Genomic DNA, 123,115 nt, shown 5'->3' on the forward strand with positions numbered 1-123,115 from the left:
ATAGCATGAGTGTGTGAGAGAGAGAAAGAAACAATATGTTGATAGGCGTAGGTGAAGGATTTGAGAGCAGATGTGGGGTTGTTGGGTTTGTGTGTGGGTGGTTGGGAGATTGTGTAAATGTGTGCCTTTGGTGGTGCAGAAAGAAGCCATCCGTGTGAAGGAAATCACCAAAAGCACCCCGGTGCCACGTCTTTTTCTATTGATCTCACACTATCTCAGTGTTTCAGGCCGTCTGATTAGCACCACGGACAGCAGCTCTGATCTCATCAAATGGGCGGTACAGGAGGAGCCGCAGCGCCGCCTTTCTCCTACCATCGTTCCAACCTGAGTCACTCACTGCTCCCCCGTCTTCCAATCCCTGACTCTGACCAGCTGTGACTGGGGAATATACGGGTGGGTGTGGGGGAAGTGAGCTGGCCCTTTGAAGACAAAAATTGTGCAGTTTAGGGTAAAAGGCTGTAAACATCTGGCCGTATCTGGCCCCTAATTAAGTGCATTAAGGGAGGAGTGACAGCAGCTAAACAACCCAAGCCCATAAAGACGTCTAATTGCTCTTAACCTGTGGACGCACTGGGCTCCCCGCATATATAAAGGGCCCAAAGATGTCCAAGACATAAACACCTCCTCTACTGTGCCCTCCATTAGGACATCTCCCTCCTCAGAGCCTCCAGTGACCCGAGAAGCACCATGACTTGTGGATCTTACTGTGCTGGCGGGGCCTTCAGCTGTGCCTCAGCCTGTGGGCCCAGGCCAGGCCGCTGCTGCATCACGGCCGCCCCCTACAGCGGCGTCTCCTGCTACCGTGGCATCACCGGGGCCTTCGGCAGCCGCAGCGTCTGCGGGGCCTTCCGCTCCGGCTCCTGCGGCCGCAGCTTTGGATACCGCGCCGGCGGCGTGTCTGGACCCACCCCGCCCTGCATCACCTCCGTGTCCGTCAACGAGAGCCTGCTCGCGCCCCTCAACCTGGAGATCGACCCCAATGCGCAGTGCGTGAAGCAGGAGGAGAAGGAGCAGATCAAGTGCCTCAACAGCAGGTTCGCTGCCTTCATCGACAAGGTGGGTGTCCTTGATCACACCCTGTCTGAACTCCACCCATGATTAGTATTCAGACTGGGCACTGAAGCGGGAGTCAGGCTGACAGAACTTTGCCTGTGGGAACCCCTAGTTTGACAGGAGAGGCAGGCACAGACACAAACAGTCACTCACACAAGATCCAGAAAGATTCAGCTGAGAGTTCAGATAGGCAGAACTTGTGGAAGGAAAGTGTCGCTTGGCTGCTCTGGGGTACAAGCTAGACATCAGGCAGTTGAGGACAAAAATGACTGCTGCTTCTGAAATCAGAAGTTTTTGCATCCTAAGGCTGAAGGGGGTGGATTGGCTATCAGATGAAGTAGGGGAGGAGCCAGGGTAGCTGAGCTCTCCTCAGATGGCCTGTGACATTATCTCCCTGGTTACCCAGCCCCAGAACCCCCCTGCTGTGATCTGATCTTGGCGCTTTGCCTATGAGGGCTCCTCCTCTGACTTCAGGGTGAGGAGCTGAGCCCTCCACCTGGCTCCTGACCTCCGCATACCACCAGGACTCATCAGGTCAGGATTACTGTTAACCTGAGAGCAGGGACTGACCTCTTCTAGCCCCTTGCCCTCAATCCGAAATTGGAAAAAGACACAGATCACAGTCAGGAAATTCAGAAGTTGCCTTGCACTGCCCACCTCTACTTAATCTCTGCTGAGCTCCAGATTTGGGAGTTCACCTTAAAGTAACCACTCCCATCCCTCAAAATGGCTTTGGGGCATCAGGAGCCGTAAGACCCCCACTCCCTTGAATGGCAGGTGCGCTTCCTGGAGCAGCAGAACAAGCTGCTGGAGACCAAGTGGCAGTTCTACCAGAACCGCCAGTGCTGCGAGAGCAACCTGGAGCCGCTGTTCAATGGCTACATCGAGACGCTGAGGCGGGAGGCCGAGTGTGCGGAGGCTGACAGCGGGAGGCTGGCCTCTGAGCTCAACCACGTGCAGGAGGTGCTGGAGGGCTACAAGAAGAAGTGAGTGTGACTGGGAGTGACTTGGGCACTGGAAATGGACTTGGGTCTAAAACTCACTGCATTAGACTCGAGAAGAATTTCCAAGAAGGGCGAGTGGCTATGCAGGCCAGGGTGGACTGAGCAGTAGGATTTTCTTATCTGTGCATTTGTTGCCCAGGTGCCCACCTAAGAGTGGGGCTATGAATCTGCCAGGAGATAGCTCTCCCCCACTTCAGCCTTCTCTTCTCAGGACTGCTCCCCAGAAGCTCTGTCCCCTGAGAAAGCTTCTGCAGCCTCTCAGGCTTTCTCTTCCTGATCTCTCAGGCTCCTGCCTGTAACACATAGATCTGATGTGTGCATCTGGGTGACTCAAGGATGACAGGTCTGGGGGCTCTGGATGTCCCACTGCCTTGGGAGCTGAGTGCTGATGGCTGATGGGTTTCACAGGCCCTCCTACACCTGAGCTAGATTGGACACCCAGGTGAGGGTAGGCTGGGGCTGCCAGAGGTGATACAGTCCTCCCAGCATGAGGCAGGGCACGGAGTCCTCATCTGTATCTTGAGATGACCTCACAGCAGCTGTGGGATCAGGGCTGTGAGGTCCTAGATTAGCTCCCTGGATCCCTCAATTCACAGTGTGGAGAGAATCATAGACAAATCCCAAATCCAAGCAGAAAGCACCCAGCAGGGCTGCCAGGGGTCCAACTGTGTTGGGAGGTTACAAATACTGCCCTTTCCATTGGTATAACAAGAGGGGGTTTTGGGGGAAACCCACCCTTCCATGACCTCCCTTTCTGCCCTCTTCTGCCTCAGGTATGAGGAGGAGGTTTCTCTGAGAGCAACAGCTGAGAATGAGTTTGTGGCTCTGAAGAAGGTGAGTAACATGGGGCTGGGAAGCACAGATATGAGGGTCTCAGATGGGCAGTCTTCCTGGGGAGATCTCAGCAGAAGGTCTCAGCCTCACTGTGGGGTGCATGGCCTTACCAGGTCAGGGTGGGGAATTCCTAGAGATTGAGTCATGAAAGGCACATCCAGGGCCTTGACAAAGGGCAATAACTTTGGAATATCCCCTAACATCCTGCTCTGGGAAAAGGGATGGCTGGGTTGACCTAAGGATGTCCATCTTTGCCTCAGAAGTTGTGCTCTGTGGTTAGGGTCTCATGGAGGCATGGCAACTTTCTATATTTCTATGTTGAGGGACAGGGTCCTATCTAGCACCGTGGGAAGTCTGACCAAGAGGAGGTGCATAGTCCCAGAGCATGGGGGAGGTTGGAGCAGAAACAGGAATGGCCAGGTGGAGTCTTAGAGGAGTGCTGGGGGACAGGGAGTGGTCCAGGTGGCCACATGGGGAGTCAGTTTGGGCAGACTTCTTGCAGCATGAGAAATCCTTTCCCCCTGGCCTCCATAAATGGTGAGGGGGAGAGGGAGGGAAGAGAGAAGAGTTTGGGGCAATGGTCACTAGGGGTTTTCTGAACTCAAAGACTCTCTGTTTGTCCAGGATGTGGATTGTGCTTACATCCGCAAGTCAGACCTGGAGGCCAATGTGGAGGCCTTGACCCAGGAGATCGACTTCCTGCGGCGGTTGTATGAGGAGGTGAGAGGCTGTGGTCCAGGCAGAACACTGTTAGCTAGCCTGGAAGAGAGGGCTTTGGCCTGGGACTGGAGTTGGGCAGTGGTTTGGGTAGGGAGCTGCAGACCATGAGACTGTCCAGAGGGCAGAGGTTGGAGACCAGTGAAGGGCTGAGAAGACTGGGTATACACTGTGGGTGAGGGTGTGGTGTGAACGAGATCCTTCCATCTTCCCACCCCTACAGGAGATCCGCGTCCTCCAGTCCCACATCTCAGACACCTCAGTCATCGTCAAGATGGACAACAGCCGGGACCTGAACATGGACAGCATTGTGGCTGAGATCAAGGCTCAGTATGATGACATCGCCAGTCGCAGCCGGGCTGAGGCTGAGTCCTGGTACCGCACCAAGGTGAGTGGCCCAGGACACCTGCCTCCTAGACATGGCAGTGGGAAGGATACAAGGTATGTATCAGAAATGGTCTCTTGTCTGTGGGTGCTGATCTCTAGAGATGGTAACAGAAGGGCAGACAACTCTCAGGTTGTAGTGGCAGGGCAGGGCTGCCCTATACGGTTGCATAGTCTGAGCACTGTACAATCATCCATGGTGACCTGAACGGGCAGGGTTCCCATCCTGAGCCTCAGGAGCATCTCTGCTTCCCCCCAGTGCGAGGAGATCAAGGCCACAGTGATCCGGCACGGGGAGACCCTGCGCCGCACCAAGGAGGAGATCAATGAGCTGAACCGCATGATCCAGAGGCTGACCGCCGAGGTCGAGAATGCCAAGTGCCAGGTATGGGTTGTTTGGGACCTACCTAGAGTCCCACAGGCAGTGTGTGCCCAGGATGGATCTCACCATTCTTCCCCAGCCCGTTTGCATGACTAGAGTCCCTGGTTGTGGCCACTTCAGGGGACCCAGGTGATGAAGGCAAGGGCCCTGTCCTGGGTGTTCCCCACTGGCTGGGAGAGACCAGACACAACCAGGAGATGGCCAGGGAGATCCAGGGACCATAACCCACCTTGTTCTCTCCTGGGCCCCCAGAACTCCAAGCTGGAGGCTGCAGTGACCCAGGCCGAGCAGCAGGGTGAGGCCGCCCTCAGCGACGCCCGCTGCAAGCTGGCGGGGCTGGAGGCCGCCCTGCAGAAGGCCAAGCAGGACATGGCCTGCCTGCTCAAGGAGTACCAGGAGGTGATGAACTCCAAGCTGGGCCTGGACATCGAGATTGCCACCTACAGGCGCCTGCTGGAGGGCGAGGAGCAGAGGTGGGTACCATAGCCAGTTTTCTCTCCCAGCTCTGCCTGGGTTCTCAGGGTGCCCTGTCCCTCACATTCCTGGCAGTACTCGACTCCTGTTTCCAAACCTCTCTATCCTGCAACTGGACAGGTAATTTGAGTAAGTCGTTTGGCTGTTTGTAGCCCCACTTGAGTCTCTTATGCCCACTTAGGTGCTGAGCTGGGGTTAGTGCCTTTTGCAAGTCTGTTCCTCAGAACCAGGGGTTAGGCTATAGTAATTGCTGCTCCTGAGAAGCTCATCCTGGGTCTGGGGCCATCTCCCCTGGATCGTGCTTCTTCCCTCCTGGGCCCTCATTGCGTATATCCCTCAGGATTCCAGCTCTCTCTCAAGTCTGGCCCTGGCCCCAGCCCCGGGAGTTCAGAGTTATCCCATAATGATAGCTTCAGTAGGGCACACCAGACCCTTACACATTCTAACTACAGTGTGTACCCCTGAGTTGCTCTTCCATTGCAGCAGGTTGGATGGACAGTAGACAGATAGCAGGGACTTGTCCCTTGAGGCAGCTATGCCCTGCTCTGGGCCCTTCTGTGTGTTGCTTGCTTTAGGGCCTGGGGAGATGCATTGGTCATTGAGCCTTCCTATGGCTGCAGAGCAGCTGAATAGCTTCTCTGAGGACAACACACCCAGAATGTTGCCTTTGGGTTCTTCCCCCACGTTTGTCAGGTGCTCCCGAGCTTCCGCTTGCGTACAGCCAGTTCCCTGGCCTGAGCAGAGAGAGTGGAGGCTGAGGGTGCAGAGGGAGCACCTGTATGCTGGGGAATTGGTGTGCGGGTTTGGTAGCTGGACTCAAAGTGATCACATGGCAGGACTCACAACACACTCTAGTAAATGAACTGGAAAGCTCAGAGGCGCTGGGGCCCACTGGGTCTGGGGAGTTCCTTAGTGAAGAATCCTGAGAGGAAGAGTTTTTCAATATTGAATCTGGAAGTTGGAAAGATGCATATGTGGAGAAAGCACTGGAAACTGAGCGCCCACCCTTCCCCTACCCAGGACTCTAGGAGTGGACTCAGCCTTGCTGTGGGTTTCCTAGAAAATCTGGGCATGGGATGAATAGATTGTGGGCTGTGGAGTCTCCTCATATCTGAAGCTGAGTTCGATAGGCTTTTGTCACAGTGCATCAGAGGAATTCAGGTCTATTTCCCTTAAGGACACACTTCCCTTAAATGTGGGAAGGAGATGAGGTCTGGGAGTTAGGTGGCCCGTACTATCGCCCTGCCTCTACCACTCATTATTTACACTCTCTGGGCCTCAGTTTCTCCATCTGTCAAATGAGGGAATTGGTGTAGATAGTCTCTGAGCCTTTTCTAAATGGGTTGCAAAATCCCATTCATTCAGTGCAACAGTTATCTACTGAGCCAGGGATTGTTGTAGGCACTGTTGCTTCTGCAAATGGGAAAAGACAAAATGCTTGCCTCCTGAAGCTCACCACCTAGTGACACCAGTGAGACAGATTTAGGAGGTTAAATCTGCTGCCCCTCAGAACCAACAGAAAATGTAGCAGCTGACATCTGAACTGCCCACTATGTGGCAGGCATTAAGTACTTACATATATGCCTTGATTTCATCCTCACAACAGGTCTAGGAGAAGACTTTCCCATGGGGAAGTAGGTTGAGGGAGGGTCTGTCCGAGGTGCTCAGCTAGTAAGGAGCAGAGAGCCAGGTGCACCAGGTGCCTGCCTCCAGAAACTGCATGGTTTCCAGGCTACCCTGGCTTCTGCATTGGCCTTCTCGTGGCCTGTCCCCCTGAGCACATGCACAGGAGGGCCATGGGTTTGCCTTTCCACCTTGGCTGCTGGGCGGGGTGGCTTTTGAATGGCACTAACCTCTCTCTTTTCCTCCTCCAACAGGCTGTGTGAGGGCGTTGGCAGTGTGAATGTCTGTAAGTAGCTTAAGCCCTCCCCCTTCTGCAGCTGGGGTGGTCCCGGGGCCTGTGGGGTGGGGGTGGTTTTGGTTACCCCAAAGCTGCCAAGCTATGGCTGGGTCTGATGCACCTCTCTGCCTGTTCTCCTCCCAATTCAGGCGTCAGCAGCTCCCGCGGTGGCGTCGTCTGTGGCGATCTCTGCGCCTCCGGTGCTGCCCCTGCTGTCAGCACCAGAGTCTGCAGTGCCCCCTGCAGTGGCAACATGGTGGTGGGCACCGCCGCCCCCTGTGCCCCCTGCACTGGCGTCAGTGCCTGCAGTGTGGGCTGTAAGAAGTGCTAGGAGGCTGCCACCCACGGCCCCCTCCACCCTGTCAGGACCTCGCCCAAACGGAATGCCCTGCCCGCTGCCCCACGACCTACCTGCCACGGCTCCCGGGAACCAGTTGCCAGAGGTGTACAGACTGCATGTCCTCCCTACCTGCTCCCTCTGTGTCATTCCCTGGTGCCCTGATCCCTGGCCAGGCTGGGGTGGCACCTTGGCCTTTTGCTGTCACCTTTCCTAGTAGTCCACTTGTTCTGAGGATTCATCCTTTCTTCTACCTTCTGTTTTTTGCTGGATTCATTGTTCCTGCCTGACCCTGACACCCAAGCCTGGAGAAACAGGGCAGGCCCCATGATCTCCCTGTCTGCACTTCCTGGGAGCCTGCCAGGGTGCTGTGCCTGTAGAACGGAGGCCGGGAACATTGATGGTGGTTTTTCTGGAGCTCTGTGAGGGAAATGACCCATGGTAGGGGAGAGCATCTCCTCCCAGGGCTGCCTGCAGAAGCTTCTAAAAAGCCAGTAACTCAACCGCTTGCACATTTGTTTGCCTTTGTTTTTCTGTTTCCAATAAACTAATTGTAGCTAATCAAATCTGGAGCCTCAGAGTCTTGAAAATGCCAGGGCCCTCCTGTGATAGGTGTTCCCTGCTGGAGATTTCCTTAATACCTCTCCATCCACTTTGTTATTTTTCAGTAGGTGAAAATGACTGCTGTAGATGCTGTTCATCTGGCCTTAAGCAACCTAAGCCTTGAGAAAACAAGGAAAGACTCACGCAGGCAGCGAACCTTGTGTGGGCATGAGTTTCTCTAGACCAGGGTTTCTCAACTTCAACACTATTGACATTTTGGGCTGGAGAATTCTTTGTTGTGGGGCCAACCTGTTGTAGGGAGGTTAGCAGCATTCCTGGCCTCCACCCACTACAGCCAGTGCTACTCTCCTGCTCCCCATCATAACAGCCAAAGGTGAGTCTAGACATGGCCAGGTGTTCCCTAAAGGTTCTCAGCTAGGTGACTTGGCCCCAGAGTATGTGAGGAAATGTGTGAGGAAGGCTTGTCAGACCAGCCATGGAGGGCAGAGAAAGAGCAGTGGGTGGCGTCAGGAGAACTGGGCTTCTAATTTACAGTCCCGCCTCTGCTACTCCCCAAATGCGTGACTTTTTACCAATTGCTCCCACCCTCTGAGCTTCAGTTTCCTTGACTATAGAATGAGGGAGGTTGGACAGTAGTCCTAAAGTCCTTTCTGGCTCTCTAAGTCAGATTATGTATTTTAAATTGTTTTGTTAATACAAACTTATGTTTGCTGCATCAGCCACTTGCTTGTTCCATAATTGTGGGCAAGTCACTCAGCTCTAGCTTCATCTGTGAAGTGGAATAATCATAGCTACGGAGTTGTAGGGAGGTGTTTTAGGTGCCTATGGCACATAACAAATCACTCCAAAATTTAGAGGCTTAAAACAGTACACATGTGCCCCACTTTTTGAAAGTGCATGTTATGCCCCTTTGCTTTTACAAAAGATCTATATTAGTACCTGTTTTCACTAACTGAAAGAAATCCAGAGGATTTTCACTTTTACATCAAAAGGTGAAAAGTGAAAATAGTGCCCAGCATTTTGCAGTGAACCCTTATAGAGGCAGCAGGCACCTGAGCAGAGAAACCCCACCACGCTCCTTTCCTGGGAACCACACTCAGCGTCTCAGCATCACGTCGCCATAGCTCTGAACTGTGTCTGTGACCATCGGTCTTTATTGCGATTTATTTTGTGCATCAGTTAACAGGATGTGTCCTAAAGGATCAGAAAAACCTAAGAGAGGTTATTTTTGGGCTGAGGAAGGCTCAAAAATTTCCATATACATTTATAGTAACTAAATAAATAGTTCTAAACTTCATATGGAACCACAAAAGACCTCAAATAGCCAAAGCAATCCTGAAAAGGAAGAATAAAGCTGGGCGAATTATGCTCCCTGACTTCAAGCTCTACTACAAAGCACAGTAATCAAGACAATTTGGTACTGGTACAAGAACAGACCCATAGACCAATGGAACAGAGTAGAGAGCCCAGATATAAACCCAAGCATATATGGTCAATTAATATACTATAAAGAAGCCATGGACATACAATGGGGAAATGACAGCCTCTTCAACAACTGATGTTAGCAAAACTGGACAGCTACATGCAAGACAATGAAACTGGATTATTGTCTAACTCCATACACAAAAGTAAACTCAAAATGGATCAAACACCTGAATGTAAGTCATGAAACCATAAAACCGTTAGAAGAAAGCATAGGCAAAAATCTCTTGAATATAAACATGAACAATGTTTTCCTGAACACATCTCCTTGTGCAAGGGAAACAAAAGCAAAAATGAACAAATGGGACTACATTAAACTGAAAAGTTTCTGTACAGCAAAGGACAATATCAGTAGAACAACAAGGCATCCTCAAGTATGGGAGAATATATTCATAAGTTACATATCCGATAAGGTGTTAACATCCAAAATATATAAAGAACTCATGCTCTTCAACATCCAAAAAGCAAATAACCCAATTAAAAAGTGGATGGAGGATCTGAACAGACACTTCTCCAAAGAAGAAATTCAGATGGCCATCAGGCACATGAAAAGATGCTCCATGTCTCTAATTATCAGGGAAATGCAAATTAAACCACAATGAGGTATCACCTCACACCAGTTAGGATGGCCAACATCTAAAACACTAGGAGCAACAAATGCTGGTGAGGATGCGGAGAAAGGGGAACCTTCCTACACTGTTGGTGGGAATGTAGATTAGTTCAACCATTGTGGAAAGCAATATGGAGGTTCCTCAAAAAACTAAAAATTGAAATACCATTTGACCCAGAAATTCCACTCCTAGGAATTTACCCAAAGAATACAAGTTCTCAGATTCAAAAAGACATATGCACCCCTATGTTTATCACAGCACTATTTACAATAGCCAAGATATGGAAGCAACCTAAGTGTCCATCAGTAGATGAATGTATAAAGAAGATGTGGTACATAAACACAATGGAATATTATTCAGCCATAAGAAGAAAACAAATCCTACCATTTGCAACAACATGGATGGAGCTAGAGGGTATTATGGTCAGTGAAATAAGCCAGGTGGAGAAAGACAAGTACCAAATGATTTCCCTCATTTGTGGAGCATAACAACAAAGCAAAACTGAAGAAATAAAACAACAGCAGACTCACAGATTCCAAGAAGGGACTAGCAGTTACCAAAGGAAAGGGGGTGGGGAGGGTGGGTGAAGAGTGAGGGAGAAGGGGATTAAGGGGCATTATGATTAGCACACATAATAGGCGGGGTCCCGGGAATGGCAATATACACAGTGAAGACAAAGGACTCTGTAGCATCTTACTATGCTGTTGGACAGTGACTGTGGTGGGGTGTGTTTGGGGGACTTGATAATATGGGTGAATGTAATAACCACAATGGTGCTTATGTGAAGCCTTTGTAAGATTGTATCAATAATACCTTAATAAAAAATGCTTAAGTTAAAAAAAAACTGTTGAAAGCATAATTTAAAAGTGTTCCTAAGAAAAAACTTTACAGTCTGATACTGCTTGGATTAAAACTTAGAACAGTATCATACATTGTTTACAAGCACATGCATATATTGTAAAAGTATAAAAATAAGCCTGTGAGACGTGCACACCAATCTCACTATGGCGGTTTCTCTAGGACCAGGAGTAAGATAGACTGGGCAGGAGGGGGGACTTTAGATGTCTGAAGCAAATATGACAGGTGTAACCTGTAATCTGTGTAGAAGAATCACATCTTATGGGTATTCTATATTTATCTGTATATGAAAGTTCATGATCTAGATTTTTACATTAATAAAAACAAAGTTCAGTACCTAAAAAAAACAAAAAACAAATGAAAAATTTTACAGTAATTGTTCCTTTGCTTGATGCCATTTTAGCTTCAAAAGGTTTCATAGGAATGCTCTACTTTTGGATAGTGGAGGAAGTTTATATTATTTTATTATTTGTAATCACTGACCCCTTTATCATTATGTAATGTCTTTGTTTGTCTCTTGTTACTTTCTTTGTTTTCAAGTCTATTTTGTGTGATACAAGTACTGCAACTCCTGCTATTTTCTCTGTATTAGTTGCATGAAATATCTTTTTCCAACCCTTCACTTTCAGTCTGTGTATGTCTTTGGGTTTGAAGTGAGTCTCCTGTGGGCAGCATATAGATGGGTCTTTTTTTAATCCATTCAGTGACTCTATGTCTTTTGATTGGTGCATTCAGTCCATTTACATTTAGGATGATTATTGATAGGTATGTACTTATTGCCATTGCAGGCTTTAGATTCATGGTTACCAAAGGTACAAGGGTAACTTCCTTACTATCTAAGAGTTTAACTTAGCTCACTTAGTAGGCTATTACAAACACAATCTAAAGGTTTTTTTTGCTCCTCCTTTTTCTTCCTCCTCCATTCTTTGTATGTTATGAATCATATTCTGTACTCTTTGTCTATCCCTCGATTGACTTTGGGGGTAGTTGATTTGATTTTGCATCTGCTTAGTAATTAACTGTTCTATTTTCTTTACAGTGGTTTTAATTCCTCTGGTGGCAGCTATTCAGCCTTAGGAACACTTCCATCTATAGCAGTCCCTCCACAATGCACTGTGAGGTGGTTTGTGGGAGGTAAATTCTCTCAGCTTTTGCTTATCTGGAAATTGTTTAATTCCTCCTTCAAATTTAAATGATAATCTTGCCAGATAGAGTATTCTTGGTTTGAGGCCCTTCTGTTTCATTGCATTTAATATATCATGCCACTCCCTTCTGGCCTGAAAGGGTTCTGTTGAGAAGTCTGATGATAGCCTGATGGGTTTTCCTTTGTGTGTAATCTTTTTTTTCTCTCTAGGTGCTTTTAAATGTCTGCCCTTACCCTTGATCTTTGCCATTTTAATTATTATGTCTTGGTGTTGCCTTCCTTGGGTCCCTTGTGTTGGGAGATCTGTGCACCTCCATGGCCTGAGAGACTATCTCCTTCCCCAGACTGGGGAAGTTTTCAGCAATTACCTCCTCAAAGACACCTTCTGTCCCTTTTTCTCTCTCTTCTTCTTCTTCTGGTACCCCTATAATGTGAATATTGTTCTGTTTGGATTGGCCACACAGTTCTCTCAATATTCTTTCATTCCCAGAGATCCTTTTTCCTCTCTGTGCCTCAGTTTCTTTGTATTCCTCTTCTCTAATTTCTATTCCATTTACCATCTCTTGTACTACATCTAATCTGCTTTTAAATCCCTCCATTGTATGTTTCATTTCAGATATGGAATTTCTCAATGATTGAATCTCTGTCCTAAATTCATCCCTGAGTTCTTGAATATTTTTCTTTACCTCCATGAGCATATTTATGATTTTTACTTTGAACTCTCTTTCAGGAAGATTGATGAGTTCAGTTTCACTTTTTCCTTTGAACCAGGTCCTTTGATGTTTCATATTTGTATGTGGCACTCTTTAGTGCCCAGTAGCTCTACTCTCTGGAGCTGCTCAGTCCCTGGACTGATGTTGGGGGTTGCAGGGGAGTGGCGCTGGTGCCTGGGGGAGGAAAGAGCTGTTTCCTGCTTTCCAGCTGCTGTGCCTGTCTCCACTGTCAGAATCAGTGGGCCAAGCACACAATGTAAGCCTCTGTGCTTTGTGTTTGTAGCTGCCATAGGTGGGGCCTCCCTCTGGTTGGCCTGACGCCAGGGCAGGGGCTGCCAGTTTGCAAGTCAGTGCCAGCAGGCCAGGAGAAAGGTGCAGCAAGCTGCGTATCATGGTGGGGGGCCCCGGAGCTGAGTAGCCAAACAGGGGGATGGAGTGCCTGAAGCTCCTGAAAGTTCCCAACCTGCTGAGCAGAGGGCGCCCAGACAATTTTGTCCACCTATCCTTTCTCCTGAGCAGCAAGCTCTGTGCAATCCTTGCCCCTTTAACAGCCCTCTCACTGTTAGGAAGTCTGTCAGAGTGCCCTCCTGTCTTTTGTCCCAGAGCAGCCGGATGTGGATCTCTGTTTTCCACAAATGGCTGGAGTCTCAGTCTCTCCATGTATTCTGCCTGTCTTAGCTTTCCAACCCCACTATTCTCCAGACATCATGCAATGTAGGTTTGTGCTTCCAAAGCAGATCTCCAGGGCTGGGTGTTCAGCATTCCTAGGCTTCCACCTCCTCCCCACACCATTTCTCTTCCTCCTGCTTGTGAACTGGGGTGGGGAATGGCTTGTGTCCCACTGGATCAAGGCTTTGGTATGTTACCCTATTTCATGAGGTCTGCTCTTTTCTCCAGATGTATGCAGTCTGGCGCAGCCTTCTTTCCTGTTGCTCTTTTAGGATTAGTTGTATTAACTATATTTTTGTATTATATGTGGTTTTGGAAGGAGTTCTCTGTCTCATGTCCCACACTGCCACCTTCAATCCCATCACTTCCATCATATTCTATTGGCCAAAGAAGATTCGATGGTCAGCTCAGATTTGAGGGAGGGGAAATAGGCTCCACTCTTGATGGCCCCCATGTGTAGAGAGGGAAGGAATTGGTGGGGCCACTTGTGGAGACTATGTCCCAACAATGTACTCTGGTCACAGCAATTCATGTTCCTTCCACAAACAACATGTGTTCATCCCTCCCAAGATTCCCCAAAGTTTATCCCATTGTGACATCCGCTTGAAGTTTGGAATCTCACTGTTTGATTCATATCTGGTACACACAGGGCTCTTGGGATATGGTTCCTCTGGGGAATATGCAGCTCCCCCATTATGGTTTACCTCAGTCTGAAGACTTGTGAATTTAAAGACAATTGTTGTGTCCACCACACACTTATTATGCAGTGGTGAGATGGAGATAGCATAGCCACCATAAACACTCCCATTTAGAAAGAGGAAAAATTCACCGATTCATAAAAATTCTAAGTACAGTCAGGCACCCCTTGCTATTCCTCCTGTTGTAGAGGCAAGGAGCATATCTGATTAATACCTAGTTTGGCTCCCATGTGGGTTACCCCATGGTCTTGGCTCTGGTCTCTGGGATTTTGGCTCTACCTTCTGAAGAATCATTTCCTTCCTATGATAAATGGCCCATGTTTTCTTAGCCTGCTTCTTGTCTGTGGGAGATTAGAGGCCCAAAGGCCTGTTTTCATTTTGAACAGTTTCTATTCCTTTCAGTTAGAACTGCTATAATGCTTTTGAAAAGTTGATTAGTTTTTGGTGTATCTAATAATAGACTTTATTAGACAAAAGCCATACCTGCAGATCTCTTTGAGACAAGCCCCTTTCAACCTTGGGCTGAGAATCATGATGATTTGGGACACCAAATATTGTTAGAAGCCCTGCTGCTTAGCTGGTAGTGTTTATGAAGCTGCGTTTAATATTCTTAGATGCTTTAGGTCTGCTGAGTCTGAACATGAGGCTCTGATTTTAGTCTGTCTGAGTCAGCGAAGGGGCTAACAGCCAGTCTTGTCTGCATCTTACCTGAGGGCTTGGTTTACTGCAGCACTTTGAATTTCCTCTTTGCTCTGAGGCCATCTCTTCCTCTGAGAACCTTTTGCTGACTGGAAAGACAGGCCTTCTCCAGTACTGAATTGTGCTAAAAAGCCAAACATTTCCTTCCATGGCCCATTTCTCTTTTGTATTTTATCATGGGCTGCTAGAAGAAGCCAGTTGCATTTTCAGCATTTTGGAAACCTCCTTAGCCAGATTCACAAGTGCATTAGCTGCCCTTTTCATCTTCCATGTTACCACAGGCAATAGTATTGCCAAACTTTCCAGCATTTCATAATATGGGTCACCTTTTCTAGCATCCAGTAATAATTTCCTCACCATCCATTCAGCATTCAGTAATGGTCTCCTGGAGGACAGTCAGACTCTGCCTGATGCCTGGTCCCCAAACCAACGTCACAGGTTTTAGCCTTTGTTACAGTAGCACACTACTCCCAGGTGCCGAGGTCTCCTTCACTGTCTCTTACTACCTAACAAAATAGCCTGAAACCAGTGGCTTAAAACAACATTTCTCATGACTATGTGGATTGACTGGGGATTCTTCTGCTTCATGTTAGTGAATGGGGCTCTAGGAGGTCCAGAATGGCTTCACTCATACGGTTGCCACTTGGTGCTGGCCACTGGTTGAGCACTTAGCTGGGGCTGATGCCAGGGGCCTCTGTTCTCCTGCATGCTGTCCAGCGTCTTAAGGCCTGGGTGCAGAAGCCCCTGAATGTCACAACTACCACATTCTATTGGTCACTGCAGTCACAGGACCAGTCCAGATGCAAGGGGAGGGGAAATAGGTTCCATCTTTGGGATGAGGAGTGGCATGCACAGACAGGGGATGGACAGCTGGGGCCATTTCTGAAGAGAGCTACCACAGGAGGATTAAATGAGACAATACAAACAAAAGTTTAGAGTACAGTGTGGTACAAACTTGATACTAAGAAAGTGCTGTTATTATTATTGCTGTCAGTGCTGTTACTATGATGTCATAAGAGCACAGCCTTCTGTCCTTGACTAGCAGGGGTGCAGTGGGGTAGTAGAAAGGCTGGGGGCTGGAAGCTTGGCATCTGAGGTTCTTATCCTGGTTTGGACACCAAAGTGTGTGGTCAAGCCTTGTCAACTTTTGGAACCTCAGTTTGTCTCTGTTTTGGGGGTGATAACTGGCCTACTGAATGAGCAAGAGCTTCGTCTGCTGTGCAGGGCAGGGCACATACTGAGGGACCATTATGCTGGGTGTTGTCACTTCCAAAGTTGGCCTTGTCACAGACTTGTCAGCACAGAAAGATCTGGCATTAGGATAGCTCAGGCTCCTCAGCAGTCAGCAGGAACCTCCCCGACAGGAGGCAGTTGGCTCTCTATGAAGCATGGGACACCTCATTAATTGGCCTGCAAAATGATGGAACAATACCCAGGAAGGATGTAGGGATGAGAAAAGACCTTGGATGAAGAAAGCTTTTATGGGGTTGACTTGGGTTGGGGTAGGAGAGGGCACTGGAGAACAGTGCCCCATACTCCCCAGTGGCCTTGGGACTTACTAGAGTTCCTGGATGTTTCCATGATCTTTCTCCAATCCACCTCTTCATATACTCTTCCCAATGTATGGAACACATCTCTTCCTCCTGATTAACTCCTTACTTATGTTTACCTTTTGCTGTAAAATGTAAGCTTCATGGAAGACAAGCATCTTTGACTATTTTCTTCACTTACATGAACCCAAGCTTGTAGAACAGTACTTGGTACATATAAAGGGCTCAACAATTATTTTTTGAATGAATAAATGAATACCTGCTCTTCCTTTAGATCTCAGCTTCAGCATTACTTCCTTCAGGAAGTAACCAGCTTTCCCTGGTTAATAATCCTCTGACCGGGCTTCTCCTTTCTTCCTAGTACCAGGGGCCAAACCTCTTTGTGACCCCATTTCTCCTTGATGGTGAGGTGGCCATGGTGGCAGGGGAGGTGGGACTCAGGGCCTCAGGACAGGTGGCTCTGACAGATGGAGAGAGTAGCATGTCAGTCTTGCCCGGTCCCTTGAGCTGGTAAGGTGGAAGGTACATCACCTTCAGAGGCATGGAGCTCTCTGGACTCCCCCAAGTGGCACACAGATGACCTCCCAAGACTGGCAGTCCTTAGAGTACCCTCTTTAAACCCTGGAGAGGGATTGTTCTAATCCCAGAGCAGAGCTCAGAGTCACTTCCCAAGGTCAGAACCAAAAAGGCCCTTGCAGAGTCTCTGGGTCAGCCCTCATCTGACAGGTGCTCAGGTACCTGAGCCAGGGCTACGGGGGCAGTGGTTGGGAGTGGGGAGGGGTGCTGAGATCGGCGAGAGCCAGATAAGGTACTCATGCTCAAGAGTCTGGACTTCATCCTGAGGGCAGGGGAGAACCAGTGAAAGGCCAGACTTGTGTTTTGTCAAGATTTCCTTGGCTGTGGTGGAGTGCGGGTTGGAAGGGGAGAAGAGCAGGACTCCAACCAGGAAGGTGGCCGGAAAGTGGTTGGTAGCATCAGAGAGAGGGAAAGAGAGGGTTAAAGAAGCACTTAGGAGATAGAAAAGGAAAGCACTCAGGGGCTTATCCATTTTAAGGCTGGGGTGCTGGCATGGCTAGATCATAGGTTCAGGTTTGGGCAACTGTGCCGATGATCTTGACAGGGAAGACAAGAGGAAACTTCAGTGCAGAAAGTTCAGCTTCAAGGTCTGCGGGTGTGGAAGGGTCGGCAGGACTGCCATGTGGAGGCATCTTGTATGAACTGGGGCAAGTGGGTCTGAGGCTGAGGAGTGAAGTCAGTGGGAAGGGGGGAGAGGTTGGAGGACACTAAGTGTGGTGGCAGTTGAAGGAAAGAGGCTGTTGGGATTGTCCAGGGAGCACTGAAGAACTTTAATGTTCAAGAGCAAGGTTGTCTGGGTGAGGGACATAAGCCAGGAGGTAGGACAGCTGGGGAGGAGCTGAGGGCCTGGAACAAGACAGAACATGGAAGCAGAAGGCCCAGTACTCAGGGCTCAGGAAGCAGCAGGCAGAGGAGGAGGCAGAGGAGCCTTGGGTGAGGGATTGCGGGCGCCCTACGGATTCCAGGGGGCAGTGAGGGCGGTTGTTGGGTCCTCCTAGGGTGGCACGGGGCGAAGGTGGGAAGGGACAGGCCTGGAGGAAGGGTGTCAGCACCAGGCAGAGGGAAGAGAGAGGCAGCCAGTAAGAAGGAAATGGACTGCACAGGAATTGGATTGGGGCCAGAGGACGGCTTTCCAGGCCTGGCACTTCCAGAATGGGATTAAGGGCTTCTCAAGATTTTCCTCCAGAGAGCTCACAGACTCTTCCTGAAGGGAGGATGCAAGAGGTCAGGCCATGCAGGGGGCTGAGGAGCCGTGTGTGCCTTGGGGTGGAAGCTCTGAGGTGTGTCGGGATGAGGCAGTGAGGAGGGGAGTTGGGAAAGTGAGTCCCAGCTTCAGGGCTTCTGAGGAGGCTGTCCAGGTGCTGATAGGTGTGTGTGGGGGGAAAGATGGGCAAGGGGTGGGTGTCAGGGTCTCATCTCTCCTGGTTCGGTGAACAGCCATGGGGATGGAGTGGGGTGGGATGGCGTCCAGAATGACCCAGGCACCCCCTGAGATACTGCATGTATGGCTGTGGGGGTGGGGGGCAGAGGGAAGGTGTGCCAAGAAATGGGTGTGTGTGTTGGGGGATATGGGACCAAAATCACACTCAGTCACACACACTGCCATTCCAGCTGACCTCATGGACTCCTGGCTCCCTCCTGAGTCAGAGGGATAAGTCCCGAACTGCCCCAGACTGACAGGTGTGCCTTGGGTGGAAGGTGCTGTGTGCATGGCCAGCACTGCTTGGCCAGCAGGTGGGGGTGGGGCACTGTTTAGGGACAGGCTCTGCAGACGTCTGGGTTGAGGACAGGCCAGAATGACCCGTCTTCAGGCCATCTTGCTGGGCTGGGGTGCTCATCAGTCGGTGGACATTTCTTTCACTCCAATAAAGCAAGAAATCACAGCAAAATATGGGTCCCCCAGTTTATTGGGAAAATGGGAGCCAAGAGGCCAGAGAGGCAGGGGAGGCAGCCCAGCAGTGTGCCTCCCAGGGAAGGCGAGTCCATCTCCCTGGGGGTGGCCAGAGGCCAGGAGAGCAGAAGGGAAGGGTCCAGTCCCAGGCTGCAGCTCAGCCAGGAGAACAAGCTGAGCAGGGGAGTGGCCGACCAAACAGGTTCTCAGCTGGGGGCTGATCAGGGGCAGTGGTATGTCTGGCAGGCCAAAGGGTCTTCTCTGGCTCACTCTTGGGGGCCACACCTAACACCTCCCCAGGCCGCAGGAACCCCCTCCGCAGGTGGTGTTGAGCGGGCCGCAGGGTGCGCAGATTCCAGTGCTCACCACCAGGTTCCCACTGCAGGGGGCATTGCAGACACTGCCTGTCACAGGCTGGGAGCCTGACACGCACAGGTCTCCGCAGACGACCCCGCCCCGTGAGCTGCTGACACCTGTGGAAACAAGGGCAGGGTCAGGAGGCCTGTCTGGTGGCCACCCCACCTAGCCACTTTCCTTTGGCCTCTCTGATCTGGCCTGCCCTCCAGGGAAGGACACAAATGGCCTTCAGTTCTAGTTCTGAAGGCATGGCAGGAAGCTTAGCCTGGGAGCCAGGAGCCCTGGCTTCTGACCTTGGTTCTGCTGTGACCCTGGGCAGGTGCCTTCCTGTCTCTGGGCCTTAACTTCCTCCCCTATACAGGATGGGGGTTGTGCTGAGTGACAGCTGAGGTTCCTTCCAGCAGTGACATGTTATCCTTTCCCCTCCCTAACCCTATGCATGCTGTGAAGGTCTTCCTGTGAGCTAACTTCAGTCTCTCCTGTTGCATGACTGACTAATCCCCCTTATGAGGGGATTTATCAGAAACACTCTTTTTAGTGTCTCTATATACTTATAGCCAGGAAATTCTCATTGCTCAGTCTAAAATTTTCCTTTCCAGGGCTCAAGATACTTACAGACATTCACAGCTCCAACACCTTCACACAGCCTGGGTGGGGAAAAGGTGAGAAAGGGGAAGAGAAAAGAGGTCAGAATGACATCCTTAGTTTCCTCAAGGTGCTGATATGGGTCATCTCAGGGCTATTTCTGGCCTATTTTTATGCCCTTGTATAACTTAAAAATGTGTCTTTCTGGCTGTTGCAGCAATGGCAGGGCACACTATTTGGCAAGCAGAGTATGGGCTGGGATTTAGCTCTCTCTTACACCTCAGCAGGCTGCCTATGTGCAGTGCACAGCCTGAACAACTATACGTGTCATATCTGAATGGGCTTAGCTTTAGGGAGTGAGGGTTCTCTTGAGCAGTCACATAAGGCCAGGGTCAGTGTTGGCAAACAACTCTACCCTAGGGCAGGGTGGTGCCCTACAAACCAGGAGGAAGTGAACTGAAAAAGCTGAGGATGGAATAACTAAGGATGTTCTAAACTGAGAAGCAGCATTCCTAGGTCCTAATTCTATCAAGGCCCTGGGCTTTCTGGGACTCTAGATCACAGTGGCACTGGCTTTCATTTTTTTCTCTACATGCTATGTCCAAGTTCCAGTACTTTGAGGTCTGGGATCCAAAGATTTCAGAGTCTAGCTTGGGGCCAGGTCTTGGGACTGAGACCGGGATATGGAAGAATCAAAGGTGAACAGATATATGCAGGTAGAATTCTTGTGGCAGCTGGCTATGGTACTGACCTGTGCTCCTCGCCCTCCAGCAGGCGCCTGTAGGTGGCAATCTCGATGTCCAGGCCCAGCTTGGAGTTCATCACCTCCTGGTACTCCTTGAGCAGGCAGGCCATGTCCTGCTTGGCCTTCTGCAGGGCGGCCTCCAGCCCTGCCAGCTTGCAGCGGGCGTCGCTGAGGGCGGCCTCACCCTGCTGCTCGGCCTGGGTGACTGCAGCCTCCAGCTTGGAGTTCTGGGGGCCCAGGAGAGAACAAGGTGGGTTATGGTCCCTGGGTCTCCCTGGCCATCTCCTGGTTGTGTCTGGTCTCTCCCAGCCAGTGGGGAACACCCAGGACAGGGCCCTTGCCTTCATCACCTGGGTTCCCTAAGTGGCCACAATCAGGGACTCTAGTCATGCAAACGGGCTGGAGAAGAATGGTGAGATCCATCCTGGGCACACACTGCCTGTGGGACTCTAGGTAGGTCCCAAACAACCCATACCTGGCACTTGGCATTCTCGACCTCGGCGGTCAGCCTCTGGATCACGCGGTTCAGCTCATTGATCTCCTCCTTGGTGCGGCGCAGGGTCTCCCCGTGCCGGATCACTGTGGCCTTGATCTCCTCACACTGGGGGGAAGCAGAGATGCTCCTGAGGCTCAGGATGGGAACCCTGCCCGTTCAGGTCACCATGGATGATTGTGCAGTGCTCAGACTGTGCAACCATATAGGGCAGCCCTGCCCTGCCACCCCCACAAACACCTTGAGAACTGTTTGCCCCTCTCCTATCATCTCTAGGGAAGGACAGCCCACAATTCATTAGGGATCAGAATTACAAAGAAATAGTTTCTGATATATGCATCACATCCCTCCCACTGCCATGTCTAGGAGGCAGGTGTCCTGGGCCTCTCACCTTGGTGCGGTACCAGGACTCGGCCTCGGCCCGGCTGCGGCTGGCAATGTCGTCGTACTGAGCCTTGATCTCGGCCACAATGCAGTCCATGTTCAGGTCCCGGCTGTTGTCCATCTTGACAATGACTGAGGTGTCTGAGATGTGGGACTGGAGAACGCGGATCTCCTGTAGGGGTGGGAGTGGGGAAAGAGGAACAACAACCAAGTTATCTGGGCTTTTCCTTACCTGGTCACACCCATGCCTATAATTCGAGTCAAACTCTCATGTTTGAAACAGAAAATCCTCTGATGAAACTGCATAACTTCCTGTACAGAAGAAATCTCTTTTAGAGGGAAACACAACCACTTCTTAAAGCTTGTTGCTGGGATTATTTAGGCCCATGTGAGCCTCGGCTGCTTCCTTCGAGCCAGCATGTTGCAGATGCTTCCTAGGGGCCCAGACTCTGTGTTGGGGCCTGTCCCACATTCATGAGACCAACGCCGTAAAGAAAGGCTCTTGGCTGCCAGAGGAAATCTGGGCCAGAGAATGTGGGGCTGAGGCTGTGTGATGCTTTGTGTGGCTTGTGCTTTGGTTTCACAAGGCACAGCCATCCTAGATATTGCACCCTCTGGCCCCTTGCTGATTCTGTCCCTTTTTGGTTCTCCCATCCTCTGCTTCCCTTCTTCTCTCTCCTTGTTCCCCTCCAGGCTGGAGCCCCCATGGGGTCCGGGCAGGGGTTGGGATGCCCACCATGGCTGACAGCCCCCTCACCTCCTCATACAGCCGCCGCAGGAAGTCGATCTCCTGGGTCAGGGCCTCTGCGTTGGCCTCCAGGTCCGACTTGCGCAGGTAGGCGCAGTCCACATCCTGCGTGGGAATCAAGGGGTTATGAGGCCAGCTCTCATCAAGGTGTTCTGAGGGCTTGGCTGCAATATGGCAGAACAGAGAGGAGGGGCTCAGGGTGGGATCTGGCTTTGGGCACTCACCTTCTTTAGAGCCACAAACTCGTTCTCCGCCGTGGCCCGAAGTGCAACTTCTTCTTCATACCTGAGGCGGGCAGGAGAAACAGTACTGCGTCTGAGCAGCTTTCACTTTGGCCATGAAACATACATGCAAAGAAGCCTGACTCCTAGATGTCCCCTGCTGGTCCCCCTGCCTCCAAAGAAATGGGGCAGGACCAGAGAGAAATCAGGCTGCCGGTGCAGGCCCACTGGGATACCCTGGAGAGCCGGTGCACTCACTCTCACAGTCCCACTGAGCCTTTCGGTGGTGGTCGGGGGCAGGTCTGGAAGCTCTGTGTGTGGGGAAGTGGGAGGGTGGAAGGTGCCTGTTTTTCTCACTGTTTCCTTTCCTCTGACCCCTCCCCCTTGCTCCTGGCTTTGCTACAGGCAGTGGTGTGCCCTCTGTCACTCCCTTCTGGGCTCAGCCAAGAGGAGTCAAGCCTGCCGCACGTCCTCCTGCTATGTGGGCAGGCCAGCTCAGAGCTAGAGGCGGGAGTGTGGTGGCCTGGGAGGTCCATGGCTGAGAGTGCTGCTGAAGGAAGCTGGCCTCACCTAGAAGCCAGATTCCTTTAGAGTGTCCAGTGTGCACCCTTCATATCGTGTGTCACTCTGTACCGGAGGGTCTATGTCTGTGACCACACCCCGCCTGCTTCCCAGCAAAGTGTAAGTCCCACAAGGACAGGGACTATGCCTACCACTTGCCTCTGGATTGCTAGCACCCTGCCCAGTGTCTGGCTGGCACCTAGCACCTGGCAGCTGGCAGGCACTCAGAAAGTGTTAGTTGAGTGGAAGAGTAAACTTAGGAGGAGGGCTAGACTCAAAGGCCCAGGAAAACGAACTTTTCTGGGCTCCTAAGGAAGGGTCTTGTGGATGGAGAAAGGATGAGAACATCATTCCCCTGACCTGCTGGTGGGAAGGCAAGGTGCATTCCATCCCCCGGGGAGCCATGACCCTCCCCTGTGCCTGCGAAAGGGCAGGGAGTACAGGTTCTTCCCAGTCCTCAGGCAGAGACCCAGCTGCAGACCTGGACCCTCCCCTGAGCTAGCCCCTTCCTGCACTCACTTCTTCTTGTAGCCCTCCAGCACCTCCTGCACGTGGTTGAGCTCAGAGGCCAGCCTCCCGCTGTCGGCCTCCGCACACTCGGCCTCCCGCCTCAGCGTCTCGATGTAGCCCTGGAACAGCGGCTCCAGGTTGCTCTCGCAGCACTGGCGGTTCTGGTAGAACTGCCACTTGGTCTCCAGCAGCTTGTTCTGCTGCTCCAGGAAGCGCACCTGAGGCCCAGAGGTAGAATCTGAGAATCTCTTTTTACAGAATCAGAGGGCAGAGGGGGTCCCAGCACCAGGACCTGCAGGCCCTCAGCTCTGACCAGAATCTTCCCTGGGTCAGGGCTTCATCAGCTCACCACCTGGAAGTTCTTTCTGAGTCCTAACTTCTGTCTGTTCTACAGCTATACTGAACCCAGACTCTGCTGCTGCTTGTCAATAATGTGTCCCTGGCCACAGCACTTAGCCCCTCTGCAGAGTGAGGAGGTTATCGCTTGCCTCACTATGAGGGTTTCATGAAATCACTGTACCAAATCAGGTGTGACTGTCAGCGTGCAGAGGAACAGGTTGACATTTTTAGAACAGCAGACTGTAAAAGTTGAAAAATAAAGTATGTGCCAATTATTGAAACTCTACAACAACAATGCAATTTGAAAATAGTCACCTGGGATATTAGCGCAGGAATGCTCTGTGCACCAACCCCTTCATTTCACAGATGCGGAACGGGAGGTCTAGGGATAGTATTGGACTATCTGAGAGCTCGCAATAGCAAGGGAAGTCTCAGATTCTGATCTTCTGCCATGCACGGGGCTCTTCTCTCACTATAATTGTTTTAGACTATTGGGTCCAAGGAAACTTTCACATGCATCTCCCAGCCACGAGGCTGGCCCACTTCCCCATTCAGATCCTTTTGTCTAATAATTTTGCCACACCTCTGGTAAGTCCTTTCTTAGGCTAACCTTCATCTTACATGCTGACCAGAGTTCCAGCCTTTTATGGTCCTTCCTGGTGGATATCTCTCTAGTGTGGCTCTTAAGATTGGCTCTGCCCCACCCCAGAACTGCTTCCTAGTTGAAGCCTTCTCTCCCAGTCCCAAGCACCACTTCTGCACGGTGGTGGCCTGGACTCAGTGGTTTAAACTGTGTCAAACCATGTACTACCTTCCTCTCCATAGGCCTAAGAGATTGGGGACTGTGTCTATTGCTCACACCTGGGTCTTGAACCCCAGGTGCAGTGGATTGGACAAACCACTCTGGCCCCTGCTCAGTGGCCAAGTAACCACCTGGTACAGAAACTGCTCTGTGCCATCCATGTGATTCCCTCCAGGCAGTCTTCCAGTATCATCTTCACTAACCCTGCCATTGACATAGGGCATACATCCTTGCTATATGAGTAGCTGTTTGGCTTCAAATGCATTGAACACACATGGCAGTCCTTTGCTCAAGAGGTGATATTACCTCTCAGCTCTAACATTCTGCCCCTAGTTCTGCTTATGTCTTTTCAGTTTGTCTCTGCCATCAGACTCCTCCAGCAGCTCCTGACTCTACTCTTGTCTTTCTAGTCTTTCTGTGTCCTAGAGGTATGACTGCTTCTCCCTCCGGACCAGACCGAGAGCTTCTATGGACAAGGGCCCACGTTTGACTCTCTTCTTAGTGTCCAGTCTGAGTCCTAAGCATGGGTGGAGTTCAGGAAGGTGTGATCAAGGACACCCACCTTGTCGATGAAGGCAGCGAACCTGCTGTTGAGGGACTTGATCTGCTCCTTCTCCTCCTGCTTCACGCACTGTGCACTGGGGTCGATCTCCAGGTTGAGGGGCGCGAGCAGGCTCTCGTTGACCGACACGGAGGTGATGCAGGGAGGGCTGGGCCCGCACACGCCGCCGGCGCGGTATCCGAAGCTGCGGCCGCAGGAGCCGGAGCGGAAGGCCCCGCAGACGCTGCGGCTGCCGAAGGCCCCGGTGATGCCGCGGTAGCAGGAGACGCCGCGGTAGGGGGCGGCCGTGATGCAGCAGCGGGCGGGCCTGGGCCCGCAGGCCGAGGCGCAGCTGACGTTCCTGGTGCTGAACCCACAGTCCACGGAGCTGAAGCCACAGGTCATGCTGGAGATAAGGAGGTGTCTGAACAGTGGAGAAGATGGCAGACGAGAGCCAAAGGCTTGTGCTCCCTGGGCTGTGGCAGGCCCTTTTATGCACCAGGGGCAGCTGGCATTAAAAGAGACAATAGCTGCATTTTATTGGCTTGGCATCATTCTGGACTCTTAAGAGCCAGCCCGCTTGCCTCTTCAGTGTAGTTGTGTCAACAATCCCTGGCCACAGGCCTGTTTCATCTTCAAAGCTCTTTACAAGCTTCCTTATTGCCTCTCCCCTTCCCATCGCTGCTGGAAGTGGAGATGGGAGAAGGGTCCTGGACGTTTCAGTTGGACTCCATGTTTGCTCTGTGTCCTGAGAATGGGGGCAGAACACCTGGGTGGAGCCTGCTCTCCAGAAACTTTCCTGGAAGGGGCATCACTGGATCTTAGACCTATGACCTGGCCTCAGGGTAGAGTGCCTGCCCTGTCCCAAGGAGGAGGCTGTGTCCCTAACAACCTCTTGTTCTATGCTTTATTGCCTTTCTCCATCTCTCTTTCTTCACTGTCAATATCAGCCTCTCCTAACCTGCTGCCACCAGGAGCCTAGTCAGGGATGGGGGTGGGGGCAGGCTTTGGGAGAGAGCATGGGCCCTGCACTTTGGGTGTTCCTAGGAAGGGAGAAGCCATGGGACACCAGCTGGGGCATGGGAGAAACTGAGTCAGAGAGTTCTGGAAAGAACTACACTTGTTCATCACAATTCTGACCATCACTGCTAGTGGAATAGGGGGCAGGAGCCAGGGTGTGGAATACCCAGAGCGCAGGGATTAATCAGGAAGACTACTGGGGGGTGGGTTTAAGGAGGACTAGGGTGGGATGGGGGTAGGGCTGGGGGGAGGTGAGAAAGGAGTCTGCTCTTATTTGGAGACTAGACTGTGTAATCATGCCTTCCCTCATTCATTCACCTGGTTCTTACTGGTGCCCACCAGGTACTAGACACTTACTAGGTTCTTGGAATTCAGCAGAGACCTGAAGTGTTTGGAGGTAGGAGAGGGTGGCATGCATATGGGGGTGCCAACATTTGGCTGGTGGCAAGGGGGAGGAGCCACCGGCAGAGGGAAGGCCCCATGATGCTGCATTGGGGTCTGATGGGGGGGGCTTGGGAGTCCTCTGAGTTCCCAGCAGGGAGGCTGAACAATGAAAATTGGCGTATACACACGCACCCAGAAGGAAAAGTGGCACTGGAGATGGGGGGAGGTCACCAGGGTGCTGAAATGGCACCAGGTCCTCCCCTCAGAGGACCCACAGTGTGAGAGTAGGTGGGGGCTCATGTGGCTGTACTGAAGGCCAGGCTCCCTTAATCTGCCCCTTTAGCACCATGGGCTAGGTAGGACTGATGGTGGTTTTGATGCGTGGACAGTGGGACCGTGCCAGGAGGTTCCCCAATCTGAGGATCTGAACCCACAAATCCTTCCAAGTGCCTGTTTCTTGACCACCTTTGTACTTGAGGATGATTCCTCTGATGGGCCCATTTCCTGACCAGCCACAAACAAATGCTGACCCAGCCTGGGCTAAAAGTAACCTTCCACGCATCTGCCTAGAGCCTCACCTTTTGCCCTCCCTGCTCTCTGGCAGGGTGAGAGGTCCAGTTATATCCCAGAGTGCGGGGCGGGGGGCGCCCTCACTGGGAGGGTGTGTGATGGTGCTGTGGAAACTGTCAGGGTGTTGTGCAACATTTGCATGGGTCCTGCAAAAAGGACACCCCAGCCCCTCCTCTTGGGCCCTCTGGATAGATTTCCAGAGACTCTTGTGTCTGGGGTGGGAACTCTGTGGGGTGGGCTGTGGATTTAGGGGCTTCTCCTGTAAGACACACATAGGAGGCAGGGCCTGGGGGTGCTAATTCTAGCTGAATGGCTGGTGGATTTTGGGACAACTTTTGAGGGAGGCATGGCTGGTCAGTTCGTTCATGCTAGGCTGTTGGTTGGTCAAACATCTGCCAGGCATCCAAGAAAGAACCAGATCTTTCTCTCCTCTTGTCTCAGCTGGACCTGGTGAGCACCTGGTAGGTTCTCAATGCATATTCATTATGTGATTATGTGAAATTTCTTGGGAAGATGCTGGTGGTGGTAACATCTTCCATGAAGCATTTCCCTATTACCATGCTGGTAATTGTTCTTCTGACCCTGCTCATCTGTCTCAACCCAGTGGGCTCCTCGAGATGGATCCTTCACTGAGGGTCTCTGTGTAGACACACCCACCCCTAGGGTGTGTGCCTAGGTTCCTGCCTTGATTGGAGGAGACAGTAGTGTGATCCAGAGATCAAAAGGCGTGGTTTGATAAATAAATCTCAAAATGTTACACTTAGTGAAAGATACCAGACACAAAAAGTATATGCTGCATAATTTTATTTATGTGAAGTCCTAGAAAAGTCAAACTCAAAATCTATGGTGATAGAAATTAGACCAGTGGTTTTCTGAGGGTGGGGCAGGGTGAGTAGTGACGGGGAAAGAGGGGCAAAAGGAAAGTTTGAGAGTGATGGAAATGTACTGGGTACTGATATGGATGGGTTTACATAAGGGTGTTGCATTTGTGAAAAGCTGGTAAAACTGTTCACTTAATATCTTTTTACTTCACTCTTTGTAAATTACACCTCAATAAAATAATTTTTAAAGTAAAAAAAAAAAAAAGGCATGGTTTGAAGCCCATCTCTGCCACTTAGTAGCTTTAGGACCTGGGACTAGTTATGTTTCCCCAGTTTTCTTGCTTGTAAAATATGAATGGCAATCCATGCCCTGCTGTGCTGTTGGGAGGATTGAGTGAGTGTCTGGAGGTGGGAGGTACCCCCTCTGCCCCCATCACCAACAAGGTGACAGGCCTCCAGACAGCCAGCAGGGCCTTGCAAGGTATAGTGTGCACTGGCTATAAAGTGTCATCCTTGTGTGAGCAGAAAACAGCCCAACAGCTTTACAAGGTGGTCAAGGCCACCTCAGAAAGCCTTAATTAGAGCACCATTTGTAAGTGGCCCAGAACAAAGAGAATTTGTAAACTGGGTGAGTCCCATGAAAACAGACTTAGGAAGCTGACAAAGGGGCAACAGCGGCCCTCTGTGGCTTCCTGCTGCCGTGGCTCCTGCCCCAGCCACGGGCCGTAAAGGCTCTGGCTAAGCCCCAGGCTGGTTAAGCTGTCAAGGCCTGTGCCTTGGGTCTGTCTTCCCACAGCTGGCCTGGGTCAGTCTGGGGCTGCGCATCCCTGCTGTCCGCCGTGGTTTTGGCCCTCTGGTTCCCTCCCACCTCCCTGGGATCATAAGCACCTGGCCTTATCCATGACTGTGGTTTTCTGGTGTCACCTGCCTGTCAGCCTGGTTTCTGACCCACGGATGCTCTGACTTTCATTTCTTCTTGCCGTAATATCCATCTGTTAGTTCACCTCTGTGCGCCTGGTTTCTTCGTCTGTAAAATAGGGGTGGGAATATTGGCTTCCAGGGCCCCTTTGGAAATGCAAGGAGTGGGTCTATATGAAAGCACACAGACACTGAGTATGCATCTGCCTCTGACCCAGGACAGGGCATTTCCAAGCCTTTGCTTGCCTTTGTTCTCCAACCTTTCCACCTCTGGTTTTGCCTTCTGGCCTTGAACTTGCAACACACCGAGGCACCGCCACATACTCCACAACTGTTCATTAAACAAGTACTATGTATTGCAGGGGATGAGAGGCATTTAACATGCATCCCTGGCCTCTAGGAACTAACTGCTGAGTTGGGTAGGTTAGTAAATAGGCCCAAGTTAAATGTGCAGGAGATACAGTAGTTTTTCAAGACAATTCATGATTGATTGTCAGTTGACCAACAGCATGTCTTGTCTGGGGGTCGCTCAGAGGAGCTCGCTGTGAGCTGCTGCAATCAAGGAGGCTTTGTGGGAAAGGTCAGACTTGAGCTGGGCTTTGAAGGATGGGAAGGGCATGGGAAAGTCAGAATGGTGCAGGAGAAGAGCACAGGAATATTCAAAGAGCAGTGGGTGTGCACTGGTGGAGCTCAGGGGGTGTCATACCTCAAGGATGAACTTAGGGCACATTCCAGTGAAGACTGGGAGCAAGACAAGGATACCCCCCTCTCAACTCCAAGCTTAGTATACTGGAATTCCTGGCCAAGAAAAGAAATATGTGTATTAGAAGAGATAGAACAGTCATTATTTGCAGACCAGTACATACAAAACCCATAAGATCAACCAATAAACTGAAGAAATAATAGGACAAATTGAGCAGTGCTGCTGGCTACAAGGTCAACTTACAAAAATCAAAAGTATTTTTCTACATCAGTGACAACCAGTTAGAAAATAAATAGAAAAATAAAAATACCATTCCCAAGAGTGGTGAAGACAATGAAGTATTTATGATAAAACAACCAAGTATTCTCAAGATCCTTATGGGAAACAATGTAAGTCTCTATTATGAAAATCTGATTAAGTGGAATTATATTCAGGAACAATTTGACCTAATATTCCAAAGATATAAATTCCCTCTAAATTAAGTTATAAATATAATACAAACCTAATAAACATTCCAGCTGGATTTTTTTTTTGAAGGGAGTTGATAGAATCAACCTAAAACTTACATGAAAGAATTAAGTCCACTTATAGTAAAGTCAGTTTCAGAAAAGGAAAGCAGAGAAGGTCTGAGGATAGAGAATCATAGTACCTAGAAAGTATAGTACCTGTGAGGAACAGGTAGCTGGACCCTTGGGCCAGAATAGAGAGCTCACAGCACGCCCTTTAATGTCAGGTAAACTTGGTATTTGATGAAGATAGCAAGAAGCAGAGGACAATTTATTCAGTTGGCAAGATATATAAAAATAGACTCACCACATGGAAAGTGTAGAGCTGGAGTCCCCTCTGTACCACGTTGCATGAGAAGCCTCAGGTGAATGGAAGGCCTGGACGTGAAAGATAAAACTCTACAGCAGACAGAAGAATATACCCTTGCAACTCAGGGGCAGGAAAAGACTTCTTAAGCAAACCTTAAAAATAGAGCCACAAGGTAAAACAGTGGTTGACAGGACCACATCAAAATTAAGAATTTCAGTTCAATGAAAGACTCTAGAGAAATATTTAATAGACAGTTGACAGCCTGGGAAAGGCTTAGTATCTACAATATGGAATGAATTCCCACAGAACAAGTGAAAGGCAGGAAACCCCTTGGAGAGCTGGCCAGAGTCTGCACAGACAGTTCCCCAGAGAGAGGGAACGGATGGCTGGTAAGCACGTGAAAAGAGGGACTCTTGCCCACCCTTAGAAGAGGCAGACTAGAACCATGAGACATAACAGAATGGAAAGGCATAGGAAGTGGGGGCTACCAGCTGTGGGTGGAGAGCTGGAAAGATGGGGACTCTCGTGCACTGGGGGTGGGAATGTGGCTGGTGCAGAGCAACATGGCATTATGCTGTGAATTTAGATATGTGAAAGCCCTGTGACCCAGCAATTCCACTCCTGAGAGAAGCCCACCTCCACATCTGAGAGCCGTGGTGCAAGGACAAGACAATCCTTTTGATATTATTTGTAGCAGAAGGAAGTCAGAGGCAAACTAGATGACTGTAGATTGGACACATGCAAGTAAAAGACAATAAGTGCATATTTTAGAAGTTAGAAGTAACATAGCTGATAACAGCATTGAGCTAAAAATGTCAAAACCATAGTATTTATGTGAATAAACCACATGCACTTTGAGAGCACTGCTACCTTACAGTAACCAGCGCTCACTTGGGGACCACATCCCATGCATAATGGTAGGTGTCCTTAATGAGGAGACTGAGACAAGTGGAGGGAACAGATGAATCAGACAGAAAGGGGCTGCTGTGGGCTGAGGAAAACACTGTGCCAAGAACTGGGGAGTGGGATGGGCTCAGTTCTCTGCCAGGAGGTACAAAAGAGGACCTGCAAATAAATACAGTGGGAAGGCCCCAGGAGATGAGCTACAGGGCTTTGTTGGGGCTAAGGGGCTGAGAAGCCTTCAGATGGCCTTCCACTGAGCCTGTGGTACCTGGGTAGATGTCTCTCGGAAGCAGATTTTTAAGGAGCTAAAATTGTCAAGGCATAGGATACTGGAGGAAGGAGGCGTGGCACACAAGACCTGTTAGGAAATTAACATGGGGATGGTGGCTGAGGCTGCCCACAGAGGGTAAACTATGGGCTGCTGAGCACTTGGAGGCAAGATGCTTGGAAGAGGAAAAAATCAAGTCAGGGAAGAGGCAGGGAAGTCATATTTCATCTACCAGCCTGGGAAGGCTTCCTGGAGGAAAAAGGCTTTCCCCATGATGGCACTGGGTGCCTTCAGCAGCCAGGCTGGAGTGCCCTCTAGTGGAACGGCGTGGCAGTGCTGACAGTCCAGGAGCATCTTTTTTAAGGCACTCAGCAGCAGAGTGGTGACTCTCACAGCCCCGTGGGCTTCTCTGAGCCCCAGACTCAGGGTTTTGGTCTGTGAAATGGGTTGCATGTCATGTGGGTGTGACACAAGTGGATGAGCTCCTGGAAGAAGACAGGGTTGGCCATGTTTTCTTCCTGTTTTGTCTTCTGAAATTCCTTCTCTGGCAAGCCTTCTGAGCTGTTGGAGTTGGATAGCTCTGGTAGGGCATCGTGTTCCACTGCACCCTCCAGGCAGCTAGCTGCCTCCCTGTCTCATGGACCAGGTTGGGCAGCCCTGGAAGTGGCCCTTAAGTCGAGCCTAAAGCTGAGTCCCTGTCACTTCAGCTGGCTGGTTGTCCTCCACCTCTTTGGGCAGCCCCTCCATTTACAGACTGGGAAGCAGATCAGAGAGAAGGTAAGTGGCTGTCCTCATGCCCACAGCCTGCTTGAGGCCGAGTTGGACCCAGAGCTCAAGCTCCAGGCTATGAGGCCACTGCTCTGTCCTTGACGTTTCACTGCCTCATCTGCACATCAGCCAGCAGAATAGCGATCAGGTTCTTCGGTGCAGTGCCTCACTGAATGTGACATTGTCTCACATCTGTATTTCACGTGAACCTGCACAATGAGTCCAAGTTTGTGCTGCACACCAGAGATAGTGTGGTGTGTAGAATAATTTGTCCCCTTACTGGAGGACCCCATCGTCTGTGCTACTGTCTAGGACACATTGGCTTGAGATGCCCGTGGGGCCCCAAGTGCTAAGTGCATCACGTGACTAGTCATTTAACTTTCTCAACCAGCTCAGGCAGGGCTGTGATCAGCATGTCCTGACATAGAGCTCAACAGTGGCTGTACTGCTCAGGGAAGGGCTTGCTCTTTGACATCCTGCCATCTGTTTTGCTTGTTTATGATGCAAAACTGGGCCTTGCATGGCCAGATGGTTTTAAGTTTGACCTCCAAGGGTTCACTTTACACCAGGTACTGAGTTGGAAAGCCTTTTGCAGAGGTGTTAAGTGCCAACCGCCGCCCTATGGCATATGGGGCACATGTTGAGTGCTTGTCATTCAGTGGGGAGTAGTGGCAGCTGAGGACTCCTAGTCTCTGCCTGGGTCCCTCCCTCTCACATTCAGCTTCCTCTGGACAGTCAGCCTGAGTGGTGTGGGGCTTAGGAGCTGGAACTGTTCCAGGTAATGGTAACTCCATCAGTGTCCTGAAGTGAGTTTATTAAGAAGCAGATTCCTCAGGCAACCGTGGTGGACGTTTAGAGTGAGTCAGAAGTGGAATACTGTTGTGTTAAGCCACTGAGATTTGGGGGTTATTTCTTGTCACCAAAAAGCCCTGCCCATCCTGGCTGACGTCTTCTGTGTGGGGATTTGGGGAAGATGAAAGGAGCTTATATACCGAAAGCCCTGAGCTCATTCTGCCCATCGTGAGCACCCAGTACAGGGAAGTGCTGTCCCCTTTCCTCCGTCTTGAGGTCCCATGGGTGTTTCAGCCTCTGCACATCCACGACTGACGTCAGGCCCCCATCCGGGCAAGGCCAAGCCGGCGCTTTGCCCCCTCCCCCACAGCTAGACTGGCACCACCTTCCCTCACGGCTTGTCAACCAGAAATTGTCTTGACTCCTTCCCTCTCCTCCCATATCCAATAAATTACCAAGCCCTTCTTTCACCTCATGGTCCTTTCTGCTGCTGCTCCATTTCCTCCAACACTGTCTTAGCTGAGGTCCATGTTATCTCTCACTTCATTTCACATGATGGCTTATTAACTGGGTTTCCTGCCTTTGATTGCATTCCCATGGTCTGTTCTTCACCCCACTACTTAGCTGATCTGGCTGTAATCCAGTCACCTTCCTCTTAACCACCTATCCATTCATTCATCACCAACCGTCCCTGCCCACCTGCCCCTCTATGTCACTATCAGATGAATTCTCCTTTGCTGACAGGATGGAGCCTAACCCCCTGGGCGTGGCACCAGGTCTTGGAAACGGGACCTCGTGTGTTCCAGCCTCACTCCTCCCCCTCTGCAGGGCACACCTTGCATTCCAGTCGTGCTCCACCAGCCGCAGTGCCCCGATGGATCTATTCTCACTCGTCTTCATTCCTTCATTTTATGCATGCTCTCCCCTGGGTTTGGGAACCAAGACTTGGTGTAGGGTCCATTTCCTTTTCACAGAGCCATGTATCTTTGCACATGTCGGTTACCACACTGTATTGGAGATGTTTGATTTTCTGCTGGGACCAGTAGGCTGTTGTGGACCACTTGAGGGCAGGACTGCCTCTTGTCCACATTAGTGTCACCAGCATCTAGCACACTGCATGACACCCAGGCACTTGATCCATAATTGTTGAATGGATAAGTGAGACCAGGCCAAGGACTCCTGGACAAGGGAGAAGATGTGTATTCAGTGGTCTCCATGCTGCCTCCGAGCCACAGAACATTAGCTTGTGTGGCCATGATACTCTTGCCAGACCCATTCAGGTGCTGAGGAAAGGCTTGCTGCCAACACAGATGCCTGGCAGGGCAGCCTGGGTGGGCTGTGAACAGGGCTCACTCCACGGCTGTGTTGACAGCTGCCTCCCACACTGCAGCCCTGGTGGTTTCCAGCTGAAGAAACTGGCCAGGAGTTGCAATTTCCTTCAGGAGCTGAGCATAGCAGAAAATTCAAGCTGAGATTCTCCCCTTCTGGATTTTTTTTGGGGACACTCTCGTAATGTTGGTGACATCAGTAAGAAGTCCACGTACCCTCGCACTGAAGCCAAGACAGAAAAGCCATGTAGTATATTCCCCTGCTCTTCCAGGCTCAGACATGTGACTTCCTTATATCTAGAGCAAGCATGATGGAGACAGGGAACTAACAAAGTAAACCTGGAGTATTAACCGAAGAGATTGTTGTAAATTCCCAATCGCTGGGGTTAAAGGACAGATGACTTTGCAGAGAAGAACGAGCTTTAATGTAAGGGAAAAGAAGTTACACTGTGAACAAGCATTTGAAAACCCCATGGAGTCGAGGAAGGAAGTATTTAAGTGAAGAGAAAAGGAAAGAGGAGAGGAAGTAAAACTGGATGGAAACAACCATCTTGTTAGAGGACGGAGACGATGCTTTCAAACACAGACTGCAAAACTTGAATATTGTTGAGTGAAGAATTTCCTGTATTGGACACCTGCCAGACACCTTACCACAGATGCTAAGAGCAGAGAACTTGAGACCCTTGGGGTCTCTTCTCAACAGATGTGTCTCCCAGGAGGCAGAGGAACCCAGGAGGTGTAGCACCCTCCTGGTCCAGGAAGCCCTGGTTGGTGGTGTAAACATAAACAAACCTAGGAGAAAGAGACTTTGTCCCTTGTCATTCCACATAGTAATGGGAGAATGTTTTAGAACACACTATTTACCAAGATTCTAGAGAAGTATGTTTTAAAATCGAATTTCAAGAAATGATTGGTGTGATTGCATACTCAGAGACGCAAGAAGGAATATAAAACGGAATTCTGATAATACTGTCCTGAATCATTTTAATGAAAAGAGACAGAGCTAGGCATTCAAAGGAATCAATGTTGCTAAAGAGAGAGGTATCTGAACACAGCTTTAAAAAGGCTACCTTCCCAAAAGTTTGAAGGTGGGTCATACAATTTCAGTTCTGAAGACCGCAAAAAAGTTTGCTTTTGTTTTTCACAAGCAATGCCGGGAACCAGAGGCAGCTCAGGTGCTTACAGGTGAGGACTGGGACATGGTGAGGAGCAGCCTGTTGGCTGGGGAAGAGAGTGTGACAGTAACAAATCAGAAAAGCAAAGGCAAGCACTCCAGCCAGGTCTGCTTCTGTCTTTCCTATCAGAATACAACTCTTCACCAGGAGAAAGTGTAAGGCGGAGCTGAAGGTCAGGGCCACGATAGCTCCGCTGCCTCAGTGCTTTAAAGGCCTTGGGCTCAGATAATGTCACATTCTAGGGGGTGGAAAGACTGTACAGCAGTGATGGGGAATCACTGTCAGAAATTTTGTTTCTTGGGGAAAAAAAGAGGCCCTGAGGTTGGAGAGATGGTGATCTCCTGATTGTCACACCTGGGGAGAGGACACTTTGGGAAATGATAAAATAGCTAACTTGATGTACAAAGGAGCAAATAGATGGTTTCAGCCAGGGTGGTCAGTGCACAAGAGGGAAGGTGCAGTCAGAGCTTGGCCATTTCACTTCTGCATTGGGACTTGGAGTCTGTGTAGACAGAAACATATAAGAGGGGGGAACTAAGCAGATCTGACAACTATGGCAAGAAATTGACATCTAGATAATTTACATGCAGATCAAAGTTGATCCAAATATTTTCTCATCACTCCCCAGCTCTCCCGATCCCCTTCTAGGCTTTTTCCTTATCCAGTTATTTCCCTTTCACCAGAGAGCCTTCCAAGAACAACTCCATACAGCGTTCTTCTGCATGGAGATCTTCACAGGGGCTGCAACAAGGCAAAACAAACACCACAAAACAAAACTGAACTGTTTTTACTCAGTCATTCCTGCCGGGTGGACTTTGTCATGTCTGAGTTGGCTGGTGGAGGACTGACTGCCCCAAGACTCCCAGAAAAGAGGTAAAAAGAGGTCTTATAGACCCATATGTGGTGCAGAGAACTGGTGAAGTGATATATGACTATGTCTATCTGTCTCCGTATGTATGTATGTATGTATGTATCTGTTTATCTACCTATCATGTCTATTTACCATATATGAGCCCACTGGAATGATGGACTCTAAAGGATTTCCAGCAGAAAGGAGACTGCATGGTTTCCCTGGGAGATGTTGGAAGTCATTGAATGTGATCCTGTGATCTGTGTCTTCCTGTGGTGAGGGGTGTGTGTGTGTTTGTGTGCTGTGTGAGAAAGAGAAAGAGAGCAGAGAGACCCGCATTCTCTCTTGTTCCATTTGGCTCTTTTCTGATGCCCTCTCCCCAAGCCTGTTACCTCAAGAAGGAGCTCTAGAAGATGCTTTCTTGTTCCTGTCCTTGTGCACAGGATTCTCTGTACTGCGACCTTGCTCAAGGGCATGGGGAACTGGCATCATTACAGTGGGGGCTGTACCCAACTACACGGGCAGGTGCTCTTCCCATTGGGTACTGCTTCCAGAGTGCTCTTCCAGGGTGCGACCCAGAAGGCATCCTGTTGGGTGTGGGGGAGGCCAGGCGTGAGCAGCCCTGGCCAAGGGCCCTGGTTTCTCGAGGGCTCTGAAGAACTGGGTGACCTCTGTGGTTGTCAGGCTTGCACAGTGGCTGTGCCCGGCATCTCTGCCAAAACCCACCATCCTCTAGGACCTGCATGAGGACTCACTCCTTGGTGACCCCAACCTGCTGTGAGTGGATCCCTCAGAAAGCCAGGAGCACCCCTTTACCTGGTAGGTCATCTTTCCCTCTCCTGCCCTGGGCCTTCCCTGCCTCCGTCTGGTCTCCCCCTGAGATCCAGGTTGCTCACGGGCGAACTCTGGCCATGCAGCTGGATTTCCCTCGGCACGTAGATTAGGGCCTTGCTCTGGTGGGACCTCAGTACTTGCCAGAGAATGGAGGTACTTTCTGCAGGCTCCTGGGCATGCACTGGAGGGTCCATGAACATTTGTGGACTGGGTGAGGAAGCTCTCTAGGTATTAGCCATTCCCTCCTGTGTCCAGTCTATTCAATTCATGCAATGCTTCTTGAAGGCCTTATAATATAATATGCTGGTTGCCATGAGGGATATAAAAGTAGATAAGACATGATTTCTGAATCAAGGGCAGTACCAATTCCAATATCTCTACTATTAGACAGAATGTAGTTAAGAGCAATAAGAGGGCAGGCTTGAAGAGGTACACCGCAGGTGTGATCAACCTGGGAGCATGAGCCAGGTGCCCTCGAAGCCTTAGCAGAGAAACACGTGCTCCTCCTGGAAGGATGGGCTGGGGGACCTCAGTGGACATGGAACCTTTTGAGTCTCAGGAATGTGCTGGCCCGCACCGCCACTGGCCTATGTGGGATAATGATCCCAGGTCTACTCACAGGGCAGGAGGAGAATTAGGGGCTGAACAGATATGTCTAGGCCTGTGGAGTGAAAAGGCAGGGGACAGGCTTATTGTGATGCAGGGTCTCCTTGATATGCCTATTAAAGGAGGCAGGTTTCAGCTTTCTTTCTCAGCATGCCGGGGGAGATTCCCACGCTCATAAATGGCATTAATAACGTTCTCCTGCCTTTTCTGTTGTTTGGAGGCCTATCGCTGCCTGATAAAAGGAGCACTACCAGGTCACTGGTGTGAGACCTGTGCCCTTCCCTCCTCTCCATTTCCCCTGGCACTGCTCTGCAGAGCAGTGGCATGGTGAACCGGTCCTACCACATCAGACCTGGCTATGGGGTCAGGGACTTCGGCTCCTGCTCGGCCATTGTGCCCAAGCCTGGGGCTCTCAGTGGCTCCAGTGCCGTGGCCTACTGTGGGGGTGGTCCTGGGGGACCTGGCTAAAGGCGCCTCAGGGGCTTCGGCAGCTGGAGCCTGTGTGCAGCAGGGCCCCCGCGGCTTGTGGTGAGTTGTGGACGGTCCCTACATAGCAGGGGAAGCTTTGGCTACCGGGCAGGGGGCCTTTGTGGACCCAGCCTACCCTGCATCACTACCGTGATGGTCAATGAGGCCCTCCTTGCGCCCCTCAACCTGGAGATCAACCCCAGCACCCAGTGCATGAAGCACAAGGAGAAGGAGCAGATCAAGGGTCTTAACAACAAGTTCGCTGCCTTCATTGACAAGGTGGGTCTGTGGTTTGTTCCCTGGGGCTGTGGCTTAGCAAGGGGCAAGGGAATGCTTCCCAGCGATGGGCTGGAATCAAATCCCTGGAGTCCCAGTCCTGCTTCCGATTAGCATGTGGCCTGGACGATGTGGCTGAGTCAGGGTCTGGGTTCTCAAATCGCCCTGAGTGTCAAATGAATGTGAAACCTGACAGAACAGGGAGGTTTGTCACTGCTGCTCACACCATCCAGCAAGAGCTGAGTGTGCCTGCAGCCCCATCTTCTGGATCTTTCCATCACAGTGAGAGGGCCAGCGGGGGCAGAGGGGCGTCTCTGCTTCGGCTGGCATCTGAACTCCTCCTGGGGAGATGCTGCAACCCCCAGTGTGGAGAGCAGAGCCTGAGCAGAGAGGGGCCAGAGGCTCCTTGTCTGCTCCTTCCCTGTGGGGACATGGTAGGAGGGCTGGGAACTCCCAGGACTTCTGCCACCGGCATGCTCCCTCACATCCACCACTTACACAGATTAAAGACAGTGAATAGAGAACCTTAGGGGAGGGCATGGAGGGGCTGTTGAATTGCACGTTTCTGATGGGGCAGTCTCTGAGCCTGCCATCTGGATGAATCTATACCTGGTGTCCTTTGAGTGCCCCCTCTGAGACTCTGATCTCTGGGGGCGGATAGCCACTGAAGTCCAAGGGAGGAAAGTTTCCTCTTCTAGGGGTGATTGGTGTGCACATCACCACCCAGGGACTTTGTAAAAGAAGCACACTGGTGATGGTAGGTAGAGCTTTGCCCTCAGATGGACTCCGCCGGCCATAATGGACCTGTCTGACAGGGGCGCATCTGCAGGAGAAGCCACTGAACACCTGCTCCTAATATGCTTTCGGCATCCAAACCATTCTTCCTCTCCACTGGCACAAAGAAGCTAACTACAGAATCATGCAGGGTATTTGTTGCACAAGGACACCCGCAAGGGTGGAGTGGGGCGGGGGTCGAAATCCCTCCCAGGCTCTTGCCAGGCCATGTGCCCTGGCAGGGGGCTGCGTCTGCCTGCAGAGGGCAACTTTTCCTAATTTGCTCAAAAGCACGGTGAGGGTCCTGAGCATGCGGACTTGAAGGGATCTTTGCGCGTGGCTTTCTGGGCATCACCCAGGTATGCTGCCTTCTCTGTGAGGAGGGGTCGGTTCTGGTCTTAGGGGAGAGACCCACACTGTTGCCCCAGCTGTTCTCCCTCTCCTGGGGTTGCTGAAACCTCCTTCCAGCATCCTTCCCTCCTTCCAGCATCCTTCCCTCCTTCCAGCATCCTTCCCTCCTTCCAGCATCCTTCCCTTGGTGTGCAAACTGTGTCTCTGTGATGGGTTTAGGCCTGCAGAGCAGGCAAGCCAGAGAACTAACCCCAAGACCTGGGCCTGCATGTGAGAACCCCAGGCAGATGCCTTTTGGATAATCAGCTTTGGTTCCTTTTCCCACAAGTGTGGGCAATGGAGAGATGCTTTATACCAGGCTTGTACTCCTGAAGGTCAGGGCTCAAGAGATCACCTAGTTTAGGCTGGCACCTGAGTGGAGCCTGGCTGAGAGGCAGCCCCCACCACTGGACTCACTCCAGACACAGGCCCCGTGCTGAGCTTCTCGTTTGTCAAGGTCAGGGAAATTCAGATTCTTGCCTGAAATCACTCTATTAAATGTTGGTGATGAATCCAATTTTTATACACAGTGTGCAGGCCAAATAAAACATGCCTGTGGGCCAGATAGTGCCTGGGGCTGCCTGTGCTTGATTGCCGACATATTCCTGCTGTCCCAGTTTACAATGAGGCTCAGAGAGAAGGAGGCACAGTGGCCTGTTAGTGGCAGAATTAGGCAGTGAGAAATCTAACTCCTGGTCCAGGATCCCCGTCCTGGGCTCACGTGCCCCAGGGTCAGAGAGGGGGAGAGTCCTCGTGGGTCCATTTAAAAATCACTGCCATAAAAATGCACACAAACTTAGAGGCTTAAAACAACACAAATGACCTCATGAGGCTGAAATCAAGGTGTCAGCGGGGCTGCGTTTCTTTCTGGAGGCCCTAGGGAAGACCTATTTTCAGGCACACACCAGCTTTTGGCAGAATTGAGTCCCATGTAATTGAAGGACCGGGGTCCCTGTTCCCTTGCTGGCTGGCTGCCCAAGGTTGCTCCCATTTTCTGGAGGCCACCAGCCTTCCTGACTCATGGCCCTGTCTGCCTCCAGCTTCAGCGCTGGTGGGAGGGCAGAGTGTTTCTCATGATTCAAATCTCTCCTCTGCCCCTGTCTTCAGAACACGTCTCTTACTCTTCCACCTTCCTTTTCCACTTTAAAAGGTCCATGTGACTACCTTGGGGTCACCTGGATAATTTAGGAGGTATCCTGATCTTCAGGTCTATAACCTTAAATCCACCTGCAAGGTCCCTTTTGCCATGTCATATAACATATTCACAGGTTCCAGGCATTAGGATATTATGACAAATTTGAGAGGTCACTTTGGCCTACCACACATGGTCTGGGGCATTTTTGCAGGATCAGATGTTATTTCATTCTGTGCAGGAAAAATAATCATAAATAAATTGTGTGCTCTTTCTGGGAGGGAGATGGAGTGAGGGAATGTCACTTGGGGAACACTTGTGACCTGCACTTTCACACTTTGCCAAATGATTTGACTTTGCCAAAAGATAGGCTGCTACAGGTCAGGGGCCATCGCCAAGGGCAGAGAGAGCTCTGGGGAAACAGGCACCGCCCCGGCTTCCCCTGAGTCTCTTTCCCTATCTTGGGCGGCAGGTGCGCTTCCTGGAGCAGCAGAACAAGCTGCTGGAGACCAAGTGGCAGTTCTACCAGAACCGCCAGTGCTGCGAGAGCAACCTGGAGCCGCTGTTCAATGGCTACATCGAGACGCTGAGGCGGGAGGCCGAGTGTGCGGAGGCCGACAGCGGGAGGCTGGCCTCTGAGCTCAACCGCGTGCAGGAGGTGCTGGAGGGCTACAAGAAGAAGTGAGTGTGACTGGCTGTGGTGGTGACAGGTATAGGGTAGGTCTTGGCTGGGTCCATATAGCTGTCCTGGGGGCAAAGACAGCTGAAGATTGGTCATTCCGGGCTGTCAGATGGCCCTGCTTTATCAGTCTGCTGGGTCTTGTCTTGGCTTCTAGCTCTGGTAGCCCCATCCCGGGAACTAGGAAAAGATTTGGAGAGAGAAGCTCCTAGCCTGGGAGGGGTGGGGCACATATCTAGAGCACAGACTGACCCAGGGGTGGAGAGAGAGAAACAAATGGATCAGGAGCAAGGACATCAAGAGGGCTGGAGAGTAACTTGGGAATAGTCACTGCCAGGATGGGTGGAAAGGAAAAGTCCCTGGGGAGATATCTCGATGACAATCTTCTGATGTCATTCAAGGCTTCTGGATAATTCTTTCATTTGTTCTGCAGACAGATCATCAGGTCTTGGTCTGCAAGGCTCAGCAATACAAAGGCCCATGTAAAACCAACTTGTTTAGTTTGGCCATTACCTAGTTTAAACTCACTGGGTTACCTGTTAACTTGCCCCTTTTTACCCAGTAGAAATGGACAGAATAAAGGGTGATTTTGACATAACCAGTCCTGGTAATTCTAACTGGAAGTGGAATTTGTCTTGGAAGAGCAGGTTTTACCATTAGATGGACCCAGCAAAAGGTTTTCGCATCCCTGGGGCATTGCAAATGGACACACAGCTCCGTTTGTAAGTGTCAGGGTCTGTCTTCCCCTCTGGGGGCTGAGGGCTGGTAATTATAGAGCTCAGAGTTCATAGCAGTCCAAATTACCCTGTCATTAAAAAAGTTGTGAAAACAGTGCTCTGGGAACTCTGGTCTCTCTTGTCCGCTGGGGTAGGGCTGCTCCAGGTATAAGACTTCAAGGGCCAGAGCTAGAGAAGGGGCCAGGCTGTCAGAGGCCGGCTTTGGAAATGCCCCCAGCAGTCTGGGCACAATGGGTAGTTTCCAGGATGGTAAGTCCTTGGATGTTGAGGCGGGGGAGGAGAACCTTCATGGGACTTTGTGTTCTGTGTACAATTTTAGGGTTCAAAGCCCCCCTAAGGCATTGCTCTTTTATTTATCCCACAGATATTACAGAATGTCTTACTGCTCACCAGCCTACTGCTCACCAGGCCTTACTGCTCACCAGGCCTACTGCTCACCAGGTCTTACTGCTCACCAGGCCTACTGCTCACCAGGCCTTACTGCTCACCAGGCCTACTGCTCACCAGGTCTTACTGCTCACTAGGCCTACTGCTCACCAGGCCTTACTTCTCACCAGGCCCACTGCTCACCAGGCCTACTGCACACAGCCTAGTGCTCACCAGGCCTTACTGCTCACCAGGCCTATTGCTCACCAGGCCTACTGCTCACCAGGTCTTACTGCTCACCAGGCCTACTGCTCACCAGGCCTACTGCTCACCAGGCCTTACTGCTCACCAGGCCTACTGCTCACCAGGCCTACTGCTCACCAGGTCTTACTGCTCACCAGGCCTACTGCACACAAGGTGATTTAACCCTAGATGCAGAGAAATTAAATGGCTTGCCTGAGGTTTTACAGCTACTTCAGCTGAAGCTTGGACCAGAAACCAGGGACTGGGGCTCCAAGTCTGGTGTCCTTTGGCGAGTTCTTTGTGGCTGAGAAATAGAAGTCCAGAGAGGCCAAGCCACTTCTCCCACACACAAAGTCAAGCAGAAACAGGGAGTCTTGAAAACGTAGGCTTAGCTGGCCAGCCCCAAACCTTCATCCCCAGGGGCCTTCAATCTGTACTTCCTCTCTTCAGGTATAAAGAAGACATGGCACTCAGGACTATGGCTGAGAATGAGCTTGTGGTGCTGAAGAAGGTGAGCGACTCTTCCCACATGGGAAGGAATTAGATCTTGGATGCTGGAGGTCTGAGACTGGCCATCTTGCCAAGTTGGCATCAGGCCAGTTACGGTGGCTGGGCACCTGAGGCTCTGGCAAAGGGAGGCCGGCCGGTCAGCCAGGCTGTGGAAGCCCTCTCGGGCCCTGTGCAGGAGCCCAGCCTGTGCTGACAGAGGCTTTGCATAAAGAAAACCTCACATGAGGCTGTTTGGCTTTGTGTAAACTCTTCGACTAGCTGAAACAATCACTTTTAAATCAGTTCCACTCTCTTGTGGACATTGTCTCCCAGATCAGGAGGTGTTGGTTCTCAGCTTGCTCGTGATGTTATGAGCTGTGACCCAATTGCAGATGATGAAAAAACCAGAAGGAAAAACTGCTAATGATTTAGCTTTGGTTTCAAATTTGTGAGTTGAAGCATATATTAAGGCTCTTTAACTAGACATCTTATTTGTGAGTAATCATGGAATGGAGAGAGGGCTGGTAGAAAATCTGCCAAGAGAAGGATGACCTTGGTCTCAGGCTGGACAGTCAGCTCCTTGGATGTTCATTGGGTGTTGCTTGACCTGGGTGCCAGAGACGACCTGCTGGAGGGCTACACTCATGGCTCTGTGGCTGCCCATGGTCATGCTCTGTGGGCCAGTTTGATTCAGTAGCAGCAACCTGACATTTTGGGCCGTGATGTTAGGCTACCTGCTTCAGCAAGAGCCTCAGTTCTGGAGGAAGCAGAAAAAAGTCTGTAGGAGCCAGACTTCTTTATACTTCCTATACCAGATGTTCTCCCTGATGTTCATGTGATGGAGAGGGCTGGGCCAGAGATGGTATCAGGCCCCCTGTAGAGTGCAGAGTTCCGGGGCACTGAATGACCCTGTGACTCCCTCTCCTGTGTGTCTCCACCAGGACATAGACTGCACCTATCTGCACAAGGCCGACCTGGAGGCCAACGTGGAGGTGCTGAGGGAGGAGATGGGCTTCCTGCAGACCCTGTACGATGAGGTGAGTCTCTCCCCATCTCCACAGGTGGGTTATACCTGTTCTGGTTTTTTGGTTGTAGAGAAAGTTGTCCATTCCTTATCTTCCAGGGCCTAAGCATCCTTTCCTCTGTGACCAGTGGAGACTTTTCTCTTGTTTGGATCCCTTTTCAAAATGGAAATGGGTGATGCCCTTCCTTTAAGATGATTTTAAAGAGTGGGGTTCATTGCTTGTCTATACAGCACAACATGAAGTTAGAGATTTAACAATATAGGTATAGGTATAGAGATAAAATAACAATAACAAACAAATAACAATTATTAATTCAGATAGTGTGAAAACACTTAGAAAGTCCAGGACCCTAAATCTGTCCATTGTCTGGCTGGTTGGATTATATAGATAGCTACAGCTGATCTGGATAGCTCAGGCCCAGGTGGAATGGTCCAATTTATCCCTGTCTATAGAAATATGCCTTTGTCGATCCAGGCATTAATGGGATTCCATCTTACTCACTACCTTGAGGCCATGGTCCAAATACCAGCCTTTTCCTCTTAAAGCTACACTTTAAAAATTTTCCTGACTTGCCAGTAGTTTTCTAACTTATTTCCTCAAGTTTCAGATTGGGACTGTTTTTTGGATTATGTGCAGAGACAGTAATTGGAAGGGGATTTGGAGCTGAGGGCACTGGTTGTTGTCCCTACAGGAAATCTACTTCCTTCAGTCGCACATCTCTTGACACCTCAGTGGTGGGCAAGATGGACAACAGCCGGGAGCTCAATATGGACTCGGTCGTGGCCGAGATCAAGGCTCAGTATGATGAAGTCGCCAGCTGCAGCCGGGCTGAGGCCGAATCCTGGTACCAAACCAAGGTGAACTAGAGGGCTGGGCTCCCCGTTGGCCAGAAGGATAGTTGGAACCTGGAGCTTCCCTGGGAAATGCACCCAGAGGGGCTACTGTGGAGGTCTCAGCAGGGCAGGGGAAGGAGGAGGGCTGGCTCTGCATAGTGATGTCCCAGCACCCGCTCTAGCCACGTACAATCATCGGCTGTTCCTGGGTGTCACCACCAGAGGTGGTGAAGGAGGTGAAGGCCACCGTGACCCAGCAGGGTGAGAACCTCCGCAGAACCACGGAGGAGCTCAGCGAGCTGAACTGCATGATCCAGAGGCTGACGGCGGAGGTGGAGCGTGCCAAGCAGCAGGTCCGGGAGCCCCAGCTTGGTGCACCTGCTGTTTCTGGCCTTTTTTCTGCTTTTCTTCTACTTTGAGGGGCTGCTGCTATCTTGAGAGATGCTTATATTTCAGCCACCTGCATCTGAAGGATCAGTAGTGCACAAAACATTGTAGGGAGAGGCTTGGCTGATTTACCTTTTCTGAATTCTGTTCTTATTCCCTGCATATCTTTCACTGTCTCTCTCCTCTAACATACCTTAGACAACATGTCTAGTGCAGGTTGTCTCCTGCTGTCTCCTCCTTTCCCCACTCTCAGTGTGGACTCAAGGTGTGCAGGTCTGAGCTGATCACGCACTGCTCTGTTTGAAGTGCACATTACCGCTCTCTGTGCATTTCTGTAATTTAAAATTGTTAAGGACGCTTCATTCCATTCCCCTCCACCTCCAGCACTCATTCTCATGTATTTAGCATATGTCCTTATAGTCCCTCTTTCATACCTATATTCATATGTACATATACATTAAAATAGATTTTTTTAGATTTTAAAATAAACTTTTTAGTGTTTTAAGTGTACATAGTGACATTATGCTATAAATCTCACTTTGATTCTTTCCTTTTGCCAATTAGATGGTTTTGAAATCCATGCATGTTGATATAAATAATTTGTTTCATTATTTCTGTTGTTATTGAATTTTATGATATTCATAAACCATTTACCTATCCATTCCCCTGCTGATGGATACTTGGCTTGCTTCCAAGTCTTTATTACTACAACTGTTTGTATCACGAACATTTTCATAGGTTTTTATACTTGTCCATGTGCACCTACATGAGAGATGTTTTGAAGGTATAAAGCAAGAAATGGAATTGTTGAGTTGTAAATAGCCCCTTACTTGCCATGAGTACCTCGGAGTGCTGTGCCAGCATACGTGCCCATTATCGGCAAGTGAGGACTTCTACTCCAGTGCTTGCTATTATTAGACCTCCGAATTCTTATGGCTCTAATAGGTATAAACCAGCATCTAACTGTTATTTTAATTTTCATTTCTCTGGTTAACTAGTGTCCTCACACACTTGCTACTATTTGCGTTTGCCTATCTAAGAATTGCCTGTTCATAGCATCTGTCCATTTTCTTCTTGTGTTCCTGTCTTTTTTTTTTCTTGGTGATTTGCAGTATTCCCTTGTCTATTTTATCTAGATTGTAACCTTTTGTCAGTTATATGTGCTGCAATTCATCTTCTCTTAACCTGTCACTTGTCTGTTTGCTTTGCTCTGGTGTCCTTTGTTGACCAGAAATCTTTAATCTGAATGTGGCCAAATCCATCAGTTCTTACCTGAATGGTTTATACTGATGGAGGTATGAATTATAGAGGTATCATCTTACATTTTTGCCCAATATTAGTTTTATAGTTTTATTTCTCACAGTTAGGCCTTTGGTCCATCTGAACTTTATTTTTTGTATATATAGGGAGTAGGGTTTCAATTGCATTCTTCTACATATAGTAAGGAAATGTGTTATATACTTTGTTCTTTGCTCACTGGTCTGTGATTGTACATCTGTCATAATACTGAGGTCCCCCATATACCTGGCTCAGTTTCTGTCCTTTCCCTCTGTGTAGCTGTTCTCAATTGTGGAAGATGTATCACAACTGATTTGTTATTATTAATAGCTCAGGTTATGAAATATGGGAATGGTTTATTTTCTAGAAGTGAAATTAGAGAAGATTAGAAATTACCCTCACTGGCATTCTGACATGCTTTTTTAAAAATGCCTCTTCTATTGTGGTAAAAACACTTGAGATCTACCTTCTTAACAAGTTTTTAACCATACATCATTGTTGAGCCATTGATCCATACAATGGATCTCTAGAATTCATTCATCCTGCTTAAATGAGACTTTATGCTATTGATTAGTAATCCCCCATTTCTCACTCCTTCCAGCCACTGGTAGCCACCATTCCACTCTTTGATTCTATGAATTTTATTATTTTAGATATATCATATAAGGGGAATCATGCAGTGTCTGGCTTATTACAGTTAGCATAATGTCCTCAAGGTCCATCCACATTGTTTCATATTGTAGAATTTCCTTCTTTTTAAAGGCTGAATAGTATGTCACTGTATGTATATACCACATGTTCTTTATCAATGGACCTTTAAGTTGTTTCTACATCTTGGCTATTGTGAATAGTGCTGTGATGAATGTGGGAGTGCTAATATCTCACTGAGATCCTGCTTTCCATTCCTTTGGATAAATACTCAGAAGTGGGATTGCTGGGTCATATGGTAGTTCTAGTTTTAATTTTTGGAGGAACCTCCATACTGTTTTCCATGGGCTGTGCTATTTTGCATTCCCACCAACAGTGTGCAGGGGGTTCAATTTCTCCACATCCTTGTCAACACTTGTCTTTTTTTTTTTTTTTTATCATAGCCAACCCGACAGGTGTGAGGTGATTCTCATTGTGTTTTTGATTTGCATCTCCTTGGCAATTAGTGATTTTTTCATATACCTGTTGGCCATTTATACATCTTTTTTGAGAAATGCCTGTTCTTAGAGTTTTTTTGGCTATTGAGCTGTAGGAATTCCCTATGCTTCTTAAGTGGGGCGGAAGGTACAAGCTGTAGTTAGTGTGTCGGACATTGTAAATGGGAACTTCTTTCAGCATGCTGATCTCAAGGGGACCCGTACAGTGGCTTCTGAACACCTTGGTTTGGCACTAATTAATTGGGTAGCTTAGGGCAACTCACAGCCTCTCTGAATTTCAATTTCTTCATCTATGCAATGGGAACAGCAATGCCTGGTCTGACAAGCTCAAAGAGTAACTTGAAGGTCCAATAAGATAACATCTGTGAAAGTGTCTTGTGAACTTAACAACAGCAGACAAATATGAGATGATACCACTATCAGCAGTCCTGTTCCAGTGCTAACACTTCCTCCCTCTCATGGCTCACCATGGACCTGGGTTTTACAGTAGAGTGGTACGAAAATGAATGAGGAACATTCCAAATGGCTGTTATTTCCCTGCCTACCTAATGTCAAAGTTGACCATCTTGGATTGAGGTGAAATGGGATGCCCAAGGCCGCGGGAGACCCACCGGGGTTTCCACAGCCTGTACCTTTCTCAGGTGCCTTCCTGCCTCACCTTCCCCACAGCGCTGCAAGCTGGAGGCTGCTGTGGCCCAGGCTGAGCAGCAGGGGAAGGCCGCCCTCAGTGATGCACTGCAAGCTGGCAGGGCTGGAGGAGGCCCTGCAGAAGGCCAAGCAGGACATGGCCTGCCTGCTCAAGGAGTACCAGGAGGTGATGAACTCCAAGCTGGGCCTGGACTTGGAAATTGCCACTTATCGCAAACTGCTGGAGGGCGAGGAGAGCCGGTAAGCATGGGGCTCAGGGCCACTTCACATCCCTGCTCAGGGCTAGGAGTGTGCCTCACCGAACTCTAATCTTCCAGGCAGAGAACATTCACACTGGGAAAGACAGAGATCACCGAGTCCAACCATTTCCCCTTTTCATATAGGAAAACTGAGGCCCAGAGAGGGAAAGGGACTTGTCCAAGATCACAGCTAGTTAGAGGCTAAGCTAAAATTATCCCAGTTTCCTGTTATCTTTTCCCTCCTACTCCCTCCCTCCAGCTGCACCTGAAGCCCATTCCAAGGCCACTACTTTACCCTGCTGGCTGAAAGGACGTCTCTGCAATTACATCTCAGTGGGTTGTGAAAGGTAGAATCATTCAGAAGACTAGTTAAAGCCTTTTAATTTGGGGTGTGCAGATGAGGAGTCCTATCAACCTAGGCAGTCTGGTGTTCAGGACCAGCAAATAGAAATGAGCAGCTCCGGGTCCTTGCTTAGCAAGGGAAGCCGGGGGCAGACATCAGTTCCTCCTTGGCATGTCTGGGGTTGGTGCTCCAGGGAGGCTGCTGGAGGCTTCCCAGAGGAGGTGGTGGAGGAGCTGAGGGGTGGGATAGGGTGGGACATGTCAGGCTGTGCAGATAGTTTGAGCCAAGAATTAGGGGCAGGTGAAGTCAGCACAGCAAAGAGCAAGTGGATTTACACTTGGGATGGTGGCTGGGCCTCTCACCTTGAGGTAGCCACATTGTCATTGCCACGTAACTGGGTCCCATCACAGGGGCACAGCCTAGACTGGGGGTAGAATATAAGAGTTAAGATCACGGGCTGTGAGTCAGCCCCCCTGGGTTCAGATCCCAGCTCTGCCACTTACTAGCTATGCACCTCTATGCCTCAGTGTCCTAATCTATAAAGCAAAATGATCAGAAAACCCGGCACTTTAGGCTGTTGCAGGATTACATAAGTTAATAGAACATAGTTAACACAAGTTATTACCAGAATAAGAATATCTCTATCCAGGCTAACCAGGTAAGGCTGTACCTACAGAAAGGCTCCTTATTATCCTGGTTAGTGTTGGAAAGCTGACGTGTATGACACCGAAGGCAGTGGGCCATGCTGCTGGATTTGCACCATGCTTGACTGAAGCAGGCAAACTTTTCTGTCCACTTCCTCAGGACTTCGGATACAGGCACCAGAGCTATCTCCTCCTCTGCATTTTTAAGCCCCCAACTCACTCACCAGCATTCAGTGAGGCACTCGGCGTTTGCACCATGAAACTTACTTTCATTATGGTAGTAATAATCATTAGTGTACTAATAATTCAATTATATAATGAATGCACTGTTGCCAACTCGTGAGATTTTGAAAAGTGGTGTAGTGTGTTGTACTTTGCATGTTGTGGCCACTGACCTTTTAATAGACCTTCTCCTCTGGGCATTTAACGTGTTGAATTGGATTATACAAGTAATGCTCATTGCAGAATATACAGAAAAGAGGATAATAAAAGCTTCCTTAATCACTCAACCTGGAGATTTGCTGCCAGTATTGTGACTCAACAGGTGCCATGATGGGCATTGGCTAGAATCTTCTGGAATAACATGGTTCTAAGGCTGTGGCAAAGTCAGATTCATGTGGCAGGAAAGTAAGCCCAAAGCATATACCCTGATTGAAAAGCTGTGGTGCACAGAAGTGCTCTGAGTTGGGTAGAATAAGTCAGGCTGGAGCTTTAGTGGAAGAAAAGGGTTGAAGCTAGGGGTTAAAAATGGGGATACAGAACAGAAGGTGCAGGTAGGTGTAGGAAGTGGGAGAGGTTATGAAGAGCCTGCTATGGTGGTGTGAATGTCTCACCATTAATGACGTGTTTATAGTGTAAATTGCAAACACTTAGAATGGGTTTACTGTGTGCCATGCTCTATTTGTAGGCACATGACCTGTAGAGCTTACAACAATCCTAGAAGATGGGTATTATCATCCTCACTTCATGACTGAGGAAACTGAGGCACAGAAAGGTCAGGTGACTTGCCCCAGGTCACCCAACCAGTAAGAGGCTCAGCCAGATTTGAGCCCAGGCATCCTGGCTCCACAGTCCAGGCTCTTACCCACTCCATTCTCCAGCCTCCTGCATTTATCAGTCAGGTGGATATCTGGGATAACTTTTACAATTGTGGGATAAAAATAGATCAGCTTGGGTGAACGGCAAACTTTTTTCCACCCAGGGGTGTCCAGCTAGGCAGTAGTTGCTCCCTTTACCTATTTGTTGACTTTGCTGGAATTTCTAGCCACGGGACAGGGAGGACGACCCCCATCTCTGCCTCTCATACACCACGCTTCCCTGGCCAAGAAGCAAACAAGACATGACTGGCCTTTTGGATCCTGCAACCTAACTTTCCCCTATCTTTTGGGGGTCCCACGGAGCAGTGCAGACACTGATGCTGCCTGTGGAGGGTGGGCAGCATGCCCTGGACCCTCATCTCCCCTCCCTCCTTCAGGATAGAGGAGAATAGGCCTGTTGCATGAGGCAGAATTCGGTTCTAACCCTCACTCTCTCCTCGCCCCTGCAGGTTGTGTGAAGGTGTGGGCTCGGTCAACATCTGTAAGTTGCGTGTGTGTGGCTGTGGTTCCTTTGGGAGTCAGTAGTGTTAATGTTGCATTGCATCTAATGGGTGACAGAACCTCTGACTGTGGGGCACTGGGCAGGGAGGATAGGAGCTGAGGTCTCTGGGATCTGGGTCAATGGATGGTTTGAAATATTTGGCTCCTTCTTGGATTCATTTGGACCATCCATGAAGCCTAAGCTAATGAAAGTGCTAATTTCTGCCCCCCTAACTGGTTCTGCAAAAAGAGCATAAGTCTTTCAGTTACACACAGAATATGCCTCAAGTGGTACAACGTTTTAATAAGAAGAAACACCAGATGTCTATTCTGATCATCTGGGGCCACTGCAAGGAAGCTCTTAAATCTTTATCTTCAATAATCCAATGTGTACACAGCCCCTAGGCTAGGTGTCTCTCTGCTCCCCTCGTCTTTCCAGAAACCATATTTCTAGATGATTTCGGCACGGTGATCCTTCAGTTGCTTGAAGAGGTATAAACATATCTCAGTCATCTGGTTCAAGTAGAGTTAGGTGTCTGGTTTACTAAACACACCACTTCAAGAAGCTTATGGCAATGAGTTTACACCTGTCTATAGCCTAAAAGATTCATGTTGCTGGTCCTTCCGAGTGTGAAGAGAGTTAATCATTGGTTTCAATACATTCTGGATCATTCCATGTTGGGATAGAAGAGAATTCTGACCCGGTGTCTCCATCCACAGGTGTGAGTCATTCCCAGGGCAGCGTGGTCTGTGGGGACCTCAGTGCCACTGTCCCTCTTGGCCTGGGGGGCATGGCCATCAGCAGCAGGGCCCTCTGTGTGCCTTCCGTAGTGGGGGCCTGCTCCAGTGCGGGATGGGTGCGGTTTGCATAGAGGTGGCGGGGCTCTTGGCGAGGGTGGGGAGCAGGTGCGGGAAAGGTTTTCTTTCTCAGGTTCAACTGACAGTTGAGTAATTTCCCCTTACTGGGGACCCAGGATAACTATCCAATTCCTCTCTTGTTGCAGTTAATGATTTACTCTTTGAGTGTAAACCCTGGTTTGGCATATGGCCACTTCCATGGTTCTTCTCTCTGTGTGGTCCAGGAAAGAGGTGTAAAGGCTTTTTGATACAAACTGCTTAGTTACTTTCTTCCCCAACTAACTTCAGGTTAGCAGACACTGAGTACTGATGTGTGCCACACCCTCTGGGACAGGAGCCAGATGGAGGGATGGCAGTGTGTGGGTGAGCCTCTGCCCTGGGGTGAGGGACTGTGCGCGCTGCCTCAGTGTCGAGGGGCTGCGGGGAAAGTGGAGCTGGGGCTCCAGGAGGTCCCTCACTCATCTGAGGGATTGTAGTTCCCAGAGTGCCCCTCAGCAATTCGTATGTCAGGATGGGAAGACTGAAGCTAATGGTTGAGGTTTTTACTGTTGGTGGTCTGGAATTTTACTGTATTTGGGCGAGTCCTGTGTGCTGCTTCTCTCTTTCAGTTTGCATGATTAATGTCAATGGCGACAAGTGTTCCAGTAGCCAAGTCGATGCCTGCCTCCTTCCTTGTTTACCTAGCCCACCAGGAGCCCTGCTGTTTCAGGGCTTCTCCAAGTGTGGGCCGTGGACCACCACCACAGCGGGACTCCCCGGGGGGATACTTTTTAAATATGCAAATCTCGGGTTCCGTCCAAATTACTGAATCACGAAGAAGTACCATGTTTGGGTTGAGCCCAGGACTCCGAATTTAAACAAGCTCCCAGGTGATTCCTATAGGAACTAAAGCTGAGAACCACTGGTTTATGTGGGTGGAGGGATTAGGAGGGTCAGATCATTCTGGCCGTGGAGTTGACCTTCGCTCTGATTCTCACAGGGTGAGATTAATCTCTCTGCATTTCTCCTTGGACTTTGCTGAAACGTCAGAGTCAGTCTGGGCCACCCACATTGGGGTGGGGTGGGAGAAAAGGTAGGAAAGGGGAGCAGAAGGGAGCCTGTATTCATAAGCACCTGCTAAGTGTCTCACACATCATATATGTATTTCATTCATTGCTCACAGCAACAGTATTATTATCTCCATCTTATGGATGAGGAAATTAAGGCCAGAGAAGTTAAGTAGCTTTACTAAGGTTAGACAGTCCAGGATCCAAATGAAGGCCTAAGGAATGCCAAAGTCGTATCCTTCCCACTGCCTCAGCCCCACTGTTCCTTCAGACTAAACATCCTGGCCACCAGAATGCTCCCGAGTGAGGGGTTCTAACAGATCTGGCCTTACCAGTGTGACACTTCAGAGGTAAGAGATGGAAGGTGACATAAAGGATCCTCCTGGAAATGTTTGTAGAAACATCTCGCCATAGCCTCTGTTCTCCAGGAATCTTGGACAGATGTTATTAAAGGATAGTTAACACAGGCCTTTTATGTGGGACCCAGAATGAAAACTCAGCCCTTAGGTGGGAGGGCATTTTTCCTGATGGCCTGGAGGGGGCAGTCCATTGGCAAACTCTCTCTCTCTGGCCTATTCATGAAGTGACAGTCCCAAAGAAGCCCCATCTGGGGCGTCTGTTCAGTTCCCTCTGATGTAAGGGTGAATGCCTGGATGTGATGAGGTGCAGGGGGGTTTCTGATGGACGACTTTCTTTTATCTGTTTTACAAGAACTCATTTCCCCAGCCATGTTTTCTTCAGGATTAAAAAAGATTTAAGAAAAGACCTGACTAGGAAGAAGATATTTTGCCACAAGAAAATATTTATTCTCAAGACATAGAAAAACCTTTGAGCTTTTTTCCCTGGCAATAGTCCTTCTGCGGCCTGCAGAGTGTCCCCAGCAGCACACTGGTCCTCTGGGATCTTGGGAGGACCAAGATCTTTCTTAGTGTTACATTTCCCTAGTCTCTGCCTCCTGATTGAGAGGGTCCCTGGGGACTGCATCCTGGGCATAATGGTCTGGATCCCACCAAGTTTGAGGTAATAAAATCAGCTTCGAAGGGCCACCGGATCTGCTCTGAGGAGGCACGGGAGTCCCACTGGGCACCTGCTGCCCCAAGGTAGGGGCAGGTGGTGGGGGCGGGCCTGCCCTTCCTTTCTGGTGGTAGTGGTGAAGGATGTGTATATATTTGTTTGTGCTGCATTTCTAATGCAAAAACTCATCCTCTTCGTGGTGTCTCCATCCTGCTCATTCCCTGGCTACCCATCTCTCACCATAGTGGCTGCCCCTGTAGCACCAAGGGGAGTAACATCGGGTATGTTGGGGGATGTGTGTTTGTGAACAAAGCAGAAATGGGTAGGGATTTCCCAGGGCACAAGGGGTCTGGTGAGGGTCGGGGCCCAGGAAACTGGTGTGAGGCAGCTTTGGACAAAGCCTCTCCCCACTGCAGGTCCCACCACCCAGAGAGGGCGGAACTCAGTGCCTGTGTCCTTGTGGCTCTGATTTTCAACAAACAAAACACTCCATACGGTCTCCTCTTAACGTCCATGCTCCTGGGGAGGGGTGTGGTGTGAATATGCAGCCCAGGGGTAGTTCCCAGATAGACATTTCCAGTGTCCATGTCCATGCCAAAGAGGGATATACTTTATGATTTCCTTGATTGTGTGGTTAATTTGCAATTCTCACCATGCTTGGCTCAGATGCGTAACAACATGATGTGTATTTCCTGAGATCCCAAACACTAAAGCAGGGAACAATGGGAGATGCTGGGGCCAGGTGAAGGAGCCCACAGAAGGAGCTGGCCTTGGAGTGGGTTTTTGAAGATGGTGCAAAGCAGAGGGGATGTGAGACTTGGCAGAGGAGTGCTTGTGGCCTCAGAGAGGAAAAGGAGATGCTAAGGCCAAGTGTCCCTAACTTTGTGAAAAGACTATAATCTATACGTCCCTGTTCTTTGGAGACCCTGTGTATTTTTAGGGAGACATTAAATATTTACATAAGAGTGGAATATAGACAGCAGGTCTGATTTTCCCTGATCAATGTTTTAGCTTAATCTGTGGAATTTCAAAGGAAAAGGGAGCCCAGGAAAGAGCTTGGGAATCGCCCAGACAGGCCTACTTTATTGATTGGTCCACTTGCTTTTCTGGCTTCTCCCTGATTTCTTGATTTCAGACCACTTCACTCTTAAAAAATTTTTTTTAAATAAAACTTTAATCCTTACCCTTGGATTGTACCCTTTGCACCTCTTTCAGGGGATAACTTTTAAATTTATTTTTTATCAGTAGGGGCTGTAGGAACCCCTAGAATTCTTTGAACCAGAAGAGCTGGCTTTGCATTTTGTTGCTGGCCACAGAGAGGGCTGGGGGAGAGCTTTCTTCCTCATACACCAATGAATGGCACCTCTGGCCTGCTGAGTTGGTTGACTGGTCTTTGCATACTAAGCATGGAAACTTAATAAAAAGTTTTTTAGTAGCTTCCAGCTCCTGGCTGTTTGACTTTCAATGCATAGTGTCCTATTTTGTGGGTGGGTGGGTTGGGGGCAGTCTCAGATTTGGCATTTTAGTTATGCTTGGCCCAGACTCATGGTGACATCAAGGTGTTGTCCCCAAGCACAGACTCTCTCCAGCAATCCAGAGCCACAGGAGGTGCAAGGCTGAAAAGGGCCCATCTCATGGATCCACGGGCAGACACCCAAAGCATGGGGGTTACTTCTTGCCCTGTGTCTGACTGAGACATGGCAGAGTTGGTGCTTTGACATTTCAGCCCCTGAGATTTAACCTTTCCCATGGATGAATGATGTGCCCTAAACTGAACATGACCATGCCCTCAAGGTCCAGAGGGGTTGAAGACGGAGGGGGTGCAGTCAAGAAACTTGGAAGAGGTCTGCCTGGTATCAGCTGTCAAGCCTCACACAACAGAAGCCAGGGACTCAGAGGGGCTGGCAGCCTCCAGTGGAGCTGCACCCCTTTGGGAGCTAAGATTCATCCGAATGCATGGGGATTCTCCTCCCAGGAGAAGGCCTGGGGTAAGCAGCAGAGGGGGCATTTTGCCACTATTCCCGGGAACAGTGACATCTGATCTGTTCTCTTAATGATGACATGGAGGTGGGTCCCAGAGGGCTGATGTCTACTCCTCTTGCTCTACCTGAGCTCAAATAGCCATCCTAAGCCTGATTGTCCTGGAGCCCCAGCTTGGGACTTAGTTGGGGGTCAGAGCCAGGAGGAGACCCTTCCTGCCCTCAGGAACTTCTAGCTTAATCCAGGCTCCAGACACACCCCAGGCTCACCCTGGCCCTGAGCCACAGACAGGACCAGAGGTCCTCAGGGTTTGAGGCACTGTGGGGTGGAGGGGGACTATTTGTATGTGTAGGATGGAGGGTAGGAAGGGAGAGCAGAGAAAGTGCTGAGCAAAGGCAGATGGGAGAAGGGGAGTGGGAAGGCCTGGGTGCCCATAAGGATGGTCCTGGGTAGCCTCAGAGGGTGGACTTGTCTCCATGGAGTTGAGCCCAAATCTGGGAAGATCAGCACTGGGGTGGAGGGGTCACACAGGGCTGAGGAACAGGTGTGGGAAAAGAGGAGATGGAGGCAGCCTGCTCCTGGTGTAAGAAGCACACGCATGTGCTGGGAACTGGTTTGAACCAGGTGGTAGGGAGTGGGAGCAATGAATTTGGGGTGGGATTCTGGCTGTGGGGGTTATGTGAGGTGGGGTCAGGGATAATGGGGAAGCTGGAGTTATGTTCCAGGCCTGAGTGGACAGAGAAGGACTGAGCTGGAATTAGGCTACCAAAGTGGACAGGAAGAGGCCCATGCGGGGAGACACTGCCTGGAGCTGGAATGGGTTGCCAGCAGGGATGGGGCCAGAGGCAACTGAATGAACTACTGGAGTGGACAGAGACACTGTCATTCACAAGATCATATATCCTTGCATTGAAGCAGCATTTATTGAAACACAGACTGAGACAACCCAGAAGGCAAGTCACCCACAGACAGTCATAACAAGAGGGAGACCCAGGAAGCGGCCTAACCTCGATCCTGCCTCTCTCCACGGGACAGATCCCTCCTGCACCAGCAGGGGGCGATCCAGAGCAACCGCGGAGTTCCTTTGAAATGTACAAAGGGGCATTGAATCCCAAGACCTGTCCAAAGTCAAAAGGATTCCCCCTCATAATGGGACTCTCAACTGGGAGGTCATATGAGGAGTTTGGCTGCAACAGGTTAACCCAGAAGAATGCAGTCAGAGAGACAAGCGAAACAACAAAAATGACCACTGGGCAAGTTCTTCCTGCAGAGACCGCACCAGCCAGGAGATGGGGGCTGCTGGGAGTTGGGGGTTGGGCGTGTGGAACTTTTCTCTGAAACTCAGGTTGCCCAGGACCTGGCTAGGCAGTTAGGTTCATTTACGTTCCAGGGAAGGCCAAGCTTCATGATGTCAGCCTCCCTGGGTGACCGGTAGTGTCCCGGAGAGCTTGGTGAATAATTCAAATCGGCCACGGGTATTTTGGGATAAAATTGGAATTAAGTGACGGGAATGACTAACTGAAGCCGAGAGGAGAACCAGGAAACAACTCCCTAAAATAATAAGGTGACGGAGAGCGGCCCAAGGGTCTTTCCCTCTGTAGGAACATGTGGAAAATCCCGGAAGCAAGCACACATTTTTCCATTCACACATCATTCTGTGCTCAGGCAGACGCAGGCGCCTGGCCTCTATGCAAAGCGGACCGAGCGGCTGCTCCCGCAGCTGAAGCTGGAGATGCGGGGCTGACAGGGGGCACAAGAGTCGGGTGCCATCAGCGTGATGTTGCCTCCGGTGGCCACGGGGCCAGAGACAATCTGACGCCCCGAGGTGGCGCTAAATGCGAGGCCCCCAGAGCTGACTCCACCGCGGGAGCTGCTGACGCCTGTGGGAAGACAGGGGACACGGAGGGGTGAGTGGCCTGCTCTGACCTGACCAACCCTGTGACAAACCCTAAGGGTCTCCTGCATAGCAGGGGTGTCCTCCTCCTGAAAGGGGTTTAGTGGTTACTAGCTCAGGGCCCCGCTCCTCTCAGCATCTCAGCCTTTAGGGGAGTGGGGCAAGAAGGAAGTGAGGACCCCCGACCCAGAGGGGCGAAGCTGCCTTGGCCTGCAGTTCACACCGCCACCAGTGGAGGGCGCTTATCTAACCCAATAAATGCTCCCCAGAGAGGAGCCAGGGGAGAAGGGAAGCCCTCTCCCCGTTGAGAAACATTACAGATTCAATAGGTTAGGTGAAGTTCAGCTTTGCCCATCAACAAAGCCATTTTTTCTAGGGGGTTTCAAGCTGATACTTACAGACATTCACAGAGCCCACGCCTTCACACAGCCTATAGGGAAAGAAATCTCTGTTAGCTCTGGACCCTGAGCTGCATTTCTTGAGGCAATGGTTGCTCTGGGACAGAGAGGACCCTCCTGAGATGCAGGAAGGGCTCTCCAAAATCTGCACTGAATGTTCACTTTCTTTCTTTAATTGTTCTCTGACTATGCAGATAGGCCTCCTGATTGTCAGCAGAGGTGCATGAGATTACAAACTCCCATCTGAGTGACCCGCCTACCCTGGGTAGTGCTGAGCAGACTCTCAGAGGGGAAAGTCCAAGCAAATTCACGAGCGTGTGTGAAGGGGTTTTGTGCCAGTGAAGAGCTATGTGCACTAAGAGTGCCTTGCCCTCCTAAGTGCCCAAGCCTGTATGATCTGCCAGACTGCAGCCATATAGGAAACTGCTGGGAGAGATGGGTTTTAGAGGCCCATGACTTGGGTACAGGTCCCAGCTCTGCAATTATTAACTGTATGGCCATGAGAAGGTCACCAAACACTGAGTCTTATTTCCTTATCTTTGGAGGGAAAAAAATGATACCTATCTCATTGGATTGTGGATGAAAATGAGCATTTAACACAGGCCTGACATGATAAGCACTCAATAAATTGTTCCTATTATTGAAGCTTCACCTGTACTAGCAGTAGGCAGAGATGTAGCTCACACTTGGGGTCAGGGAGTTTCACTCCCAGAGGAACAGGGCCTCCTCCTATATAGCCCATGAGGCCCTCCTTAGTCTCACCTGTGCTCCTCGCCCTCCAGCAGGCGCCTGTAGGTGGCGATCTCGATGTCCAGGCCCAGCTTGGAGTTCATCACCTCCTGGTACTCCTTGAGCAGGCAGGCCATGTCCTGCTTGGCCTTCTGCAGGGCGGCCTCCAGCTCAGCCAGCTTGCAGCGTGCGTCATTGAGGGCGGCCTCGCCCTGCTGCTCAGCCTCTGCCACAGCGGCCTCCAGCTTGGCACGCTATGGGGAAGGAGATGTGAGGACAAGAATGAGAGAAAGGAAAGCTTGGCTCACCTGAACTGATGGAGTTGGGGCAGGAAGAGGAGGGTCCCAGAGAGAAGGTAGGTTAATTACCTATGATCATAAGTAGTTAATGAGAGTGTGAACACACAAGAGGACATGGGAGCTTTCCACCATCTCTCCTTGGTGGTGGCTGCAGGGTGGCCAAGGAGGGGGATGTCAGTGATAAGTTTCATTCCAGCTCGAATACTGGGTGTGGTAGAGCCCCTGCCCCTCTCTGGGTCCCTGCTTCCTCACAGGCACTCTGTGAGGCTTGATGGGGCCAGAACTTCGCCCTCCTGGGAGCAAAGGGCCTGGTGCTACAGTCTGCCTGTGCTGGGTATTTGAGCCCCCCTGTACCTTACCTGGCACTTGGCATTCTCAATCTCAGCGGTCAGCCTCTGGATCACGCGGTTCAGCTCATTGATCTCCTCCTTGGTGCGGCGCAGGGTCTCCCCGTGCCGGATCACTGTGGCCTTCATCTCCTCACACTGGGGGGAAGCAGAGATGCTCCTGAGCCTCAGGATGGGAATCCTGCCCGTTCAGGTCACCATGGATGATTGTGAAGGTTGTGCAGTGCTCAGCCTGTGCAACCATACAGGGCAACCCTGACCTGCCACCTAAACTGAGAGCTGTCTGTCCCTCTCTTCCCATCCCTAAAGATCAAAATCCCAAACAAAAAGAGCCATTTCTAATATATACCTTGAATCCCTCCCACTGCCACGTCTAGGAGGCAGGTGTCCTGGGCCTCTCACCTTGGTGCGGTACCAGGACTCAGCCTCGGCCCGGCTGCGGCTGGCAATGTCATCGTACTGAGCCTTGATCTCAGCCACGATGCAGTCCATGTTCAGGTCCCGGCTGTTGTCCATCTTGACGATGACTGAGGTGTCTGAGATGTGGGAGTGGAGAATGCGGATCTCCTGGGGAACCAACAGCCAGTGCGTTTGGTTTTGGGGTCTGGTGTGGACCATGTGCTCCACCCTTGGGGGCAGTGATCTCTCCCTGGAGGGGACACTGCTCATGCATGTTACATGACTCCTGCTCCACATGCTTCCCTCACCTTCATTCACACACAGGTACATCATAAAACAATAAAGCTGGATGGGGTCCTAGAGGTCAGCTGGAGGCAGCCTCTGACTTAACAAATGGGAAAACTGATCCCCATCATGTAAAAAAGACCTGCTTCAAAGTCACCCAGCAGAGAAGCTGGGTTTTGGATTTCTGGACTAGTGACCTGTCCATTAAGATCCTTCTCTAACTGGAGACCCACCCTGACACACACCCTACCGCATGCAGTTTATATCCTTGCAGAGACAGACATGCCCACAGAGCAGCACATGGGCTCACCCACTGCACCGCAGACAAAGGCCCATCCACACACATGCTTGACAGCCCTCCAGCACTCTCACCAGGCACAAACATAAATGTGTCTGGGACAGCCACACAACATCCCCCTTTTGCATGTGTGTGCATGTTCTTTTCATGCTTACATCATATGCACACAACACACCCTCTCTCCTCTCCCCCAGGTCTTCATATCTCCCCTCCACCTGCTGGTCTGGTTGACAGAGGCCCCCTCACCTCATCATAGAGGCGCCTCAGGAAATTAATCTCCTCCAACAGGGCCTCCACATTGGCCTCCAGGTCTGATTTCCGCAGGTAGGCACAGTCTACATCCTGGTGGTGGAGCAAAGGGAGGGGGAGTGCGTGTGGGAGAGGCCCAAGGAAGGTGCCTCTGTGGCCAGTGTGGTGACTGTGTCCCCCGATTAGAGGTTACACAGATTGGTCCCCCTCCCTCCCTGCCCCATGACAAGTCTCCTCACCTTCTTTAGAACTACGAACTCGTTCTCTGCTGTGGCTCTGAGAGCCACCTCCTCTTCATACCTGGGTTTGGGGGAGAGAGGGGCAAGAGTTGTGGGGGCTTGGATACCATCTCAGCTCCCAGGCAAGCTCTTCGCAGGGTCAAAGGGATTAGTCCCTGTAAGGGTTATCTTGTCCTCTCCATGGTCTATTTTATGCATTATTCATGGACTAGCCCTTGTCCTGGCATGGTTTTACTGCCCCAGTCCTGCTGCCTCTGGCGTGAGATCAGGGAGTGCACACTGCACCCACCCAATCTAAAATCCTCTGTGATCCTAAGCAAAGAGAGCCAGTGCCATGGCAGGGAGAATGGAGAGCCCGTGGCACACGGTGAGCCGGGGTGGGTAGGGACATGGTAAGCTGTGGAACTCCACTGGTTTCCTTTCCTCATTCCCCCTGAAACGAGCTCTAAGACCCACAGGACCTCCAAGGGGTAGAGGTGGAGCCAGAATTTGAGGAACCCCCAGTCCCCTACTGGATATCCCCCAGGGTTCCAGACAGCCACTGTTGACAGGAACCTTAAAGGGGCTGTTTGCAGAGGGTTGTGGGTGGATCCTCCCCACTCCCCACTGGGTTCCCCTGGTGGTGCCACACTCACTTCTTCTTGAAGCCCTCCAGCACCTCCTGCACGTGGTTGAGCTCGGAGGCCAGCCTTCCGCTGTCGGCCTCTGCACACTCAGCCTCCCGCCTCAGCGTCTCGATGTAGCCATTGAACAGCGGCTCCAGGTTGCTCTCGCAGCACTGGCGGTTCTGGTAGAACTGCCACTTGGTCTCCAGCAGCTTGTTCTGCTGCTCCAGGAAGCGCACCTGCCGCCCAACGTGGGGAAAGAGACTCAGGGGGAGCCGAGGAGGTGCCTGGTCCCCCAGAGCTCTCTGCCCCTGATGCTCACTGAACAGCCAGGGCCAGCCTGGGGCTCAGCCTTGGGGTTGAGCGTCCTCAACTCAGGGGGCATTGCTCCCAGCCTCCCAGGGAGGCAGTGTGAGCAAAAGTGCCCTGGGCTTGAAGCCAGAGGTCTGCTCCAAGTCCCAGTTCTGGAAGACAAATTGTCTAACATCTTGGTGCTTGGTTTCTCATTTCTAAAACAGATGATAATAGTGCCTTCCTTAGAGTTGTGAAGATTGAATGAGTTAATACATGTAAATGCTTGGAAGAGTCCCAGACACATAGTAAATGCTCAACTATTTCTATGGTTATTGTTATTCATTTATTAATTCATTCAACACTTATTGAACATCTACTATATGATGCCAGGACCTGTGCTAAGATACACTCTCTCTCTCTCTCTCTCTTTCTCTCTCACACACACACACACACACACACACACACACACACACACACACATCTGTATCTGTATCTGTCAGTTTCATTCAATTCTTGTAACCCTTTTTGGGGGGAGCTATTATTTCCCTTATTGTACAGGTGGGGGAAATGGGACCCCAAGCTGTAAAATGACTAGCTCATTGTCATACAATTAGTAAGTGTAGAGTCAGGATCTCATGACCCTTTGAGTCCCCTTGGCCTGCCCATCACAGTATGCCTAAGCAGCTCATGGAAACTCTCTCAGCTTCAATTTGTTACAGAAATAGAGATAAAAATACCTACCCTATTAGGCCATTTTGAAGATTAACGAAAGGCACTAAAGAGAAATTGGTAACAGAAAGGTCACTGCATTGCCTCCCAGATCTCAGAGCCTGGTCCTGTCTATTCTGCTGTGCAGCGTTTTTTACACTCTGCCCTGGTGGGCCTCCTCCTGCACACCTGGCCACTTCTCCTTCTGCATTCCCAGCCCTCCATCAGTGAAGGAGGGTGCCAAGCCTGGTGGTTAACTGTCACACCCATTTCCTTGCCCGCTATGGTCCATGGAAAATAATACTAACAGTTAATATCTACTGAGCACTTCCTACATGCCAGCACTTCTCATGTATGATCCCATGAATCCTTACAACACGCATGAGGCTGGTGCTGCTTCAGACACAGAACATGCCAGGTCCCACACTGCTGAGGGGCACAGCAAGGATGGGGGAGGCAGCATGGCCCTGAGCCACGTGCCAACCAGTTCTGGAGCTGCCTGGGCCGTGAGCCCCATGCTGCTCACTCTTCCTGTTATCTCCCACTCTTGCAGCACCTTGTGCCCAGTCCAGTTTTTCAGGGGCAGCTCTGATACTCCTATACCGTCTTGTCTGGAAGCCCGTGTACATTTTAGATCATAGGCTCCATTTCTGGACCACACTGGGCCATCTACACACTGCAGGAATTAAACGATGAAAACTGATCCTTCCGCCTATACTGATTTGCATTTCTATCCCTCTGTTGTCTCAAACCTGGCTGCTGTGCTGTCTCCCCAAAAGACTCGGGACCTTCCCGAGGGGAGGGCAGGGCTGGGACCTTCTCTGGACCATTCCAGGCTTCACTGACCTTGTCAATGAAGGCGGCAAATCTGTTGTTGAGGCACTTGATCTGCTCCTTCTCCTCCTGCTTCACGCACTGCGCATTGGGGTCGATCTCCAGGTTGAGGGGCGCAAGCAGGCTCTCGTTGACCGACACGGAGGTGATGCAGGGCGGGTTGGGCCCGCACACGCCACCGGCACGATATCCGAAGCTGCGGCCGCAGGGGCCGATGCGGAAGCTGCCCACAGCCAAGCGGGGCCCACATGAGCCCAGGTTAGAGAGGCTGCGGCTGCCGAAGCCCGTAATACCCCGGTAGCAGGACACCCCTCGGTAGGGGGCGGCAGTGATGCAGCAGCGGCTGCCAGTTTTGGGGGCCACAGCGGAGCAGGAGCTGAAGGTCCTGGCGACACCACATCCTGAGCTGATCCTGTAGGAGCGGCACGACATGGTGGGGATCTGAGCAGATGCTGAGTGCTGTGGAAGTTGGTGAGGACTGCGGGGTGCGCTGCTTAGGATCCTTCTGGCCTCTCTGATCCTCCCTGGTCCTTTTATTGGTGGGGAGAGCTGGGGTTGGCTGCATAAAACGAGTGAAAAGCCATTTTATGTTGTTTATTGGCTTGGGGTGTTTGCCAGCAACTCCCCAAGGACTCATCTTAAAGGTGAGCTCAGCGGCGACTCTGAGAGTCCGTAAAAGTATTGAAGATGTTATTAGGGACACTGCGTTTGCACTTTTCATCTTCAAAGCTCGTTTACATATATTAAGTAATTAGTTTTCTTTCAGTCTCCCTGTGATATGGCCTCAACCCACACCTGGAGACGGATCTGAACAGCCTGAGGTGGCTGGGTTTGGGGAAGAGGCTGGGGCCACCGTCTCAAGAGAGAAGCTCTAGGGTCCCAGGCTGTGTGAGACCATGAGATGTCATTACCTCTGTCTTCCTGGCTCCATGTAGGACATATTCTCAAGTACATCATTATGTTTCAAAGGCTGATAGATCAGGCAAGTCCAAACCCACCCGGGCGGCATTGCCTGGAAGGCGGTTGATATTCAGAGGGTCCATTTTGACCACGCTCCCTATAGGACAGGGGGCTGGAACACATGGTTCCTTAGAACCTTCTGGATTCCAGACCTCGGCTTCAGAGCCTTCATTTCTCACCCAGAAAAACTGCAAACTGCTCAACTCTTAGTGGCCACAATAATGACCACTTGTGGCTAATGGAGAGCCTCCCTTGTCGCCACTTTCTCCTACTTGGCAGAAAGGATGAGAGATTCCAGTCCCGGGATAACCCTGCTCTGAATTTGCCCTGGGCACCTTCCCTGGGGTCTTTAAGAAGGAACAGGTGTCCTGTGAGTCTCTTTCTTCCAAGACCACCAGCCACTGGAGTTGCTCGTCCTGTTCAGCAGCCCTGGAATTGTCCTGCCTAGAGGAATGTTTAGACTGCTCTCCACAGACACGGGGGCTCTTGTCCGTGGACACTATGATTTCTGGCTCCTGGGGGCTCTGGAAGCCTGGCTTCTCCTAAGGACCCTGCTTCCCTGTGTATCCTGGAGCCACTTATTAGGATAATGATTGCTATTCTTTCAGTGCCCATTGAACAGAGACCCGGGGAATGTGGTCTTTGCCCCCAGGGAGGCCAGCCACGCACCGGAGGTGTTAGGATCATCAGGAGGAAGAGCAGATTAGGTCTCTCTGAGAGTGACACACACTCTGGGGAGCCTCCCAGAGCCAAAGGCTGCCACTGGGCCACCATCACCCAGTCCTTCCTCGGTCTGTGTTCACCTGAGTGGCCGGGCCCATCGCAGGCCTTCCCCCAGACCAGGCTGATTGGTTTCTGTCTCCACACTCCACACCCGTTCTTCTAAGTAGGGCAGAGAGACTGTGGGCAGCTGGTCGGGAGGAGCAGTAGCCTCCCCAGGTGTCCCCAGATGGTCTTTAGATCATAGTCCCTAGTGGGGAAGCAGATGGCATCTGGCAATCAAAGTGGGAAGACTCGGTTCAGGTGCTGCCTTTGCCCTTCCTAGCTGTGTGACTTTGGGGAAGTTCTTAACCTCTCTGAGCTTTCGTTCCCTCAACTGTAATGTGGGATTCATCTTTAATTCCAGGGTTGTTGCAAAGATTAAGTGGAGAATACACAAGAATGTGCTTTGGGAGCAGAAAACTCTGTAAAAAAGAAAGGGACTCTTTCTTCCTATTAGAAACAGCCCCACCCCTCCTGCACCCCTCACCCAGCAGAGATTGGGTGTGTTTTTTGACTACCAATGGCCTTTACCTCCTCTGCACATTTGTGACTTCTTTACCCTTTCATGGCTACCTTTAATGCTTTCTTTAACTTGATTTCACTAGTAAAAAAATTTGGAGTGGAGTCTGGAGGTGGAGAGAGGAAGCTAAATTGGGAAGCATGGAGGATGGTTTCCTGGCACCACCCCTCAGTGGGGACCCTGCTGGCCTGGGTCCAGGGATGTATTCCCATGTCTTGGACAGTGAGCTTATTGCCTGACTGTTGTGTAGACCTGCAGCCAGTGGGGTGTAGCCTAAGAGGGGTTCCAGCCCTCTGAAAGTAGGGAGGAGGTGGGAGGTGAGTGTAGGAGGTAGAAGATGGGTGGGTCCTCTGCTCAACCAGCCAGGAAAGCCCATAAAACCTCACCCTCTTCACAACTCCTATAAGCCTCCCTTCTCCTTCAGCTTTTTGAAGAGGATGGAGCCAGATCCCTTTCTGCCTGTCCTTGGGGGCAGGAGGGAGTGGAGGCTTTGTCCCAGAGAAGGCTCCTATGAGAGCTGCTCCCGTCTCCCTAACACCCCCCCACACACACCCACATCGAGGGCGAGCAAGGCTATCCAGAGCCGGGCTCTGAGCACTTGGGCAGGTATGTAGACACTGGGTGGAGTTTGCATCGTTGCAGAAAGTAGCTGAGCCCTGGGCAGGTGGCCATTGCTCAGGAAGACTGTTCTGATAGTGCTTAGGGTTGGAGCGGCCAGGCTGAGTCCTTATGGGACAGTTCCAGGGCAAGTGAGAAACTCAGAGAACTCACAGACAGGCCGGTCTGTCACAGGTGTCCTGGAGGGTCCGTGTGGGCACGTGGGACCTGAGCCTTCACTGTGGTTCAGTCCCAGAGAGGTTCAGAGAGCCCATAGCCCCATGCCTGTCTCTATCCAACACCCACCACCTCCACTCAGGGGGACCCAGATCCCAGGGTGGGAGCCTGAGCTAGACCTCCCTTCACTGGCTTCTTCTTCATTTACTGTCCACCCGGGCCCTTCTCCCTACATCCAAGCCTCCTCCCAGGTCACACCTTTGCCCCGAATATCTCCCGATGGCTGACCACCTCTTCCAGGAAGCCTTTGTGAACTAGTCAGAGAGAGGCTGTGATTTCTCCTCCTCTGCCTCAGCTCATAAAATGCCCCTCCCGGGGCTCTCAGGGTTACTCCAATTATCCCTTTCCACACCCTCTTGTCCTGGGTGTTGTCATTCATCACCCTCTGGTCCTGTCCCCTCCTGCTCGCATACCTTTTGAAGGCCAGACATAGTGTCAGAAGTGTCCACTTAAGAACCAACATCCCTCCCATTACTTAGAATGTTTCTAATGGATCACCTCTTTCAGGAAGCCTTCAAGAGCTAATTGGGTGACAGAGGTTCTTTACCCAACCGTGGAGCCCCAGGCAACTTGCGCCACTCCCTCTGAATCTGCTCCATTCCTGGAGTCCACCTCCTGGGGTTTCCCCAGAGGCCTCCTCGTCCCTCACACTCACTCGCACCCATCTGCAGATGCCCTCCCTCCTCCTGCATGTTATCTAAGCTGCGATGCTTGCTGGTGGCATGTTTGCTCTTCCCCATGCCAGGGACTCACTGCCTCCCCTCCCTTCCTCCCTTCTGCTCTCTCTATTGTGCTGAAAATCCACCTGCTTCTAGGAAGTCTTTCTGGATTTGTCCAAAGGCAAGGGAGCACCAATACCTTCCCGCCCTGCCCTGTTCCTCCTCAGAACTGTCCTTGTATCTGCCTGGGCTCAGGGACTGCCTTCCTGGCTGGCTGGTTCTCCGGAATCAGCCCTGACGGGCTCCCCATGGACAAGGCCTGTCTTGACGGCTGCCCACACACAGCTCATTTAAGTTGGGCATTGCCCACCATCTCTGCTAGTCTTCTCCACATCTTTTTATGTATCTAAATGTACATCATCTCCTGGTGTTGGCACACAGCTCTTGAAGGGTCTTCTAGCCCTGTGACACTTTATTTGGCCTTTATCAAACTTGGGTATGACTCAGAGACCTGATGTGAGAGGAATGAGGTCTGAGCAACAGGGAAGGGCCGGCTGAACCATGGACAGGGCCCTCATCCAGCCGGCACAGTGGCTCCCTGGCTGCCCCCTTTCCCCCCCTGGGCTTCCCCACCAGGAACTCAAGGAACTCTGTAGTCCCCTCCCACACCCGGGCCACACACCTGCCAGCAGGCAGCGTTCCCTGGAGGCTTTGCTGTTTCCTATGGCTACTCTGGGTCAGAGCAGGTGCTCAGTCATGACAGAACCTCTGATTTCAGAATTGGACCTTTGTAATGGTTTTGAAACATTTCTTCCCTTCTTTTTAGCCCTAGAAACATTGTCCTAAGTCTTGGGAGGAGGGCAGCTATCTAAAGCCATATATATGTTTATGGAAACAGATCAGACGGACACGCTGGTTTCTCTGCTTGCTCTGGCCCTCCCCTCTGTTCCCAACGCAGTAGAGTGAGCCCCTTAGCACGCTGAATTGGATCTGGTTGCTTCTCTGTGACAATGCCCTGATGGTTCTCTGCTGCCTTCCATGGACGGGTGGAGGGTGGCCAAGAAGCCACTGCCTGTATCGTAGTCACTCTCTCATCTCATCTCATCTCATCTCCTTGCTCTCAGCAACTGCACTGGCCTCCCGCCTCTTCCCAGAGACACCTGGCGCCCCTCCTGACTCCAGGGCTTCGCGTGGCTGTCCCTTCTGTCCAAAATGTTCTTCCCTCAGCCACATGGCATGGCTCTCTGCCACCTGTGGGTCTTTATTCAAATATGGCCCCTCAAAGAGGCTCCCTGACCCTTTTTAAAAAATTAAAGTATCATTGATATACAGTCTTATGATGGTTGCACATAAACAACACAGTGGTTTCAACATTCACCCATATTATCAAGTCCTTAACCCCCTCTATTGCATCCTTGACCCTTCTTTTAAAAGGCCAACCTGCCCTCCCATCCCCTGGGCATTTTCCATCAGGCTTACCTTGCACCACTGATGTTTTATTTTTCCCATAACACTTAACACCTTTGAACACACTCTATAATTGGCTTTGTTTTTCTATTTATTAATTATTGTCAGTCTCTCACCCCTAGATAAACTCCAGGGGAGCAGGGATTTGCTCTGTTTTGATCACTGATAGTTCCCAAGCACTTGGAGCAGCACAGGGAATGTAGTACATGCTCAGTGAATATTTGTTGACTGCTTGAGTGTATAAATGAATGGATATCTTGGACATTTTAGGTATTTGACTTTTGGCAGAAAATGTCACCTTGTGGGAAGCCCTGGCCCTTGAACCCTGAGGAGTCCCTGTTGGAAAACCACAGGACCCAGAGCCCTCTGTGACTTTTTTCTGCCTCAAGGCTGTGGTTTTCTGAGCACTTTTGGGAACAGAGACTGACAGAAACACAAAATGGTGAAAACAGTGCTGTGTTGGGCTGTCGGGATTGAGGGTGGATTTATTTCTTAAATTTGCTATTGATTGTTGAAAGGTTTGTGTTCTAATCACAATTTTTTGGGAAAGAGTAATTTTAAAAGACACCAAGCTCCCCTTTCCTCCCTGTCAAGGCCAAAATACTTGGAAAATCTGTCGCGTAGTGCGTCCTTGGAAGTTGGCGGCCAGCAGAGGGCAGCAAACCCCCACAGTTGGCTGGGCAGAGGCTCAGTCAGGTCCCCGGAGCAACAAAGACTGGGGAGCTGCCTGCCTGTGGCTCAGGGCTCTGGCCCCCTTGGATGCGGACCCTGGAAATAGTCTGCTGACACGTCAGCATCCAGCCATATTTGACACTGGAATGCATGAGCTGCCAAACACAGCTCCTCTCCATTAGCAGTAAAATTAGAATCACCACCACCATCATCACCAAAACAGTAGAAACCACTTATTATGCACCCACTGTGTGCCAGGCTATGTGCTAAGCATTTTAGTCATGCCATTATGTGTAATCGCCACAATTCTTTGAAGTAGTAAATAGTTCCCCAATTTACAGATGAGGCAAGAGGCTTACTAAGATCAAGTGACAGGCAGAGCAGCATAGTGGTGACAAGTGTGGGTTCTGGGGTCAGAATGCCTCTGCTTCCACTTAACCTCTCTGGGCTTAGGTTTTGTCATCTGTCAAATAATAAAAAAATAATTTTAGAAGGAAATAATGTAAGTACTTATGGCATAAGGTTATTATTGAAAAAAATCAAGGGAGTTAAAGCATGACAAATATAGGACACTTCTCAGTTTAATCTATGTTAGGTATTATTTTTGCCTGTTATTGTTACCTGAGGTTACACAGCTAGTAAGCAGAGGACCTGGCATTTGAACCCGGCTCTGCCCACACTGGAGTCCATGGGTTTGATCCTATGTCATTTTTGGGGGACGATCTTTAGGGAAGAATTGACCTTAACAACAGTGAATCTTCCAATTCATGAATAGTATATCTCTCTCCAGTTCTTTGTCTTGATTTATTTCAGTATTGTTTTGCAGTTTTTGGCATATAGATCCTTCACATACTTCTTAAAGGCTTATACCTAAATATTTCATTTTGTTGGATGCTATTGTAAATGATACTTAAAATATGCTTAATTTCCGGTTGTTCTTTGCTAGTATATAGAAATGTAATTGGTTTTTGTATATTGCCTTGCATCCTGTAACCTTGTGAAACTCACTTATTAACTCTAATAGGTGTTTGCAGAAAGATCCCTTGGAATTTTTTTATGTAGAAAAATATGCCTCCTGAAAATAAACACAGTTGTATTTTTTTCTTTCCAACCCATACACCTTTTATTTCTTCTTCTTTCCTTAGTTCGCTAGGTAGGCCTGTTTGTATAACACCGACTAATAGTAGTGTGAGCAGAACCCCTAATGTTTTCCCAATAATTCAGTCTTTCAACATTAAGGATGCTTTTAGCTGTAGGGTTTTTGTTTCTGTCATTGTTGCTGGTTTTTGTTTTTGTAGATGCCATTTACCAGGTTAAGGAAGCTCCCATCTATTCCTAGTTTGCTGAGAGTTTTTTATCAGGAATGGATGTTGAATTTTGTCACATGCTTCTTGTGCATCTATCAAGATAATTGTATGATTTTTTTTCTCTTTAGTCTGTTGATATCATGAGTTGTATTAATTGATTTTTGAAAGTTGAACCACTCTTGCATTCCTAAGCTAAATAAACCCTATGTGTTATGATATGATCCTTTTATTGGTTGCTGTATTCAATCCAGTAATATTTTGTCAATAATGATTTTTACATTTATGTTCATGAGAGATACTGATTTGTGGTTTTCTTTTTTTGTTACATCTTTGTCTGCTTTTGGTATCAGGGTAGTGCTGCTCTTGTAAAAGGCGTTGGGAAGTTTTTTCTTTTCTATGTTTTCTGGAAGAATCTGGGTTGAATTCTTCCTTAAATGTCTGGTCTAATGCACCAGTGAAGGTATTTGGACCTGAAATTGTCTTTGTTGTAAGATTTTAAAATACATGTTCAATTTCTTTAGTAGATATGCAGCTATTCAGGTAGGACTGGCTACACAATTTATGGGGCTCAATATAAAATAAAAATCTAGGGCTCCTTGTTAAAAATGAAGAATTTCAAGATGGTGACAAAAATCATTAAACCATGTGGGGAGACTTTCTATGGCTGAGGACACTATGATCACACAAGACAGACAGTAACTGTTCTGGTCACAATCTGTATGTGTGTGTGTGTGTGTGTGTGTGTGTGTGTGGTTTCCCATATCAGTAAGCAATTCTCAGATGCTAGCTGGGTATCCTATAATTCAACTCAATTCTGATCTTATCACCCGGAGACAGCATCATATTCCACAGGTTAAGGGTTTAGTCCTACAAGACTGTGACTGCCCACCCCGCTCTTAGACACCAGTTGCAAGCCCAGGCTAACGCCTGGACTTCTGACTAACCTGCTATGGATTGGAGGTTTCAGCAGCCCCCTCCTTGGGTTCAATCAATTTGCTAGAATGGCTCAGAGAACTCAAAGAAACATTTTATTTACTAGATTACTGGTTTATTATAAAAGGATATCACTCACAAACAGTTAGATGGAAGAGATGCATACAGCAAGGTACAGGGAAAGGGCACAGAGTTTCCACTCCCTCTCCAGGCACACCGCTCCTCCCACATGTGCTCACTAACTTGGAAACACTCCCAAACCAGTTCTTTTGGGTTTTTATGGACATTCAGTTCATAGTCATGATTGATCCACTCAGGAAATTGATCACTTGGGAAATTATAGGGGTTTCAGGAGATTTGTGCCAGGAGGGGATGAAAACCGAATATGTGTTTTCTTGTTACAAATCACAATACTACACACACCCATGAAACTGGCTCTCTTTTTGGTTATTTATTTCTTCTTGAATGAGCTTTGGTAATTTGTCTTTCAAAAAACTGATCCATTTCATTTAGGTTCACATATTTATGGGGGTAATGCTGTTTAAAATATTCCCTTATTATCCTTTTAATATCTGTAGTGCCTGTAGAGATGTCCCCTGTTTCACTCCTAATATTCCTAATTATTGTTCGGTTTCTTTTATTTTCCTTGGTCAGTTTCACTAGATGTTTACCAATTCCATTGATCTTCTGAAAGAACTAGTTTTTGGTTTCATTGCTTTATTGTTTTGCTTTTCAATGTCATTGTTTTCTGCTCTTGTCTTTATTATCTCCTTTATTCTGCTTGCTTTGTGTTTACTCTTCTTTTCCTAGTTTCTTAAGGGAGAAGCTTAAATAATCGGTCTGACACCTTTCTTCTATTCTGACTTAAGTATCTAAAGCATTGCTTTATTTGCATCCTACAAAGTTTGGTATGCTGTGATTCCATTTATATTAGATTAAAATATTGTCTAATATTCCTTGTGACTTTGTCTTTGACCCATTTGTTATTTAAAAGTGTGGTGTTTGATTTTCAGGTATTTGGGGTTTTTTCTAGATAGCTTTCTGACTTTAATTTATACTTTAATTCCATTATGGTTGGAGAACATACTTTGTATGGGGTAGAGTTTTTTAAACTTGTCAAGATTTGTTTTGTGGACAAGAAATGGCTTATCTTGGTGAATGTTCTCTGTTGTCACTTGAGAAGAATGTGTATTTTACTATTGTTGGGTGGTGTGTTCAGTTAAGTCAGGTTAATTGATGGTGTTGCTCAGGTCTTCTATACTTTTACTGATTTCTGTCTACCTTTTCTGTTAATTACTGAGAAAGGAATGTTTAAATATCCAAGTATAATATGGATTTGTCTATTTTGGCTTTCAGTTATATCAGCTGTGCTTCATGTATTTTGAAGCTCTGTTGTTAGGTGCATACACATATAAGATTGTTATGTCTTCTTGGTAAATTGATCTTTATAACAATATAATATATCTCTTTACTGCTGGCAATATTCTTTGTTTTGAAATCTAATTTATCAAATATTAACACAATCATTCCAGCTTTCTTTTGATTATTGTTTTTATAGTATACCTGTTTCTGTCCTTTTAGTTTTGACCTATCTATGCCTTTATATTTAAAATAGATATCTTGTAGACAGCATATATTTGAGTCTGTTTTTTTCTAATTCAGTCTTACAGTCTTTGCCATTTAACTGATGTGTTTGGACTATTTACATTATATGTGATTATTAATAGAGTTTTATGTAGATTTACCATTGTTATTTGTTTCCTTTTTGTCCCTTCTGATTTTTGTTTCTCTGTTACCCCTTTCTTGCCTTCTTTGGATTATTTGAATGTTAAAAAATATTTGTTTTAATTTACCTATGGACTCTATGTTTATTTTATTTTATTTTCTTTAGTGGCTACTCTAGAGATTACAATGTACATAATCTAATATTTTGCAGTCGCCCTAGAGTTAATGTTTTGTCACTTCATGTAAAATGTAGAAGCCTTACATTTGCCTTCCTCCCTTTGTTTTATAGTTGTTATAGATATTGCATCTACATACATTGAAATCCCATCAGATAATGTTATAATTTTTATTTTCAATAGTCATATATACATATTTTAAAGAATATAAGAGAAGGAAAATAGTCTTTTATACTTAGCCCAATAATTTCCTTTTCTGTTGCTCTTCCTTTATTCTTGAAGTTCCATGTTTCCCTCTGGAATGATCTCTCCTAATTCTGAAGCACCTTTGCCTCCCTTTTAGAGTAGGTCTGCATGTGGCAAATTCTCTTAGTTTCCCTTCATCTGAGGATGTCTATTTTTAAAAGTACTTCTGAAGGATATTTTTGCTGGGTATAGAATTCTCAGTTAACAGTTCTTTCTCTCCATCCCCCATGCCCCACAAGCACTTTAAAGATATTGTTCCATTGTCTTAAATCTTTCATGGTTTCTACTGAGAAATATGTGGTAATTTGAGTTGTTCCCCCATATGTAATGTGTCACTTTTCTTTAGTTTAAAATATTTTTTCCCATTTTCTTTTATCTTTATTATTCAGATTGGGTAATTTCTATTAGTCTATATTCAACTTATTCATCATCATCCTTCACATGTTTGCTGAGATATCACATCCTCCAGGAAGCTTTTACTGATGCCCTAAATCTGTGTAAGGCCTCTCCTCTGTGCACTGTAGGATTGATTCTACTCTTTAATGCAGCACTTAGCATATCAAGTCAAAATTGCCTGTTTACCTGTCCATCTATCAGGCTGGGTGGTAAACTCTGAGGGCAAGGACCAAGTCTTGTTCACTGCTATCTTCCTAGCATCATGCCTGGAACATAGTAAGAACTCATCAAATGTTTGTTGGATGAACAAATAAAAGTTGAGGGGCCAGAAGTGGAGTGCATGAAAGGAATGGCAGGGAGTAGAAGTACATGAGCAGATCACTCAGGCTTGTATGCCATGTTAAGAAGTTTGGGCTCTTTCTGGAAAGCAATGGGGAGTCACTGAGGGCTATGAGCAGGGGAGATCCATGATTCATTTTCTATGTGAGAAAAACCTCTCTAGCGGCATCATGGTGAGGGAGCTGGAGAGGGACAAGAATGGGGACAGAAAGATGAGACAGTCCCTGCAATTATCCCAGAGGAAGTGGGGCTGGAGTGGGACCTTAGGAACAGGTAGAGAGGCTTTGCCTTGGTCAAGGAAGTGCCTTTGAGGTGCAGAACAATGCCTGGAGAGAAGTGGGCTGCTTGGCACTTGTTTCAGAGCCTTTTTTACATGGCTCCTCTCCCTTGATGAACTGTGAGTTCCTCCAATGAAGGGCCTGAGCCCTTTTTCCTCAGTACATCCTCTGTGATCAGAACAGCAGACTCTGCCCTTAATAAGTGCCCTGGAGCTGGGTTGGTGAGCTGACGAAGTCGAGGAGACAATCTTTTCCATACTCAGTGTGATCCAGAAGGAGAAGCCAGAGTCTTAGTGATGTTAGCTTGGCAAGTTTATTGAAAACCCAGGAACACAAAGGACAGTACAAACAGGCACCCCACCCCACCCCAGGCCTCCCTGGAGCTTGCAGACATAGGCCCTCCAGCAGTGGACATGACTTGGCCTCCCTTACACCACCAACAGGGGCACGGTACATGGAGTGTCGCAGAGCCCACCTCTTCTCCTGTACCCCACCCACTTCGTGGACTCACATGCGGGAGTTAAAACAACAACCCAGGAAGAGAAGCAGCTAGGACATATGCCATTCAGAGAAGAACCATCTCAGGAGACTAAGGGAATCCTTGGACCAACAAGGACTGGATCCTTCTGGGTCAGGAAGAGAAGGGAGGAACCTTCTCCTGTCAGGAAAAGGACGATGGGCTAAAGACACCTGCAGTGTGGACAGTCAATTTTCCATTCTCCAAATTAATACAAAGCCATTAATGGTGATGGTGCCCAAACACATTTGTTTTGGCTTTACACTATTCTTTTCCTCCCCAGTGTACTAATTTTTGTAATTGCATTTCTTGAAGCTGTTCAGCTGGATAGTGAGGAGTGGTCCAAAGGAAGGAAAATGGGAGTCAAAGAAAAGCCAGTCTAGCTGGTGCTGCAGATGGAGCCTCTAGGTGGTGAAAAAAATTCCCCGCAGAGGACACCGATTGGCAAGGCAGCTGCTGAGGAGAGCAGAGTGTCAGCTTCCTGGCAGGAGAGGTAGCTGGAGCCCCCTTTGGCCTAGAGTCCAGACCCCTCAGGGAAAGAAGCAGGAGAAGTTGAGACGGCTCTTCCCTGGGCAGTGGCTGGCCGGCACTTGCCTCTCAATACTTGGTCCGCCGGGAGGTGGTGGTGGACACGAAGCGGACGCTGGAGCCGAGGCTGCTACGGCCCCCACTGCAGCTGCTGAAGCCCCCATCAGTGGGCAGTGGACAGGGGATGCTGGGGGCACAGGCATCACCCACAAGCACTGAGCCCCCCCGGGAGCCTGCACTCAGCACATCCCCGCCAGCCGCAACAACCCGGCTCCCACCCAGGCTCAAGCCACAGGCACCACTGGACCGTATGCTGCTGCCACCGGAGAAGGTGACCCCGCCACGGGAGAGGGTAGAACTGGTGAGCAGGGGCTCAGGCCCACACACGACGCCACCCCGGGAGCTGCTCACGGCTGCAGGAGAGAAGAAGAAACTGTCAGCGAGGCTGCCCACTCCAGGTACCCAGCCCTCTGTGCTCCCCACTGGGGGGTTGAGGGGAAAGGACCTCATCAGGGAAACTGGCCTGCATCCAAGTGGTCCCTATTGTCTACACAGTCAATATCCACTTTTCCCTTCTTTTATCTGGGTGACTCAAAGGCTTTGTGTGACTGCTGAAGTCAGACATTCAGACTGCAGTAGAAGAACTCAGCCAGTTCCCCAGACGTTTGCATGTAGCCGTCAATTGACTGTCATTTATATATGGCCAAAGTGGGACTGAGTCATGTGAGAGGCTGGTGAGCTGGATTTCCAGACAGTGGAGCTAGCCTCCATAAAGCCTCTCTCTTCCAATTATATCATGTTCCTTTTTGGTCCCCACATTGCCCTTCTAGCAAGAGCCCTTGCTAGTTCTCTTCTGAATCATTGATGGCTATTCTGGCTGTGCCTGACTAGCTTTCTGACTTCTGGCAAATCACGTGCTTTCTCTGAGTGAGCAAAAGGGGGTGCCAATGCCTCTTCCTCTCCCCAGTGCTTTGAGGATTAGGGTGACAGTAGGTAGGATTCATCTTCTCAAGATTATCATTCTAGAGAGCAGGGGCGGATCTCACCTTCTTTGTCTGCCCCCTCAGGTGCCCAGTACAATGCCCTGAGAGCTTTGTGCACAACCAATGCTTTGTCTGTCAGCAGCAGCAGGGGGACTTCTGCTCAGTTGTGCCCCATCCTCTGCCACCTTGGGGGGGACTCCGTGGCATAGGCCTCCCCATTCCTCCCCTGGTCTTTACCCTTGAAGGATAAGGCCACTCAAAGCAAAAGGGTTGACTCTCTTCTGGAACCCTCTTCCACCTAGTAGGCACTGCAAAACTTTGTGATTGCTTAGCTCTGGGCAAGGCGACCTCTAGGGAGATCTCATATCTCAGCTAAGGGGGTGCTCCCAGTCCAGGGATCAGATGATCTGTGTACCCCTGACTGTCATGACCAGCCCAGCCATGGGTTCTAGATCCCAATGTGGGCTCAAGTATAAAGGAAATTTGAAGGGTCCCAAGAGAGAAATGTGAAGAGGAAGAGACTTAAGTGGCTTACATATGTTTACTGGTCCAACACCTTCGCAGATCCTGGAGAGAGAAAGAAACAAGTCAGTTCAAAAGCAGTGCTGTTCCTTGCAAACCCACTTGCTATTAAAAGGGCTTTCTTGGCTGAACAGACCAGTGGGCAAGTGGTTCTTGCCCCTAGTTGTACAAGCATCGTGGGAACTTGGAAAAAATACATGTTTCTAGGCCCTACCCCAAAACTATTGAGTCAAAATGTTGAAGGAAATGTGTTATTATTATAATTTTTAATAAGCAAAACTCCCTATGATTCTGGTGTAGCCTGTCTACAAACTTATCTTTAGGAGGCACAGGTCTAGAGTCATCTTCTAATCCTTGCCAAGGGCAACCTGACTAAGATTTTGGTCCCCTCCCGCCCATGCAGAAGTCGGACCTCACTCCCGCTGCACTGAGAGCACTCACCGGATTTCCTCGCCCTCCAGCAGGCGCCTGTAGGTGGCGATCTCGATGTCCAGGGCCAGCTTGATGTTCATGAGCTCCTGATACTCCCGCAGCTGCCGCGCCATGTCCTGCTTGGCCTGCTGCAGGGCAGCCTCCAGATCCGCCAGCTTGCATTTGGCGTCGTTGAGGGCGGCCTCGCCCTGCTGCTCGGCCTCAGCTATCGCAGCCTCCAGCTTGGCCCGCTACAGGGAGGGCAGTTTGTAAGTGGGCTTTTCAGGGACTAGGGGATCCCTAGGTGGGGCTGGATCCCCTGGTGTGTTGGTGGGGACCCCGCCTGGTGTCAACCAGGGTTGGAGCCCCTGGTGGCTACCTTCCCAGGAACTGTGATCCTATAGTTCCATGTCACCAAAGGGAGGAATGTTGCTTTTCTTCTGTTTCCATCCCTACTGATTTTGTATTTTCTGATTTCTGCTGTTCCAAAGCCCATGGGGTGTAGAGAGTAAACCTATCCTTCCTGCCTCATCTGCCCCTCTGAGTCTATCTGAGGCTTTTTCCTTTTATATGAGAGAGAGATTCTTCTTCCCTTCCACATTTTCCTGGACAAAGTCTTCCTGGACTGATCCCTCCATTCCTCTGTGTCTGGGCCCTGGTGGTCTCCCCCATAGCATCAGACTTGCAGCTCCAGAAGTGTGGAGCCCTCTGCCTTCCCTTCCCCTGGGGCTTTCCCGCCTTCCCTTTGCCCACCTGAGCCTTGGTGTGCTCGATCTCTGCCTTCAGCCTCTGGATCACGCGGGTCAGCTCATTGATCTCATCCCGCGTGTTGCGCAGGTTGTCACTGTGTTGGCCAGCTGTCACTCGCATCTCCTCATACTGGGGAGAAGGGGGATGTTCCAAGGGTTCAAAGGTTGCATCAAGACCACAGTCTTGACTTAGCTGGAGGCTTCAGTCACCCACTGGGCCCCCATTATTGTTGTACATGAGTCGTACTCCAGGGCTGGCTGCCTACACCTGTTCCCTAGCAAACCGCTACCCACCTTGGTCTGGTACCAGGCCTCAGCATCAGCCCGACTGCGCCTGGCGACCTCTTCATACTGGGCCTTGACTTCGGCGATGATCCCATCAAAGTTCAGGTCCCGGCTGTTGTCCATTTTCACGATGACCGATGTATCTGAGATGTGTGACTGCAGCAACTGGATTTCCTGTGTTGGAGGATCAACAAGACAGAGGGCTCAGTGTCCCATCAGTGGCTGGGACTCTGCCACAGGGTCTTCAGGATGTTGTTTCAGGAGCAGAGGGCATTGCCCCTTTGTTCAGAGCAAAGCAATGGAGCAGACCATCCAAACCAAGGGCAAAGAAAAAGATATGACCAAGAACCATTTCAGTTTGACTTTAAACCCTTGTTATATACTCAGCGACATCCCTTTAACACTCTAACTTGCTTAGGTGAATATGAAAAGCATAGGGACCTGGGAACTTGGTGGAGGGGAGTAAGAGCCATGATAGGACTTAAACTTTTCTTTGGATCACCCACACAGCGGTTGCGCTGATGATGCATCATTGGGCACTGACAATATTTTAGAACATGGTGATCTAGGAATTCCTGTGTCCCAAGTCCTTAATAGAACTGGGGGAACTGCAAAGCAAGGGAGCCTTCTTCAGACTTTCTGCTCAGAGCCAGATACTTGGCTCTGGCTAGATCTTTAGCAGACCAAGCAGACCACTTATGAAGCAAAAGACAGCTGGTATGGTTAATCTAGGTCAAACACAATTTTTCTAACACCTAGAAATCCATTTTCTGGAGTCTTCTGATCAGCAGATAGGAAATGACATTCCTAGACTCCAGTCTTTGGACTCGCCAATAAGAAGTTGTATCATAGATCTAAGGAGATTATTCATAGGCCTGAGTCAGGCTGCTGGAAGCCTGCTTAACTTAGCTTCTCTACTTGTAGATACATTGATGTAGAGGATACAGGTTTGAGGGGAGGAAGGCGGTGTGATACCAAATGTCAGGAAGTGTGACAGTCCCAATGCAGCCCCCAGAGAGTCCAGGCCAAGTGCTGATGTCCTTGGATGGCTCAGAGAGAGTGAGCCCTTACCGCCATGTATAGGTTTTTCAGGAAGTCAATCTCCTGAATTAGGGCGTCCACATTGGCCTCCAGGTCCGACTTATTCAAGAAAGCTGCATCCACATCCTGCATGAAAGAAAGAAGGATAAAAGGTGTGCTGCTTGTGTGCTGTTTAAGCTTCTCACCCTAGCAGGGTCTGGAGATGGGTGGGAAGATCAGGTCAGTCCCTGACCAGGCCAGGCTTTGGGATGGGTGGTAGAGTCAGTGGGTGGAAATGCATCTTCGTGATCGTTGTGCTTTTCCCTACTGCAACATGAAAGCTCCCCAGGGGTGGCTAGACATTTTCTAAAGCTTATTTAGAGGCAAGGAGAATATAGATAATCCAAGACTCTTACAAGGGCATCTCTTCAGACCCCTGCTCTCTTGAAAACCCAATTCTAAATAAATGAGACCAAATCAGAACTTCGAAGGGAAACTGTTATGGCCCTAGGGGGTCTACTCTGTTTGAGTGGCCCCAGACTCCACAGGGCTGTCTGGGAAGTTTACTGGGGGTGGGGTGGGAGGGGGGAGGTGTCTTGAAAACATTGCCTTTCTGAGGAGAGTTTGCCTGGACCTGTTGTTTTTCCTTACCTTCTTCAGAGCCACAAACTCATTCTCGGCGTTGGCCCGGAACACCACCTCTTCTTCATACCTGGATGATAAGGATTGAGAGGGTGAGTACCCATTCTTAACCGAGAACCTATTATTCCCAACCCCCCAGCGAGCCTGTTAAGGCCTTTCTGCTCCATCCAGGAGCATGGCAACCTGTTGCCACCCACATGTTCTTATCCATGCTCTTCCATCTTTAGGACCTTTTATGAGCCAGGGGCCTTCAGTTTCTCCAAATCCCTTTCACTTTCTCAAATTGGATTTGGGGTCTGAAAATCTGACACTACTCTATGCTCCTCTGCTAGAAAGACTTAGGATCATTGCACTTGACCACAGAGAAAGTAGGACTCAAGTCATTGTTGAATCTGAACACTGTTCTCAAAATCAGAGGACTCCTTTCTCTGGGGTCAATGTACCCATTTCCGCAGGCAGGATTAGGGAAAAACCAAGCCAATTCCAAGTTTCCTTTTCCCTGAGGCCCAGGGAGGGCCTCCTCCTCCTCCCATGTATATCACTGACCCCATCCCCTGTCTCCAGGCTAGATATGAAACCAGGACTCCACCCTCATCCTTCCAGCTGCTCTCATCCGAGCTTGGCAGCTGCTTTGTGGACTAGCCCATGTCTGCCTTTGGTCTGTGTAGTTCAGATGCCACTCACTTCTTCTTGAAACCCTCAAGGACGTCCTGCATGTTGTTCCTCTCAGTCTCTAACCGGGCCTGGTCACTGCTCACTATGTCCAGCTGCCTCCGCAGGTTGGCAACGTAGTTCTCAAACAGGGGCTCCAGGTTACTCTGGACACCTTTTTGATCTTGGAGGAAGTTCCACTTGGTCTCTAGGAGCTTATTCTGCTGTTCCAGGAACCGCACCTAAATCCACAGGGGCAAAGAAATGGCAATTGAAGTGCTTAACAGAGTCACCTATGTGTCAACCACTTCTTCAGATGGCCAGAGGTGACTCTCAACCCTGTGTTGACATCATTTTCTCCTCTGTTGACTTTCATTCCTCCACTAACTCAGCGGAAGCTGGAGAGCAGGCCTGTGGACCCCTCCTCATGTTCTGCCAGGCTTTGCTACAAGCAGAGGTTTTTGAAGCAAAACTTTAAATACCATTTCCCCTTCTACCTTTGAGAAATGTATGAGCCAGCTCCCTGGGAAGCTGTCTGAGCTGGGGTTTGCCTGTATCTGAAGACTATGGCATCAATCCTGGGCCTCCTGGGGAGGGAATGGGAAGCAGAGTACATCGGGGTGGGATATGGCATTTGTAGGTCACAAGTCACACCCACCATCCCAGATATTCCGTTAGCTGGGACTTGTAGAGCTGGAGAAGATGGGGATCATTTGCTCCAACCCTTCATTTCAGAGATGCGGAAGCCAGTTTCCATTCTCAGATACAATCAGCTTATTCCCACTCCACAGAGACATGTCAGCTCCATGACACTGTTCCTCTCCTCAGATCAGTGTCTACCCCGTGGTGGTTTCCTGTTATTTACCTCAATTTAGGCAACTCAGCAGAATCTGGCTACTCCACATGGGGGATACGAATTCTTTGTTTTGTATGAAAATTATTCAATGCCATTCTTCACTTCCCTAAGCCTGCACAGATGTGGCCGGCCAGCCTCGGAAACCATGAACATCTCAAAAAGAGCACGAAGATCTCAAAGGATAACAACACCTTTAAAACATGTATCGGCCAATGGCCAAAGTCCTAACACTTCTAGCCTGTTTGGAGATACTACTAAGGGACTCAGTGGGAGGCCCTAGTTTGTCCAGATGCCCTCAGATTTGGCTGGATATTCCTCTTTCCACCAAAAGACACAACCCCTGTCTTAGTCTATCCCACCAGGCAACATTTCCTCAGGTGTGTCCTTGCTCTGCAGCAGAGAGACCCAGACATCCTCCCGCAATGCCATTGATTGACACCTGAAGGATCTGGGATCCGGATCGATGCCCTAGGCCTGGGCCACTTCTTCTTAAGGGGTAGAACACCCCAAAGCATTTTAGTTCTCATCATCCCAGACCCAAGGAGCTGCCATAGGTACCTTGTCAATGAAGGAGGCAAATTTGTTGTTGAGGGTCTTGATTTGCTCCTTCTCGTCCCTCTTCACCCTCTGGGCGTTGGGATCGATCTCCAGGTTGAGGGGGGTCAGCAGGCTCTGGTTAACAGTCACTGCTGTGATAGATGGAGCTGCTGGGACTCCAACTCCTCCAATTCTGTAGCCAAAGCCAGGACCACCGAAGCCATAGCCAAGGCCACTGCCAGTCCCGAACCCCAGACCAGCACCACAGCTGTCACCCAAGCCGAAGGCCAGCCCACTGCCAGCACCGAAGCCAACTCCACAGCGGATGGGACGAGGGCCTACAGCTGCCATCCGGGGTGGGCAAGATCCGAAGGCGATGACGCTCCGACTACCGAAGCCGCCAAGGCCCCGGAAGCCGGGCCCACTCCTGCAGGAGACAGAGCTGGCCCGGAAGCGGCTCAGGCTCTGGGGCATCACTGCTGAGCAAGAGCTGAAGTTGCCTATCTGGCGACCAGAGCTGACTCGGTAGGAACGGCAAGACATGATGGTTTCCTGGATGAGAGCGAAGCAGCGATTGCGGAGTGGGGCAAGCTGGAGCTGGGAGTCCCTCTGAGGCTAGTGGATCTCTTGTCACCCCTTTTATGTGTGTGGGGATCTGAGGATTGGCCCCATAAAAATGAAAAAGTCCTTTTGGAGGCATTTATGAGCTTGGGTAGTTAGCAGAAACTCTTCATGCCTATAACCTTAACAATGAGCTAATCTCAGACACACCTACTTTCAGGAACAGGGCTATACCATCAAACCTATAAACATTAAAAACACATAAACACATAAACATTATGGTCCCATTTTTTTCACACAAGTCTACCACAGTTGCCATTATGGGGACATTAATTTGCTTTGGTCATAAATCCAAGAGACTTTTACACTGCAAGTGTGGTTAACCACCAGAAAGTTAAGATGGTAACAGCTCCAGCAAGAGGTTTGCAAGGGATGCATCTATACAGATAGAACTCCCTAAAGAGATGGGGTATGCAGAAGACAGAGTGCATAGCTCTGAGTAAAAGATATGTCAATGATGTCCTCTGTATCGCTGTAGGTGATTAAAGAGTCCCAAACCCTTTTGCGGTGTTTTATCTATCCTTCATGATCTGGTTTGGCTGTTTATGTAAGAGTTGAACTTATGTAAAGCTTATTTGGATTAGTGTAGATGCATGTCTGATTTGAAACACTCAAAGGAGAGATTCATTCATTCATTCATTCACTTACCAGGATCAGGTACCTACTCTGTCTTCAATAGTGTGCGTGGTGCCAGGGGACACTCTCTATCCTGATGGTGATTGGAGATTCATCTTGAGGACTTCCACTAGTCAACACTTCTGTGGCATAATGTGATGCCAAAGCATGCCAATAATTTGGCCATGTATCAGTATGGAAAGTTAACCACATGATGTTGAGCCCCCCAGTACATAACAGGGCTGATCTATAATCCTGTCTGTGCAGCTGCCTGGCGTTATTGATGAATCTTTGGATAGGATATAGAGACACAAAGCAATAAGCATCTGGATAGAAATGGAAAAGTTCTAAGCAAAGGGTAATATTATCAGTGTTATCCATTCTGCAGATACTTCAGGACCCAGAGACAGTTGTTTACTTTTTATGTTCTGGTGTGAGGCATGGGTCGTCCTACCTGTCCTGTGCCTGGGGAGGGAACTTGTGCTTGTCTGGATGCTTAGGTTTTGACGTGGAAGGGAAGGTATGCTCTTAAAGAGAAGGTATGCTCTTAAAGGTGAGGTTTGCTCTTGACTGGAGCTCTCCAGCACAGCTCCTCACTATTTTCTTCCTTCCTAATCTCTATATACTTTTAATTCTTTTTCTTACTGCATTAGCTAGAAGCTCCAGGACAGTGTTGAAAAGCAGTGGTGAGAGGGGCCATCTCTGCCTCATTCCTGATTTGAGTGGAAAAATTTCAAGTTTCTTACCACTAATATGATGTTAGTTGTAGGTTTTTTGGTAGATATTCTTTATCAAGTAGAGGAAGTTTCCCTCTCTTCCTAGTTTACTACTGCTTTCCGTTGACCCAGCTATCAGGTGTATGTCTGAAGGGAAAAGAAGCAGAAAAGTAATAATAAAAGAATACTTCTTGTCAAGATTGCCAGTGGCCTCCATGTTGCTAAATTCAGTGGTCTGTTCTCAGTTCTTATTTAACTCAGCAGCAGGATTTGACATGGTTTTAATCATTCCCTTTTCCTTGAAACAATTTCTTCTTTTGGTTTCTTGATGCCACTCTCTTCTGGTTTTCTTCCCATATTACTGGCTGCTCCTTTTGAATCTTCTTATCCAGTTTCTCCTCATATCCCCAACCTGTACACACCACAGCATCCCTGGGCTCTTGTTCACATATTTATCTATACTCATTCCTTGGTGACATCACATAGCCTCATGACTTTAAATACTATCATGACTTCAAATGCTAAGGACTGCCAAGGCATATCTCTATCCTGAACATCTCTGCATGTCGCATGTACATGTTGATCAACATCTCTATTCGGATATCAAATAGGTATCTCAACCTTAATATATTCAAGTGTTCTCCCAATTGTTCCTACTAAATAAACTCTACTCGTCAGGCTTACTATCCTGCAGTAGCTCAGGCCAAAAATCTGGGAGTCGTCCTTTATCCCTCTGCTTTTTTCATTTGGTTTTGCAGATATTTCAGAAAGAGGAGATGCAGGGCTCCAAATGGTCCAGAATGCCCTGAGGATGACAGTGGTACAAACACGCCAGAGCTCTCAGGGGAACCGACCCAGTCAGCCCTCCAGCTCTGGCCTCTTGGGGTGTGAATTGGGCTGCTTGGTGGAGAAAACATTCCCCTCCTCTGAGGTCAGGCAAGGGGATCCATGAGATTGGGAAGAGGACCAGCAGACCCCTGTGGAGGGACAGAGGGGAAGAGAGCAGGGGGATGGCATAGAGAGCCCCCAGGAAGTGTGCCAGGCTGAGGACAGAAGACTTGATGCAGCCCTTGGAGTTAGATGGACCTGGGTTCAGTCCCAGTTTTGCTATCTGCCAGCAGTGTGACCTTGGACAGCAGTGCACCAGGGTCAGGGGGGTCTCAGGGTTCAGCCCTGGGTGCAGGTGATAAGGGGTGCTTGTCTATAGAGAACTTGAAAACAATTAACACAACCAACCAACTAAAAGACAGTCTACTTTTTATCATTACTGTGCACTGGCCATTCTAAACAATGTAGTCAGCAAACACTCCCCCTTGATGGTGTATCAGTGACCTGGGGAAAATAGTTTAACTTCTCTAGGCCTTAGTTTCCTCATCTGTAAAATGAACTGGTAGCAACTTCACAGTATTGTGAGGAAGAAATGTGGAAAATCTGGGGTGTACACAGTGCAGAGCCTGCGTGCTCACCGGCGTCCGTGTCTTTCCCTCCATCCCTCTCCCTCCCTGCCCCTCCTGCTCCTTTGCACAAGTCTCCCTTCACATCTAAGTAGTCACCCCTGTTCCCTCAGGCACCCCACCTTCTTCCTGCTCCCGCGCTGTGGCTTTCATCACCATCAGCCATTCCCAGGACTGTCCCTTGTCTCAGCTTCCTCAGCCCTGACAAGGCAGGGCGGGGTGGGGGTAGGTGGAGGAGCCCTACTCTTGGATGAGCTGTCCCCATCAGCAGTTTATAGTTCTGAGGCATTATTCCACCAGACGATGCATGATACAACCCTCAGCCATTGTTTAAGGGTGGTGTGTAGGGAGGTGGCAGGCGTTGCCCTGGAAATGCCAGGCTGGAGGCTTGCTGCCCTGACTGTTTCATCTTACTGTTCTTACTGTTGCACCCAGCCACAGCTCCTCACCGTGCTGCCTCAGGGTGATTGCCGGCTCTTGGCAAGGCTGTCTGATGGAGCGGGGAGGACAAGCTGCCAGGGGAGTGGGGGAAGAGGCCTTGTCCTCCTTGGCTAAGCAGGGTCTGGGAGCCCTGGGTGCAGCCTGGCTGTGTGTGTGTGTGTGTGTGTGTGTGTGTGTGGGAGGGAGGGAGGGTGACAGGGAAATCCCAGAGGCTGAGGAAGCTCTGCTACATGCCACCTTCTTCAGAGTGTTTCCATTTTGCCCGGGTACAAGTATGTGCAGGAGAGAGGCACTCACTGGGAGGTGTTCGTGCCGAGACCTGCCCTTGTGGGAAGGGAATTCAGGAGTCCCCCAGCAGAAGGAGGGCACCGAGGGGAGAGGCTGAGTCCACCCCTGCCTAGGTCCTCCACCCTTCTGCCCTTAGACGGAATCGAAACACCTCCCCAGGAGAGATAAAACACCCCCTCTTGTTTGGACCATTCACATCCTTCCAGGCAGGATGATTTTCTCAGGTTTAATCCAAATTCCTCACAGCTGTCACCTATCCTGGGTGAGAATGATGCGCCTCGAAGGGGCACAGGTTGGTTTGCTTCAGGAAACCTAACTGGGTGCCCTTGTGTGCCCAGCATTGCATTGGGTGCTGCAATGGTTGGGGACTGCCCTCTTCCATCTGGCACACTCAGTGACCCTGAGTTCCCCTCTGCTGTTCACAGTGCCATTTCTGAATCCACGTCCCCCAGTCAGAGCCTGAGTGTGGGGAGTTGGGAGATGGACAGTGGCCACTGAGGGGACCGGAATGAGGAGGGGGCCCTGGGGGCAGAGGTGGGGGCACCTGAGGGATGGGGCATGGGGGGCAAGGAAGGGCCACGTGGGGAGGGACAACCGGCTGAGAAGAGGGACGAGGAAATGGGAGGCCCTCTAGGGAGGCAGGCCGAAACAAGGAGCTCTGCTCCGTGTCCTCCTGCCCACCCCAGGCCTGTTTGGGCTGCTCCTGCCTGTCCTCATTCAGGCCCCTGAGGAGGCTGGGATTTGGGTTCCAGAGGCCAAGTGGAAGGCATTGAGGCTGTGGCTCCACACGATGTTCGCCCTTCCTCCGGGAGGGCAGGGGGCTGAGGCCTGACCCTCCCTGTACCCTGGCACCCATCATGGGACTGGCCCTGGAAAGAAGCTCAGGAGATGTTTGCCCAAGTGAATGGGGTATGAACCGCAGGGCCACCACCAGGAGGCACTTCTGTCCCGCCCGCACCAAGTCCTCTCCTCCGGCAGAGGGAAGAGAGGGAGAATGGGGGCACTGCATGGCCCTGGGGGAGCTCCTCCATGGAGGTTCAGGGGGCTGTGCTAAGGCCTTTGAGCTCACATCCAGGACTGAGGTGGGCACCCACCTGCTGGCATGAGGTGTGCCTGGTGGGCGATTCAAGGCAACCTCTCCTCTCCAGGGCCTGGGCATTCTGCAGTGGGACGTCCCAAAGGGACAGTGGCCAGGCCTGCGCCATCTCCCAGCGGCGTGAGGAGTGTCGCTCTACCCTCCTTTATTCCAGAGGGGTATTTCTCTGACTTCAGGTAGTCATCTATGGGACAGAGGTGGGCAGCCGGCTGCAATCTCTGTTTTTGCTGACTCCAGGCCAGAGCGTCTGTATTTCCAGAGCTTTGTGTTACTAATCAGCAAGTAGCTTAGCTGGTTCTTGGGCCACGTCCAGAGTGACAGGGCTGCAAGCGGGAACTGCAGCTGGGAGGCCCCATTGTTCTTTCCCTCCCTCCCCCAGTGTGGATGTGGGGCCCTGGAACCACAGACTCCCAGGGCTGGTGCCGTACTGTGTCCCTCACAGCTGCTGATCCCTCAGCCTGGAACCCCTGCAGTGCCTCCTGCCCCCGAGCCCTGCTGTCCTTCAGCATCCAGCTATCCTGCCCCTCCTCCTGGGGACTTCCTGAGGCCCAGGACCAAAGCGGGACCCTCAGTTGTATCCCCCTTCCCAACAGTCCTCCTGTCGATAATTTCCTCTTCCAGGTCTGTACCTCCTGCTGAGCCCCATAGGCAAGGATTGGGGCCAGGGCCCCATTTTTTTAAAAAACAGTTTTATTGAGATGTAATCATTTACCATACAATCCACTCACTTAAAATGTACAACTTGATGGCTTTAGTGTATCCCAAGGTATGTGCAACCATCGACACAATCTATTTGAGAATATTTTCATCACCTTAGAAAAAGCCATTTAGCTCACACTGCCATACCTCCCGCTGGCCCTGTCTCTCCTCCCTCCGGCCCTAGGCAAACATCAGTCTGCTTTCTGCCTCTATAGATTTCCATATTCTGGACTTTCATATGGATGGAACTGTAGAATATGAGGTCTTTGTGTCTGGTTTCTTTCACTTACCATAATGTTTTCCAAGTTCATCCGTGCTGTAGCGTGTGTCAGGACTTCAGTCCTTTCTATGGCCAAATAATATATTCCATTGTATGGATGTGCCAATTTTGATTATCCATTTGTCTGTTGATGGACATGGGGTTGTTTCTACCTTTTGGCTAGATAATGCTGCTATGAATATTCATGTACAAGTTTTTGTGGGGGCAGATGTTTTCATTTCTCTTGAGTGTATACCTCAGAGTGGCATTGCTGGGTCACTTGATAACTCTATGTTTAACGTTTTAAGGAGCTGTCAGACCATTTCCCAAAGTGGCCACACCTTTTTATAGTTCCTACATGGGCTCTAGGTCCTGTGTCCACAGTGCCTGCTGGGTAAGTCTACCCTGACCAGGACTGTCTTGTTCATCACTATGTTGCCAGGCACTAGGTGCCCTGACCCATAGCAGGTGCTTGATTAATATGTATTGAATGAATAAAAAAGTGAATAGATGGGCTCTTTTGAATATGCTGCTTGTAAATCTATAACCCTAAGATTCTGTTCAGACTCTGTCCTTAAAATCTCCTCTGTGAACCTCTTTCTGCCCCTTTCCAGGCATAACCATTATTCACTTCATCTTGTTGCTCCTGGAGTCTCTTGTCCTTGTCGCCCATGACTCCTCTGTCCGAGAGGAGGCTGAGAGTCCCTCCAGGGTTGAGGGTATCTTAGTCACCTCTGTGTCACCTTCTTCTAACACAGGGCTTGGCACAGAACAGATGCTCTGTGAGGGGCTGTAGGGAGGGGCAGCTGCACCCCAAACTCAGGAAAGGGGAGCCACAGGGGGAATTTGTGAGGAGGGGATTGTTCCAGGGGATCAGTGAGGCAGCAGGGAGGACATGGGGACCCTGCAGAAGCTGAGACTGCTGCTACCCGGACTCAGTTCCAGGTCTTGGACTCTGGAGGGTAGTGGAGACTAGGAGGTCCCCTCTCCCCAGCTGGGACGCTGCCCATTTTGCTACTTTCCCCAGGCCTGCCCCTGCCCTGCCCCCGGACTGCTCCAGGACAGGAGCTGGAACCCAGGCCTGGAGGCGGCTAAGTGAGACATGATGGGGACCCCACTTCTAGGACCTGTGCAGGGGACCAAATGGTAAGGAGGCCTCCGCACAATAGGCCTGTGGTTTTTACGTGGAAAGTCACTTGCAGACTCTTGGGGTGTGAAGGGCAGGTTTCAAGTGCGATTTACAAGGATCCGCGTTTATTCCACAGGCCAGTTGCCAATCATTCATATGTAGTTTTCCCATTTGTAAAGAACTTTCATTTCTGCTCCCAAGCCCTCCTAGTCCCAGCCCCCAAAGGCTGCTCATCAGTCTTTCCCCTCCGTCTTCTTGCACCCCACAGACCAGGGTGAATAATCCTGACTCCTATAGCCTGTGAACAGTCAGTTTATTGGGAACAGACAAGCCCAGAGGCTCAGGGCAGAGGTGGTTGGTCCCTGGGTGGGCGGGGCGTTGGCAGCACGAAGGGCGGGGCCTCTGGGGGTGGAGTCAGCCCAGCTCCTCCTCCTCCGTCTTGTCCCTGAGCCAGAGCCTCCAAGTGGGCTGGGCAGCCCCCCCATCACTGCAGCCAGGAAAACACGTTCATATCAGACCCCAAGCAAGAGGAGCTAAGGGGAGAGGGAGCAGGAATGGAGTGGCAATGTACTGAAGGTGGGTGTGAGGCTTGATTCCACGGAGCAAATAATGTCAGCTCAGAGGTTGTCCCTCTGTCCAGCAAATACTCCATGCCCCCTTGCCTGTGTTCTAGGTATTTTCCCACCATCAGCTGCCAATGTGAGCTCAGAAAAAAGATGTCTTTTCACAGTGTGAGTTCAACACATCTGAGCAGGTAAATCTACTGCCCAAAGACCACCTCTTTATTTGTGCGCCGAGAGGACACTGACAGGTCTTGTGTGACCCTGAAATCCTGAAACTTTGCTATGGAATTCAGAATGAGATTTTGGGGTGTCTCCTGTTGATATTTGTGATAGTGCATGTTTTAGGTGGGTGTTAAAAGAAGTTCACTTTTAGGTGCATGACAGTCAGAGGTAAGGGAGGTAAGGGACCCCTGGGTGTAGCAGGAGGCTGACTTTGTGGGGAAACATCCATGAGGTAAGCCAGCAAGCAGAGCTGTGATGTGCCCATTTGGCCTTCTCATCTGGAAAAGCAGTGGTTGGGGCTACTGCCATTCTCTTGGCCACACCAGGGCCTGACTCTCAGCAGGCCAGGGGTATGGGTGATGCTTTTCTTTCTTTGCATCCCACCCCCACCCCTAGGGTCTGCACACAGCTAAGTGAAAGATGTCTCTTGAAGATACCCGAGAGGTAGCTCCCAGTGAAAACCCAAGGGAAACCTGGGGCCTATACAGGAAGATGGGGTTTTGGAATATCTTTGTCTCCAGCCCCGGTCAGGGGGCGACATCCAGGAGGGGGATTGGCGTCCTGTTCCCTGGGCTTCTAGCCTCTGGGGCCCTGCTAACACTTGTGGTGGGAGGAGCCTCCCCCAGCCCCCAGCCTCATGCTGGAGCTCCGCCCACTCCCACAGCCCAGTAGCCCCTGGGGCTCGCAGGGAATGTAGAGTTCACTGGTGCCCACGAAGCTGCGGCCAGCACTGCTCTGGAGGACACTGGTGCTCCCTGGGCGGTACTCGGTCCTCAGCACAGGTGTGCTGACCACACATGGCTCGTACAGGACAGTGCCTTTCGAGCTGCTCACAGCTGTGGGCACAGGAAGGGACACTCAGCATCCTGCACTGTATGGCTCTAAGGGCATTTTCCTGAAATGTCTCAGCAAGGCCAGCCTACCCCCTTTGCTGCCACTTGCTTCTAAGGACACTCCCATGCCAGCTACCAACTTCCATGTCTCCCACGTCAGCCATAATAAAGTGCCTAGAAGTTGCCCTGTGCCTCTCTTCTTGCCGCAGAGCCTTGGCTTCTACTTCACCCTCTCTCACTTTCAGCTTGCCTGAGCCTGCTGTAACCCAGAAAAGCATTCCCTTGTCAGTATAGTGCCTTGTAGTTGGGGCTGTGAGGCACTGGGAGCTGCTTATCTGCTCCGAATTCTGACCCCAGAGTCTTGGCTAGACCTGAGGGAGAGCTTCTCCATCCTGCCAGGGACTCCTGGCAGACAGAACTCTCCCATTGGTGTGTGTGGGGCGTGCTGAGGTCTGGGAAGGAGGTGGTGTTGTCTGTCTATGTTGGGCTGATCAGTCCCCAAGACCCCAGGGCCTTTGGAGAGGGCTCATCTACTCACAGATATTCACGGGCCCAATGCCTTCACACAGCCTGGGGAGGAGAGGAAAGAAGACACGAGATGACTGCATCACAGATTAACAAGGCCATAAACTGGCAGCACCCCCTTCTCCTGCCCTCATCGTGGACCATGTTAACGAGACAGGCCTGCTGACTCTGTGCCACTCTGGCTTATCCGTGACTGCCCGTTGAGTAAGAGCAGCCAGAGGGCAGGAGCATATACACACCTGGTGCCCAGCCTTGACTAACCTCTGCTCCTCGCCCTCCAGCAGGCGCCTGTAGGTGGCGATCTCGATGTCCAGGCCCAGCTTGGAGTTCATCACCTCCTGGTACTCTTTGAGCAGGCAGGCCATGTCCTTCTTGGCCTTCTGCAGGGCCTCTTCCAGCCCCGCCAGCTTGCACTTGGCATCATTGAGGGCGGCCTCACCCTGCTGCTCAGCCTCAGCTATGGCACCCTCGAGTTTACAGCGCTGGGGGAGAGGGCACAGAAAGGCATCACTGAGGGCCCAGGGAGCCATAGGCTGACTCTCAGGAGAATAGAGAGAACATGGTCATTGTGAGACAACAGAAAAAATATGTATTGGTCTCTGCCCCCTGTTCCTGGCACAGAGCTCCTAATACTTTGTAATTTCGGAAGTGACAAGAACATTAGGAGCATCTCTTGTTCTAATATTTGGTCTTTGACCCTGACTTCAGATGGAGTTCCCTGGAGCCCTTGGGATTGCCCGAGTGATAGCGATCAGGTGGCTCTGGGTGGGCTCCTGGATGGTTCCTGGATGGGGGCTGCTCACCAAAGCCATGATTAGAAGCTTGGAATTTTCATCCCCATCACCCACTTCTCCAGAGAGGGGAGAGGGGCTGGAAATAGAGCTAAGCACTGATCATGCCTATGGGAATAAGCCTCCACAAAACCCCAAAAGTACAGGGTTCAGATAGCTTCCAGGTTGGTGAACACATAGAGGCGCTGGGAGAGCGGTGGGCTTGGAGAGAGTGTCAAAGCTCTGTGCCCTTTCCCATATACATACCTTGCCCTACACATCTCTTTCATCTGGATGTTCACCTCTATCCCTTATCAGGGTCTTTTATAAGAGACTGATTAACAGGAAGTTAACTCTTTTCCTAAGTTCTGTGAGCCACTGCAGTGAATTATTAGAACCAGAGGAGGGGTCAGGGGAACCTTGGACTTACAGTTGATTGGTTAGAAGCACAGGGGACAACCTGGACTTGGGATTGGCATCTCAAGTGGCTCAGTCTTGTGGGACTGAGTCCTTAACCCTGCAGGATCTGATGCTAAATCCAGGTAGATGGTGTCTGGATTGAGTTAAATTGTAGGACACCCAGCTGGTGTCAGAGAATTGCCTGTGTGGGAGGAACCCCTATCTGCAGTCAGAAGTGTTGTGAATATGGAAGTGGTGTGAGAGTCAGGGAGACACACAGGAGGAACAGTGAGTTTTTTCTACACTGTCATGGCTACAAACAGATTCAAATCTACTGACGGTTTCATCCTAGGATTGTGACATCTGGTTCCTCCAGAGAATTGGGACCAGTTCTCCTGTCTATAACACCTCAAGGAGTTCTGAGAGCTTCCTCTTAGATATGCTGAGCAATTTCTTTGGATCTAATAGAGTTTAGAGCTAACAGAGGTTAAGTGTCTGGCTGGCCTTCACCAGGCTACGAGAACAGAGGGGGTCTGATTTTAGGGACTCCTCAGAGTCACCTTGGGCTTCAGCATCCTGGAATGACAGTCCTTCGGGCTGGAAGGGATCATGGAGACCATCTTTCTGTGTTCCCACCTAGTGAGGCATCCTTGCTGTCTTTGGCAGTAGGTTGCCTGGCCTCTGTTGGGGTCCTGGCCGTTGTTGAGGTCACTCCTGCCATTGATCAGCTCTTTCTGTAGAAAGGTCTTGCTCCCTCTCAACTGAGACTGCACAAGTTTATTCCCTCTTTAACAGTGTTCCCCGGGAGGACGGACCAGCCCTGCATGACCTGGGAGCCCATCATGAGCCCTCAGAAAAGGGCTTCCAGCCTTACCTGGGCTTTTACAGCCTCAGTTTCTTGTTGCAGCCGCTGGACCCGCTTGTTCATTTCCAGGATCTCGTTCTTGCGGTTACGGAGGTTGTCACAGTGGCTCTCGGCTGCCAGCCGCAGCTCCTCGTACTGCCAGGACCAGAGGTCAGAGCCCAGGTGCCCCCACCGTGACCCCTCCTCGCCCCCTTGCTCCTTACCCCTCGGTTCTCCTCTGGTGGCTTCCCAGCTCAGATGCCCTCTGGATTTTTATACTTGTTCTGCTCTCCATCCCCTTTCCATTTCTGGTCAATTTGAGGGTCTTTTCCTGGGCTGCTCCTTATTCCCTTTTCAACTCCCCACCCTGAACCTTCAGCCTTATTACATTCTCCTTTAAGCTCCGCGCCCCCCTCCCCTCTGGTTATGTGTTCTGTGTCTCAGCCTTTCCTTTCTGCCCCAGAGCCTGAGGGTCTCCTGCGGGCCCTTGGGCCTGGGAAGGCCTTCTGTGCCCAGCCTGGGGACACTGAGCAGACCAGGGACTGAGGACGGACCACATCTGCCCACCAGGGTGAGTACCTTTGTTCAGTCCCCTTCGGAACAATTGAAAACAACTTTGGCTTAACACTTTTTTTTAATGTTTGCAACTCTGAATTCAATTTCTGAATAGCATGTTATAGATTACATTTATAGATTTTTAAAAATTTGCCAACTTGAGATGTTCTGCAGCTAATGGATGGGAGTGATTTGCATAGGAAATGCAAAATAAGAGATAAGCATAAATCACTCTCTTTGGCTCTTTTGTTATTTGTTTATTGTGGGAAATCCTTTCCTTGTCTAACCAGTCTCCACTCTCCCCTTCAAACAGAACTCTGCTTTTGTTTGAGGTGGCAATAAGCCCAGATAAGAAAATACTTCTCAGGCTTGTCATTACTAAGAATTTGACTATTGCTGGGAAGAGATTTCAAGAAAGTTCTTTAAAGTGGGGGATGACTCAGTTGGCATGTTTTCTTTGCCCTCTGTTCTTTTTCCTGCCCTGAGTGAACGTGTGAGATCACTGGTATGGCAGCCATTTTGGGAAGTGAGGCAGGCATGAAGATTAAAACAATGTTAAGGATGGCAGAACAGAAAGCTAGAAGGGAGGAGCCTGTGTCCCTGATGATGACATAGAAACTTCATGTCATCCGTGGGCAGTCTGTTTCTATAATTTAAGCTATTTGAGAAAAAAAGTAAAAAGTGAATTTCATTTTTTTTTCTGTTTGGATTTGTGATCCTCACAGCTAAATACAATCCTTAAATGATAGCTGTCTTTCTGGTTCTCACTTAGGAGGATGAGATAATTTTTCCTGAGCCCACCTGAATGATGGGTATCCCAGGAGAGCAACTGGAGGAGGGGCCAGCCGGAGCCGGCCACGCACGGGCCACAGCCTGAGTCACTGGGAGCTGACTCCAGGGTCTGATAGCTTTGATCACCGGAGATCTCCAGAAAACAGGCAGAGCACCGCTTGGGGCTCTGTCTGGGCAGTGGCACCCACTGCCTTCAGAAAAAAGTCCTAAGTACTCCTTGAAGCTCTGCAGACCTGCTGTGACCTGGCCTCAGGCTAACTCGCCAGCCCCACCTCCTTCATGGTGCTTCACACTGGGCACCTCACTTTCATGCTTTTGCTGCCTGTCTCCTGCTTCCCTTCAGCCAGACATACCCTGCCCCATGCTCTGCTTGCTGAAATTGTACTTGGCCTTCAAGATCCAGATCAAGTACCAATGTCTCTACCTTTCCAGAAACATCTGTTCCTGTCATCTTCATATTCCTTTAGCTGCTGCTGCTTGACCTTAGCAACCACTTCCTGCTACCTTGTTTTTGTTTGGTTGGTTATGTGTTTGTGTTTCTATCCCCTTGGACCATAACCTCTTTGTAGACAGGGAAGGATGGTCTGATTCTTACTGTCCTCGTGGTGCCACACACCTCAGTAAAGCCATCCTTTCTGCACACTCCATTTAAAACATTCCCACAATACTCCTTACACTTCACCCTGATTTCTTTTCTCCATGCCATGCATTGCCACCTGACATACATCCAACTCTATTTATTTATCTTGTTCACTGTCTGTCCCTCCACTGTCCCTGCCTCTAGAATGAGTGACATGGAGGCAGAGATTGCTGTCTGTTCTGGTCCCTGCTGGAACTGAGCATTGAAAATGGTGCTTGGCACATGAGGAATGCTCAAAAACCAGTTGTTGAATGAATAAATATGTGGATGAAAGAGTGAATTAATGAATGCATGGTGCCTTTCACAGACAGGGCAGGTGATTCTGAGATAATATTTGTTAAATCAAGTTGCCCTTGGGACTATCAACTACTCTCCCAGTAAGCCCCTAATTACCTAAGTCTGGGACCACCTTAATCACTGTTTCTGCTCTACCATTAGTAACCACTCTGTGCCATTAGTGCTTCCCACGCTTGAAGCCCAGAGCCCTCTCTGGTATCATTGCCAATTAGCATGTCTTAATTGCTGCTCAGAGGAGCACTTCCAACGACTTTGTGGTGAATAAAGCTGGAACACCCTGGCACCCTAATGATAGGCCTGGGCTTTCTGTGGGGTCCCCTCCCACATGCTCTGGCCTGAGGCTGGGAAGAAACAACAGGGGCTGGGGTTTATGGGGTTTGCTGTTGTGGTGGGGCATGGCGCTTGTTATCTCCTCACCCGTTTCCTGGGGGGTAGTGGGTCTGGGGTACCCCTGCCCAACCTGGGCCTCACCTGGCACTGGTACCAGGCCTCTGCCTCGGCTTTGCTGCGGCTCGCAATTTCGTCGTACTGGGCCTTGATCTCGGCAATGATGCTGTCCACGTCCAGCTCCCGGCTGTTGTCCATCTTCACAATGACCGAGGTCTCTGAGATCTGAGACTGGAGCAGGCAGATCTCCTGGGGGTGGGGGTGCCAGATGAAAAGAGTGAGTTCTTTGAGGAGAAAGGGAGGGAGGACAGTGGGGGGAAGGAAGGAGGAGAACTGGCTCTGACCTGCCTGCAGCATATTTGCATAGGATGTTGCATGGCTGTTCCAGGCCTTTAACACCGACCTGTTCCTCATCCCCACCCTCTAGTTATACAGGGACCCAGAGCCAAGGTGTGGGCGATCTGACTTCTGGGCATCTCACTGCCTGAGAACCAGGTAAATCATGTCCATGCTGATTTCCTCATGTTCTCACTGTTAAATCAGCTTGCCTTGAAATGCACCCACTGGGCAGGACCTTCCCACTCCATCATGCCCACGGCACTAGCCCCTGACGACCACCTGTGGGCGGCCTGGCTGCAGGTACCTCCTCATACAGGCCTTTCAGGAAGTCGATCTCCTGGACCAGAGCCTCCACGTTAGTCTCCAGGTCAGCCTTCATCAGGAAGGCCGTGTCCACATCCTGCAGCCAGAGCAGGGACAACCGTAAGCTGGAGGCCTGGAGAGAGTGTGAGGACCACCCTCTCTGCCCACTGGGCCACCTCCCAGGCAAGCTGGTGGCAGGTGGTAGGATGGGACCTACCTTTCCTCACTTAGGCCCGTGTGGAAGTAAAGGGGTTACAAAGCCAAGGGTTGGGGCGTCTCCAGCCTCAGGATCCCATGCCAGAGGGCCTGGCACCCTGGTGGGGAAGGATCTGAAGGGAGTGGGGTCTAAAGGAGCCTTGAGTGCAGCTTCTCAGAGCTCTGTGCAGAGTTTGGGCCAGAAAACACTGAGCTATCTGTATGAGGAATCACCTCTATTGTTTTCATCTTTTGGGATTTGAGTCAGAGTTTTTATTTTGATTTTGATTAGCCACATCCCCAGCTTTTTGGGCAGGTGTCGACACAACCCTTAACCAGGTTTGGCCCACATGAGTTGGGAGGTGGAGGCCAGGTCACTGCCCTTTGCAAGGGGCCGGGGGAGGCTAGCTTTCCTCTTTCCCAGGGTCAGTGGGATTGGTATGGGGTCTGTGGGGTGAGAGACCCTTTTGTGGGGTGGGTGGGCTACAGGCACATTTGGGCACAGTTCAGGGACTGAGTGTCCAGGGCAGCTGGGCCAGCTCCAGGGGCACTATCCCCCATGCCTTCCTCCCTCACCTTCTTCAAGGCAACAAAGTCATTCTCAGTGCAGGGCCGCAGGGAGAGCTCCTCTTCATACCTGGTGGAATGGGCAGGGAAAAAAACATTTTCGTGGGACTTTCAGCGTTTAGAAGGGGTTTTGGTATCAGGCCTAGGGGAAGGGGCCTTTGGGGGCAAATCTGTTTCTCCCTGACTGAATGTCCTAAGGAGTCACCAGGGCCAGCCCCTGTCTCTGGACACCTCTAGCTCCTCCAGCCTTTCTAGGCGACGATTATTATCACAGTCTCTCATTAGCCACTTGGCAAGTTTACCTCTGTCTTCCCCCCCCACCCCCAGCCCCCGAAAGCCTGTTCCTGCGATGACTCACCCTCTGGGAAGTCCTTGTTAAGGTTACCTTCATTCTATCTTGCTACTAAGGAAGCCCACTTCATCTAGTTGTTTCCTCTGGGAAGGTGGCCATAAGTTGGCTGCGTGTCGCTGGCATAGCTGTCTCTTCTGCGCTGCTCTGAGAGCTGGCTGCAGTCCCAGAAATCCCTGCTGACCCTGTGCCCCTTCTCGCCAGGAGAGTTGTGAGCCTGGCCTCTATCGGCAGCTCACTTACAGAGGTAGCAATTACCCCCTCTACCAGATCCATGGTGACAACCCTATTTCCTCTAGACTCCGAGAGAGCTCCTCTCCCACTCCCTGTCCCCCAGGGCAATGGAATCAGGGTTGAGGTTCAGTCTGGCTGGAATGATTCAGTTTGATGAACGACATCAATGCATTAAAAGCTTTGCTGCGCTTCCTGATGCCTATCCTTCCTTTTTGCAGCGGAACTCTGCCACTGCACGGGCCCCGGAGCCTGCTATGGGTTTGAATGCTGGCTCATCAGGGGCTAGTCATGTGACTTTGGGTAAGTGACCTGGCCTTTCTGTGCCTCAGTGTCATCACCTTCAGAATGAGGATAACACTGGTTCTGCCGCACAGAATTATTGTGAGTTAATATGTCACATGAGTTAGTATCTGCAAAGCAGTAGGCCCCGTGCCTGGCACAGGGTATATACTGTGTAAGATTGGCTATTGCTATTAAAATACCTCATTCTTCCCTATTGTCCCACTTTTAAAATCCAAAGTCCTCATCTTGAGCTGGAAACCATGTCTCCTGACCATCTTGTATCTTAACCATCAAGAAAGGCAATGCCTCTGCTGAGAGGACTCTTCTTCCCTCGCTGCCCCCCGGCCTCGCCACATCTTGCCTATCAGAGTCTTCTCGAGTTGTCCCCTTTCAGTTGGCACACTTTGGCCCTTCTTTGTCACTTGCTTCTGTCCTTCCCTTTTTATGGCATCTACTATGGACTCTTTTAGAAGAATCAACTAAAATGAAATTCACCCTGCAGGGCCCCAAGCAAATGGCACTTCCTGGTCCCTTCTGCTCTCTCACTCTCTTGGGAGTCTGCTCCCCATCTGCCCTGTACCCAGTACTTGCTCTTGTGCATGGAGTTCTATGCCAGACCAGGGCAACTTCAGGGAAGGAGCCCAACCAGCACAGCCTGTGGCACTGAGCAGGCATGTAATTAACACCAGCAGCATGAATGTCCCCCCAGCATGGCTCTGTTCCACTGACACACATCCCTTATGAACCACTGCTTTCAGCATATTTATGCCGTTTCTTGTCAGCGGAAATGTTTCTTAATTCTCCCCCACCAGCATGTGCTCTTGTGGGGCCTGGATTTGGAGAGACCCACCCAGGACTTGTGAGGCAAGTGCTCTGGGCCTCAAGCCTCTTGCGAGCACTGGACTTACTCACCTGCAAGCTCTTTATTAACTTATGCTTATCAAGTGTGTTTACCCACTGCAAGTCAGGCCCAGAGCTGTCCTGGGGTGGGGGGGCCTTAACCACAGGGAACCGGGAAGAGAGACAGGAGATGGAGACTGATAGTGGGAGGAGGGTGACTTCCAGCTGTGGGAGCCAGATATGGGGGATGTGGTAGCCTGGATGTCCTGGGAGGTGAAGCTAAGAGGGGCTTATCAAGAAGAAGGAACAGTGGGAGCAAGGCTTGGAGGGAAGAGGATTTGGGGGTTCATTTGGGGAATAAGAAGTAATTCAAAATCTGCAAAGGGATTGATGCAAGATAAAGCAGAACAGGCAGTAAGCAGAGCCCTGGAGCAGTGGAAATATCAGGAGAAAGAATGTGTTACATTGAGCTGAGGAAGGTCTTATTTAGGCAAGTGGTGGGAAAGGGAATAAAGACCAGTACATGATTTCAGAGTTTTTACCATGTGCCTCATGGGCAAGATCCTAGATGCTCTGCCTATGTTATCCCATTAATGTTCTACTACCCAGGGAACTGTTAGGGTGCCCATTTTCTAGATGGGGACACTGAGCCCAGGTTGTTTATGTATCTCTCTCCAGGTCCCCAAGTGGGGTGAGAGCAGTGCAGACTCACTTTTTCTTGTAGCCCTCCATTGCATCCTGGATGCCGCAGAGCTCCGACTCTAGCCTGGCCCGGTCTCCGGCCACACAGTCCAGCTGCCTCCGCAGGGTGCAGATGTAGGCCTCGAAGATGGGCTCTATGTTGCTCTGGCAGCACCTCTGCTGCTGCATGAAGTTCCACTTGGTCTCCAGAAGCTTGTTCTTCTGCTCCAGGAACCGGACCTGCAGCCAACAACAGGATGCTACTGGGCAGCAGGGACCCTGAGGACCATGGCTTGGAGAGAGTAAGTTGTGGCAATAGGGCACCAGAACCAGTTTGTGCTCTTACTACCAACACACTGCTGCCAAAGTGCCAGAATGTTCAGATTAGGGTCTCTGTGTAGACTGATACCCAATGATATGTTTCTGTGTCTCCCCTGCCTGGGGGAGTTTATAGGACCCCACCTGCCACCCAGGGGCTGCATTGTAGTAGAAGGATTACTGTCGCAAGAGGCCTGGGGCAAGTCCATCTCCCAGCCCTGCCTGCCTGCTTCCCATTAGTCTTGCAACCTTGGCCAAACCACTCATCCCTTCAAGCCCCCCTTTGCTTCCTGAAGCAACTACTTGGGTTGTGGATGGCAAGCATGTTGTAAATCCTCGTACTAGTGTAAGCTGATGATGTTATGATGACATTACACTTAGGAGTTCTGGCTTTCTTCAGCCACAGCCCTGGGGCGCTCAGGGCAGAAGGTTGGATCAAAGGCTTTGTCACTCGGAGCCCTTTTCACCTAGGCTGCCACAACCTGCCGTGGGTTCAATCAAAAAATGTCCACATCACTGTAACGTGGAGACCTGTTGGCCCACCTCCTCCATTCCTGTGGCTTGGAGACTGAGATCAGGAGAAGCTGAGAGAGAAGATCACAGTGACCCCATTAGTCACTGGCAAAGGGAGCAGGGTCTCCTGTCCTTGCCCTGGGATTTACCATACTGTGTGTTGTCTCTCAAGAAAAACTACAGAGGAAGTTATGTTGCAGTGGTGTGTGTGACATTGCTGATGATCAGGCCCCACGTTGTTACAGTGAGTTTATCACCAGAATTTGATGAGCTTTAAAAGTAAAATTAAGTATAACAAGTTCCCATTTATGAAAACACGTTTCTTTTGGGGGTACCTTTGCTATATTGCCTCCTTTAATTCTCCTGCCATCATTGCTTCCTTTCCCCCCGGGGGTAGCCAGGTCTCTTAAGCTGAGAGGTGAGCGGCTGGCACAGGATCTCAGGGAAACAGGACTAGAGCCAAACCCCGGATGACCCAGGTCTCCTGCCTTCTGGCCCAGGACATTTTGCCCTAAACCTTGAGGTCACCAGAAACACTGGCTCAGCCCTTGGCATGTATCCTGACCCCAAGAACCCGCCTGGGGTGTGGGGACAGGCCTAGGGGCAGCTGAGGGTGATGGCCAGTTCAGTGTCATCCACAGTTGGCATGTCACCCTTCCCTACAGCCTTTCAGAGCTGTGGCTCCAACAACTACTTTGTGTGCCCAGCTCTGAATACTCCACCCTCACCCCAGACCTAAGCTGGTGGCAAATTCTGGGGTCACGGCACCCATCCCTTCTTCTAAGTGCCGGGGTCTCCCCCCAGCTCAAGCTCTCAGAAGGCGCCAGTCTGTTGTTAAAGCCACATCAGGAAAGGCTGTGCTCTGCTCTTTGGTCTTTTTTTTTCTGTATCTATCATTGCCTTGGAAGTTCTTCTTATAGTCTGACCTCAGGCAACCTTGGTGATTTTATCAGGTCACATCAGAGAGAGATGACATATTTTAAAAAAAGGACTAGCAAGCAGAAATGTCTAGTGCTGAGCCTGATCTAACCAGATCTAGTGGTTGTGGAGTACACAATGAATCAGTTGTGTCTTCGATACCATTGGTCTCTTCCTACTCCCTGGACCAGACAGGGTGTTCTCTGCATCCCGTGGCCCTAGACCCTGGGGCCCTCCCTCTTACCTTGTTGATGAAGGAGGCAAAGCGGTTATTGAGGCACTTGATCTGCTCCTTTTCGTCTGTCTTCACCCTCTGCACGGTTGGGTCGATCTCTAGCTCAAGTGGGACCAGCAGGTTCTCATTGATGGTGACAGGGGTGATACAGGCAGAAGGCCCACAGGCAGCCCCCACTCGGTACCCGAAGCCAGGCGGGCCGCACCTGGGGGCGACCCGGGGCCTCCCGAAGCCCACATTGCACAGGCTCCGTGAGCCAAGGCAGCCCAGGGCCCGGAGGCCCCCAGTGCCTCCGGGCCAGCATGGCCCCTTGCTCACCGCATAGTGGGTGACCATCCGGGGGAGCACAGCTGAGCATGAGCTGAAGCTCCTACTGCCGCTTCCGGAGCCCTGCTGGAAGGTGCGGCACTGCATGGCAGGAGAGAGAGGCAGGGAGGTGGGCTCTGGTGGGGACAATGGGAAGCACGATTATCAGGTCAGCTCAGCTTCCACCCTTTTATCTGGTGGGAGATGGAGGCTGAGCCGGATCAAACCCTAAACCACCATTAAATCAGGTTTATGAGCTTGGGACATTGGCAGCTGCTAAATGCAAAGTGGATAATTAGGGTAGCAAAGAGCAAAGAGAAGGAGCCAATGGTCGATGCTGGTGGGCCCTATAAAATTTCTATTTGTCCTCCTTCCTTGTTTACAGGGTGATGAGAGGGCCAAGCAGACAGAAGTGTTTGGTGTAGTCAGTGGCTCAGCCTCAAGGAAAGGGAGAGCTGAGATTTTATGCCATTTCACTGTGGGGGTGGGGGTGAATCATGTACCCTGGCTGCCTTGGGATTAAAGACCAAATCAGACATGCATGAGGAGGCTCCATCTCTCCAAGGCTGTTTTTATGTTTTCCTGCAGCTGCTTCAGACCCAAGTGCCCTCTATGGGTTCCTCAGTGAGCCTAGATGCTCCCAGGGAGAAAGGCTTTTGGGATGGGAAGCCCCCCTAAGCAGGCTGGGCCTCGCCCTCCTCAGGCCAGGCAGGTCCTGGCTCCGGCTCAGCAGCCCCCTTTCCCAAGAGGGCTCCAAGGCAGAAGGTCCCAGATATATACTATTGTCTTCAGGGCCTGTGTGGTCCAAAAAAGGCTGCAGGAGACTCCAGAGGAAATGCCTTGGGCTTGAAGAGAGGAGGGGAAGGCATGATCTCCCCAAGATTCTTCCAGCCTCTGAAACAGGCCCTGATGTCAACCGTGAGGTTGGGGTCCATGTCACTGTTCCTTTCCCCTTTTTCTCCCCCCATTCCCAGGCTCCCTGAGGGAGGCAGAGCCTGCTCTGGCCTGGAGACATCTGCAAGGACAGTCGTTGCTTTAGGGAATGTTTGGGTAGGTGTGGGATACAGGCTTTCTCCCCAGCACCCTGGTCCCGGCTCTGTGGAGATGCTTGAAACCTCCCCCATGCCAGTCCTCTCCCTGCCCTTTCCTGCAGTCCCTCGGTGAAGCCTCTGCTGGGGCTGGCTGTTCTTTCCCTTCCACCTGACCTTTTTCCAGGTCAATAATCAAGCCAATAATAATAGCAGTAACATGTATTGGGTTGTTACTGTGTGCTGGGACTACCCTGAGTGTGACATCATTTTCTCATTTAATTATTATGGGGACACCATGCTGTAGTTTCAATTTTACAGCTAAGGAAAGTGAGGAACAGAGTGGTTAAGTAACCACCCCAAACCACACAGTTTGTCTGTGATGGGCTGGGATTCAATGCTGTTGTTTCTGACGTCACTGTGGTCTGCTGCTGGTGGAGAGAAGCCTGGGTTAGGAATGGGGGTCTATCACCAATATGCATTATGTCTTCTCTGTTCCACCTTTAGATTAGGAGACTGCAAGTCAGCAGTTTCTAGTGCTCCAAAATTCTCAGTGACATTTCACACTGTCCCCTTTGTCATCGCATTGATTTTGGATCCTAGAGTGCTAGGGAGGGAAGATTGGGGCTTGGGGAGGTCAGGGGTGTGACAAGAGGTCATGGGCAATGGTGGGAGGCCGAGGTGGGGTAGGGTGGGGCTGGGTCGCATGATGTCAGGGAAAGAGGATTCTCATTCTCCCTGGAGTAAGCATCACAGAGGTGGGGCCCAGGAGACGGTGGTGATGGTGACACTGAGAAGTCAGACCACAGAGCCTGCCCCCACCACATCCAGGCCAGAGCAAGGTCTCAGTGACTGTGTTGGGCTCCCTGGAGAGCAGCAGTTCCAAGGTTGCCCTCTAAGTGTGAGATAGGATACAGACTCAGTCAAGGCTGGAAAGCTTGGTGACATTTTATTGAAGCTATTTCAGGAAACAGGCAGGCACAGGGAGCAGGCAATTCCGAAGGGTTTGAAACGATCAGAGTAGGAGTGACTTTTCTGAAGTTGTGAACTCTCCTGTCTTCATGTCAGTGGTGCAGCAGCCAGCCCCTCCTTGCCTTTGGAATGCATTTTGGTCTTGAATATATGGCAGGTGTTTTGAGAGCTTACAACTTTTCAAGCCACTGCATGAAGAACAGCCTCGGGAAGATATGTGTGCCTACCCCACTCCCTGTTCCACTGCGGCCCTCCCTCTGCTTCCTTCCCGGGCCTGAGAACGCATCCTCTTGGAGGGAGGGAGGGAGGACATACCTGTCTTCCTAACAGAGTCTGCTCTCCTAGGCCTTGCCCGTGGGGCAGAGACTTTAGTGGGCTGCCTTAAAGAGGTTCAGTTCTAGCTAGAGCTGGCGACCAGTGAATCCACACCACAGGCATGTCAGAGACAGAGAGAGAGAAAAAGAAAGGTCAGGCGAGAGAGAGAGCAGGACATACACTGCCAAACGGATGAGTGGGAGAGGAAGAAAAGAGGGAAATAAAAGAGAGGGGAGGAGGGAGCTTAGAAGGGAGACTCACAAGGTGGTAAAGGATGGGTAGGAAAAGGAGCGAAGGTGAACGGGTAGGTGAAATGGAAAGAAAAGTTTCCCGAAGAGAGATGAGGCTAGCAGAGGAGAGAGAAGCTCCGGCCTGGAGGACCATCGCAGGAGGCTCTCCCAGGGCGGTTCTGACGCTGGCTAAGTGGTCCCTCCTCCTGGTGTGGCTGCGGCCCCCTCTCCCGGGAGCGTCCTTTCCTCCCACTCATCCGTGGGACATTTCTGTTAGGGATGACAGATTTGGAAGGAATTTGGCTATGATTTATCATGGAATTTAGCTCCAGGCCATGGAGATTCCATCCTAGTATGAATGATCAAGTTGGTAATATTCTGAAGGGCGTTGATTGCTCTTTCAAATATTCTGATGGTGGGAGTTGTCAGGAGAAGTGGCTGGGGATTTGGGCAAGGCCAAGAGGGAAGGAAGTGAGGGGATTGCAATCGTTTGAGGGGACCTACAGGAAAAATGGTCTGTCTGCTGTGAGAAGCACACAGGGTGTAGACTCTGGCATGGACTACAGTCAACTTATTTGGGGCACCAAGTCCAATTCTAAGTCCCCCAGTGGCATTGCAGTGGGTCTGAGTTGGGCAGAAGGAGGAAGACCCTACTGCACCCCTATTCTGGAAGCTACTGAGGCAAGTCCCAGCTCTAGTCTTGGCACAGCAGTTGAGTTAGTGTTAGTTGGCATGGATGCCTGTGGGAGGGCCCTGGGATAGGAAGTGAGGGGCATACCTCCATGGGGACCTGTCTGGAGGCAGAGGGATGGAGAAGGTGACCTTAGGACTCATGGGCCACTCACTGCCTGCTCCCTGTGCCTCCTGCATGTGCATGGGGCGTCAGCAAAGCAACAGGCCTTAGGTGGGAATCAAGAGGAGAGAGGAGGCAGCCGAGGCAGGCAGGGCCTTTAGCTCCTGTAGCTCTTCTTGGTGGAAGATGTCTTGGAGATGATGCGCATGCTGGAGCTGCTGCCGCTCATGCTGCGGCCACTGGTGGAACTGAAGCCGCTGCCGCTGTAGCAAAGGCCTCCACTGTAGCCGCTTCCACCCGCACAGAGGCCGCCACTCCCGCTGTAGCCTGTGCCCCCCGAGGAGGAGACCACGGCTGTGGAGAGAAGGCACAGGCGTGCTGGCAGGCTCCTTGGTGCCCCCAGACCCACCCTCCCGGGGCCCATGCTGGCTCCCTCCCATCGTGCTTCCTCAGGGGGCAGAAATTTCCTCAGTCCCCGGAGCCAGGGTTAGAGAGGGTGGCCCGGACTCACTGTCCCCATCACAAGCTGCCTCAATGTGAGCATCTGTACAGGACCTGCCATTTTTGAATGGCACACTCCTACAACTGAGGCCACACTGATCTCAGCCTGAGAGAAGCCATCTCTACAATGCCCCCCATGTTACAGAGGGAAACAGGGAGGCGCAATGACATCGGGTGGCCTGTCCAGGGTCCCGCCTGCCAGCAGCCAAGGCGTAGGCTTCTATGCTATGTTCATTCCTACCTATACCCAGGCTCTCATATTGGATGGAACATGAGATCTTGTACCTGTGTGGGGATCACAGACTCCCACACTGGGCGCGGATCTCCCTGGGTGGGAATACCTTCTGTTGCGCCCAGAGGCAAACACTTAGCTTCTGCTCAAATACTTTCAGCAACAGGGAGCTCACTCCTTCGGGATGGAGCTCCCACTGCCCATCAAACATGTGAAGATGGCTCTTTGACCTCCCTTCTCAGTGTCTGCTCCTCCTGGTGAAGCGTTCCTGCTCCTCTTGATTGTTTTCAAGCTCTTCTCATCCTGGCCTTCCAGCCTCCCTAATGTGGTCCCCTAAGGGGGACTCTGCTTCCCAGGCCCAGGACGGCACTCGGCACTGCCTGAATGCCCCGTCAGCCCTGCTGGGCCGTGCTGTGGGGTGCTTCCTCCCTGGCTCTCTCTGGCGAGCCGGAAGGAGAAGGCTGTGCACCTGCACTCCTTGCCAGGTCAGCCACTGCTTTACTTGTTCAATTCATGTGTTCAATTCTAAATAGGGTTCTTGGCATTTAACCTGTTGAGTGGTTTCTTGTTAGCTGTGTGAGTTTGAATTCCTGCCAGAACTAGCTGAGAAATCTGATGTTCAAACCAGGGATTCCTGTAACTGGGCCCTCTGGGGCCAGAGCAGAGTCATTCATGTGGGCATGTGATGCCACTGCGACAGCCCTGGGGGTGCGGGGTTGCTACAAGTCTCTCTTGACACTGCTAGGATGAAGGGCCAAAGAAGAGAGGGGTCTCCACAGAGCTCCTAAGGGGGGCTTAATGACATTCCTGCCCAGCTTTGTCCTATTCAGTCACTAAATCCTTGTCAGTAACACTATCAGCTTCTGTTTTGTCTCCCACTTTTCTGTCAACCCAAGATTTGTACTCACAGATGTTCACAGGTCCAACACCTTCTCCGGTCAGTCTGTTGTGGGTGGGGAGACAAAGAGACCTTACATTTGCTGAGAAGTTAAAGAGCCCTGAGTTCTTTTATTTGATGTTACCCACACAGAGCACTTACTGTGTGCCAGACTCTGCACTTAACCAGCTTCTATTCATTTCACTAGCTTTAGGAGACTAATGTGACTCTGTAAAGGGATATTTGGATGAGACATCAAGGGGCCCAGGCTCCCTAGGTAGGAGGGACAGTAAGGTTGCAGACATCTCTGGTCAAACATGGAGCTCCTGAGCCTCATCCTGAGCATGGCCTCTTTGTCACAGGCTTGGGCAGAAATGCCCCTGCTTATGGCCTTCCAGGTAGCCATGAGCCACCTCCCCCTGACACCTTTTATCCTGGCCCCCTGTCTAGAGTCCAACAGGAACTATGGGAGCAGCTGTGACCATAGGACGCCTTAAGAAGCAGCTGCACTTTAAACCTGTTTCCACCCTTGGAATTCCTATCTGGGGCCTGACTCTGTGGGGCTCCTGCCTCTGTTGCATGGGTGCTCTGGTGGTGTCTGAGCCCTGGTGAAAGGAGAAGGCTGCCCACCTGCACTCCTCGCCCTCCAGCAGCTTGCGGTAGGTGGCGATCTCGATGTCCAGGGCCAGCTTGACGTTCATGAGCTCCTGGTACTCCCGCAGCTGCCGGGCCATGTCCTGTTTGGCCTTCTGCAGGGCGTCCTCCAGCTCAGCCAGCTTGTGCTTGGCGTCCTTGAGGGCCAGCTCCCCACGCTGCTCAGCATCAGCAATGGCGGCCTGGAGTGCGGCACACTGCCAGGAGGACACAGGAGTTTGTGAGATCATCCGTAGGAAATGCAGTAGAATGTGGGTTTTAGATTAAAAATATGGAAGAATTTCCTGAAATGGATTTCATGCAAAGGAGGTTGGGACTTCATTCATCATCTTAAAAAAATAAGATTAAGGTCTGTTCCCCTTGGATAATTTGAAACATCCAGGATACAGGAAATGACATGGGGGGCCTTTTCAATGCAGAACTTCTCTGGATAGCGGGTAAGTAAAGCAGGTCAAAGTTTTGCCATCTATGTCCCCAGGGGACAAGCTTTCCTGGAGGAATTAATGTTGGACAGATCTCGGAAAGAAGGTCCTCACATCCCCAATGGGGCAGGAGGCTGCTGTTGTACATTCCCAGGGGGTCACTCATCCAGGAGGTTCTCTCTGCGTGGGCTGAGTTGGAAGATCCCAGGCCTGTGAGGGGTGGGGGCATGGGTGGGATGCCTACCTGGAGCTCAGCCCTACCTGCTTCTTCAGGTTGTCAATCTCAGAGCGCAGCCTCTGCATCACCCGGTTCAGCTCCGAGATCTCCATCTTGGTGGTGCGGAGGTCATCCCCGTGCCTGCCGGCCGACCGCTGCAGCTCCTCATACTGGGGGGGAAAGGAGGAGCAGGAGGTGGGGACAGCCAGGTCAGAGAGGAGAAGGTGGTGGCTTCCCAGGGCCCAGCAGGCTTCCAGTGCGCTGCTCGGAAGTGCCTCGCTTTGCACCACTACTTCAGTCAAATCCATCTGCTTTGTTGGCTCAGCCCCTCACTCTCCATGTCCTCAGGAGCTCCTCCCAGGGGGGCCCTCCCTGGGTCTGGTCTTCCCCTTTCCTTCCACAGCAGGTAGCTCCCCCTCACAAACTGAGCATCACACAGGAGTGCCCAGCGCTCACCGAGTCTGAAGCTCTTCCGTATTTGTTTTCCGTGGCACCATGTCTTATACTCTAGTGACTCCCTAGATCTGTGTTTGCTCTAACCTGGAAATCTCACTGTGTGACCCCTGCCCAGCCTTTGTCTCCCAGCCCCGCAGCCTCCCCCCACTTCCATCTCTCTTCTCAGGATCCACTAGCCTCTTCCAAGAGGCTAAACCTTCCTCTTGTTCCCACCTTCCCTCTCTTGCCCCCACGGCACGGGTGGTCCCTCGCCTCTCCTTACAGGGCATTGGAGAGGTGTCCATCGTCCCCTGGCAGAGGACTGAACCCCTCCTGTCCTTGTCTGGCTGTGTCCCCAGGTCCTGATGGTGCAGGCTGAGGAGTCCTCAGAACTGAGGGTAAACCCCAAGTTGAACTCAGACCCCTTCGACCCTATCAGACGGGGACATCCAAGAGGACAAGGCTCTTACTAATTTGCCTTTAGAAATCTCAATTCTGTATGATTGTTTCATGAACTTGACCTTCATTCCTCACCTTGGTCTGGTACCAGGACTCGGCCTCAGCCCGGCTGCGGTTGGCAATGTCCTCGTACTGGGCCTTGACCTCAGAGATGATGCTGTCCAGGTCCAGCTTGCGGTTGTTGTCCATGGACAGGATGACGGAAGTTTCAGAGATCTGGGCCTGCAGCTGGGCCAGCTCCTGTGATGGGGCCCAAACGGGACAGCTGAAGCAGGGTGTGCATGTGCATGTGTGTGCGTGTTGGGAGACTGACCAGAGCCCTAGAACAGACCCTGGCATCGAGGGCCTTGCTCGCATTATTGGGGTGGAGCACTGTGCGAAAGGGCTGGAAGGACATTAGGGGGGTCACTGAGTTTACACCCATTCTTTCTAGCCCCTCATCCACACAGAGGGAGCAGCAGCACGGGTGACTCCAGCCAGAATTCTCCAGAAGTCACTCCCGCTGTGAGGGGAATGCACCTCGCCGCGACCTGTCAGTGCAGTGGTATCTCGTGTTCCGAGAAAATGCAGCCTTTCGCACCAAATAAAGAAATCATCTTGTGAAAGAAAATTGAGTCAGAAGGAGCCAGAGTGCTTTGCTATGTCCTGATCCTGTTTCCCGACTTCACTCCTCCCTGCTCCTTGCAGACAGGAAATGGAAATCAGCTCGAAACAGTGGAAAGGCCATCAGACCAAAAAATTCAAGGCTTAGATCTGCCAAGCTGGTTAGATAGTCTCAGGGGGCTAGTCACAGTATAGCCTCGTATCATTTCTGTGAGGATTAAATAAATCCATATCCATGTAAGATGGCTTTTGAAACCATAAACCTACAATTAATTTAATGATCACTTTTTGGAGTCATCTAAGGTGGTGGCTCCCAAAATGTGATCCTCAGACCAGCAGCAGCAGCATCACCTGGGAACTTGATTGAAATGCAACATTTTGGGCCTCACCCTAGACTTACTGAGTCAGAACTGGTGTTCTAACAAGACTTCTAGAAGATTCTGATGAGCTGTAAAATTTAAGAATCACTGGTCCAAAGCACAAATCTAAGTAAAAATATCCCTTTCCTTTCTTTACCGTTGGTTCATGCATTTCGTACTTCAAAAATAGATTATTATTTTGTTGTCATGTGCAATTTGTCTTCTCCAGCAGCTGACATAGCTTGCGGGTCTTGGCCCACAGGCTTGCTATTTGAAATAAGGAGCCAACGCCATACTGGTTGTCAGCACTGACGTGATCAAGCAGAGAAAATGGTGGCTTTTTGCCCATGTGGGCTGTGGGGTGGTCACAGAGCCCAGGCTCCTACTCTTGGAATATGGCCAACTTCTGTTGGGCACCAAACACATGTAACCCCATGGGCATAGCATCTGTCCTTACCTGGCCTACCTGGAGGAACACAGGCACCCTACCCCCGTCCTCGACATCGTTGGTCCCAGCCCTTCCACTCTCCCCATCACTCAATCTCCTCCAGCCACCTTGGCCTCTTCCTGGCATTCCTGGCTCCTTGGTTGTCTCAGGTTTCTCCTCAGATCTCACCCACCTCCTGGCCACCCCTGCTCCCTATTGTTATTTGTCTTCATCACCCGCATTGTGCCTGAAATGGCATAGCTGTTTGATTCTCTCTGTATTGCCTGTCTCCCACACTGTAACGGAAGCTCCGAGAACTTAGGGGCTCACTGTGTTTGCTCAGCCCTGCACCTGTGGCCCCAGGAACAGTGTCTGGCACAATACAGTGTATCCTCAGGAGAACCAGGCCATTGTGGTGTGTGCTTCTAGAGGCACCTAAGAGCTCACTGATTGCTGCTCGGTTTGTGTAACTGCATTATCCTGTAGCTTCTCTAGGAAGTGTAGCAGGAAATTTGAGCAGAGCTGGGTGAGCCAGATTACTGAGCGAATTCTATGGAACTACACATAGTTCAATGGCAGGCAATTCTTTTGTCTGACCAATGCAACATGCTTGGTCCAAGTGGTCAAGGTTGAATTTCTCACTTCGCCTGACCTGCCAGCTGCCCTAGGGAACTTCATTTTCTCCCTTGGTAGGGAAAGTAGCATCTGCTCCATGAATTCCAACCCGGGGTTGGGTGGGGAGCAGAGAGACCAGGGAAGAAACTGGTAGTGTTATCCGAGGCCCACCAGCCTGCGGCCCTTCAGAGAGGGAGCACCTGGCACTGCTTACCGCATCGTAGAAAGCTCTCAGGAAGTTGATCTCATCCATTAAGGCGTCCACCTTGGCCTCTAGCTCGACCTTGTTCATATAGGCAGCATCCACGTCCTGGGCACAGAACATGTAGTCACTCTGAGTTCCATGGTCCTTGGGGTAAGCGGCCCCTCTGTCTGGGGGTTAGGTGGGAGGAGTCCAGCTCCCAGGGGTGGGGTGTTTCTCTGTTCCAAGCTATGGAGTGCCACTTGTACGAGGGCCCAAACTGGGTGAGGACCAGGGCTCTCAGGGAATGTCCACTTGCTCTTCAGCTGGCGCCACAGGGAAAGATCTGTCACCTCTATGTGGGGAGGACAACCCCATCCTGGGCCTTGGGGCCTCCACCGCCTTGGGGCTCTCTCAGCCTTTCCCTGAGGCCAGCCCAGCTTCCCCTGTCCTCCTTGCTCTTCCTGCCCCTCCCTCCACTTCGCACACCACTGCTCCATTCGTTCCCCTCTAGCCCGTCCAGGCTGTGTCTCCCTGCTCTCTGCTCACCGTGCTGAGCAAGGTCCCTAGCTCCATGGAGCTGATCTCTGTCCTGCCCTGTTCTCAGAGGCTGACTTGGTGTCTTGGAGACTCAGCTCAGCACAAGGCCATTTTGCTTCCCCCCTCACTGCACAGACTCCCTTCTGGGAGGGGGCTGGTGTCATCACTTACAGCTGGGACTTTGAGTCCTGGATCCTGACTCACTTCTGATTACCTGGGTAACCTTGGGCAATTTAGTGAACCTGCCTAAACCTGAGTTTTCTCACTTATAAGATAAAACCTGTTTCTAAGATTAGGTAAACCCTGTGTGCAAGGTTACTTGCTTGAGTGGCACCCCAGAAGCAGCTGCCTGGGCCTGGGCATCTGGAAGGAGCGCCCTTCCCCTCACCTTCTTGAGCACCACGAACTCATTCTCTGCCACAGTGCGCCTGTTGATTTCTTCCTCGTACCTGTGAGAGGATCAAGAAGTGAACCCTTGAGGTGATCGTGTACTGTGTAAAAATATCAAATCACTATGCTGTACACTTGAAACTAATATAATATTGTGTTAATTATAAATCACTAAAGAAACAAGCAGATTAGCGTTGGGAGCAGGGTTCTGGGATTGGGGTCAAACAGTGGGGGCTGTAGGTGGGCAGGCCATGGAGGGTTTCCAGAGCAGACTTGGAAAGCATGCTGCTATAGCATGGCCCTGCTCCCAAACCCAAATCTATCAAACAAACACCTCTGTCCAAACAGCAACAAAACAGAACCACCCCTCATTCTTTCTGAGACTGCTTTGCTCTCAGTTTTGCTGCTTAGAGAGTGTAGGTCCCATAAAGGGGTCACATGCTTCCTTTCTGACCCTGTGGTCTCACCCCAAGGCCAACAGAGGCCATGAGGGAGGCGCAGAGGGCAGGTCTCAGGCGGCAGTCCTGCGCCCCTAGGTGCCTCACGTTGCCTTGCTGTTCTGTTCTCAGCTATGCTGAACGGCAGCCTAGGAAGCAGTCTTCAGGCTAATAGGAGCCCCGCTCCCCAGGTTTCTCATACTTCAGTTTGTCCCTGAGCAGCAAGCTCACTCCCCTCCAACCCCCGACCGGGCACGTGGAGGTGCCGGCTGCTCACAGATCTCTGGGAAGGAAGTTTCCCTTCTGCTCTAGACGACCCATTTCCCCCCAAGCCCTGCTGAGCAGCAGCGAATCCCACCCTCTCCGTGGCTCTGGCCAGCTGCCATTTGGGCTTCGTCTCCTCCACCTGCCAGCTGAGTAACCTGGAGCACGTCACTTGGCCTCTCAGAGGCTCCTTCCCATCTACGAAATGGCTTGTCCTTATTCTTTTAAAACCACAAAGTACTATTTCACATTGTGTAAATAACCAGAATCTCCTCTGCTTTTTTATTGCCTCTGTTGTCTAGTAGGATCAGAGAAAATTCTCTCCTGCTGTTGAACCTGTGATACTGTGCCTTCTCCTAAGGTCTTGGGAAAAGTGAGGTGGTTTTCCTTGTTGTTTCCTCACACTGCCTTTTGCTTAGATCTGAACATCTCATCTGCACCTAACTCCATGAAATGGTACTTGCCTGTGTTTCCCAGATCACAGTCCCTCTGCCAGAGGGTGAGCACCTCATGGCCACGCACAGGCCTCCTAGATGCCTGCTCCAAGAACACTGCCAACTATCAACCAGGAGCACACTCTTCAACAGGTCCCCCCACCTTCCTTCCCTGTGCCTTTTTCCTTCTCAACCTTAGCTTTAGTCTCCTCCTCCAGGAAGCCTTCTTGGATAGAAACACTGTCACTCCATGTTTGCATACATATTATAAGTTATCCATCTGCACTTGCTTCTCTTGTCTGTGTCAGCATCACTACACACATATATATACTCATCTGTATGATAAAAATAGCTAACACTTACTAACAACTTATTATATACCAGGCACTGGACACCCTACCACGTGTTTTACTTACAAGTTTTGATTTAATATAATATAATAATCAAAAGGTGTGTACCTTTAATGGAACAAAGAACAGGGGCTTAGAGGGCTTAATTTTCTTTAAGTCATTCAGCCAAGATTCTTAATCCACTGACTATTCTAGATTCTAGAGTGCTATACAAGGGACCATTCTGAAATGATGGAAATGTTCTGTATCTGCTCCACTGTGGGACCAATTAGCCACATGGGTCAAATGAGCACTTGAAATGTGGCTAGTGAGACTGAGGGGCTGACGGTTGAATTTTATTTAATTTTAATTTAAACAGCCACATGTGGCTAGTGGCTACCATGTCAGTGTAGCTCTAAAATCTGAACTCTCATTACATAAAGCAAATAGTGTCCCAAACTCTTATCAGGTCACTTATTTGTTTGGACCAAGAACTTTAGGAATAAATCAAAACAATAAAAATAAGAACTTAACATCTATAAACACCAGTGTACAGTTATGTTCAACAGGATATTTTTGTGTATGTGGTTTCCAGAGAGAAGGCAGCAAAGGTATCCCTTTTTTCTTTGTTCTCTGGCCTTGGTCTGGGCTGGGGTGAATGCATGAACATTGTGTAAGTTAGCAATGGGATTAGGCTGAACAAATGTGAGGATGAGATTCTATGGGTTTAATTCTTAACTCATGAGTTGCCACTTGGATAACCTTGGGTGAGTCAGATGCTATCTCAGAGCCTTACTCTCCTCATGCAGAGTTTACAAGGGTGTTGTGACATCATGCTCTTTGTGCCCATGTTTGTTATCATCATCTATAACCCCAGCCCCTCTGCAAATTCTCAACATTCTTGACTGCAGGGTCCCAGCTCTTTTTCTAATTCCACCTCGGTGCCCTAAGTGTGGGTCCCACATCCCCGCTGGACTGGGCACTTAGGAAGGTGGAGCTCCCCAGGAGCTGGGGGCAGGGCACTCCCAGGAGCTGGCTGAGTGCCCACTCACTTGTTCTTGAAATCCTCCACCACCTCCTGCATGTTCTTCAGCTCCGTCTCCAGCCTCGTCCGCTCTCCGCCCAGGCTGTCCAGCTGCCGTCTCAGGTTGCTGATGTAGGCTTCAAACATGGGCTCGATGTTGGCCCTGGTGGTTTTATGTTCCTGCAGGAGGCTCCATTTGGTCTCCAGGACCTTGTTCTGCTGCTCCAGGAACCGCACCTGCCCCAGCCAGAGGAGAGAGACTGTGAGGGCTTCCCTGCAGTAGCCTCCAAGAGGGCTCTGGAACACAGGACCCCCAACAGTTGCAAGGGGGTCCTGCAAGACCTCAGAGTCCGGGTGGCAGGCTCCTCCTCCTTGTCCTAGAAGGAACCTGAAATGTAGAGAGTGAAAGAAATGTTGGTGCAATGGGCCTGGGAGTCAGGTGGTGACTTTTTTTGGAGGTGGGAGAAGCAAGGGGGCCCAGAGGGGCTGGAAACCTCTGAATACACCAACATGCTGATGTGTGGTAGCTGAAGAAAAGAACATTTCACAATCACATTACTGGGTGAGATTTTGATTCCCATTAAATGGGCAGGAGGTTCTTAGCAGAAATTCAGTCTGTCCATTTTCTTTCTGACATGATTTCTCTAGATATAGAATCTGGTCAGTTGCCCATATATTCCAGGAATGCTGGAATAGGTCACTCTGGAGTCCCACTGAGGGGACCTGGGCACAATCCCAGCCATGCCCCTCGCTAGCTGTGTGACTTTGGCAAGGCCTTCTTTTCTCTGTTCATTCAGGTCCCTTGTGCTACTAATAATTTGCTTTTCTTGGATTGAATTGCATTCATGTACTCCTCAATCTGGGGGGCAGCCTTGCAAATAAACAAAACTTTTCTTGCTAAACAAAGTCCTTCTTTCGGGGTAGCTGGAATGACATGCAACCTCGAAGAATGAAGAAGCAGGGCCTCCCAGTCTGGAGACAGCAGTGTGCCTACAGAGAGGCTTTAACCAATGCCTCCCCCCACCCAGCTTTCTGGGTGGCAGTCCTGGTTCCCAGTCTCTCCCTAGTCACATCCCCTTATTGCCCACATCCTCAAGGAAAAGCAGGGCCCACATTCTTCTCAGAGCCAGGCTCCTGGAAATCTCACATTTATTGCAAACACCAGGCCAAGTGGGGTGACATGAGCAATAAAGTTGAAGAACTTCTGTCTTGATGGTCCCTTTGATTAAGGTCAGCCATTCAGAGATCTGGGTCCACATGATGGGGCACATGCTAGCCTGTGAGACCTACAAGAGCACATCTGAGTCCATCCATCTGACCCAACCGAGGCCCAAGAAGTTAGGTGACTCTCCTAAGCAGTAGAGCCAAAGCTAGAACCTGGGCTGGTTGCCACTCAGTTCAGCATTCTTCCATCCACATTGCAGGTATGGAGCCTGAACAATCCAGATCCTTGAATTGGTTCTTCCCAGGGAAAAACAAACAACTGAGGCTCGGGCATGAATGGCTGGTGGTGCAAAATAGAGTAGTTTCTTCTCCAGAAAGAGGCAAGTCCCTAGGACTCTGGGCCTTACAGAAGGAGGGACTCAGGGCTGAAGTCACAGCTTTGCTGCCACCAAAAGAAAAGTGTGGACTACTTTGAACCTGCTCCTTGCCGACCACTCAGCTTCCCAGACATACCCAAGTCACTAGGGAGGTTGCCACAGGAGGACTTGCCCCTATTCACTAGGCAGGAAAAGGTGATCCCAGTTTACTTTTGTGAACTGAACTTGTAACCTTTCATTCCTTTATCCCCTTCCCTCCAAAATGATCCCCTTTGCTGTCTAACTTCAAGCCAAGTATAATGCCATCAAAAGAGTCATACCCTTGTGCTGGGTCAGACAGCTCTGGAGTCTGGAGTTGGACATTTTTCTGCTCCCACCTCAACAAGGTGGAAACCTCTCCTCCTCCATCCCATCAGCAGCCTTCCCAGCCCCCAGGATGTTAGGTCCTGGGCATGTCACAGTTGGCTTCCCAGAGCCACAAAAGCAGAGATCCCCCTGAGTGCTAGCTGCTTTCCTGGTGGAGACCCCACTTGCCTCTCACCTTGTCAATGAAGGAGGCGAACTTGTTGTTGAGAGTCTTGATCTGCTCCTTCTCCTCCTTCCGCACCCGCTGGAGGGAGGGATCAATCTCCAGGTGGAGGGGTGTCAGGAGGCTCTGGTTGACAGTGACCTCCTGGATACCCCCAGCGCCAGGCATCACCCCACCTCCAAATCCATAACCAACGCAGGCTCCCCCGACCCTGTACCCTATGCCCCCGACACCCAGCCCATAGCCAGCACCCCCAAGGCTGGCCCGGCTGGGGCAGTAGCCCCCGCTGACTGAAATTCTCTTGCTACCCCCAAGGCTGTGGAGGCTCCTGGTCCCGAATGCACCTCCAAAGCCACCCCCAAAACTCTTCCCGCTCTGGGACATGGAGACAGAGCTGAAGCTGGGCCGGCAGCCTGGGAGGAGGCTGGCTGAGGAAGCACTGAAGTTCCGAGTGCCCCCTGACTTGATGGTGACAGAGGATCGCTGGGTCATGGTGGGAGCTGGTGCCAGAGGGCCGGAGGAGTGAAAATGTCAAAGGAATGAGTAGCCTTCAAAGCTAGCTCTCTCAAACTGTCCTTGACTTTTATCCTTTTCAAGAACTGGGCTTGGCTGGAGAAGATCAAAGACCACTCTGTTGAGCTCATCTCAATGGCATGTCTGGCCACAGCCCATCTCCCTGCCCCGCTAATCATCCCGGGGAACACCCTACCCAGGGCAGGACCAGGCCTGGGGATATGGGCCTGGCGTGGGATTGGGTGCCGAGCCCCCCACCCACCCAGGTTCTCAGCCACATACTGCAGACACCCCCTCTCTTCTTGGTTCCCAGGTCTCGGGCTCTGAACTTAAACACCTAATTATGCCGATCCCAACACGGTCACTTACGAAGTAAAGAAACCCCATTTATTGAGGATTCAACCTGTGTCAGACCATGTGGCAGGTCAGTTGCAAGCATTATGTCATTTGATTCTCATAGTAGCTTGGTGAGGCTGGGCGACAAGAGTAGTAGTGATTGAGCAGCTACTATGGGAGATGCTTCACATGTGTTTTCTCATTTAATCTTCACACAGCATCATGAGGTAGTTATTAATATTCTTGTTTTGCACGTGAAACTAGAGAGGCATAGAGTAGTTAAGAAACTTGGTGGGGTCATGTGGCTGGTGAGTGCCGGCCTGCTCAGGACCTCTGCACCTCATGCCCATGGAGGAGAGGTGGCCTGTCCAAGGGCAATAGCCTCAGGATTTTACTCCAAAGTACTATCCCTGTTACTCCTCTCATCCCTGGAAACCAGGGGCATTTAATAATTGTCCTCAGTGTTATTTCTCTTCTTCCCACCATCCCTCTCCCTCCCAACCATTCCAAATTTTAGCCCCTAGTTTTACGCTCATCTTTTCTTGTTTTACTTTGTGGTCTGCCTCTTCCTTCCCTGCCACTTAATTTGCTGCTCCTTCACCCTAGACCATTTCATTTCAGATCCACGGTTCCTAGCTGCCACCAACTCTGAGCATGGTCCTGAGCATTGAGCCTACTCCCTCCAATCCCACACGGGCCATCCTGGTTCAGGACAATGCTGGGGCCCAGGCCTGATGGGAGGGGTCCAGGAGACCATAAACTCAGGAATGTGGGAGCTTCCGGAATGTCTCATGCTGCCTGCAATTATGGGCCTGAATGGCTCTTCTGCTTGGTGAAAGCACCCCCAGGGCTGACTTTTAACTCCTCTCCTGGCCTGTTATTTCTCTGCTCAGGTCTGCAAGTTTGAAGCTGTCAGGAAACAATCAGCCCCTTTGCTGGCAAGGGCTGGGCCGCCCACCCTACGTCAGTGTCCTCGGAACACAGTCTGTTTTTGGGAGGGACGGCATCGCCCTGCATGACATACAGAGTGTGGAGACTGCACAGAGCTTCTGCCCAGGGGCGTGGGCCTCCCAAGAAGGCATCCAAATGACAGGTAAGAGGAAGTGACCAGAATCTCCAGGTTGGAATCTGGCCAGAGGTCTCCCCTGCATCCCTCCCATCTCCCCCGTCCAGCTTTCCTTGCTCTGAGGGAAAGTGGGGAGGTCTGCTGTGTTCTCAGCAGTTCCTGGGTGGGGCCTGGTGCTGGGAGGAGGTCTAGAGAGGACAATTGTTCTGTGCTGCATTTCAAACAGAAGGCTGGACACCAAACACATTTCACATGCATTTAATAGACACATTCCAGGGAGGGAAGAGAGGGAGCCTTCACTCCCAGCAGGCAGCTCATCAGACAGGTGGGCTACCAACCCAGCACTGAGATGGCCTGGGAGACACAGACTTCCCATCTCTGCATCTGGAGGGAGGGGGAGGAAGGAGGGCCTGAAGGGGGCATCTCGGCAACACAAGCTGAATGTGAATTTTGAACGTGAGTGGACTTTGGAACAGAGGAGTGCGCTGGGGACTGCCAGGAGGGCGGAGGCCGGCTTAGGCTGTGGAATGGGGTTCAGCTGGCATGTCAGGCTTCCCAGCAGCGCCGGTGGGCCTTGCCGAGGTGAGAAGAAGCAGAAGGACACAGGTGTCCAGAGGTGAGAGCACACAGGCCAGGCCATGGCAGGGGAGAGGGAGCCTGAGGCTGCACTTAGTACTTGTAGCTCTTTGGCTAGAGGACGTGGTGGAGACAAACCTGACACTGGAGCCACGGCTCCCGAGGCCCCGGCTGCTACTGCTGCTGAAGCTGGAGACCCCCAGGCCAGGCCGTGTCCAGCACTGGTGGGGAAGGAGTAGCCACTGCCCCCACTGAGACCCAGGCTGCCACTTCCATAGCTGCCACCACCGCCGTAGCCGCTGCTGACAGTGGAGGTGACCGGAGGTGACCAGAGCTGCCAGAGGAGAGGAGACGTGGTCAGAGTCAAGGGCAGCAGAGAAGACACCTGGGGGGCCAGGACCTGTGCCTGAAGTTGGTGGGGTGGAGCCAAGGGGGTCTCATCAGGCAGCTGTCTGTCTCCTTCCATTTTCCTGCCCTCCTAATGAGATCGCTGTGCTACGCCACAGCCTGCTTCCCTGGGGCTGCAGCACTGGGCGCCTCCCAGTCTGGGATGGCCTCCTGCCTTCCCTCCACTACTCGGCACCTCCCTTCTCCTTCCAGAACTTCATGGAGACTTGTCTTCTCTGGGGAGCTATTCCTCCACCTGCCCTCTCCTTTCTGTCATCGCACTCTCCCCTGCGGCTCCGTCCCCATCTCCCTTCGTGGGGCTGGCTTTGCCGTGGCCCTTCCTTCTGGAAGTTAGCGGGTGGGAAGGGGGACATGTGCGCCTCCCCTGGTGTCCGCCAGCCTCCACACTCTAATCCCCGAGTGGGGCTGGAGTACACTTGATAGACTAAGTGACAGAGGACCCGTGGGCCAGCCAGTCCGCCCCTATTATCCTCCCAACCTGCTCTTTTCCTAGCTTTTATAACCACCCATTGCCTTAAACATCTAGAATCCTACTTTGGGCTTAACACTGAAATAAAAAATGGACTCTGTTATGGCATGAATTATGCCCTCCAAAAAATATGTTGAAGTCCTAACCCCTAATACCCATGAATGTGGCCTTATTTAGAAATAGAATCTTGTAGATGTAATAGAACCATTCATGTGGGCCCTAATCCAATATGACTAGTGTCCTTATAAAGAGGTTCTTGGCATGTGAAGGTGTTCATGTGAAGACAGACACACAGGGAAATGGTCCTGTGATCATGGGGACAGAGATTGGAGTGATGCCAGGCAAGGCCACCAGGGCCTGGCAGCTGCCACCGAAGGCTAGGACGAGGCAAGGAAGGGCTCTCTCCTGCAGGTCTCAGAGGGAGCGCGGTCCTAATGATGCCTCAGCTTTGGATTTCTACTCTCCAAAACAGACACAATACATTTCTGTTGTTTTAAGCCACCCAGTTTGTGGTGCCTTGTTGCAGCAGTCCCAGGAAACCAATACAGGCTCTCAGGTGCTTTCAAGAGACAGGAAATTTGTTGTGCTATTCATTCCCCAAATTAGCTTTGAGAACCTCTGGAGCCACTAGACAGAGATGTCAGGGAAGGAGAACACTTGGGAGCTTCAGAGAGCTCTGACTTCTGGGATCATGGTTATTATAATCAATTGTCTTTGTAAATCCTGCATCAAGAAAATCAAACTCACTTGCAGAGTGTCAGCTGTAAAAGTCATTCTTGTTGGCCTCACGATGCCAGCACTGAGCTCTGTGAACGGTGGTGTGCTTCTGCTCTGCATTGCATGGGACCTCGCCAGCTTGCTGATGCCTCTCCTGTTGCTGAGTAGCTGCTCCCAACTGCCATGCTTAATGACGCCCTCCCTGCTTTGAAACTCTTGGTAACTCTTTGTAGTTACATTGAGCAGAGTGAAGCCCAGCAGTGGGGCTTCTTCCCAAAGTGTGCTGGGAAGGGGCTGCCTAGTTAGCAATGCCCCTGTGCCCAGTGTGAAGGCTCCCTCCAAGGGCTGAGGGCAGACCAGGAGCTTTCATAAATCCTGTCTACACTAAAGCCTATCTCTGAGCTAGACTTGCAACTCCAGCAGCAAAGTGTGGAATCCTGGGAGATGCAAGGTGTGACCCATGGGTCTTCTAACCCCAATGCAGAAGGATTACAGCAAACCTCCTATTGTCCCCTCTGTGGCGCTTTCTCTCTTGCAAAGAGGTAAGAATTTTGACATTAAGGACTCTCCTAATATGGCTCCCTTTTTAGTGAATTTAAAACCTCAAATCTTCTCAAAACAAACCCTACCGGCGGGATACCCTCCAATGCCTCCAGCAGGCCTGCCACCTCCCCATGCCCCCAACCACATACACATTCCAAATGACACAAAAGCATGTCATACTCACAGATGTTAACTGGAGAAACGCCCTCTCCGCTCAGTCTGGTTGGGAGGAGGGAGGAGAAGGAAGGTTACTATTTTTTCCAGCAGCTTGTAGGCATTTGAAATGACATTTTTGCAATTATTTTAAACACATTAAAGAACACTTTATTATTTTTATTGCAGCAATGATGGAGGTTGAAATTACTTAAATACTAATAGTATTAAAAATAATAATATAATGAATGAAATAATGTGGAGTTTGAGGTTCATAGGAGTAAAACCTATAATCTCAAAAACACACTGTTGACTTAAACTAGGAAGACACCTTACAAAAATTAAAACTAGCCATACACTAGTATCAATTGAAAAGGCAGGGCTTGTCATAGAACAAGAAGATTTCTCTTTCTACAGTGGACTGTTGTCATTATAGGTGTGGAGAGGAGTCTGACTTGTGAATATTACAGTAGCAATAACCAATTTATTCTTGTAGTAGCAGTTAGAGTAATTTACTTTAGCATCTCCAGGACAGAACCAACATTCATTCACAAGCATATATTTAGTACATTAAAAATAGCTACCTTCCTATTAC

At 50.4% G+C, this 123,115-nt stretch overlaps 6 protein-coding genes and 1 pseudogene across 8 annotated transcripts; 2 read left to right on the forward strand and 5 right to left on the reverse strand.

The window, feature by feature from the left end:
• Positions 1-629: 629 nt before the first annotated feature.
• Positions 630-7,651, forward strand: LOC118927226 (keratin, type II cuticular Hb6). The gene is made up of 9 exons (XM_036915158.2): positions 630-1,056; positions 1,831-2,039; positions 2,831-2,891; positions 3,516-3,611; positions 3,832-3,996; positions 4,252-4,377; positions 4,627-4,847; positions 6,726-6,757; positions 6,898-7,651. The coding sequence occupies exons 1-9, from the start codon at positions 688-690 to the stop codon at positions 7,077-7,079; spliced, it is 1,461 nt and encodes a 486-aa protein (XP_036771053.2). The 5' UTR covers positions 630-687; the 3' UTR covers positions 7,080-7,651.
• Positions 7,652-18,538: 10,887 nt separating this feature from the next.
• Positions 18,539-28,538, reverse strand: LOC118927223 (keratin, type II microfibrillar, component 7C). Its single transcript, XM_036915155.2, has 10 exons — positions 28,510-28,538; positions 24,848-25,334; positions 23,154-23,362; positions 22,077-22,137; positions 21,862-21,957; positions 21,112-21,276; positions 20,703-20,828; positions 20,234-20,454; positions 19,513-19,544; positions 18,539-19,013 (listed from the first exon to the last, which is right to left on the reverse strand). Exons 1-10 carry the CDS (start codon positions 28,521-28,523, stop codon positions 18,826-18,828), a joined length of 1,599 nt encoding a protein of 532 aa, XP_036771050.2. The 5' UTR covers positions 28,524-28,538; the 3' UTR covers positions 18,539-18,825.
• A 9,368-nt stretch (positions 28,539-37,906) lies between these two features.
• Positions 37,907-52,127, forward strand: LOC118927230 (keratin, type II cuticular Hb5-like; annotated as a pseudogene).
• Positions 52,128-57,052: 4,925 nt separating this feature from the next.
• Positions 57,053-64,246, reverse strand: LOC118927221 (keratin, type II cuticular Hb5). The gene is made up of 9 exons (XM_036915152.2): positions 63,744-64,246; positions 61,926-62,134; positions 61,291-61,351; positions 61,049-61,144; positions 60,223-60,387; positions 59,833-59,958; positions 59,208-59,428; positions 58,446-58,477; positions 57,053-58,033 (listed from the first exon to the last, which is right to left on the reverse strand). Exons 1-9 carry the CDS (start codon positions 64,161-64,163, stop codon positions 57,840-57,842), a joined length of 1,524 nt encoding a protein of 507 aa, XP_036771047.1. The 5' UTR covers positions 64,164-64,246; the 3' UTR covers positions 57,053-57,839.
• Positions 64,247-75,299: 11,053 nt separating this feature from the next.
• KRT84 (keratin 84) lies at positions 75,300-83,325 on the reverse strand. Its single transcript, XM_036915164.2, has 9 exons — positions 82,728-83,325; positions 81,347-81,555; positions 80,672-80,732; positions 80,072-80,167; positions 79,010-79,174; positions 78,720-78,845; positions 77,997-78,217; positions 77,569-77,600; positions 75,300-76,463 (listed from the first exon to the last, which is right to left on the reverse strand). The coding sequence occupies exons 1-9, from the start codon at positions 83,247-83,249 to the stop codon at positions 76,120-76,122; spliced, it is 1,776 nt and encodes a 591-aa protein (XP_036771059.2). The 5' UTR covers positions 83,250-83,325; the 3' UTR covers positions 75,300-76,119.
• Positions 83,326-90,320: 6,995 nt separating this feature from the next.
• Positions 90,321-103,104, reverse strand: KRT82 (keratin 82). 3 transcript variants are annotated; one of them, XM_057486635.1, is made up of 10 exons: positions 102,635-103,102; positions 100,673-100,881; positions 98,265-98,325; positions 97,495-97,590; positions 96,936-97,100; positions 94,211-94,336; positions 92,429-92,649; positions 92,181-92,212; positions 91,514-91,645; positions 90,321-90,511 (listed from the first exon to the last, which is right to left on the reverse strand). In XM_057486635.1, the coding sequence occupies exons 1-10, from the start codon at positions 103,037-103,039 to the stop codon at positions 90,333-90,335; spliced, it is 1,626 nt and encodes a 541-aa protein (XP_057342618.1). In that variant the 5' UTR covers positions 103,040-103,102; the 3' UTR covers positions 90,321-90,332. The 3 variants fall into 3 exon arrangements, with proteins under 3 accessions (XP_057342618.1, XP_057342619.1, XP_036770945.2); XM_057486636.1 differs by lacking the exon at positions 91,514-91,645 and having other exon boundaries at positions 102,635-103,104; XM_036915050.2 differs by having other exon boundaries at positions 90,321-91,645.
• Positions 103,105-104,888: 1,784 nt separating this feature from the next.
• Positions 104,889-118,289, reverse strand: LOC118927236 (keratin, type II cytoskeletal 5-like). The gene is made up of 9 exons (XM_036915166.2): positions 117,752-118,289; positions 115,698-115,906; positions 113,180-113,240; positions 112,285-112,380; positions 110,142-110,306; positions 109,217-109,342; positions 108,510-108,730; positions 107,911-107,945; positions 104,889-106,623 (listed from the first exon to the last, which is right to left on the reverse strand). The coding sequence occupies exons 1-9, from the start codon at positions 118,229-118,231 to the stop codon at positions 106,427-106,429; spliced, it is 1,590 nt and encodes a 529-aa protein (XP_036771061.1). The 5' UTR covers positions 118,232-118,289; the 3' UTR covers positions 104,889-106,426.
• Between the last annotated feature and the right edge of the window lie 4,826 nt (positions 118,290-123,115).

This window comes from Manis pentadactyla, chromosome 10 (genome assembly GCF_030020395.1).
Source record: "Manis pentadactyla isolate mManPen7 chromosome 10, mManPen7.hap1, whole genome shotgun sequence".
Taxonomy (NCBI): domain Eukaryota; kingdom Metazoa; phylum Chordata; class Mammalia; order Pholidota; family Manidae; genus Manis; species Manis pentadactyla.

Coding starts and splice junctions, on each gene's coding strand:
- KRT82 (XM_057486635.1), bottom strand. CDS start 103,039: ATGCAGTGCCGCACCTTCCAGCAGGGCTCCGGAAGCGGCAGTAGGAGC. Junction 97,101..97,494: donor TGAAAGGCCTGTATGAGGAG/GTACCTGCAGCC, acceptor CCCCACCCCCAG/GAGATCTGCCTGCTCCAGTC. Junction 92,650..94,210: donor CTGAGGCTGTAAAAGCCCAG/GTAAGGCTGGAA, acceptor CCTCTCCCCCAG/CGCTGTAAACTCGAGGGTGC.
- LOC118927223 (XM_036915155.2), bottom strand. Junction 22,138..23,153: donor CTGGAGGGCTACAAGAAGAA/GTGAGTGCAGGA, acceptor TGCCCGCCTCAG/GTATGAAGAAGAAGTTGCAC. Junction 21,958..22,076: donor AGTTTGTGGCTCTAAAGAAG/GTGAGTGCCCAA, acceptor ATTCCCACGCAG/GATGTGGACTGCGCCTACCT.
- LOC118927221 (XM_036915152.2), bottom strand. CDS start 64,163: ATGTCGTGCCGCTCCTACAGGATCAGCTCAGGATGTGGTGTCGCCAGG. Junction 62,135..63,743: donor TTGCCGCCTTCATTGACAAG/GTCAGTGAAGCC, acceptor GTTGGGCGGCAG/GTGCGCTTCCTGGAGCAGCA. Junction 59,429..59,832: donor TTGAGAATGCCAAGTGCCAG/GTAAGGTACAGG, acceptor CCTTCCCCATAG/CGTGCCAAGCTGGAGGCCGC.
- LOC118927236 (XM_036915166.2), bottom strand. CDS start 118,231: ATGACCCAGCGATCCTCTGTCACCATCAAGTCAGGGGGCACTCGGAAC. Junction 112,381..113,179: donor AGTTCGTGGTGCTCAAGAAG/GTGAGGGGAAGG, acceptor TTCTGTGCCCAG/GACGTGGATGCTGCCTATAT. Junction 110,307..112,284: donor TGAGAGCTTTCTACGATGCG/GTAAGCAGTGCC, acceptor GCCCCATCACAG/GAGCTGGCCCAGCTGCAGGC.
- LOC118927226 (XM_036915158.2), top strand. CDS start 688: ATGACTTGTGGATCTTACTGTGCTGGCGGGGCCTTCAGCTGTGCCTCA. Junction 2,892..3,515: donor AGTTTGTGGCTCTGAAGAAG/GTGAGTAACATG, acceptor CTGTTTGTCCAG/GATGTGGATTGTGCTTACAT. Junction 3,612..3,831: donor TGCGGCGGTTGTATGAGGAG/GTGAGAGGCTGT, acceptor CCACCCCTACAG/GAGATCCGCGTCCTCCAGTC.
- KRT84 (XM_036915164.2), bottom strand. CDS start 83,249: ATGTCTTGCCGTTCCTACCGAGTCAGCTCTGGTCGCCAGATAGGCAAC. Junction 81,556..82,727: donor TTGCCTCCTTCATTGACAAG/GTACCTATGGCA, acceptor CTGTGGATTTAG/GTGCGGTTCCTGGAACAGCA. Junction 77,601..77,996: donor CTGGAGGGCGAGGAAATCCG/GTGAGTGCTCTC, acceptor TTCTCTCTCCAG/GATCTGCGAAGGTGTTGGAC.